At 41.3% G+C, this 128,233-nt stretch overlaps 2 protein-coding genes and 1 pseudogene across 2 annotated transcripts; 2 read left to right on the forward strand and 1 right to left on the reverse strand.

Moving 5' to 3' along the window:
- Positions 1-7,949: 7,949 nt before the first annotated feature.
- Positions 7,950-72,095, reverse strand: SH3BGR (SH3 domain binding glutamate rich protein). Its single transcript, XM_060010288.1, has 8 exons — positions 71,923-72,095; positions 64,077-64,262; positions 49,190-49,270; positions 29,743-29,817; positions 29,152-29,244; positions 20,866-20,895; positions 12,548-12,718; positions 7,950-8,484 (listed from the first exon to the last, which is right to left on the reverse strand). The coding sequence occupies exons 1-7, from the start codon at positions 71,965-71,967 to the stop codon at positions 12,581-12,583; spliced, it is 648 nt and encodes a 215-aa protein (XP_059866271.1). The 5' UTR covers positions 71,968-72,095; the 3' UTR covers positions 7,950-8,484; positions 12,548-12,580.
- On the forward strand, positions 16,392-17,731 carry LOC132423947 (dihydrolipoyllysine-residue succinyltransferase component of 2-oxoglutarate dehydrogenase complex, mitochondrial pseudogene; annotated as a pseudogene).
- Positions 72,096-80,433: 8,338 nt separating the features above from the next.
- Positions 80,434-120,552, forward strand: LCA5L (lebercilin LCA5 like). The gene is made up of 8 exons (XM_060009795.2): positions 80,434-80,584; positions 100,451-100,779; positions 106,408-106,922; positions 109,571-109,708; positions 113,688-113,772; positions 115,158-115,264; positions 115,425-115,542; positions 119,441-120,552. Exons 2-8 carry the CDS (start codon positions 100,461-100,463, stop codon positions 120,172-120,174), a joined length of 2,016 nt encoding a protein of 671 aa, XP_059865778.1. The 5' UTR covers positions 80,434-80,584; positions 100,451-100,460; the 3' UTR covers positions 120,175-120,552.
- The last annotated feature ends 7,681 nt before the right edge of the window (positions 120,553-128,233 follow it).

Here is a 128,233-nt window from a genome sequence, read left to right on the forward strand (position 1 = left end):
CCATCATAGATCAAAAAGTGGGCGGTGGCCCAATTCCTGGAAATCTCTGCCCCTCCCCCAAAATAGCTGGAATACTCCTCCCACTCATTAGCCTATGAAGTTACTCAGCCCATAAAAAATAATCACCCCATATTTCGGGGCCTCTCGCCTTCTGAGATTGCCCACCCTCTGTCTGCGGAGGGTGTTTCTCTCTAAATAAATCCACTTCTTACCTATCACATTGTCTCTCACTGAATTCTTTCTGCAACAAGACATCAAGAACCTGAACTTCATTAAGTCCTAAGCCCAGGTGTGTGATCTTAATTAAAAGACGGTGGGACTTCCCTGGTGGTGCAGTGGTTAAGAATCCACCTGGCAATGCAGGGCACATGGGTTCAATCCCTGGTCCGGGAAGATCCCACATGCCGCAGAGCAACTAAGCCTGTGCACCACTACTACTGAGACTGCACCCTAGAGCCCACAAGCCACAACTACTGAGTCCGTGTGCCACAACTACTGAAGCCCTTGTGCCTAGAGCCCATGCTCTGCAACAAAGAGAAGCCACTGCAATGAGAAGCCTGCGCACCACAACAAAGAGTGGCCCCCGTTCACCGCAACTAGAGAAAGCACGCATGCAGCAACGAAGACCCAATGCAGCCAAAAATTAATTAATTAAGTAAAATAAAAAAAGAAAAGACCATGGGTTCAAGTCCCAGTCTGGGTTGCATGGTTTCTAAACTACTGATTCAAGCACCAACATGGATGAATCTCCGAAACATTTTGAGGAGGGAAAGAAACCAGACAAAAGAGAGTAAAGAGTTGTTTTACTCATGGATATGAAGTTCTAGAAAGGGAAATCTATAGTGTCAGAGAGCAGTGTCGTGGTTGTCTGGGGATGGGGTGGAAGGGAGGGATTAGCCACGAAGGAGCACAAGGGAATTCGACCAGGTGATAGAAAGGTTCTGTATCTTGACAGGGGTGTTAGTTACATGGATATGCACATTTGTCAGAACTCATCAAACTGCACCCTTAAAATGGGTGCTGTGGTATAATACGAAATATTTCTGGTCTTTGTCTCCAATTCCTGGCACAAGGCTCCTAAAACCCTTGGAATTTCCTTAGTGATAAAAGTGGATCCAAAAGAGCCCCTTTGAATCATGAGGTGATTCATTGAGGAGTTGGGGGGGGTCTAGATGGCTTCAGGATGGGAGTTGATGGACAAGAAAACCAACTACATGATTAGAAGGTTAGAACGTTCATCGCTTCCCATCCTACGTCCCAGGAAGCGAGAGGAGATGGAGATTGAATTCAGTCACCAGTGGCAATGGTTTACTCAACTGTGCCTACATAAGGAAACCTTAATTTTTTTATTTTATTTATTTATTTTTAATTTTATTGGAATATAGTTGATTTACAATGTTGTGTTTCAGGTGTACAGCAAAGTGATTCCATTATACATATACATTCTTTTTCAGATTCTTTTCTCATTTAGGTTGTCACAGAATATTGAGCAGAGTTCCCTGTGCTGTACGGTAGGTCCTTGTTGGTTCTCTGTCTTATATATAGTAGTGTGTGTATGTTAAGATAAAACAAAAACAACAACTCAGATAAGTTTCGGGAAGCTTCCCGGTTGCTGGACACGGTGATGTACTTGGAAGTGGTGCTGCCCTACTCCTTAGGGACAGAAGCTCCCGTACTCAGGACCCTTCTGGACCTAGCCCTATGTACCACTTACCGAATAAAGTTTGTGTGCCCAACACACAGTGAGGCCAAATAAACTGAAACATTGGAGTTTGGAGCAGAAAAAGTTTACTGCAGGGCCAAGCAAGGAGAACGTGTGCTCAAAAAAACCCCGAACCCCCTGATGGCTTGGGGGGAAAAGTTTTTTTAGGCAAAATTTGGGGTGAGGGCTGCAGGGTGTGTGGCTGTTTTCTGATTGGCTGGTGAGGTAACAGGGCAGTGCTCCAAGAATCTTACCCTGGGCCTGAAGTTACCATCCTCCACCCGGGTGGGAGCTCTGGTTCTACAGAAGAACTCAAAGATATTGTTATTTATATTGTACCCCTTGAGGGGGAGCCAGGACCCTGCCCCAAGGCTGCACTATTGCTTCTTCACTGCTCCTCCCTTGTCTCTGCATCTCCTCCCTTCCCTGATTAGCAACTCTTTGTATCTAACCCTTTGGAACTCAGGGAAGGTCAAGGAGGCTGAATGAAACCTATTTCCTACAAACAAGAAACAGGGGACACAGAAGGCTTTTGTGACCAGGACCCCCACAGGGTCCTGCTGGGTTTCATACCTGTGTATCTGGCTGTTCCTTTGTATCTTACATAACGGATTATAATTATACGTATAGTGGTTCCCTGAGTTTTATGAGTTATTCTAGCAAATCGTCAAACCTGGGGGTGGGGTGGAGGGGAGGGGCCTCTGGACCTGTAGTCCACCGGACAGAAATGCAGAAAGCCTGAGGACCCCATTTTCCGCTGGTGTCTGAAGTTGGGGCAGTCTTATGGGACTGAGCTAACCCCAAGAGACAGTGTAGGAATTGATTTGGAAGATATCCAGTTAGTGTCAGAAAATTGAAACACTGGCTAGTGTTGGAAAAACAGCACAGGTGCATATTATTGTGTAAATTAACCTCAATGAAGTTGACCTAAAAAGAAAACTCTACAACCAAGCAAAGTGTTTTCAAACTGTACTCTGAATTGAGTCCCCTTGGGGGTCAAGGTCCCTGTAATTACATTCAGAGCAGCTCTCCTTCCACCTGATTTTTATGTGGAGATCCGTTTAAACAAAGTGTTCCATGGCTTAAATATATATATATATATATGTATATATATATATATATTTGAAAACCACTGGTTCCTTTGTAAAAGTCCACGAGGAGTGATCAACTTTATTGTCCCATACAGGTGCGGGAGAAAGAGTTGGGTGTTTCCCAGGATCTAAATGCCTCCTGGCCAGGATTTCTTAAACCCAGCTTCACATCTGAGGAGCTTCTAAAAATACTTTGGTGCCTGACCCCACCAAGAATCTTCACAGTGAGTCGAAGATGCCATCATTGTACTAAAAACATTCCAGGAATTCAATCCAGGTGGATAACCACCAACAGGTGTGTTCAGAAACCACGCACAACTCCCATTTTCGTACCTAGATATTTTGCAGATAATCTCCACATACCATGGAAATCCTCCTGTAACCACTCTGAAACACCATCAGGTACATTTTTAGTGGATTTGACCTACCAGTATTTCAAGGTTTAAATCTCTCTGAATGTAGTTAAAAGCTGGAGAAAGTTATCTATAGAGATATCTATCTAAGGAGTAGCCCTTAGAGAAAAATAAAGCCAGGTTGCATTTCTCTGCTTTATTTTTGCAGGCTCAGGAGAAATTATTCTATGAGTCTGATGTTTTCTAGTAAGAGCTTTATTTTCCTCCCTAGATAACTTTTGTTTCATTCCAGGGGTAGACCAAGAAGACAAACATTTTTTATAACAGACCACAGAGAAAAGTGACCTGCTACAAAACAAGCAAACTAAAATTCATGTCCTGGGACGAAGGTATACTTTACCTCATTAAGTCATTCTAGGAGCCTGAAGGAACCATCCCCTCAGCTACAACTACCGTGAGGGGTTGGCCGCTACGGGGGCATCACTGGACAGTGGTTGACAGGTCAGCCCCAGAGGACTTCTGGGCACTCCTTCAGCATCAGTGAGTGGAGTGTACCCAAGGGCAACCAGACTGGAAAAGACAGATGACAATTTTTAGTTTTTCTCTCTGGAACCTAAGACTTGGGGTCTAAAGCCACCACCAGTCAATTTCTAGAGTATTGTCAGCTGACGGTGGTTCAAATCCCTCTAAAACTGGGGCTGGCATTTGTGGCCACAGTGAGCAGCCCAAGAACTTGAGAATGAGGGGAATGGAATTACCCTCCAATGTTTTTTTTTTCTGTTTGTTTTTTGGGGGGTTTTGTTTGTTTGTTTGTTCGGACGCTCGGATTGCGGGATCTTATTTCCCCGACCAGGGATCGAACCCGGCCCCGGCCGTGAAAGTGCCGAGTTCTAACTACTGGACCACCAGGGAGCTCCCATTTTATCTTATTTTATTTTATTTCTTTGATGGCTTAGCTAAGAAACCAGCACACAGTGGATCACAGCCAACAAGTACGAGTCACCTTACTCCGGGGCCTGGCCCTGAGTCTAAAGACAGAACACGTGGACCAGAGGAGGCCGGGGAAGGAGGCGCTCTGTGGGCAAGGTCCCACTGCCCACCGCCCAGCCAGGCACTGTCCCAGGGGTGTGGCAGTGGTCAAGGGCAGAGAGGAAAGTGTTTGTTGGGAGGCCGGCCCTGGCCTTGGATCAGAACACACATAGACCTCCGTCCCAGCGTGGCCATTTTCAGGCTGTGTAACCTCACACGAGGACCGGACGTCCCCGTGCCTCAGCTTCCTCATCCGTGAAACGGGTACCGTGTCCACCTCACCAGGTTACTGCAGGGATCACGTAGAACCCTCGATACAGAGCCCGACTCACAGCGGGCACCCCATAAATGTCAGCAAGCAAAAGTACTGTGAAACACAATATCCAGCAGCCTGATTTTAATCCTAAGCGGTGAGTTTGCTTCCCGTGAGTCGGTGAGGAAAGGCGTCACCCTCCTGAGCTGCTGGACTTGACCGTGTTCCCCCCGCGTTCTTTCCTGACCCCCGCGCCCTCCGCGCTACTCACACCCACCTGGCGCAGCCCTTCCCTGACTTGAAGCTTCCACCCCTGAGAGCATTACTACATCTGTAAACAAGCTCCAGATGTCTGGTTCTGGAAGACCTGTCTGACCGACTGATGTGTTTTAGAGATTTTCTACTTACGAGAAAGTCCTTCCAAAACAAATAGTCAAAAAGCCGAGTATCTCAGGCACCAGTGAAAAGAAGGCTTTTGCAAGGACCATGAGTCTACTTCCAAACATCTGGAAATATGTTGTATTAGGATTAAAAGGCTTAAAACAGGAGAAGACAATCAGCCATTTGGCTAATCGGGGCTCTGTTTACACTTCAGTGAGGAGCTGGAGCCATTTACAGGCTAAAGGACAATCCTGTATCTTGATCAAAATTGTCGGTAGGCAATCAGTTGTTGACCGACTTTAGACTTCTATGTAATGCAAGGGTGTGAAATTCAAACATCAATGACTGGTTTTAACGGCTTTTAAGAATGCACAACGGGCTTCTCTGGTGGTGCAGTGGTCGAGAGTCCGCCTGCCGATGCAGGGGACACGGGTTTGTGCCCCGGTCCGAGAGGATCCCACATGCCGTGGAGCGGCTGGGCCCGTGAGCCATGGCCGCTGAGCCTGCACGTCCGGAGCCTGTGCTCCGCAACGGGAGAGGCCACAGCAGTGAGAGGCCCACGTACCGCAAAAAAAAAAAGAATGTACAACATTTTGCCCAAAATTAATTGTCTTGGATAAAAACATTATAAACAATATACTGATTAATTGACCAACGGGTTTGGAGGCGTTTTGTTTTTCTTCTGTCTGGTGGACAAATACTTTATGCCCACCTTCTTTTGTGTGTGTGTTTGTGTGTGTGTGTTTTTTTTTGTTTTGCTATGTTTTGTTTTTGCTTTAATCCAATAACTTTATTCTTTGGCATGTATTATAAGAAAATACTCCATTATCAAATGCTTTACATACAGAGACGTTTGTCATAAAATTATTTGTAACTGTAATGATGTATGCCCACCTTCTGACCTCAACAGTACCCTAAACAGCACACGTAGCCAGCGGCGCTCCGGGACAGCAATGCTGTATCAAGGAGCTTGTCTTTTATCACCACCTAGTGGTCATTCTCTATTATTACAACTCACTAGGGTCGCCTTACCCTCACCACCCTTGCACAGGTTTGACACTTACGTTGTTTTTTAAAGAAAACTTTTCTAAATATTCCTCAAGGAACTTTGCAGGCAAAACATTCCACTCCCTTTCTACACCTCTCACATTTTAATCTAGAAAAGTCGATGACAACGATAAACCCTCCTTATTGCATATCTTGTATCCTTGTAACAAAGGAATATTACAGCCCAAAGAAATGCAAGGAAACCCCAAAGAGGAAAAGTGGAGAAGGAAGTATTTACTGTTCAGTGGTTAAAAAATGCACTCAAATTTTTGTGTACTTGCTTTTCAAGTTAAAGAATAAAAAAGAAACAGTTACTTTGAATGTTCAGGCCCTCTGTAGACTAATCAACTCTTTGAAACTCTATTAGCTTCAGATCATCATAGAATTGCTCCATGTCTCTGGTCTTTTCTCTTTTTTTGCAGACGGATTTTGCTTATTCACTTGGGTTTTTCTTTTGAGTTATTCTTTTTTGCATATTTATAATGCTGTTTAGTTTCTAGAAACTTCCTATATTGATAAAGCAAGTGGATTTTTTTAAACTATATTTTGATATCACACAGCCCCTATTTGTCACTGTGCCACTGGACCCACTAGCCACTGGAGGTTATAGGTGAAACCAAATCTGAAAGAGAACTGATACTAGCTACATGGTATTATTGACCTAAGTGATTTTTGCATTTTAATAGTATTTAATAGAAAATGAAATGTGAGTGACTAAAGAATATTTACGAGAATACTAATTTCCTAACTACAGGAAGACAACATAAGAAAAAATTAATTCAATTTAAATAAGTGGTCTACTCTGCTTATTATTAGCACAAATATTTATCTTCATTTAAAAATATGAGAAATAGGAGGGAAACTGGCACCTAGCTAAATAAATCTATCTCTATCCTACTCTACCACAAGAGCTAAAAGTCAGCCCAAGCAACAGCAAAAACTTAAAGCCTATATGGGTGCGGAGGTGCTATAAAATTGTGATGCTTTTTAGACGGGACATAATTTAATGCAACGAAGTACAAAATAGGAACTAATTTTTAATTATATGAATTTCCATCCCACTGCAGTCTCTCACCCTAATTTTTTTTTTTTTTTTTTTCCAGTACGCGGGCCTCTCACTGCTGTGGCCTCTCCCGTTGTGGAGCACAGGCTCCGGACGCGCAGGCTCAGCAGCCATGGCTCACGGGCCCAGCCGCTCTGCGGCATGTGGGATCTTCCCGAATCGGGGCACGAACCCGTGTCCCCTGCATCGGCAGGCGGACTCTCAACCACTGCGCCACCAGGGAAGCCCCTCTCACCTTATTTTTAACTAGGGAGAAATGTCTTCAAAGTAGTGTACTTCAACAATTTGGAATAAAATCATCTTCATTCTCCTCAAAATTCCTCTTTTTGTTACTAAGGTAACAAGAAAAGAGCTGTTTGCCAGAGATCCTGTGAGCCACACGACTTCTGCCACCATAGACTACATTCCCCAAAGACACCAACAGGCTTAGCTACAAAATCAATAGGCAGATTCAGAAGGAGGAAAAGCTCATGGCCACTCCACCAATGGCCATCATTGTCCTTAATTAGGAAAACAGCAGGGGAAGGGCCCTTCTGAGAGTACAGAAGCAACGTTGGCTGCAAGAAAAAGACACGGAGCAGCACATACACGGGTAGGGGAGAGATGTCAGCAACTTCTTACCATAAAGAAAAACATAGCTATCAGACACTGAGATGGGACAGGTGAGCAGAGAATCGCTTCAAACCTACCTGGTGAACAAGTCATGGGGCCGGACCCGCTCTTGCTGAACAGACACTCAGCATCAAGAGGCAAAATTACAGTCACGGGCTTTGCACGTAGCAGCCATGACTGCAAATCAATCAACGCCAACGCGAGAGAAGCAGAAGCAGCCACTCCCTCCAGCATAGAAACGAGCAAAGGGCACTGGGTGGAGAATTTATTTGTCTGCATCCTGACCCCTACACATGTGGACGGCAGTGACATTTAAACAAGGCTTCAGTGTATGCAGCGGTGTGTAATATAAATACGACATAACAAGACATGACATTTGAAAACATGGACCGAATAATCAGTGCAACAAAAAGGATCAATCCCAATGGAGACAGAAAAGTTCTGCTGAGCATTCAGGCTCTGCAAGAGACAGATTGAGTTCAGGTTATACACAGAGAGACTAGAAATGAAGAAATCTCCTCCTTGGGACAAGATATTGCTATTCATCTTTATTAGTATGATTGTTCTCTATAAATCTCTTCATTTTCAAAGCTAATTCTGAGAAAAGTAGCATAAGGCACATACAAAGAAATACTTTTGTCATATCACGAAGAGAAGTTCTATATTTTGAAATTTTTTCAGGGTATTAGAGGGTCTATTCATGCAGAGCAAAAAATTAAGCAAAGGCCACAAATGTCAGGCCCATGAAGGTGTGCATGTGCTATCTTCACATTTGATTTCATGTTGATATGATTAAGCAGGTATATGCATGGAGATCTAACCGTGTCGGATCATACAATTCCTCGGTGAACCCTGGATGTACTGACAGACGTGTGCTAGCTTCGGGCCAAAGCATTTTGTTGAGTTTGGTTTGTGGGAAGAGAGTTGAAATGGTGCTTCGTGGCTTGGGTTTCCTAAAAGAAAGGGAAAATATTAGGGAGAAGACTGTTAACGAGAGACAGAGAATGTTTATCAAAAACTGAACTCTTCAACAGGCAATCAAGGGAAGTATTGCTTTTTATTCTAGAAACCACTACTCGTCAAGTGCAAAGAAAGGAAATTAATTTTTTCTCATGGAAAACCAAATGATCTTTATATCCTTTCTCTATGCTAAACTATCAAACACAGAAGGAAGTTGATATCTTCCACAGACGTAGAGAACAAACTTATGGTTACCAAGGAGAGAAGGAGGGACTGGGACTAATTGGGAGACAGGAATTGACATATATACACCACTATGTATAAAATAGTTAACTAATGAGAACCTACGGTATAGCACAGGGAACCCTACTCAATGACCTGTGGTGACCTAAATGGGAAGGAAATCCAAAAAAGAGTGGATATATGTATACGCATAGCTGATTCACTTTGCTGTAACAGCAGAAACTAACACAACATTGTAAAGCAACTATACACCAATAAAAATTGATAAAAAGTTTAAAAAATTTTAAATGCAAAAGGAATTGAGAATGATTAACAGGGAAGTGTTAAGTAAATACTAAGCAGATACTATCGTAAAAGGGATGTAGACATTGTCTCCTAATACTGGTAGGGATGTCTGTGGGCCGTTTCTCTTATAATTTTGAAATGAAATAGTCATAAAATACCATTGCTTCAGGCAAGAAAATGTAAGAATGTAAAAATAAAGACATAAGAGCCTTTGGAAATAAATTGGATTTCAACATTAAAAAAAAAAAGAAGGAAGTTGACACCTTCAATTATAGTTTCCCCACCGCATTTTCATGGAAAATGGAGAGGTGAATTTACAACTTAGTCCTGGGGGAGGAAATTGAAATGGGCCACAGCTAGACTGGAGGACAGTATTAAGCAGCAGCCTGTAAGGAGACAGAACTCAGTCTCAGACTATACACTGTTTCTCCTGGGGCATCAATTTAGCATCAATTTCAAACACAGGAAATGAGAAATGTTTCATAGTTCCATTCATTGCCACAGCCCTAGAATACAGTCCTAGAATCTGCCTGGCAGATCCATGAGCTATGAGATGGGTTTGTCTTTAGACACTGAATGGTCTGCCCAGTGAAATGCCTTATTGCACAGCCATGTTGCATTTTCAAGAAGGACATTGGATCTCTCCGGGGGTCGGGAGTGGGTTTTAGGAAGCTGTCTGATTCCCTCCTTCAGTGTCAGGCATTTTGACCTCATGACAAATATAGTAATTCCAAACTAGAAGCCATCAGAGAAACAGTCAAAATGGGCTGGCCACAGCGATATATGCCTTTTTTTTTCCCCATAATCAGCCTATCAAGCCATCTGGCTACATGAAGGATTCCCTCTCAGCTGTGTCATTTCACATTCAACATTTTTTTATAATTACATTAAAATTGAATAATTTGAAAAGAACTTTACAAACGAGTGAATGGAAATGAATTTAAACAGTATTTATGAGTCTTTTACTGTTGGGGGAGTTGGTATAATGATAAATATTGGCATATTTTCCTTTCCCATCATTCTTCAGATAAAATTTCTAAAAGTAAAACTCGCCAGTTTTCTTTTTTGCCAAAACTGAGGCCCTATTCATTCCTTAGAAATGGGATTAGGGACACTAATCAGACTGACAACAGACTGCTCAATAGTAATTTTTTATTTTCTTTTATTTAGAAGAAAATAAAAAATAAATAAAGGAAATGGGATCACTTCCAAAAGGACAATCATTGGCCCTAAAATAGATGTCTATGTGTCCACAACGTGAAAGAAACCACCTGGGAAAACATCAAAGGATGGGCTGGATTTGCTTTGTAATTTGAATAAAGGAGTGATGAAACTTTCCTGGTCCGATAATAAAATGTGATGGCTACTCCCACCAGCTCCAAGATTTCCTAAAAATATATTCATTTTTAATAGTAGTATTTTATGTATAAGTGTAAGTAAATTAAGAGGGGAGATTCTAATATTCAAATCGGTCTTTGGTACATAGAGCAGAGCTGTTTGTTAGCCGATATTTACAAGCACTGGGGATTTCTTTTTCTTTATCCAGCGGAAGCCTTTTGTCCGCCCTTCACTAGGCAGGCTCCAAGTGTGACCGCAGACCTTAACTGAAGACCTGCTGTGTGTCCAGCGCTCACTCCATCATCCTCCTCTTCTTCCTGCTCCCCTGATATCAACAGCCCCCAAATCTATCTTACATGTTTCAGCGGAGGCATAATAATGGACAGAAAGGAGACTAAAATTTTTTTAATTTAAATTAACAAGAACACTTATGGCACCAGAGCAAACTGTAAGCCTCACTGCCCTAGAGAATAAACAGCTGCCTTGGTTGCAAGGTCAAATAAAAAAGGTCAATAAAAACTAAAATAAATAAATAAATTAAATTAAATTAAAAATAAAATAAAAAAGGTCAATAAAAACATAACATTTACATGGGTATTTGCTAACTGTCTGTTAAACCAGATATTTTTATAGCTCTTCATGATCTTTTGATGTTTTCATACCTACCGTCTTATCTGTATGGCCCACAATATTTGAGCATTTCCCCTGTGATCTCAATATCCACTATCATTATCTTATTAATATATTTATGTGGCACTCACCAGACAATTAAGAAATACATAATTCTTTTTTAATGGTCAGTATAAGTCTAAAATTACAAGGCAGCACTATGGAGAACAGTATGGAGGTTCCTTAAAAAACTAAAAATAGAACTATCATATGACCCAGCAATCCCACTACTGGGCATATACCCTGAGAATACCATAATTCAAAAAGAGTCATGTACCACAATGTTCATTGCAGCTCTATTTACAATAGCCAGGACATGGAAGCAACCTAAGTGTCCATCGACTGATAAATGGATAAAGAAGGTGTGGTACATATATACAATGGAATATTACTCAGCCATAAAAGAAACGAAATTGAGCTATTTGTAGTGAGGTGGATGGATCTAGAGTCTGTCATACAGAGTGAAGCAAGTCAGAAAGAGAAAAACAAATACCGTATGCTAACACATATATATGGAATCTAAAAAAAAAAAAAAAGGTTATGAAGAACCTAGGGGCAGGACAGGAATAAACACGCAGATGTAGAGAATGGACTTGAGGACACAGGGAGGGGGAAGGGTAAGCTGGGACGAAGTGAGAGAGAGGCATGGACATATATACACTACCAAATGTAAAATAGATAGCTAGTGAGAAGCAGCCGCATAGCACAGGGAGATCAGCTTGGTTCTTTATGACCACCTGGAGGGGTGGCACAGGGAGGGTGGGAGGGAGATGCAAGAGGGAGGAGATATGAGGATATATGTATATGCATAGCTGATTAACTTTGTTATAAAGCAGAAACTAACACACCATTGTAAAGCAATTATATTCCAATAAAGATGTTAAAAAAAAATTACAAGGCAGCAAGTGTACCTGTCAAAGTTACCTCAAGTGACTTCACCATATTCCAAAGTGTTTCCACATGAGTGTTTGGGCTAATATTGAATAAACGAATATTTTGATATAAATCAATGAATATAATTGAATAAATGTAATATCAAGCACTTATCCTTGAATCTCTAGTAGCAATATCTTTTTTCATGAGCAGCCAGCTCTGTGGTATTTTTAGGTTGTAATTTATTGCCATCGTCATGAACATTGATTGTAAACTCTCCTATGGATACATAAGTATGTTGGTCAGTAAAGGAGTCCATGTGATAGAATGCTGATAACACAACACGTCCTGTGCTTCCACTTAAATAAAGAGGAAGAGGAGGGAGGAAGTACAAAACAAACTCTTCCTCACCTCAAAGTTATGCTTTTTCCTAGAAATCATACCAACCACAGGCCTTTCTCGCCCTAGCGCCCAAGAAACGGGTCCGGTAGAGTTCACCAGCCCTGCGGCTCCAGGAAGGGGCAGCCCAGGGCCTCGGGAAGACAGACAAATAGATCGAATTGAAATCCACTTCTATCACCAAGTGAAATGTGCTCTACATGGCAGACTGTAATAAACAAACTTTCAACCCCAGAGCGATGTGGCTACCTGGACAAGTGGAAGAATAAAGCATGAAAAGGCCTAAGAATCTTCTTCTTCTTCTCCTTCTTCCTCTTCTCCTTCTTCTTCTTCTCCTGGCCCCTCCTCTTCTCCTTTCTCAGCTTCCTCTTCCTCCGCTTCCCCTTCTGCTCCCTCCGCAGTTATTTCTTCCGTCTTATTCTAACAAAAATTACATTATTATTGAAAAGTGTAAGGTCAACAGACAGTAAGGAAAAGAGTGCAAAACATCAGACTAGAGTTGAGGGCCTCCTACACACCCACCCGACACACACACACACACACACACACACACACGCGCGCGCGCGCAAAGACATCATCTTCCTAAACACAGACCCCACAGGCTGGGATGGTTCTGCAGGGCAAAGCATTCATTCTAACAGGTTTCATGACTCCCCTTAAGCATATAGTCTTTACTCATATTAACAGACTGCTCTCATCTTGTTGCCTTTAAAAATTCAGAAGGCAGGTGGAAGAATAAAATACAAAAAGAATCTCAGCAAATAGAATTTTGTCAGAAAAGATGAAGGTTTTAAATGTATACGCTGGTTATATTTGTTATAGCAAGCTAATTTCTTGAAGCCAAAGTTATCAGTAACCTACATATATAATCTGAAACTACTTTCAAATTAATAATACATTTGTCTTATTTTTATATATAAAGATGGGATTTTAAATAATGGAAGCTTATCTAGTAAAAGAGAAACTAAAGAAATTATTATTGGAAAGATATATAGATAATGAAAAGTCACTGTATGGAATAGGCTAAAAATAACTTTTAGGTCTAAGAATAGGGATTAGTTTGATAAAATAATATTAAAAATAATGAAGCAGATCTATATTTACCATCCCCCCAAAAACATATAGATTAATTACATGAACAAAAGTAGATTACAGAGCGTATTCATCCAAGTTTGATAAATATGTGTATGCGTATGTAGCTAGTGGTTGTCTCTGGGTAACGGGGTTATAAGATATTTTTATTTTCTGTTTTTATCTGTATTTTCTAAATTTTCTATAAAGATTATGAATTTTTTGTAATTTCAAAAATCAACAGAAGTTTTGGGAAGGAGTTTCTTTTGACATTTGGGACCTTATTTAATGTTGATGATCTTCCACTGAAATACCTAGACAATACACGTGACCTTTGGTAAATATTCTCTCTGTCCTTGAGTTTTCATTTTTAATTTAGCCCTCTGATTAGCATTTTTAAATGATTAACCCCAAAATGTTCAAAAACAATATTCTTAAAAGTCTTGATTACAATAAAGGTCACTGAGATTTAGCTAACATGAGAGGATGGAATAGAAGTAGAGAGAATCCGAGAATGTCACTTTGGACCTGCCCCCAGAATCCACTAACATCCTCGGAAAAGATTCATCCTCACGTTCACATGATGCCGTCCTTGTTAGGGGTTAAAGTGAAAACTCCCCAACACCCAGCTAATAAAGTGCAGATTCCACAGGCAAGCAGCAGGGTGAGAATCTCAGTCCTGCTTCACTGTGGCACATAGTACCTCTTCCCCATTGTCAGCAAAAGGGGAAACAGCATGCTGACCTTGCCATGCTCAATTAATGAAAATTGTCATAAAGCTCCTCACCATGGAGTCCTCCCCCAGTGCCTGTGAGGAAGCAAAACAAAATTTCTCAAACAAAAAAGAGACCATTCTTTGAAGCTTTCACGATAAAACCAGTAGAATTTGAGTGTTTCAACAAGCAGGGAAAGAATGGGAAAGGAGAGGATTCATTTGTGAAAACTTAGATTGAGTTAAAGACTGTCCTCCGTCTTGGCAGCCTGCTCTTTCTCCTTGCTCATTTTCTATTACTCATTTCCATCACCAAAAGAAACTTAAAAGCTCTTTTTCTTTCAACCAACTGCAAGTTCCTAATGTAAAATAAATATGATTGTGTTGGAGATCAGACGGACTTTTTATCATGAGCATCAGAACAGTAGGAGTTCTTGTCTTGACCTCTACTTGGCAACACATGGGTCACCTAGAACCTATGTTCTAATCCAGTGGTTCTCAGCCTTGACAGAGTATCAGAATCGCCTGAAGGGCTTCTCAAAGCAATCTGCTGCCGGGCTCCACCTCAGGATTTCTGATTCAGTAGTTGGGGGCCAACCCTGAAAATGTGTATTTGTAGAGGTTCCCTGGTGAGGCTGCTGCTGCTCTGGGAACCCCACTTTGAGAACCTCTGCTGCAGTCTGTATTCTTTCTCTTAAATCACACTGGTTGATTAAGGCACTGTGAGCCCTGGCAACTAGCAGGTTTGGCATCACCACCCACCAAAGTCTTCACTTACCAGGGTGGGTTATGTTTGTTCCCATGCTGGTGTATCCAAGTTAGTCTTATTGTAATTACACAATTTAAATAAGTATCATGGAAGTCAATGAAATATGAGCATGAAAAGAACATTTTTCCCTGGGGCTTCCCTGGTGGCACAGTGGTTGACAGCCCGCCTGCCGATGCAGGGGACACGGGTTCGTGCCCCGGTCCGGGAAGATCCCACATGCCGCGGAGCGGCTGGGCCCGTGAGCCATAGCCGCTGAGCCTGCGCGTCTAGAGCCTGTGCTCCTCAACGGGAGAGGCCACAGCAGTGAGAGGCCCGTGTACCGCAAAAAAAAAAAAAAAAAGAAAAAGAAAAAGAAAAGAACTTTTTTCCCTATGTAAAATTAATGGAGTACTTTGAAAAGACCCATATATGTAAGTCACCTTAAAAACTTGTCATCAAATGATGTGTCATAAAGCTCGGGTGGCAGGGGGGAATCTGAAATCCAAAGAGCTTTATGCATTTAGAGTACTTTGCGAGTGCCTTTAAATTTCTGCTCTATTTTTAAAGAAATCAAAACTGGAATTTCTAGACAGACCAATGAGTATGTTCGTTAGAAAGACAGTGAGTAGTTCTAATCATGGGACTATTATTTAAAGAAAAGACCTTTGTCCTACATCCAAAAAATTGGCAGTAAATATACATTTACATATTTCAAGTTAAAATAAATGTTTAAGGCCTCTACCTTTTTATGATATATGACTTTAATTGAATTATTCAGCTGGTCAACTAGCCTCCAGTTCCAAACATGGGATATGAGGTCTTCCTGGGAATGTTCATTATTATTTAAGCATAGACCCTATAAACAAACATGTCAGCCAGCCCCCACATAGTTTAAATTGCATGTTACAGAGGATAAATTTTATCCCTTTAAATTTTATCCTTAATAACACTAATACTGTTTTCTAATTTTTCTTTTAATGTTTTAAATGTACTTTTAAATCTTATATCCTCAGTACTCAATTTTTTAATACTTCTTATTTTGTGCAATTCTTAATCTTTTATCTTTGTGAAACTTGATTCCCTTATATTTCAGTTCCTCTTATTCTACCTTTATTCATTAAGACATGTCTTTCTTAAATTCTTTATCTTAAACTGTATATGTTTCTTTTATATTCCTAATTTTAATTCTTTTTATAATCTTTTTCTTTCTTGTTGTTGCTGGGCATAGGAAGGACAGCAAAGAGGAAGGCTCTGTCCCAAACAGGCGGAGGCTCTTATTATCTCTCTGTTTGTCTCCATGCGCTCTGTCATCCCCTTCGATCCTGGCTCCCCACAATGAAGATTCTCCACCTCAGCTCTACAGGCAAGCTGAAGGCATGCTCAGCCCTGGAGGGTCTTATCCATGGGCTGACAGAGGCAGGCTTCTGAAGCTTCAAACACACCACGGGTGATTCTAACACACACCACCAGGTGAGAACCACTGTTCTACTATAACCTCAAGTTGGAGAGGCAGGTTAAAAATCCTTCTCAAGGCTCTGCCATCGCCGCCGCTGCTGCCGCCGCGATGCTGTCCCGGTCCCGCTGCCTGTCCCGCGCGTTCAGAGGCTCGCTCTCCGCCTTCCAGAAGGGGAACTGCCCTCTAGGGAGACGTTCCCTGCCTGGGATCTCCTTATGTCAGGGACCAGGTTACTCTGACAGCAGGAAGATTGTCATTTACAGCAGTAGTGTCTTCAGGGCTCGCTTTTTCGGAGCTACAGCTGTGTGCGAGGACGATGTCCTTGCAGAATCTGTCACGGAAGGGGATGTCAGGTGGGAGAAAGCTTCACCTTGCAGAAGGTGAAGTGGTTTGTGAGGTTGAAACTGACAAGGCATCTGTGCAGGTTCCATCACCAGCAAATGGCACGACTGAAGCTCTTTTGGTACCTGATGGGGGGAAAGTAGAAGGAGGCACTCCTCTTTTCACACTCAGGAAAACTGGCACTGCTCCTGCTAAGGCCAAGCCAGCCGAAGCTCCTGCTGCCACAGCCCGAAAAGCAGAACCTGCAGCGTCGGCAGTTCCTCCTCCCCCTGCAGCATCCAAACCCACTCAGATGCCACCAGTGCCCTCGCCCTCACAACCTCTCACTAGCAAACCAGCGTCTGCCGTAAAACCCACTGCTGCCCCTGCAGTAGCTGAGCCAGGAGCTGGCACAGGTCTGCGTCCAGAACATCGGGAGAAAGTGGATAGGATGCGGCAGCGCATTGCTCAGCATCTAAAGGAGGCTCAGAATACCTGAGCAGCGCTTACCACTTTCAGTGAGATTGACATGAGTAACACCCAGGAGATGAGGGCTCGGCACAAAGATGCTTTTCTGAAGAAACATAACCTCACACTAGGCTTCATGTCAGCATTCGTGAAGGCCTCGGCCTGTGCCTGGAAGCAGCAGCCTGTTGTAAATGCAGCGATTGACGATACAACCGAAGAGGTGGTGTATAGGGATTATATTGACATCAGCGTTGCGGTGGCCACCCCTCGGGGTCTGGTGCTTCCGGTCATCAGGAATGTGGAAACTAGGAATTATGCCGATATTGAGCGAACCATCAGTGAACTAGGAGAGAAGGCCCGGAAGAATGAACTTGCCATTGAAGATATGGATGGTGGTACCTTCACCGTCAGCAACGGAGGCGTTTGGGCTCGCTCTTTGGAACGCCCATCATCAACCCCCCTCAGTCTGCCATCCTGGGCAGGCACGCCATCTTTGATAGGCCAGTGGTCGTGGGAGGCAAATTGGAGATGCAGCCTATAATGTACGTGACCCTGACGTATGATCACCGGCTGATGGATGGCAGAGAGGCCGTGACTTTCCTCCGCAAAATCAAGGCAGCGGTAGAGGATCCCAGAGACCTCCTATTGGACCTGTAGGAGGAAGCCATGTGCCCTACACATCAACCATGCAGGAACTGAAAACCAGCCTTCTCCCTGTCCCCTCACGGGCCCCGGGTTAGCCTGGTGACAGACAGGCATATGCTGTTGTTCTGAAGCAAGGAAACCAGGGCACTAGGTATCCAGCAGTCACAGCTCTCTCCTTGGTGTTCCTGCCAGGCTCTCTCCCTCTCTGCACCCTTCTCTTACATTCGAATATCTGATTTCCTTAGGCTTGAGGGAGAGAGAGAGCCTTAATGAATGCTCATTAATATTCCCGCCTTTCCTCCATTAGCCCTCCGCAGAGATAATTTTGCTTCTCCCCCATCCAGTATACCACAGGGAAACTGCCGGGGACCACGTGGTTAAGTTTCTATCTCTTGAAAGTCTGTTCTCCAGAGACGCCTAGGAGGGTGCTGTGCCTCCCAAGCTCGGAGCAGCCTCTGTCCTGGCTGTGCACGTCCTTACTCGGTTCCACCCGTGTGGAGGTATTGACCAGAGGCCAGGAGGTGCTGCTTTGCTTCTTAAATGGCATCTTCATTCTCAGCTGTCATTGACTTCAAGCTGCCTCTTCTACCTTTTCCAGGAAGCACAGGCTGGGGGATCTGGAGGGGCAGGGGATGGGTAGGCAGTGTTGAGGGGGAGGACAGATTCTGAGGTCAGAGGTTATCAGTGAGCCTGGAGCAGAGCCCAGGCCTGCCCTCACACTCTCCGTCATAGCCCTGTACCAGGAAGACCCATTTTGGCACAAGCACGCCCAGCCGTTGTGGTGCCGACCTTTCCAGACCGCTGGGACCCTTCTGCCACATTGTTCTCAACTAGAGCAGACCCTAGCACATCGTGGCAGGGAGACAGCGTGTCCCAACCAAGGGCTGGACGGCGCCTGGCAGAGATTGGAGTGAAGGAGGCTTCCTGTGGACTGGCTCACATTGTCTTGAGCTTTTAAATTCCATTGGTTTAAGCCTGTGAGCTGAAGAAGCAGTTCTGTTCCTTCCTGTATCATGGCCCTTAGGGGGCAGAGCCTTAGCTCTTCCGCCACAGAACACAGGTCTGGGAGAGGATGGATTGTGGTGGAAACCAGCCCAAGATGCCAGTCCACAGTGGGGAAACGGCCGATGTCAACTCTGAGGTACTGCCTTGGGTCTGGGCACAATCATTGGCGTTCTTCGGAGCATGGTTAAATGCACACATCCTGTCATGAAAGCTACTGGGTTTCATCGCTTCGTATCCAACTGCATCCAGTCCTGAGGCTGCTGACACTTGACACGGGGAGCCATTTATTTAGTGCAGGGTGTCCATATGCATTTTGAGCAAAGAAGCAAGGCTTGGGGGTTGGGGTAGGGGGAAGGGGTGGGAGCCAGTACTGATTGCCTGCAGCATCTCCTATGTCTTCATATTCAGAATTTGTAACTAAAATATTTAAGGAAGCTGATTTTAAATGCAAATTAAAGGGCAAATGTTCCCAAACAGGGTTAAAAAAAAAAAGAATTCTTCTCACGTCGCTACTGCTCCCCTTGTGGGAAGGGATGAATTAGGAGCTCAGGATCGACATATACACACTACTAGGTAAAAACCAGATAACCAGCAAGGACCTACTGTATAGCAAGGAAACTATACTCAATAGTTCATAATAACCTAAAAGGGAAAAGAATCTGAAAATATATATATATATATATTCTATATATAGAATATATTGAATATAAATATGGAGATATATATATATTCTATATATAGAATATATTGAATATAAATATGGATATATATATTCTATATATAGAATATGTAGAATATAGATATGGATATATATTTTTCTATATATAGAACATATAGAATATAGATATGGATATATATATTCTATGTATAGAATATATAGAATATATATGGATATATATTCTATATATAGAATATGTAGAATATATATATTCTATGTGTAGAATATATATGGATATATATATTCTATATATAGAATATATAGAATATATGGATATATATAGTCTATGTATAGAATATATAGAACGTATATATGGACATATATATTCTATGTATAGAATATATATGGATATATAGAGAATACATGTATATATATGTATATATCACTTTGTTGTACACCTGAAACTAACACAACATTGTAAATCAACTCTACTTCAAAAAAAAAAAAAGCCCCCCATACACACATACAAATAATAATGCTCCCCCTGGGTAGATCCCCACTAGAAATTCTGGAACCATGTGGTTACCTAATGTCAAATATCTTCCAGATGCTAAGCAATGAGCTGCATGTTTAAACCTCATGGTGTCTAAGGTACACACCTGTGGTGCAAGACCTAAAATTAAGACTCAATACTATCTGCTGCCTTAACATCTGGTAAAATCGGGAAGACTTAAAATGGCCTGACCACTGGTTCACCTCGCCTTCTGCTCCCACAGATTGGGTCTCCCACCCGAGCAGCCCTCCTTATCAAGGGACCAGACACAGTGCTTGCTTATCCCCCAGAACTATACAAACAGGCCAATCACATCCTCCACGTGGACCAGGGGACACCCCACCCTCTTGATACTACAAAGCCTACCTCCCACTGCCCCCAATTGTTCACTCTGGTCCCAAGTGACCCCCCCCAGTGGGGCCCTGCATGCATGGATAGCCTCATCCCTTGGGCTTGGAGAACGTGTGGCTAATAAGCCACTGCCCATCTCACCTGTCCAGTGGCAGGTGTTGTGCCATTCCTGTAACCAGAGGGAGAGAATCCCTCCCTCACCAACAAAGTGAATAGGAGGCAATCAAACAACACCAGTAAGCACCATGCAAGCTGCATAAAGTGTGTGCTACTCAAGGGGGTGAGAAGAAAAAAATGGAGAAGAAAACTCCACTGAAGGACTTGGCCCAGCCCGGCCAGACTTCACTGACGACACCTTCATCACAGGAGGCTCAGAAAGCCACACCCTGTTTCCCCATCAATCTCCCTTTGATAAATGTATCTCCATCTTATTTTATTTCTCTTCTTGGCAGGCTAAAGGAGGACTTTCTGGGAGTGTGGGTTGCATCATGTCATTCTCCATGTGGCTAAAGCTGCAACTCTCTCACCTAAAAGATGCTTTTGTTAAGCACAACACGATTGTGAAATATGCTACTGTACCTCTTCTGTTGCTGTCTCTCCCTCTTCTTCCTTAAGTCCACAAACAGAAATGAAAGAAAAATATAAATTCGCGTAAGTTTTTAAGTTGAATCTAAAAATTAAGCAAACTGTATGACCAATATTTTGTAATACTGTAAATGAAAAGTAACCTTTAAAAACTGTATAAAAATAAAAAAATTAAAACACATAAAAATTTTTTAATTTAAAAAATAAATGAAAATTAAGCAAACGATAATAAAATGCATGTTTATCAAAACGAAAGACTTCTATTTATTGAGAAAACATATCAATAGCAAAGATATGATAACTGAGCAATGCCTACGTATTTCATGCATTAGATTTCAATATTATGAAATTAAAGACATATTTTCATCACTCTTACTCCTGAGAAAATATAACTAATTAGTAATACTGCTTAATTATATGTTTGATCCTGTATCTATATCCAAAGCATATTGCAGACCTATAGAGCTATCAGGGAAAATTCAAACCATATACGTAAGCAATTAGAAAATTTGAACAAAATTATGGCTTTTTGGCTTTTATGTCCTTATAACCATGCCTTTAATTAAGTTTTGAACCAATTAATAAAAACAGATCAAAACCTTTTTCACCATCAGAACAAAATGATAACATTTCTGAACGATGTAATATTTAAACACGGATTTCTGGTTAAAGAAAGAAACTTTAAAGTAAGAAAGGGTGAGGCCATCCTGGGCTCAAACAGGTCTCCACTCTGCCAACCCACTGGAATTTCTATTTCCCCCTGATCAAAGTGGGAGAACCAGGCGATATCTCCTAAAATTGCAAAGAAATAAGAACCCATCCCTGAGCTCATGGAATTTTGGACTGAGGGAGTTGAAAGCAATCTCATATTTGCTTATATCCTCTTACCCAGTCCCTTCTATGGACAGATGAGAACACCGAGACCATAGAGTTAAGTAATTTGCCCAGAATCAGAGCACAAGTAAGTAACATGATCAGGACTCACTTCAAGATTCCTGGTTCCTAATTTAGTCTCTTTCCTACTCTACCACACTGTCTCTCAAGGTTCTCGTGGAAGGCAAGTGGTGGAGGAGCTACCACACTGCCACCTTCTCTGGCCCAGCCTCACGTTTTTGGCCAGTTCCAGAACAATACTCTCAGATTTCTGAGACTGGCAAAGAAAATACAAAATGTGAAAACCTGATCCAGCCAGCCAAGACTGAGTCAGCCCAAGACGTTCCCCAGCACTGGGAATCTCCAAATCAATTCTGGCAACATAGCAAGTTTTAAAGCTAAAATAAAGTCCAGGAAAAGAGAGTCCTTCACTTGTTGCAAAATCCAGGTGTTGGTTTTTCGGCGATGTGTTGATTGCACCTCTTTAATATTGTCTCATTCTGCCCATGCCTTGTCCTTCCTTTGCCAGGACCGCCATCTTCTCTCACCAGGGTTACATCACCTCTAGTCTTCCTTATCTCCAACCTGTTCTCCACACAGTAGCCAGAGATACCACTCTAGAAGACAACCGACCTTACCGTGCTGCCCTCGTGTTGAAAACTTTCCATCTTTTCAAGATAAATCCATAATCCTTAGAACGGTTGAAAGGCCACCATGATCTGGCCCCTGCTCACCTCTCTAGCCTCATGATTCTTTATTTCAGCTAACAGTCACATACAACTTTCTCACATCAGCGACACCTCCCAGGACACTGCTTAAAACAATCTTTTCAAGGAAGACTTTCCTGACCCATAAGCCTGAGTTAGGGGACTCCCTTATTTGCTACCATAATCATCATTTATTTATCTGTCTCCCTAACTAGTCTGTGTACTCCTTGGGGCACAACTTGTGTCTTTATTCATTTTTGGATCTCCGGGACCCAGCCACTGTCTGGAACCAAGATATAAGCTCAATAAATGTGTTAAGTGACTAGATAAATGAACCTATAAAGTCTCCTATTAACTCTTTAGATCTCAGAGAACATTCATTTTCTTCTTATCCACATGAGATCAAATTAAAATTCACTATATGCCACACAGAATTGTTAGCTATGTAGAGTTTTACACTTCTCTAAATCCAATTATTTTTATTAATTGTGTACAGCTGAAACAAATGAATTAACAAAAAACACACTATTAAAAATGGGATTATCCTTAGAGCTAGGCTGGAGAGCAGTAGGGGTTCTTACAGGAATAAGTGCTAATCTCAACTTTTACAGGTTAGCTAGCAGCAATTACCGAGGGACCTAGGGCTTTATCAGTATCTGAATTGACCTTAATTTCTTGAAAGAGACATTAAGTAGAGAAAGTAACTGCTCAGAGAATTTATAGAAATACTTAGCCTCAAAAGGTCAGGTAAGCTTTGAAGAACCTTGGCTATGACCATCACCAGCTCCACCAGAATAGAAGCTCATTTTCAGTCCCTGGACTGCCTCGCATATGGCAGCATTCAGTCTGTCAATAAAATGTTGAATGAAGGTATTTATGTATGCCACTCATGCCTCAAATCTTTCTTAGGAGGAGGTGGGATATATTAATAAAATAAACTTAAACATCCATCCTTAGCTCACAGAATTATAAAGTGTCAGAATTAGGTAGATCCTTAAAAGTCATCTATATACAACGCTTGAATTGATTTTTGTGGTTGGCAAATAATTGTACTGGCAAAAGGTTATTTTTAAGATAATTATAATCACATGGTCAATTAAGTTGAGATTCTGCAGGATCTTAGGATAGGGTATGAATCATTCACTTGACGAAGCTACAACTTAAAATCATTTTACCTTGTTGCTCTTCTAAGAAAGCTAATCAGAGGAAGCCTTCAAAGTCTTAGAACCTCACCAACAGTTATTTCTGTTGGGAACCTGGCCAGGGAGGCAGGCTGCTGATGCGGCACGTGGCCAGGACTAAGGACAGGTGTCAGCCACGGTGAATGTCAGGCAGTGGCTGGTTAGGACAAGTGGCTGGTGTGGAAGGAGGGTGGGGGCCAGTCCAGAGGGACCTGAGGAGGGCAGCCAGCCTCAGAGCGGCTGAAGGTCAGGGGCAAGAGCAGGGTTCTCTCCATCTGCAGACAGTACAGGGACGCAGCCTGAGGCTCACGAGCTTGTGGAGGACCTAAACCAATGCCCACCCCTTGGTTGAGCAACTATCCTCAAGATAGATTTTGGAGGAAGCAAAGTGGGGAAGATTTATAGACCATAATCCTGTAGTCAGTCAAGCCAAGGTCTTAGAAGATTTTGGAAAGGACCATTGAGTTAGCAGAGAATACCATGTAAAATACTTTGACCTCGATGGAAACCAAACACCAAGATGAACAAGCTGCGTCTTCTCCATTTCCAGGGTTTCATAATGTTCTCATGACACCCCTAGTCTGTAGTCCTCTTCTCAGTGTGCCCAGAAGCTGAGGTGGCCTGCTTTCCTCCTTTACTCCTCTGGTACTGTTCACAAGTCCCCCTCTCCTCTTTATCCCCTCATCCCTCCCTGGGTCAGCAGGGAAGGGGACAATGAAGTCCCCTCTCTACAGGGGGACTGAAGCTACAGGTGACATCTTCTTAGGCAGGAATGAATGATCTTTTCAGTGTGCACCATCTTGCCTCCCAAACGCTGCCCCAACCTGTCAGCAAGTAGGAAATATACACCTCAGCATCTTGTGTGTAAGAACCCTAGAGGCCTGGGTTGGTGGTCAGGGGAAGTCCATCTCGCTAAAAGAGATAACAGTTTCTGTCCTCATCTCTTTTTATCAAATCAACGTGATATTCTTCGGTAAATATTTTCCCCATTAAAATGGCATCCTTTGAACATTTGCAAGTGTGTACTGAGTAAACATGTGCAATAGTTGAGATCAGATGGACACAACTCAGACACTCACTTAGCTGGTCTGTCACTCGTTTTAACACCACCAGCTGCTGGAGGGAGCTGTTACCACTGCACACTTGAAATGGTTCTTAACACACAGAGGAATGACTTTTAACACACAAATGAGAGGTTTGAAAAAAATGGCCAACCCTGAATAAGGTCTGCAAGTCTACTTAACAGAGATGCACCAATGTCATACTCCTGGTTTCCATCTCCTACTGCAGCCATCTGAGATGTCATCATTAGCGGAAGCCCGGCAAAGGGCACACAGGACTCTGTACTATGTCCCTGTGAGTCTGTAATCATTTCAGAATAAGAGGTTAAAATACATTTGTGTTCCTTGTCATGAATAGTATGGCTGTATATACCAGAATAAGAATTCTCATTTTGTTCTCCCTACTATCCAAAATTAGAGGGAGGGAATAGAGTTACTGTCATTCCCCACACTCCAAGAAGACAGCCACATACTTGTTCTGGTTCTCCGCCTCTAGGGAAGAAGTTATAAGCCTTGCTTATCAAAATCCTGGGCTGAAAGAGGCGAGGAAGCTAGATAATCCCTGGAAAAACGAGCTTGGAGCTTAGGGCTTAGAGCTGAGGAGATGAAGCAGATTGAAGACAGAAGGGGGCAGACGGAGGTGGGTGTTCCAGGAGGTGCTACCCAGGCCCTGCTTGATGTAGACGCTGAACCAGGGACCACTGGGGCATCTGGGTAGCACCTGGGCACGATGTACGAGGAGGCATATGACTGGTCAGTGTGAGAGGCATGGCCACTTCCAGCCAGGGCAGAGGGCCTGAACCAAGCTGAGGGACCAGCGTCAACAGCTGCCAATAGGCAGCAGGAAACCCATGTCAGAAAGTCACCACCACAAAGAACCAGGGCCCTCTCCCCTCCAGTCACCACTGAAGACCCCATGATGACTCTAAGTCCCCAAGAAGGAGTGAGTCTCCAAACGCTTCACCCAGATTGAATCTCCTGCCAGCCAGGAGGTGGGGGCATAAAGCAGATATTATGGTGTCTAGAGAAATTAGTGACGCTGACGGTCCACGGCCAGAAGTGTTATGAACCAAATCTGAACCCGCAAAGATTATGTTATTTATATCCCTCACGGAATGTTGGTTAGAGAAGGAAGCACAGGGAGCTGCTGTTTAGATACAATGGGCTGGAGGAGCAAAAGGTACAATTCCATGAGATTTCCCCAAGGTGGTTTCAACAGAGCCAGAGATTTTATCTAAAAGCCTTGGATTTATCTGAGAAGAATCTACTGGATGTGACTGGTACTTTAAAAATTCACTTTAACAATTTATTGGGTTGACCAGAAAGTTCGTCTGGCTTTTTCCCATAACATCTTAGGGAAAAACCCAAAGGAACCTTTTGGCCAACCTAGCACAATAGCCAACACATGGAAACAACCTAAATGTCCATTGACAGATGAATGGATAAAGATGATGTGGTACATATATACAATGGAATACTACTCGGCCATAAAGAAGAATGCAGCAACATGGATGGACCTAGGGACTATCATACTAAGGGAAGTAAGTCAGAAAGAGGAAGACAAATATCATATGATATCACTTATACGTGGAATTTAAAATACAACACAAACGAACTTATCTACAATCAAAAACAGACTCACAAGTATAGAGAACAGACTTGTGGTTGCCAAAGGGAAGGGGTGGTGGAGGAGGGAAGGATTGGGAATGTGGGGTTAGCACATGCCAACTATTATATAGAGAATGAATGAACAAGAAGGTCCCACTATACAGCATAGGAAACTATGTTCAATATCCTGTGATAAACCATAATGGAAAAGAATATGAAAAAGGATATACATATAATATGTATAACTGAATCACTGTGCTATACGGCAGAAATTAAATACAACATTGTGAATCAACTATACTTCAATAAAATTTTAAAAATGAAATAAAATAAAAAAGCATGTTAAAGAGGTAAAACACATGATCTAATTGGCCTTTCTGATCATCACAAATAAGCCCATGTAAGCCTGGGTGCACAGCCGGGAAAGATGTGATGTCAAATAGCCAAGACGGCCTTCCCATCTTAACCTTGAAAAACAACCCCAAAACCAGAAAAAGACAGAAGGTTCTTGAAGCACAAAATCCAAGCATCCCAAATATCAGATAGTTTTTGTCTCTTTCTTAAATGTCAATCGCGTTTCCTATATATTCAGTCCCAAAGCTAATCACGTTATGTCATTTTTAATGTTCACTGACCCATCATAGTTTTTTCCTTACTTAACTGAATTACAGCAAGTCAAGGAGCACGTACCACTTGTCAAACGGGAAAAAGTCAAAATCTCTCTTTATGTAGAATAAATATTGTTAAAGAGTTGATCATTAATGTTAATACTATATTCATCTAAAATAAAAATGTCTTCTGTGTAGTCATTTCTTCATCTCAGCCCAAGCAAAAATAACACAGCGATGTTTTTAATTCCTATTAGGATCCACAAGACTATAATTTACTTTGTAAAGGGCTCACAATTTTTAAAAATATTAGCAAAGAGAATCCCCAAGCTGGATGGCTCATCACTTCACTGAACTAACCAGCCCAGAGGCTGAGAAGCTGAAGCCAACCCTCCCCCTGCTGTAGAAGTCAGGGTCTGATTTTAAAAATGCTGTCTTCCTCTTGGTCTCGTGGGAGAAAGGGATTGGGGTGTAATGTTTTTACCTTTGTCTCTCTGTCTTAAAAGGAGCAAACTGAATTTCAACATGTAAATCAATCATGTTGTACCAGTGCATTAGGCAATCCATGGCAAGTTCAAATTATAAAATGTTTTTAAAGATGTTTATAAATTACAGGATAATTAAATTGTCACTCTATTTCACCTTAAATTGATTGTTTCTGAATTATACAGGCTGCTATGAAAGCCCACCTAACTTCTAGATCAAGACTGAAGATTTCATCTTTCTTCAAAACAGAAACGTCAAAGGGTCTTAAATCATCAACATTTTGAAATAGCAGTATTCAAACATAAGGGAATTTACTGCCTTGGTTCCTCCCAAATTTAAATTCCTTATGATAAAGACAAGCTGATGCCACCCCCATTTTCCACAACGTGGCTGTCAGTCTTGGCCCCTTTCCCAGTCACATTCGATCTGCTGGGAACAAGAATCCAGTGATCTTAAAAGCTGTCCACATCTCTCCTGGAATCAATAAATAGGTACAAATGCAAACCATTGGGGTTTGGTAAATAGTCTTTGCTACAATTGGCCCAAGGCAGAAGCCCACTGAAATTCTCCCAAGAGGTGGCTCAGCCCATTCAGGCTCCCTCGGTGGCTCCAGGGTTTCCCCTTTGCCTGGCTTCCCAACCACATTTTCAGAATTCCTTGAATAAGTAGCCCATCTGATCCACCATTATCTTAGCTTGGTGCTTCCAGAACCACAGTCTCCCCTCGGCCCTTTACCCTGAGGCCCCTGCATTGGAACCTTTAGAATTAGCTCACAGGCCTTGCATCAGCGGGGCCCCGAGAGTCCCCTGATTGGCATTGAATTGGTGTCAGTTTCCCTCCCCCAGGGACCCTATTATCCTCAGCTCCCATTGGCTTCCCACAAATCTTCTTGGTGGAATTGCCAACTACAAACCGGCACTTGCCATCTGCCTCTACAAGGATTAAATCATGAGCTGTTGCAGTTGCTGACCTTCAACGCCCCTTGAAAGGAGTTCGGGGTGGAGATCAGGAACGAGGCACTCTGTGCTCTGGGAAAAACTCGCAGAACAGGTCTTCAGATAGTTAGATGCTTCCAGGAGAAGATTTTATGAGCCCAATTCTTGCATCTCCTCGTATCTAGAAAAGCACTAAAATCCTTCATGGTGATGTCTGCTCCTCGTGACAAGCAGTAAACTTCACGAGACGAGCAGAACCTTCTGCAAAAAATATGCTCTTGGTTGCACGGACTCCCTTTATCAAAATCACATATGTACTGACGTTTCCCGCTACCTCTTAGGAGCAGTTTCTCAGAGCTCTCTGAGGTGCTATCTCCCGGGCTATAGTCCTCATTCTGCCCCAAACAAAACTTAACTCACAACGTTCACGTTGTGCATTTTTTTTAAGTCGACAAGTGTGATAGGAGTCCATCACTACGCATGACCAAGGCATAAGGTCCCTTGCTTTAGAAAGAACATGAACCCAACCTAACCGTAACAACACAAGGACAAATCATTAAAGCCTTGCGTAGCCTGTCACTCCAGGCCTGGTTTCAGGGTCCTTCCTCTGGCTTCCTTTCAGCCCTCTACTCTCCTTGAGCACAGCAGTTAACATATTAAGTGAAAATTACCTGCTGCCTCCTGGCTAAACCCTCAGTTCCTTACTTTCATGCCCATTCTCGTGTGCCCAGACAGATTCCTGGCACCTGGCAGGGCTAAATAAATGCTTGTTGAACAGAACTGAATCCAGTGAAACTACAGTGAAAACAGCAAACACTCACATTCTTCTCTGGGGATCCGGTGAGGTCGCCTGCATCTTCACTGCCTTCTTTTTGTGCCTCGTGTTGTCCACTTTCTTCAGTCTTCTCTGTTCCCTGGTCATAAAGGAAACCCATGGTATCACTAACCTTGGATAAGCTTCTAAGGTGACACCAGACCACACGTGCTGTGGTTTCCTTATTTAGATACACAATACATAAACAAAGCAAACGTGGACATCTGTGTATTAGTCACTTAACCCCTAGAGTATGGGATCACCAACCCTCGACATTGCTGATTGGATCTGTCGGTGTAAGTCCATAGAACCGACTCATGTGCATGGTAGAGTAATAAAGACCCTAATAGGAGTTAATTCACCCATTTAAGTCTTGTGAAGAGAACTCCAAAGGATTCCATATTTAGGGAATATTTATTTTCTATTGCTTTTGTGGAAAGAAGCTTTATAATTTTAGAGATTAAAAAAGAAAGATAGATGATAGATAGATAGATAGATGAGGTAGACAGATAGACAAACAGATATGAAAAGATTAGAACCTAGTAGACATTCTGAGTAAATGGGTCTCCAGGAGATGGTTCAAGATACCAGCTCTTACCTCTGTGTTGCTCTGTGCTTCTCCTGCCACATCACCATTGGGAAGGGAAGATGCTTCCTTGGGCGATTTTGTCACCTGCATCATAGAAATTGAGAATGTCTGAGAATTTTCTTGAGGATAAATAGCTTGCATTTCGATACCATTTAACTATCCAAATTATATTTGTCTTCATTTTATCTTCACTACGACACTGTAACCTAATTCCATAGGTCAGTCACCACCACTCACACCTTAGAGGCAAGAAAATAAAGGCAAAATATGTCACATTGCAAGTTAGGGGCAGGGCTAGAATACACCTTCTACTTTATGTTCTCTTGACTTAACCAGTGGTTCCCAGTCTCTTAAAATATTAGGTTATTTTTCTCATCAGAAGGAAAAAAATTGTAACTATGTGAGGTGATGGATGTTAACTTATTGTGGAGATCATTTCACACCACTTACATATATTAAATCATTATGTTGTACCCCTTAAACTCATACAATGTTATATTTCAATTATATCAGTAAAAATGGGGTGGGGGCAGGATTCGATGATTTTTATTACAAAGGCACTTCAAGCTCACGGGAAAAAAATTAAGCCATATACACAATTTCCAGTTCCAAGCTTCTATGATACTGAATATTAAAAATTTTATATGTACCTAACTCTACCTTAATACATACATAGAGGCTATTTTTGTTTCATTTTTGTGGGTTTTTTAAACAGATATGGGAACATACTATGCACAATTTGATTTTTTAGCTTAGTACATCATGTACATTTGTCCAGATTAATTCATATGGTTGTAACTCACTGTTATTAACATCTGCTTAATATTAAATATATAACAACTTATTCAAATATTTCCCAGTTTATGGTTTTTCAGAAAGTTCACACGTTTGTGCCTGTACAAACAATGCTATATTAAAATGAATAAAATGGTGGGGAGGATTAATTTCTTTCTAAAAAAAGGAATTGTAGCAATTTACATTCCCATCGTAATATGTGCCTGGCCCCTTTTCCTTTATCTCCATGAGCAATGAAGATGATTGCACTTTTTAATCTTTGCCAACCTGTTGGGAGAAAATGGAATTTCATTTTTGTTTGTTTGTTTTGTTTTGTTTGCGGTACACGGGCCTCTCACTGTTGTGGCCTCTCCCGTTGCAGAGCACAGGCTCCTGACGCGCAGGCTCAGCGGCCATGGCTCACAGGCCCAGCCGCTCCGCGGCATGTGGGATCTTCCCGGACCAGGGCACGAACCCATGTCCCCTGCATCGGCAGGTGGACTCTCAACCACTGCGCCACCAGGGAAGCCCTCATTTTTGTTTTAAGTTACATTTTCCTCATTACTGGAAAGGAAAGGCATATTTTTCATGAGTTTTAGCCACTTACAGATAAATGCCTTCATATGTTTTGCCCATTTTTACGAATTGTTTGTGTTTTATTATCAATTTTTATAGGTTCTTTATACAATAGAAATATTAGCCCGTTGTCAGGTTACAAGGTTTTTTCTCCAGTCTATAGAGAAAAAACTTTTTACAAAACTTTTTACAAATTTTGTTGGGTTTTTTTGTTTGTTTTGTCGCCCTTTATATACACAAATTTATCTAAGTTTTATTCTCTGAAATGTATTTCTATTATTTTGTATTAATTATTAACATCTAGAGACTTAATCCACCTGGAATCTAATTTTGTATATGCTATAAAGTAGGGCTCTGTTTTCTTTCAGATAGATGACAAATTATGCCCGTACCATTATTTTTCCCTTGAATTGAGATGTTATTTTTGTCGTTTATAAAGTTCTATGTATGCATTTGGATCTGTTAATACACTAGTGTATATATAAATATATAAACATATCCATGGATGTATTTATCAGTTCCCATGCCGATATACAGCTTTTATCACTGTAGTTTTTAACATAAATTTCAATATTCAGAAAGGCAAGACTTTGCTACACAAAATCTCCTTTTTCAAGATTTTCTTGGCTCTTCTCAGACATGTATTATTCCAATTCATTTTAAGATCATTTTTCCTAGTGTCAAAAATATTAAATAGGCTTTTCATTGAAATAGCACTAAATGTATTTATTAGTTTAGGAATTATCACTTCTTATTGTTAGGTCATCCTACTCAGGGCATCATAGGTCTCTCCATTGCTTTAATATTTGTTGGTGTCTTTCAGATAAATCTATTCCTAAACATTTTAGAGATTTTTATCACCATTGTGAGTGAGATATGTTTTTTACATTTTAACTTCCTATCCATTATAGTTGATATAAATAAAAGCTACTAATTTTTGCATTTTTTTAATCCAGAAACTTAATAAACTATAATAATAATTCTAATGAATTTTATTGGAGTTTGTTGAGATTTCTAGGCATACAATTACATCATACACAAATAAAGATAATTTTTATATTTCATATATGCTAAATATATATAAGATATTTCATTTTCTTACTTTTTTGTAATAACTACAGCTTCTAAAACAATGTTTAATAATATGGTGATGACAGGCATGCCTATCTTTCTTCTGATTTTAATGCTTCAGTATTTCATGGTTCATTAGGATACAGTTTTCTTTTGATAATTGGTTTTTATAATATTTACTCAGTTTCCTTCTACTTATATTTTAATCCATGTTTATTTTAACTAGGAGTGTCTGATGAATTATATCAAATATCTTCTTGGTATTTATGGACACAATCTTACAGTTTTTCTCCATCAATAAGTTCATGTAATGAACTACTTTGATAGAAAAAATTCTGCTCTAATTTGGTGTATTACCTTTAATTCATTGCTGGATACAGTTTGCTAATATATTATTTAGACTTCCCATCTGAATTTGTAACAGAAATTGATCTAGGTATAACTGAAAGTTTTCTAAGTAATATATCAACTGGTCAGGGATTTCATCTATTTCATATGTCTGTTCAAGTTATATATAGTCAAATTACATATAAATGTATTCAAGTTGTATATATTCAAATTATATATAAATTGTATTCATATATGCACACAGAGGCACACAGACACACACTTTCTCTTTTGTATTAAATTAATCTTGTTTTTTCTTTTTATTGATTCACTGCCTACTCTTTTTTTTCTATTTTCCTAATTTTATAAGTTGAATATTTATTTTACTAAGTTTTTACCCTTCTCCTTTAATTATAAGAATATTTAAAGTTAACAATTTTCCTCTGTATAGATATTTGGCTGTATATTGGGGTTTGTGCATGAAATAATATCTTTTGCTTATTATTTGATGACTTGTAATATCAGTTTTGTTTTCCCTTGGATATGGAGTTATTTGAAATGGCATATATTTATTTCTTAAGTTTTTATGATATTTCTCTTCCATATTGTAATTCTATACTTGGGATAAAAATGTATCCTGTAAAATCATCCCTTTTTGAAATTTATAAAAGTTTCCTTTGTGACCAAGAACGTAATAGATTTGGAAATTGTTTAATAAGTGTAAGAGAAGAATACATTCTATTAATATCTATCTAATATATTCTTATTCTTGTGTGTATACATATATCTATACATATCTATTAAATTGTTTGCTGTCACAGAAGACCCCAAGTAATCAAAATAATCTTAAGAAGGAAAGACAAAACTGGAAGTATTATGCTCCCTAGTTTCAAACTATACTACAAAGCTACAAAATCAAAACTGTATGGTACTGGCACAAAAACAGACATACAGTTTGATAGAACAGAATAGGGACACTGAAAATAAACCCACACATTTAGGGTCACTTAACCTATGACAAAAGAGGCAAGAATACACAATAAGGAAAAAAAAAGTGTCTTCAATAAATGGTGTTGGGAAAACTGGAAAGCTACATGGAAAAGAATCAAACTGGACTACTTTCTCATACCATATACAAAAATAAACTCAGGGCTTCCCTGGTGGCACAGTGGTTGAGAGTCCGCCTGCTGATGCAGGGGACACAGGTTCATGCCCCGGTCCAGGAAGATCCCACATGCCGCGGAGCAGCTAGGTCCATGAGCCATGGCTGCTGAGCCTGCATGTCCGGAGCCTGTGCTCCACAACAGGAGAGGCCACAACAGTGAGAGGCCAGCATACCGCAAAAAATAAATAAATAAATAAAATAAACTCAAAATAGATTAAAGACTTAAATGTAAGACCTGAAACCATAAAACTTCTAGAAGAAAACATAAGCAGTATGCTCTTTGACATCAGTCTTAGCAATATTTTTTTGGATCTGTCTCCTCAGACAAGGGAAACAAAAGTAAAATAAATAAACTGAACTACATCAAACTAAAAGACTTTTGCACAGCAAAGGAAACTATCAACAAAACAAAAAGGCTGCCTACCGAATTAAAGAAGGTATTGCAAATACTACATCTGATAAGGGATTAATATCCAAATATACAAAGAACTCATATAGGGAATTCAGTGGTTAGGACTCCACTCTTCCACTGCAGGGGGCATGGGTTCGATCCCTGGTCGGGGAACTATTGATAAGATCCCACAATCCACATGGCATGGCCAAAAAATAAAAATTAAAAAAACCCATGGGCTTCCCTGGTGGCTCAGTGGTTAAGAATCTGCCTGCCAATGCAGGGGACATGGGTTTGAGCCCTGGTCTGGGAAGATCCCACATGCCACAGAGCAATGAAGCCCGTGTGTCACAACTACTGAGCCCATATGCCACAACTACTGAAGCCCACACACCTAGAGCCTGTGCTCCACAACAAGAGAACACCACAATGAGAAGCCCACACACCACAATGAAGAGTAGCCCCCACTTGACACAACCAGGGAAAAGCTCACATGCAGCAACGAAGACCCAACACAGCCAAAAATAAAATAAATTAAATAAAATAAATTTATTTCTTTAAAAAGTTAAAAAAATATATAACTCAACATAAAAAAATGTTAAATGGGCAGAGGACCTGAATAGACATTTTTCCAAAGAAGACATACAGATGGGCAACAGGCACATAAAAAGATGTTCAACATCACTAATCATCATGGAAATGAAAATCAAAACCACAATGAGATATCACCTCTTAGTGTCAGAATGGCTATTATCAAAAAGACAACAAATAACAAGCATTGGTGAGGATATGGAGGAAAGAGAATCCTCATGCACTGTTGATCAAAATGTAGATTGGTGCAACTACTAAAGGAGACATTATGGAGATTCCTCAAAAAATTAAAGGTAGAACTGCCACACAATCCATCTACCGCGTTCCTGGGTATTTATCTGAAGAAAATGAAAACACTAATCTGAAAAAATATATGCCCCAATGTTCATCGCAACATTATTTACAATAGCCAAGGTATGGTAGCCACCTCAGTGCCCATCAATAGACGAGTGGATAAAGAAGATGTGGCATATATATATATATGGAATATTACACAGCCTTATAAAAGAATGGAATTTGCAACAACATGGATGGACCTAGAGGGTATTATGCTAAGTGAAATAAGTCAGAAAGAGAAAGACAAATACTGTACGATTTCGCTTAAATGTGGAATCTAAACAAAGCAAATGAACAAACATAACCAAACAGAAACAGAGTCATAAATACAGAGTGGTTGCCAGAGTGGAAGGAGATGGAGGGAGAAAAGAAATAGGTGAGGGAGATTAAGAGATACAAACTTTCAGTTACAAAATAAATGTCACTGTCATGAAATGTACAATATGGGGAATACAGTCAATAATTCTGTAATATCTTTGTATGGTGACAGATGGTAACTAGACTTATGGTGGCCATTTTGAAATGTACAGAAATATTAAATCATTATGTTGTATACCAGGAACTAACATAGTATTGTTGGTCAGTTATACTTCAAAAACAAACAAACGCATAGAAAAAAGTCTGTGGTTACCAGAGGCAGCGTGTGGGGAGAGGGGAATTGGATGAGGTAGACAAAAGGTACAAATTTCCAGTTACAAGATAAATAAGTACCAGGGATGTACTGTACAACATGATAAATATAATTATCACTGCTCTGTGTTATATATGAAAGCTGTCAAGAGAGCAAATCCTAAGAGTTCTCACACAAGGAAAAAATTTTTTTTCTAATTCTTTCATTTTGTGTCTGTACAGGATGATGGATGGTCACTAAACTTCATTTCATGATATATGTAAGTCAAATCATTATGCTGTATACCTTAACAGCGCTGCAGTTATATCTCAATAAAGCTAGAAGAAAAATTTTTAATTTTTAAACTTTTAAAAATTAAGTTGGCTGATTACATTTGGTTTTTTTGCTGTAAATTGTGCCTGATATGTAATAAGTACGATATATTTATGGAAAGGTATGTTTTTAACAAGTTTTCATTGTATGTCTAGGAGTTTCTGATTTATGAATTTGACTGCCATGTAGTATGATCCATAAAGATCCATGACTACTATATTTTCTTTATAGATTTTTACAATTTCTCATAATATCTCTTTTACCTAGTTAATGCTTTTGGTCTTGAATTCCTCTGTATCTAATATTATTAATGTCACTCCAGCTTTCTTTTTGTTTGTTTATGCCCTTCATTTCCAGTTTTCTTTGAATTATTGTTTTATTGTTATAAATAACATATGTCTCAATCTATGTTAAAATCTAATACCACTGACAACTCCAATGCCAGTGTAGGCAAGTAATATCCTATAAACTCTCTAACAAATAATGACTATAAACTCTGGGTGAATTTTTTTAAATAAATTTTCTTTAAAACAGAAGAAAAGGAAAAACAAGAGGAAAATGAACCAAAGTAAGAAGATTCAAGAGGAAGTTGACTTAAAAGATGAGAATGACTTGCACACTCAGGTTCACAGCTGCATTATTCACAACAGCCAAGAGGTGGAAACAATTCAAATATCATCAGTGGATGAATGGATGAGCATACATACAATGGAATACTATTCAGCCTTAAAAAAGAAGGAAAGGAAATCCTGACACATGCTACAACATAGATGAACCCTGAGTACATTATGCTAAGTGAAAGAAGCCAGTCACAAAAATACAATACTGTTTGATTTCACTTACATGAGGAATCGAAAATCGAAAAATTCATAGAAACAGAAAGTAAAATAGTGGTTACCAGGGACTGGGAATAGGGAGAAATGAGGAGTTGTACGAGTATAGAGTTTCAGTTTTACAAAATGAAAAAGTTCTGGAGATCTTTTGCACAACAATGTAAATATACTTAACACTACTGAACAGTAAGGTTTTTGAAAAATGGTTTAAAAAAAAGTGAGAATGGCACTAGGTGAGTTGCTGTTCTCAGAGCTTAAGCCTGAGAAAAAGCAAATCTTGTGAGAGACATAAAACCACAACAGTAAACCCACAGGTTTTTTGCCTGAAAAATCCAAAAAAACAGAATTCAGGGCACCCACAGCCCCTAGAAAATGAGGACAGAATCCTGGACAGGTGAGAGGCAGATGGAGGGAGCCCCAAATTCTGTTTATAAACTCTGTCAAAATCTCCAGCTGAGCCCAGAACAATGTGTGTATGGGACTGGTTTCAGCTAAAGAAAAAAGAGCTCAACTCAGATTTAAGCTGCTACTAGAAACATAGAGTTTGCAGTTTGAGTAGGACAAAGTAAATGCCTACTGAAACAAACAAACAAAAAATCAACATTTTTCAGAGGAATGTAACAAAATACAGTCTGCACAACACAACCTTCACTATCTCCAAGTATCCAAAACACTTGAAGTATAAAGAACAGGAAAATGTGACCCATCCTCAAAAGAAAAAACAATAAATAGAGACCAATCCAGAAAGAACCCAGATGTTGGAATTAGCAGACAAAACTTTAAAGCAGCTATTATAACTGTGCTCAAAGATGTAAAGGAAAATATGCATACGATGCTGAAACAATTAGAAATCTCAGCAGAGAAATAAAAACTATAAAAATCAAACAAGTGGGACATTCTATAACAGAAAAAATACAATATCTGAAATTTAAAACTCACTAGACTGGATGCAGAATGAAGATGACAGAAGAAAAAATAAGTGAACTTAAAGGTAGGTCAACAGAAATTATCCAATTTGAAGACCAGAGAGAAACAAGATTTTTAAAAAATAAAAAAAGCTTCAGGGAAATATGGGATAATGACAAAAGACTTATCATATGTAATTAGAGTGTCAGAAGGGGAGATGAAAAAAATGGGGCAGAAATAATATCTAAAAATATAATGGCTGAAAACTTCCTAAATGTGGTAAAAGACATATATACTTACAGATTCCAGAATCTCAGCAAATCCCAATAAGGATAAACAGAAAGAAAACTATGCCCAGGTACACCATAATCAAATAGCTGAAAACCAAAGATGAAGAGAAAATCTTGAAAGCTACCACAGAAAAATGACATATTACATACAGGGAACAAGAATTCAAGTAATCTTCATGTCTCATTAGAAACAATGAAGACCAGAAGACAGAAAGAAACAACATATTTAAAGTGTCAAAAAATTGTCTAAGTAAATGTAAAAGGTTAGATTTACTCTTTTAAAAAAAATACATAGGATTGTTCAAGGCAAAAATTATAATACTGTATAGTTGAGGTGATGATATACAAAAATGTAATATACATGATACATACAGCACAAAGGATGGGGGATGGTAAATGGATATATATGATTGCAATGTTTGTTCATAGTATAAAGTGTTATAAGATTAACTATAGACCATGAAATATTAAGAATGTACACTACAATCACTAGAGCAACCAAATATAGTTTTGCATTACAAAAAAAATGGAAGAAGTGTCACTAAAAAGCCAAAAAATAAATTAAAAGGGGATTCTAAAGTACATCCAAATAACCCAAAACAAAGCAAGAGCACATAGAATAGAGGAATAAAAGGAGAGGGGACAAATAAAAAACAAGTAATAAAACGATAAATCTAAACACAATTAATTCAATGATTACTTAAATATTAATAAACTAAATGGTCCAGTTGACAACAGAGATTGTCAGAATGAATAAAAAATGCACAAGATCCAATTCTATGTTGTCTACATGGGTAAGTTGAAAGTAAATGGATGGAAAAAGATATACCATGCAAACAGTAAGCATAAGAAGTCTGGAACATCTTTTTAAAACAGCTTTTTTTTTTAATCATTATATACAGATAAAAAGACAAAGAGTATTACCAGGGATTTTAAAAAGATATTTGATAATAATAAAAGGGTCAATTCATTAGAAAGTCATAATCATAAATATGATTGTGCTTTTAAAACGTATGAAGCATAAATTAGCCAGATTAAAGGGAAGAACAGACAATTCACATAACTGGAGATCTAACACCCCTTTCTCATCAACTGTACAGCAACTATTCAAGAATCCAGGCTAGGAAATTTCAGCCTCTCCAAATTTTTTAGAACAACTGATAGAGTTGGTTTGATTCTTTCTACCATATTAATTCACTAGAGCTCGTCTGTCTTCTCTCATGTTTTTCCTTCCCTTCATTTTGCTGACTTAAGTTTGTCTCCATTCTGTTTTCCTCAGCTCTGCCCCCGTTATGCTAATCTAGATGTTCTGAAATGCTTTTCTCTTTCACTATTGCTTACCTTTCTGTTCATAAAACTCACAGTTCTCTCTTAATAAATCACAGTTACATAATATGAACGATCCCCAACAAAATGATTTACCTCCCCTGCCCCCCACTGAGCCCAGACCTTCAGAACATTGGTATTTCCCTGCTTTTCTCCATATCCCCAAACCAGAATGGATATTCTCACATATGTCATTGTTCCCATATGGCCTTCCACAACTCCTGGCTATTTCTGAGGTTGTTTAAAATTCCTGACGTCACTATTTTGACAAGGTTTTCCTTTACAGAAGTGGTTCTCAGCTTTAGGAGCACATTAAAGTCCCCTGGGGCCTCCCCGCCCAGAGATTTCCATTCAGCCCATCTTGGCTACGGCCCTGGCATCTCCTGGTACTAACAGCTCCCCTGGTGCTTCTGCTGTGCATCTAGGGCTGAGGCCGACTGCCAGGGTCTGCCTGCTCCAGGGTTCTCGGGGGCCTGCCCCGCCCCCAACCCAGCTCACACTCACCGCTTCTCCCAGGGAAGACCCCTCTGTGGGCCACCACCGGGACTAAGGGCAGGATGGAGGTGGGGTGAGAGGGGTTCAGCTGCCAGGCTGCTCCAAATCACTGCCCAGGGCCCCTCCTGCAGTGCGAATGCCCCATCTGGGCCTGCAGGGCCCTGAGAGCTGAGCACACCTTGGCCAACACCAGGGCTCGGTTCTTCCTTCACACCAGCCCTTTCTGCTTTCCATCTTTCAGGGACTCTTGCCTAGTTTCTGGTCCTCAGACAGCACCCTCTGGTTTTCCTGCCCAGTCAGGAGACGAGGGGCTGGAGGGGAGGCTGCAGCATCACCTTCAAGTGGAGAGCCCTCTGCTCTCTCTTAGTCATGAGTTCTCTTCTCCTGCTCTTCACGCTTTTTTTTTCTCCTCACGCTTTTTATTTATTTATTTTTGCAGTAGGTCCTTGTTGGTTATCCATTTTATTTTTTTTTAATTTTTTTTTACTGTGCTAAAACTCACATAATCTAAAACATACTATTTTAACCATATTTAACTGTACATTTCAGTGGCACTAAGTACATTCACATTGTTGTGCAACTCTCACCGTCAACCATCTCCCAAATTTTTCACCTTCCTAAACTGAAACTCTGTCCCCATTAAACACTAATTCCCAGTCCCTCTCCCCACCCTCCCCACCCGCTGGCCCCTGGCATCTACTGATGTACTTTCTGACTATGAATTTGACTATTCTAGGTACCTCGTATAAGTGGAATCAAACAGTATTTGTCTGCACCTAATGTATACTGGAACGCATTTGAACACATATATTACATTTTAATATATTTCCGGCAAACAGATTGTACCTTCCTTTTTTGCCCCTGTGCTATTCAGTAGGCCCTCACCAGCCATCTACTTCATACATAGGAGTGTACATACGTCAATCCCAATCTCCCAATCCATCCCACCTCCCCAACTTGGTATCCATACGTTAGTTCTCTACATCTGTGTCTCTATTTCTCCTTCGCAAATAGGTTCATCTGTACCATTTTTCTAAATTCCACATATATGTGTTAATACACGATATTTGTATCTTCCTGACTTACTTCGCTCTGTATGAGTCTCTAAGTCCATCCACGTCTCTGCAAATGGCACAATTTCATTCCTTTTTATGGCTGAGTAATATTCCATTGTATATATGTACCACATCTTCTTTATCCATTCCATTCCTCTGTTGATGGACGGTTATCCATTTTAAATACAGTAGTGTGTACATGTCAATCCCAAACTCCCAATCTATCCCTCCCCCCGACAATTCTCCCCAGTAACCATAAGTTCATTCTCTAAGTCTGTGAGTTTCTTTCTATTTTGTAAATAAGTTCAATTGTATCATTTTTTTTAGATTCCACATATAAGCAATAGCATATGACATTTGTCTTTCTCTGTCTTACTTAACTCCACCTAGTATGATAATCTTCGCTCTTTCTGGAACTACTCTTGTTCATGTCCTAGGTCTCCTGTGGCTGACTTCCAGGCTCTGGCTTTCCCAAACGATTTCTATTTCTTTGCATTTTATTTTGTGTTGGAGGTATTTCCTCCTATTGATCTTGAACCACACGTGGGTCTCAATGGCATCCACTCCACCGCTCATCTTGCAGTTTTAAATTAGGAAATTTCAGAATGTCTGTTTCTGCTCCAAATTCATGTCTTGTACAGTCCTCATCAAATGTTTCTGTCTCCCTCTCCTTCTTCCTTTCACGCTCCTTCCTTTGAAGGCAACAGGATCCTCTGTTCAGTCTGGTCTTCCTCCTTCAGGTTACTGGGAAACCCTGCACTTATTGAAATATTTTTGCCGTGACTCAAAATTGCTTTCAACGGAAGCTCACTAGTCACACCAGAAAATGAGGATCAAAACTTTTAATCACACGTCATTTGGGGCCCCAAACTACATTATCCAGACATAGTATCTGCACCTTCTTCACCAGACTTGGATGCATCCTAAGAGAGAATCCATCTTCTGCTAGAGGATGCGACCATGACCCCATCAGACGATTGGAACCCTCTTGAGCAATGTCAGTGTCACTGTGGGAAATGTCAGAACATCCTGGGGTGGCTGCTGTGACGACGGTCCCCACTGGGATGTTCAGATTCTGATACTGAATAGTCACACCCTGACAGCATTCTGTAAACGTGATGCTTTGTCATTGTGATGACTGTACGTACCTCTACCAGTTACGGGAAAATCTATTTACATATATACATATATATAACTGGATATTTTCCATTGGTGTCTTAATAATATTCCCCTGACTAAAATAACATATAGAAGACGTTGGTCCTAGTGGTTCCTTGCATGATATTTGACAATGATGGTATAGGTTATCAATCCTAACTTTAGTTATTTGCTTTAAATGTTAACTCGATCATCTTTTACTTCTTTAATTTCCATCTAGCATGATCCAGGGTAGTGATTTTCAATTAGAGATTCCCATCATATACTGTAGTGGAATAACTGAGGACGTGGAAAGGAGACGTGACCCATGAGCCCCCCCGCCCCAGCAAACTGGGGGCTGGCGAATAAGCCAGAACTGCAAACAGTCCTGATTGCTTTGAGCCCCCACCCCCGGCAAACCGGGGGCCTGCGAAGAAGCATTGAGTGCTTTGGGCACTGATCCATGAGATGTCCTCAGTATAATCAGAGTGGTGGGAACGCAAGGACATGTCCTTGTGCTACTTCAGTATAACCAGAATAATGGTGGGAACTCTGTGCTGCTTTTGCGCTCAAGGACGAAGCACGGCAGGTGCTCACGAAAGCCAATTATTGCTTGTATAATTAATAAAAACATAGGTCGCTGCTTTGGCACTTCTGAAAAGTTAAGACCTAGATAATGCTTTAATAAAAGCTACCACAGCAGGACAGACGGCGCTGTTTTGCCTGAGCGAGCGGCAGCCCTCTACTGCTGCGCTTCGGCACAATTCATCGCGTGTGATGAGCTTACTTTCAGTCCTGTCGTAAGATAAACTACAACAATATATTCATGTAGTTTTACTAATATATAGTTGTTCAGGATCTACTCCAGACCGACTGAATCTCATTACTTGATATTCTTGATATATTCCTACCATATATGGTAAGAATATGCTTGTCATTCATAGCATATTGCATGGTACATATGCTTGGTATATTCACAGTATAGTTCTCTGGATAATTTTGTTGTATCAAGATTTTTCCTCTATTCATTCATTTTTATAAATAAGATAGAATGATTGCTGTTGTCTTTGAAAATAGACTTAGTGATTACATTTATATTTTGCCTAAAACTTTTTTGGAGTGACTTTATTACTTCATTTTGCATGCCACAGAAACAGCCTATAATTTTTTTTTTTTTTTTTTTTTTTTTTTTTTTTGTGGTAAGCGGGCCTCTCACTGTTGTGGCCTTTTCCGTTGCAGAGCTCAGGCTCAGCGGCCATGGCTCATGGGCCCAGCCGCTCCGCAGCATGTGGGATCTTCCTGGACCGGGGCACGAACCCATGTCCCCTGCATCGGCAGGCAGACTCTCAACCACTGCACCACCAGGGAAGCCCACAACCTATAATTTTTTAACCCATCACTAAGTACTTTTTGAGGTAACATTGATTTGTAACATTGTATAAGTTTCGTGTATACATTACATTTCTACTTCTGTATATCCTACAATGTGCTCACCACCAAAAATTTAGTTTCCATCCATCACTATACAGCTGATCACCTTTACCCGTATCGCCCTCTCCCTCACCCATCCCCTCTGGTGACCACTACTCTGTTCTCTGTATCTATGTGTTTGGTTCTGTTTGTTCATTTATTTTGTTTGTTTGTTTGTTTGTTCATTAGATTTTTATGTTGCACATATTGAGTGAAATCATACAGTATTTGTCTTTTTCCATCTAATTTATTTCACTTCTCATAATACCTTCAAGGTCCATCCACGTTGTCACAAATGGCAAGATTTCGTCTTTTTATGGCTGAATAGTATTCCAGTGAGTGCATGTGTGTGTGTGTGTGTGTGTGTCACATCTTCTTTATCCATTCATCTATTGATGGGCACCTAGGTTGCTTCCATATCTCAGCTATTGTAAATAATGCCACAATAAACATCAAGGTGCATATATCTTTTAGAATTTGAATTCCTTTTTGAGGAATCGCCATACTGTCTTCCATAGTGGCTTCACCAACTTACATTCCCACCAACAGTGTATAAGGGTTCCCTTTTCTCCAAATCCTCCTCCACACTTTTTACTTGTTGTCTTTTTGTTGACAGCCCTACTGACAGGTGCGAAGTGATATCTCTTTGTGGTTTTGATTCACATTTCCCTGATGATTAGTGATGTTGAGCATCTTTTCACGCAACTGTTGGCCATCTGTATGTCTTCTTTGGAAAAATGTCTATTCAGGTTCTCTGCCCACTTTTAATTGGGTTTATTGTTTTTCTGATGTCAAATTATATGAGTTCTTTGTATATTTTGGATATTAATCCCTTGTCAGATACATTGTTTGCAAATATCTTCTCCCATTCAGTAGGTGGGAGAAGAAGTAGACTTTTTGTTTTGTTGATCTCTTCCTTTGCTGTGCAAAAGCTTTTTAGTTTGATGTCATTCAGTTTGTTTATTTTTGCTTTTGTTCCCCTTGCCTGAGGAGAAAGATCCAAAACAATACTGCTAGACCAATGTCAAACAGTGTACTACCTACGTTTTCTTCTAGAAGTTTCACGGTTTCAGGTCTTACATTCAAGTCTCTAATCCACTTTAAGTTAACTTTGGTGTATGGTGTGAGATGGTTGTCTGATTTCAATTTTTTTACATCTTACTGTCCAATTGTCCCAATAACATTTAACGAAGAGTCTATCCTTTCACAATTTTATGTTCTTTGCTCTTTTGTCTTTTCTATCCCTGAGAGTTTCGGATTAGCAGATGCAAACTATTACATTTAGAATGGATAGCACAGGGAACTATATCCAATATCTGGGGATAAACCGTAATGGAAAAGAATATAAAAAAAGAATGTCTATATATGTATAACTGAGTCACTTTGCTGTACAGCAAAGTACCACACTGTAAATCAGCTATACTTCAATAAGAGAAACAAAATAAAATAATGATGCTCATTGAAGCAGATATGACCAGATGCCTGTGAAGAACTGAGGTTGATTTTATGGAGGCAATGCTTACTTACAAAGCTCTCTTGGGAGAACTGACCTGGTACTTGGCCTGGTACAGCCTGCCTAAGAAAACTGTTCTACAAGCAATAATGCTGCTTGTAATGCTTAATATCATTTTATAAGCATACATTTTCTCCATAATAGTCAAGAGTATCTATTTTTAGCTTGAACAAGATTGATTTCCTTGCTGACACTTCTCCACCATATTGTTTGCTACAAAACGATACTTGACAAATAATACCGCTTCCATAAATCATCAAGTGTCTGTCTTCCCAAAGGATACTTGAAGGACTTTGCCCCAAGTACACACCAACCCCTATAAACCCGAGCAATGCTGACAGCACCAAAGGTTCTAGCATGGACTGTGCTGCTAATTAGTGGAGTATCTTTGTGCAAATCACCTAAACTTCTCGGGCTTCGAGTTCCTCCTTTGTGAAGAGAAGGCTCTGAACTGGATGTTAAGTCCCTCTAGGCTGAGCTCTATAATTCCATGGCCACCCCTTTCTTCTACTTAGCCAAAAGGAATTTCACGCAATAGGACAAAACCTAAACACAAACCAGGGTGAGATCTAAAATCTGAGATTAGGTAATATTTTTAATGGGACAAGATGACGCAGAGCAGAGGGTGAGATAGAATTACATATATTAGGGTGGCTGTGTCTCAAAACGTAATGAAAAAAGCAATTCGCAGAAAATTCCAAAAAAATATGATACCAATTAAGCATTAAAAATACAAAACAACACATGTACTGCTTGTGGAGATGAATACATAGTTTTATATATAGTCTTAAAATACCCATGATGTTAGTGGCCCCTAAGGAGCGAAGGAAACAAGGATGGGGAGAGAAACAAAGTGAGCTCATTGTTTCTCTGTAATGTGTGAGTTCTTTAACTAAAGCAAATATGATATCACCTTCACTTTGGCGAGGCATATCTATGAATATTTGCTAAATGAGTCCTTAACTTAGTGGTTGTTAAACAGGAGTGTACATCAGAATCAACCAAAGAGCTTTTTAAAAATGAAGGTCGGGCTTCCCTGGTGGCGCAGTGGTTGAGAGTCCGCCTGCCGATGCAGGGGACACGGGTTCGTGCCCCGGTCCGCGAAGATCCCACATGCCGCGGAGCGGCTGGGCCCGTGAGCCGTGGCTGCTGAGCCTGCGCGTCTGGAGCCTGTGCTCCACAACAGGAGAGGCCACAACAGCGAGAGGCCCGCGTACCTCAAAAAAAAAAAAAAAAAAAGAAGGTCCCTGACCCTCTCCCCTTATAATTCAGGGTCAGTAGGTCTGAAGCAGAACTCAAGCATCTTAATTTTTTAAAAACTGTCCAAGTGATTCTTCTGCAGAGCAGCCTATAATACAATACTAATATTTAAGATAAAATTAAACAAAAGATACAAATGGTCATAACAGCATTATTCATAATAGTCCCAAAGTGGAAAGAACCCAAATGTCTGTCAACTGATGAATCAATAAATAAAATATGGTCTATTCATACAATGGAATATCATTCTTCCATAAAAAGAAAAGAAGTACTGACACATACTACTACATAGATGAACCTTGACAGCATTATGCTAAGTGAAAGAACCAGAAGCAAAGAACAAAATATTGTATGATTAGTCCAGGAGGCCCAGCAGTCAAATAAGAGGAATTTCAAAAAGAGCAAAGAAAAGAAAATGGAAACCAATGGGAAAAGAATGACCACAGAAAGAGTACCTCCAACATCTTCCAGAACTGAACAACATGACTTTCCAGATTGAAAAAAGGCCCAGCAAGTGCCCAGCACAAACAAGGAAGAAAAGACCATTCCAAGCAGCTCATCATACACCTTCAAAGCAAAAGAGAGGAACCTAAAGTCTCTCAGGAATGAGAAAAACAAAAACAGACACAAATACAGGGTCAGTAGACAGACTGGCACCAGGTTTCTCAACAACAGCCCTGAAAACTACTAAGAATATGGACCCGCAGCTTTCCAGTCCTGAGCAGAAGTGATGTCTGGCCTGGAGCTCTGCAACTTAGCACACAGAAAAGTCATCCATGAGGGGTGAAGGCAGGACCTACCATTTTCTGTAATAACCCTTGTAATAACCCTTGACCTTTTCAAAATTATACACATATTAATTGGATAAAAATTAAATTTTAATATTCAAAAAACAGTCTTTTCAAGAGAAATGAAGATACGCATTGGGGTACAAAGATGCACTTAAGATAAAAACTCCTCACGGTACAGTCCCTCTTCAGAGCACAACAGAACCAGAAACCAAATTGTAAAATAGAATCTGATGGTCCTAAAATCAAGGAGGTTAAACCCTCTCATTGCTGATTCAATCCATCAGCAATTCTTACCAATTCTTCCTCCAAAACAGATACTAAAATCATCCACTTCTGTACTGTTCTATCCCCACCACCCTAGTCCACGCCACCATGACATCTCATCCGTTTTACTACAGTAATTTGTACCACTTCAATCCATTCATCCCATTGTAGCCAAAAAGAGTTCTAGACAAGGAAATAAAATTACTCCTCTGCTTAAAACCCTTACAATGTCTTAACGGCCCCTAAGATAGACTCCAAAGCACTGCTGTGGCCCATGGGCTGCCCACCTGCTGCTCCCACCTCCCACGGTGCCCCTTCCCTCTTCACTTCGGCAACTCAGGACTCAGGGCAGTCATGGCAGGTCTTAGGAGTCTCCAAGCCCTTTCCTGCCTCAGGGCCTTTGCATTTGCTCTTACCTTTGCCTGGAACATTCTTCCCTCCACCCTTCCTGTCCTTCTTCAAGACCCAAGTGACCTGAGTGTCCCCACCAAGAAATATACCTTAACACTAAGGTACCATCTCTTAAACATAATAGCTACACTAACGTGACCCAGTTAACAAACTCCTATACCAAATAAAAAATATCAAATTGCATATAATAGCTTTTAGCACTTTTTTAAATGGTTAATAACGTGTATGAGATATGTTGCATTTACGTTGACCAAAGCCAGAAAGGTATTTCATTAAAAGGGAAATATCTTTATTTCTCTGTATAGAACCATTATCCCCTTATAGAACATTAACCAACTGTAAAATCTACATGTTACCATTTGGAGAAGGAATTCGTGTTACACCTGCATGTGTTAACCTAAGCACTAAGAGACCTCAGGTGTCATTACCTGAAGAAGGTGGACACATGGAAGACAGCACATCCACATGCCTCTGAGACACACCCATCTCTATAAGGTAGGATTTTTAGTTGTGTCTCCTATGGTGAGAATTAATTGGGAGTCAGTCATCACAAATCTCTTTTGAAATGAAGCTGGGCATAAACAGATTAGTTAAGAAATAAATGAATTAGACAAATGTGTGCTTGTCTTGTATCTATGGAGAGTCATGTATGAGATGCTTGGTAGAGGTGAGGAATGCAGTGAAGGTAAGGAATAAAACCAGGTGATCTCTGGGGCTTCCCTGGTGGCGCAGTGGTAGAGAGTCCGCCTGCTGATGCAGGGGACACGGGTTCGTGCCCCAGTCCGGGAAGATCCCACATGCCGCGGAGCGGCTGGGCCCGTGAGCCATGGCCACTGAGCCTGCGCGTCCGGAGCCTGTGCTCCGCAACGGGAGAGGCCACAACAATGAGAGGCCCGCGTACCACAAAAAAAAAAAAAAAAAAAATAGGTGATCTCCACCAGACATTCAAATTCATGGTATTTACTTTATTAGCATAATTCTTTATTTAATTGATATAATTATACATAATCAAAGATGAAACAACACCAGAGGGGAAAAGAAACCTGATGAAATTTATCTTGTTCTTGAGTCTAGATCTTACTTTTTCCCGCCTCATCAGAAAAAAAAAGCAAAATTCAATTCATTTTCAATAGAAATAATTAATATAGGAGTACATATCATTATAAAATTAACTAACATAAGCTGTCATGAGAAATTCATAACAAAATAATTTCATAGACACAACCTGAGAATTTATACTTTTACATATTTAATTAACACACTTAAGATTATTGAATGCAATGATATTTCTTAGGTATTGTAAAGCTTACTATAACAAGGTGTAAACAGAGCAAAAATAATAAAAGCACAGTTTTCAAACACGCTTTAGTAGAAACCATGCATTATCTCTATGCATAAGACTTCATCAGAATAAGAAGTGTGTTAAAATCATGTTAATTTAAAGATCATCACTTATTAAACAGTATTGGTGCTGATTTTATCCTCACTTCTTATGACCTATATTGGACCCCAAGAGGGTGTTCAACCTTACCTTTGAGCCTGGAGGGGGAGCCAAGCCAAGGAAGGAATAAATAATATTCTCTTCTTTTGCAGAGAAGAAAGAGTCAAAATCCTTGAAGCAAAGAAAAAGAATGATTAAACCCAGTGCACACTTGTGAGCCAGTATATTGACCTAAGTTAATATTTTTTATTTATTAGTCATTAAGTGAGGAGCTAACACAAAATGTTATCCCCATTTGCTTTACCAAAATGATCAAGCCCAAATTTAGGAAATTGAAGAATGAAGTTTACATTTGTTTTTACACACCTTCATTGTGCCTATTACAGTACAGTGAGAACACACACACACACACACACACACACACACACAAATTGTTCCTGCTCAGGAATTGCTGACAGCACACAAACATACATACTGAGGAAGAACCTAAGGGCAGGACAGGAATAAAGCAGACGTTGAGAATGGACTTGAGGACACGGGGACGGGGAAGGGTAAGCTGGGACGAAGTGAGAGAGTGGTATGGACATATATACACTACCAAATGTAAAATAGATAGCTAGTGGGAAGCAGCCCCATAGTGCAGGGAGATCAGCTCGGTGCTTTGTGACCACCTAGAGGGGTGGGATAGGGAGGGTGGGATAGGGAGGGTGGGAGGGAGACGCAACAAGGAGGAGATATGGGGATATATGTATATATATAGATGATTCACTTTGTTATAAAGCAGAAATTAACACATCATTGTAAAGCAATTATACTCCAATAAAGATGTGAAAAAGAAACATACATAGTGGAAGCCTTCTCTAAAAGTTTCACATCTTTAGCTGTTTCCTTATAATTTGACCCTATGGATTTGGACCCTAATCAGGGTCCAAACAACACAGGACTAAAACAATTAAACCAACACAGGATTTCTCTGCTGTTATTATAGTAGCTTCTAAGGGCCCAGACCTGTCTCAGGCCCGTCTGATATCAGGAGCCACAAGATTACAGAGGGTTTAGAAAGGCTCTTGTTTTGCCAAAATGGGAAAAACTGCACAGCGATCTGAAACCTGGTAGCTGACAGAAACCGGAAGCTCAGTGAAACTCCACCCCTATGCCAGACCACATCCAGGCCAGTGCTTCACCAGGTGGGTCCAGCCCTAAACCAACTCTCCAGTAGTGTAGTTGTCAATAACTCGGAAGAGTTTCACTTTTTATCATTAAACATAAAAGATACTCCCTGGCCACTTTCTTACTGCCAATCTTTGTCATTGGGGCTGTGATGTAATTTCAACAGTGTTGCCAAAAGGCTCAGAAGGTACAGGGTTAGTCCGGCCTGAACTGAACAGGACACGCAAACCAACGTGGTCATGTTATTGCCTACCCTCCTCTTACATGTGTTAAGAGCATAAAACCAAAGACAGGCCACCTATATTGGGAAGAAAATGTTATGTACTTCTCATGTGTTTATCTTAGCCTAAGATTTATTTTCCTACCTGTAGCCCTGATTCTCTCAGTGATTAATTTTCTTCTTTCGTACTGAAGGTGTTTTTGTAAACTGCCTCAAATCTTAGCTGAGGGAAATATAGCATGGTAAGTGATTCTTTGGTATCAGAAATTCTCACTAATTCCCAGAGCACATACTTACTAGGTGGTTGTTAAAGATTACATGATAGAATTCATTAGTAGTATAGCACTAGTAAGTAGGTAAAAGGTAATAAAGTAAATTTATGCCAGTTTCTTAAAATTCCATAGATAAATATCTGACGATCTCTAGTTGTCAACTCTAGAAGCTTTCAAGTCAAGATAAGTTTCCTTATAATTGAACAGATTGTGTTTTGCTTCAACTTAAGTCCATATAGCTTCTTCAGAATTTCAGAGGACTGAAGAACAGTTTGTTCATATTTTTTACTTGATGTTAACAAATAGATATAGAAAATAATGAGTATGAAATGGTTTTTCAACTTCCAGTTACGTTAGTGTGGCAGATTAGATGCCCTAAAACACCATCTCGAAAAAGAAATTTTTAAGCCAGGTTAAGAAAAAAAGTATAAATTCATTGCTAAGCTGGTACCGGAAAAAAAAAAAAAAGTATAGCCAAGTGAGATCAAGAATCCTAAGAATAAGCACACAACAAGGCCACCATCCACGTTGAGAGTTTCTTACAAAACCAGGAAATCTTTATCTTCCACTCTGATGCCACAGAGAGAAAAGAGGCAAGTGGATAAAGCCTGGGCCTCCTTAAGGTGGGGAGTTCTATAAAACACACACACATAAAGATACACACACATACATACACACACAGAGATATACATGTGCACATATAGACACATACATACACGTATATACATAGATGTATAGATACACATACAGACACATATATATACACATACATATGCACATGCATACACACATATACATAGATACACACATACATGCACATATATACATATATACACAGACACACACACCAGAACCCCACTGAGGGCTCTACCCTCAATGTAAATATAAATGAGAAAAAACTTTGCCATGAAAAATAGAATGGAAGAAAACTTCCCTGATTCAACTTTGGTGCTCAGTGAAAGAGAAAACATTCTCTGAGAATTTATAACTACAAGCCAAAATTCATGAGAGTTTTTGATCCAAATTCCCACGACATGTGTTGTCCAGAAAATCTTCAAAGGAAATCAAGTTAAAAGGGTTCTAACTTTTATAGATCTCCCAGGAAACTAGCAGGAACAAATTCCAGCCTCAAAGAGTAACTGAAAATAGCATTTTTTTTAATGAGCAATTCAGAGTCAAAAATCACAAAATAAATAAGGAAATAAAAATATACCATGTGTGAAAGCCAGCAGAAATAATGGAAAGGAGAATCAGACACTGGAATTATCAGGCAGAAAATATCAAATATCTATATTTAATATACATAAAGAAATGAAAGAAAAGCTTGAAAACACAAGAAATAAACTAGAAAGAACAATTAAGCAAATTTGGAAAGAACCAGAAAGTCCTCCTAACAATGAAAATGTGGATTAAATAGCTAATTAGACCACATCAGAAGAAAACAATTTAGCTAACTGGGAGATTCAACCAAAGACATTATCTGGAGAGGGGGGGAAAAGGATGAAAAATATGGAAGAAATATTATTATAGGAAGACAGAATGAGAAGGTCTAACAACATCTTATAGGAGAAGCTAACAGAGACAATGGGGGAAAGCCATACTCAAACATATATGGCTAATAATCTTCTAGACTTGCTGAAGATACCAATCCTTAGACTCAGGAAGCCCAAAAATAATCCTAAACTGGATAAATAAGAAGAACTCTAGGGAATTCCCTGGTGGTCCAGTGGTTAGGACTTGGCGCTTTCACTGCCATGTGGCAAAAAAAAAAAAAAAAAAAAAACCTCTAAATCTAGACACATCCTAGAGAAAGATTATAATGCAGCCCATGGAGGGAGGGGTATAAGGGAGGGGATAAGGAAAACGTTTCCCCTGCAAAGTATGGCATTAGATTGACAACTGGCTTCTCAATAGCAATGCAGAAGTCAGAAGAAAGTAAAATAATTTCAACATGCTTACAAAAAAAATAACCCTTGACTCAGAATTCTAGACTTAGTGAAACTATTTTTCATACATGAGTGAAATAAAGACACTTGTCTGGAAAAATGTCTGTTTTAAACAAAAAAAATTTAGAGGATTTACCACCAACAGACCCTCACTTAAAGAAACTCTTATAGGATGCATTTAGGCAGAAGGAAAATGATTCCAGGTGGATTATCTAAGATGCAAGAAGAAATAATGAGCAAAAATATTAATAAATATGTGAGCAAATCTAAATCTAAACAAACCTTGACTATAAAAACAACAAGTAGAAATGTTGTGAGGTGGTATAATGGCCAACAAATTAAAATACTAAAATAACCAAACACATGTAAATAGGGAAAGGGTGATTAGGGTTAAAGTAAAGATACAATCTTACCTAATTTAAATTAAGTATGGTTGTTAAAATAACTAAAGTAACCACTAAGAGAACAGATAGCTTATATTAAGTAAACGGAGAAATATAATTAGGAAAAAAGACTTTAGTCAAAATAAAGTCAAGAAAAGATAAAAAAAAGAAAGAAACTGCAAAAGTTGGAAAAATAAAAAGTACACAACAAAATAATAGAAGTTACTCCAAATATATCCAAATCTCAATGCATGGGTCAAAAAAGAAATCATATTATGGACTACAAATGTTTTAGAAACAACAATGAAAATATTGCATATCAAAATACATGGAATGAGCTAAAGAAGTACACAGAGGGCAATTTATAGCCTTAAATACCTACATTAGAAAAGAAAAAAGCTTTAAAAGTAGTGAGTCAAGCATTAATGTTGGGGGAAAAAAGAAACCAAAGAGTATGGAAGGAAAAAATAAAGATGAGCAGAGATTTAGCAAATAGGAAAAAAATTATATATAGATAGAGATGTATATAGATAGAGATCAGTAAGAATCAATAAGACAAAAAAAACTGAAAAAAAAATTGAAAGTTGCTAAGAGACTAGATTATATAAGTTCTCATCACAAGGAAAAAATGGTAACTATATGAAGTGATAGATGTTAATGAAATGTATTGTGGTAATCATTTTGCAGTATATACATATATCAAATCATTGTGTTGCACACCTAAAACTAATATAATGTTATATGTCAATTACATCTCAATTTTTAAAAAAGAAATAAGGGTAAATTTTTTAATAATTATTTTAATTTTTTTAAATCACCAGTTATTTCATCTAATTGTTTCATCCACATTTATTAAAAAGTCCATTCTTTCCCCATCTATCTGCCATGCCAGCACTGTCTTAACCAGTTGTGTATTGTGTGGGACTCTATTTCCGGACATTAGGTCTACCTGTCTATTTATCCTTCAATATCACACTGTCTTCATGATCAGAGCTTTATAATGAGACTTGCTTATTTTCTGCTTCTTCTTGCTATTCTTAGACCTTTCCTTGTTCATTTTAGGTAAATTATCTTGCTTGGTTCTACAAAAATTCTTTCTGGGATTTTGATTGAAAAAGTATTGGATCTATAGATCAATTGGGGAAGAATTAGGATCTTTAAGATACTACCTTTTTATAGAGATGGTCAACCCAAGGATATGTTCTCTAGCATCATTTATTTAAGTCTTCCGTAACATTTAAATTTTCTCCAGACATCTCTTGTTAGATTCTTTTGGAGGGACTTCACATTTTTTATGCTCTTCTTAATTATGTGTGTGTGTATATATATATATAAAATGCTTGTCCTTTTTCCATCATAAGGAAAAGGCAAAAACTCAATAGAAAAGTGTTCTAAATATATACAGAAGAGGACACACAAACATGAAGAGCTATGCAATCTCTTTACTAACAGCCACAGTTAAAGATGCCTCCTGTGGGGCCTACCCTGAGCTGCCACAGGGAGCCAGAGCAGATGGTTTAGAACATTTTTTAAATGGGAGAGGGGTTGAAATAGAGTTGATGGATTATTTTGTTAAGGAGGAAAATATTTTTAAATTGTCACTGTCACTGTCACCATCTTTTTTCATAAAATTGAAAAATATATTTTACCAAAAAAAAAGTGGTAAAAATGTACAACTCGCAAAGGTTCTACTCCACTTGACCCCAGTCCTGACTCCCAGGACCTAGAGGGAAGGTCAGATCAAAACAACAACAAAAACCTTCTCAGAGTGACTGGAAATGTGGGGACGATCTCACCAGTGCTTCAAACATCCCCGAATCTGTCTTCCCTCTCCTGGAATCACTGCCATCATTAGTTTCAAAGTGTGACCATCCCTCAGCTCAGCTTTAAAAAACTCTTTGTATTGTCTGTTAGAGCTAAACATACTGAGAGTGATGACCTAGGTCATGAAGGTGGAGCCCTCGTGAATGGAAATTAGTGCCCTTTATGAGGAGATCCCCCAGAGTTCCCTCATCCCTTCCATCACGTGAGGACAAAGCAAGAAGGCACCAGCTGTGAAACAGGTGGCCCTTATCAGAACTCAACCACGCTGACACCTTGATCTTGGATTCCCCAGCCTCCAGAACTATGAGAAATAAATTTCTCTTGTTCATAAGCCACTAAGTCTGTGACATTTTGTTATAGCAGCTCAGACAGACTAAGACACACACCAGTGTCTACTCTGAAAATGAATAAACTAGGAACAACAACAATCAACATGGTTGTATCTTTGAAATATGTTGGTGAAAGAAGCAACTCAAAAAATACAGATAGTACGAGTCCATTTATATAAAGCTCAAAAATAGGCAAAACAAAACAATGTATTCCTTGGATGTGTATACATGGGAGACGGGAGAAAAGGAAAGGAACGGTAAACACAAAATTCACTACCCTGGCTCCCTCTTGTGCAAAAGGAGCTGGACACGATCAGGGAGAAGCACGCAGTGTGCTTTTAAATTTCTGGAGATATCATGCTACTCAAACCGATGGTGTGCACATGGTTGTTCATTTTTATTATCCCTCTTGAAACTACATATTTTTTATCACCTATGGCACATTTCATAATAAAATTTTAATAACATAAAATAGCTTGTTCAAGACTTGTGGTTGCCAAGGAGGAGGGGGTGGGGGAGGGAAGGACTGGGAGGCTGGGATTAGCAGATGCAAACGATTATACAGAGGATGGATAAACGACAAGGGCCTACTGTAGAGCACAGGGAACTAGATTCAATATCCTGTGATAAACTATAATGGAAAAGAATATGAAAAGGATATATATGTATAACTGAGTCACTTTGCTGTATAGCAGAAATTAACACAACATTGTAAATAAGTTATACTTCAATAAATTTTCTTTTTTAAAGGCAAGGAGGGCTTCCCTGGTGGTGCAGTGGTTGAGAGTCCGCCTGCCGATGCAGGGGACACGGGTTCATGCCCGGTCTGGGAAGATCCCACATGCCGCAGAGCGGCTGGGCCCGTGAGCCATGGCCGCTGAGCCTGCGCGTCCGGAGCCTGTGCTCCGCAACGGGAGAGGCTACAACAGTGGGAGGCCCGCGAACCGCAAAAAAAAAAAGGCAAGGAAAAATTGCCCATAATGGCAAAACAAAAAGTAACTTTTATTAACGTGTTGGTATATGTACTGTCAAAGTTATATATAAGATAGATATAATTTTATATATATATAGATAGATAGATAGATAGATACATATATATATATGGACTTCCCTGGTGGTGCAGTGGTTGAGAGTCCGCCTGCCGATGCAGGGGACACGGGTTCGTGCCCCGGTCCGGGAAGATCCCACATGCCGCGGAGCGGCTGGGCCCGTGAGCCATGGCCACTGAGCCTGCGCGTCCGGAGCCTGTGCTCCGCAATGGGAGAGGCCACAACAGTGAGAGGCCCGCGTACCGCAAAAAAAAAAAAAAAAAAAAAAAAAAAAAAAAGATATAATAAAATTGTGATCATACTGAAAAAGAAATTTTAATTAAAAAATAAAATAAAATACCCTGTTCAGTAACATCAGTGTGTTGAGAACGCCCTCCCCCTGCCCTAATTGGACGGGCATCCTGTCCTCCCTTGCAGTCCTGTGTCCCCACAGATACTTGCCTCTCAGCTGAATGGTCAAGGTCCCCTTTGGCTGCTGCGTCCAGGCCCAGGCAGGCACCCCAGCCCTCACCTAGGCAAAAATGCACAGACTCCGACTTGGCATCAACAGACAAGTTGGCTACTTCCTGTTAGTGTTCTTCTGCCAGGCGGGTGACCCGGCCTCCACTGTGCTGCTTCCCGGTGGTGTGCCCTTTCTGTAGGCAACAGTTGTCTGCCACGCCCTCACGATAACATCTTCATCTATTCTGCCCAGAGCAACAGGGGTTCAGGCTGGCAGGGACACGATGGTACTCAGAACTACCTGTGACATCCAGCCCTCTCACTGCCCTGGTGCAGAGAAAGCCACTGCTTGCCCTTGAGGTCCCCTCTCCCTGCTGCCGTCATCAGGTACGGCATATAGGTGACCATTCAAGAATCCAGAGTCCAGTGATTCAACTTAAATGGTAGCATTATTCTGACCGTCCACATTTCAATCGTGTGGAAAGACACATCGACCATCCAGATTTATGCCATTTTATTTTTTTAAAGCAGGTTTATCACTTTCTTTTTTATTTAATTTTTATTTTATATTGGAATATAGTTGATTTACAATGTTGTGTTAGTTTCAGGTGTGCAGCAAAGTGATTCAGTTATACATACACATCTATCCATTCTTTTTCAGATTCTTTTCCCGTATAGGTTATTACAGAATATTGAGTAGATTTATGCCATTTTAAACCTGACATATCCTTCATAACCTTTGAGTCTCCTTTCAAAATCAGAACCTACAATACAAATAGTCATTTTTACCTACTTTCTGAAAACAAAGTCCTTTGCCTCATTAATGAACTTTTGTTAAGAATATCCACAGACTGCAGAAAAGCAAATTTAGCAAAGTTGCTAGTAAGAAAAACGTCTAATACCTCTCTGAAGGCAGAACTGAAAAGAATTAAAAACAGTTAAACATAAAATAATTTGTATGCTTACTCATTAGAGCCATACTTGTAATAGGAAAATACATCTTAAAAATAGAAGCCTTTTTTCTTACTTGGGAATTCTTTTCTTCTTCTTTCACAATTAAAATGAAAAGCATTGCTAGATCACAGCAAAACAGAATAAAAATGCCTTTGAGGTTTTATTTTTATAGCAGAAAATAACTGCAGACCTTTTACCCTGGAAGTTAACATAGATTGAAAGAAAATGCTTCAATATTGTTTCTACCGTAACTTGCCTTGATTGAAAAGGACAGCTAAAATAAGCAAAAGTAAGAGGTTTTAAATCCTACTTTCACTGGAAAAGTACTAGAAGAAAACATGAGATGATTCCTTTGATGATTTTAGAGCGCAGAACAATTTTCTAAACGAGACAGGAACCATTTTTTTAAAAAAAGGTTAATAGATCTGTCTGCACAAAAAAAATTTAAGTCCTGCATTCCAAAAAAATCACTTTAAAAAGTCAAGAGACAAATAAGAAACATGGGAAAATATTTGCAACATGGTAGTGACAGGGCTACTTTCCTTCAAAAGTAAAGACTCTTACAAACCAGTAAACGTTACCTGGAACCAAATAGAAAAATAGTAAGTCATAGAAAAAAACACAGAGAGCTTATAAACAGAGAAAAAGATGTTCAGCCTCACCCATTAAGACAGAAATCCAAGTCAAAGCAATGAGAACACATTTTTCACTTAGATTGGCAAAGATCCAAAAGTATGCATATAGAGTGTTGTCAAAGTCACAGGGAAACAGCCACACTCAAATTACATTTGAAAATGCAAATTGGTGCAACTACAGTCCAGGTTTAGTATCTATTGAAGGGTGAGAAGCGTATATGCTGTAAGTCAGCACACCTTCTAGGAATTTATCCTATACATATACTCAGACTGAATACAAAGCACTGTACCCATAAAGAGGTTTCCTGCAGCATCGTTTGTAGCTGAGAAAGACTGGAAACAACCTGAATGTTCCCCATTAGAGGACTGTGCCAATAAATTATGTCACATCCAATGGAATGTTGTGCAGCCATTAAAATAAACAGTATATGATCCAGCAATTCCATTCCTGGGCATGTATCTGGAGAAACACATGGCTTAAAAAGATACATGCACCCCAATGTTCATTGCAGCACAGTTTACAGTAGCCAAGACATGGAAGCAACCTAAATGTCCACTGACAGATGAATAGATAAAGAAGATGTGGTACACATATACAATGGAATATTACTCAGCCATTAAAAAGAATGAAATAATGCCATTTGAAAAATGACAAATACTGAATCGATCAATCAATAAATAATAAAATTTAAAAATTTAAAATGATATAAATGAACTTATTTATAAACAGAAATAGACTCAAAGACATAAAAAACAAACTTATGGTTACCAAAGGGGACAGGGAGGAAGGGATTAAAAAAAAAAAAGAAATAGTGCCATTTGCAGCAACATGGATAGACCTGGAGATTATCATACTAAGTGAAGTAAGTCAGACAGAGAAAGACAAATATCATATGCTATCACTTATATTTGGAATCTTAAAAACTGATACAAATGAACTTATTGACAAAATAGAAACAAACTCACAGCCCTAGAGAATGAACTTACGGTTACCAGGTGGGAAGGATAGGGGAGAGGGATAGATTGGGAGTTTGGGGTTGACATGTACACGCTGCTATATTTAAAACGGATAACCAGGGACTTCCCTGGTGGCTCAATGGTTAAGAATCCACCTGCCAATGCAGGGGACAACGGTTCGAGCCCTGGTCCGGGAAGATCCCACATGCCGCGGAGCAACTAAGCCCGTGCGCCACAACTACTGAGCCTGCGCTCTAGAGCCCACGAGCCACAACTACTGAAGCCCGCGTGCCACAACTACTGAAGCCCACATGCCTAGAGCCCGCGCTCCACAACAAGAGAAGCCATCGCAATGAGAAGCCCACACACCGCAACCAAGAGTAGCCACCGCTCGCCGCAACTAGAGAAAGCCTGCAGCAATGAAGACCCAACGCAGCCAAAAAATTAATTAATTTAAAAAAACAAAAACGGATAACCAACAGGGACCTACTGTATAGCACAGGGAACTCTGCTCAATATTCTGCAGTAACCTAAACGGGAAAAGAATTTGAAAAAGAATAGATACATGTATATGTATAACTGAATCACTTTGCTGTACACCTGAAACTAACACAACATTGTTAATCAACTATACTCCAATATAAAATGAAACTGTTTTTAAAAAAAGAGTATGTGCAGCTATGCAATGATCTCTGAGATGTGGTTATTAAGTGAAAAGAACAAAGTGTATAGAGTACACCCCCTCTTTTAAGTGATATGCAATTGTTAAGGCACATAGAAAATTCCTGGAAGGCCAAACAAGAAATTGCCAGCATTGGTTGGTCCAGAGCAGGACCGGTTACATAATTTGCAGGTCCCGGTGCAAAATAAAAACAATGCTTCCCTGGTTCAAAAATCATTGTGAATTTCAAGACAGCAGCAGTAGAGCGTGAAACCAAGCTGAGAGCTCTCTTGAGCGGGGTCTGGTGTGACTTCCCAGATCCACGAAGCTGGCCCACCTGAGAGGAAGGAACTAGAGGGGGATGAAATGGGAGGGAGAAGAATCTTCACTGCAGGCAACTTTGGAAGCATTTTAATTTTTCCGTGTGCACATCTATCAATTTTTCAATTGTTAAAAAATTTTATGAAAAATAAAAATTGCTCATCACCACTACCTCCCCCGAAAAAACTTATTCTCCCTTTCTTTATCCAAGAAGAGTTGCAGTTCTTAAAAATTCAGCTCAGGGATTTCCCTGATGGTGCACTGGTTAAGAATCTGCCTGACAATGCAGGGAACACAGGTTAGAGCCCTGGTCCGGGAAGATCCCACATGCCACAGAGCAACTAAGCCCGTGCACCACAACTACCGAGCCTGCGCTCTAGAGCCCATGAGCCACAACTACTGAACCCTGCATGCCACAACTACTGAATCCCCTGCGCCTAGAACCCGCGCTCCACAAGAAGAGAAGCTACCGCAATGAGAAGCCCGCCCACCACAACCAAGAGTAGCCCTGGCTCACCACAACTAGAGAAAGCCCACGTGCAGCAACAGGGACCCAATGCAGCCAAAAATATAAATAAATAAATAAATAAATAAATAAACAAACAAACATAAGGTCAAATTCAAAAAAAAAAAATTCAGGGCTTCCCCGGTGGCACAGTGGTTGAGAGTCCGCCTGCCGATGCAGGGGACACGGGATCATGCCCCGGTCGGGGAAGATCCCACATGCCACGGAGCAGCTAGGCCCGTGAGCCATGGCTGCTGAGCCTGCGCGTCCGGAGCCTGTGTTCTGCAACGTGAGAGGCCACACAGTGAGAGGCCTGTGTACCGCAAAAAAAAAAAAAAAAATTCAGCTCAGGGTTGAGGGACGTCTGGAGGCCAGGAGGTCTGGACTAGGTGGGGAGAGGAGTGTGGGGTGCAGGGGAGGGACTTTTCCTCACAGAGCAAGTGCTCTCTACACTCTGGGAAGCTCCAACTTCAATCCCAGGAGAGCTGGACTGGACCATATGTTCCACTAAATAACTGCTTGCCACATTAAGACTGTTTGAAGACACTCCCACATTCACAGGACTTTGAGCTAAGCCTCTGAGGAATCCTAACACAGCCATGTAAATTCACACAGCCTGTACTGTCCCCTATAAAGCCATGTCCACCCAGGACCTCAGAAAGTGACCTCATTTGGAGATAAAGGTATTTACAGAGGTAGTTACTTATGATGAGGCTGTGTTGTACTAGGATGGACCCTATTCCAATGAATTTTTGTCCTTATAAGAAGGCCATGTGGGGACTTCCCTGATGGCGCAGTGGTTAAGAATCCACCTGCCAGTGCAGGGGACACGGGTTTGAGCCCTGGTCTGGGAAGATCTCACATGCTGCAGAGCAACTAAGCCCCTGAGCCACAACTACTGAGCCTGCACTCTAGAACCTGTTAGCCACAACTACTGAACCCATGTGCCAAAACTACCGAAACCCACACACCTAGAGCCTGTGCTCTGCAAGAAGAGAAGCCACCACAATGAGAAGCCCTGCCACAAAGAATAGCCCCCACTCGCTGCAACTTGAGAAAGCCCGTGCACAGCAAGGAAGACCCAACACAGCCAAAAATAAATTATTTATTTATTTATTTATTTTAAAAAAAGAAGGCCATGTGAAGACACAAAGAGACCTGCAAGAAGACCATGTAAAGATAGAGGCAGAGATGGGCATAATATGTCAACAAGCCAAAGGATGCCAGAGATTGTTGTCAGCCACCAGAAGCCAGGAGAAAGGCAGGGAACAGATTTTCCCTCAGAGCCTACAGAAGAAACCAACACTATTGACACCTTGATTTCAAACTTTGGCCTCCAGAACTGTGAGAGAATAAATTTTTGTTATTTTAAGACACTGTAATATCTCGGGCTGCCATGACAAAATACCATAGACTGGGTGGCTTAAATATCAGAAATGCATCCTGGGTGCAGCATAGTTGGGTTCTGCTCTCTTCCTGGCTTACAGAGAGTTGCCCCTGGCTGTTTGTTCACATGGTGAAGAGAAACCGTTCTCTCTCTCTCTTCCTCTTCCTGTAAGGGCACTAATCCCATCATGAGGACCCCACCCTCAGCACCTCATCTAACCCTAATCACCTCCGAAAGGCCCCATCTCCAAACACCATCACATTGGGCATTAGGACTTCAACGTATGAATTTGGGGGGGACACAAACACACAGTCCATAAGAACCACCAGGTTTGTGGTGTTTTGTTACATCAGCCCTAGGAAACTAATGCAAACCCCCAACAATGAAACAATTCATGATTCAAATAAAAGGCCCGAAAGCTTTTCTGTAAATGGGCAGGTCATAAATATTTCTGGTTTTGTGGGTCATATGGTCTCTGTTGCAACTGCTCAACTCTGCCATCATGCAAAATTAGCTATAGGCACTAGGTAAGTGAATTAGTGCAGATGTGTCCAACAAAATTTTACCAAAACAGGCAGCTGCAGGCCTTGGCCCTCTGGCTATAGTTTGATGACACCTGCTTTAGGTGAGAAACGTAACAGTAAAGAGAAGCTAAGCTAAAGGACCAACAGTTTTGTGCAGCAAGAAGAGAAGAGGTGAGTGAAGATTCCTACACCAGGCTCTAGCCTTCAGAAGTAGTCAGCTCTGGGACTTCCCTGATGGCACAGTGGTTAAGAATCCACCTGCCAATGCAGGGGACATGTGTTTGAGCCCTGGTCCAGGAAGATCCCACATGCCACGGAACAACTAAGCCCATGCACCACAACTACTGAGTCTGCCCTCTAGAGCCCGCGAGCCACAACTACTGAAGCCTGCGCACCTAGAGCCCGTGCTCTGCAACAAGAGAAGCCACCGCAATGAGAAGCCCATGCACAGCAACTAAGAGTAGCCCCCGCTCACCACAACTAGAGAAAGCCCACGCGCAGCAATGAAGACCCAATGCAGCCAAAAATTAATTAATTAATTAGAAAAAAAAGAAGTCGTCCGCTCTGGGCCATTGATTCCCTCTGCCTTCCAGAACCCTGATTGCTGCGTCTGAAAAACGGCCTAGAAGATTTAGAGGACCCCTAAGATAACTCCAGTTTCATGCTCCAAAGCCCTTTGAGTTTTTAAATGTTTCCTTTCAACAATTTGATTTACTAAGCAGAATCTATAAACTCTGAGGAAAAAGTGATTTTATGGTAAAATGGACTACTAAATGTATAAAATAAAATTGTTATTATGATGAAATGTCCAGAACAGATTTTGTTTTTTGTGTTTGGGTGGTTTATGAACAACAGCTATTCATTTCTCAGAGTTCTGGAAGTCCAAGATCAAGGCAGCAGCAGATTCAGTGTCTGGTGAGCCCCCTTCTTGGTTGATAAATGGCCATCTACTTGCTGTGTCCTCACAAGGAGGAAGGGTGTCCAGACCAGTTTTTAAACTGTTTAGATACACTTACACCAAACTCTACTTTTGCAAATTATTCTTTACAAAATTGAAAACATACCCAGTGTCCCTGTGGGAGCATGTATGTGTACCCTGCAAGGTTGACCAGAATTTCTTTCCAACTAAATGTGTATTTTGCTTGAACAAGTGACCTCAATTCTTCAAAACAAAATAAGGAAGCTAAAAGAATCCCAAGAACTTCTGAATCATTATTTTATTGTTTCCATCATTTTGTAAGTCTTAACTATTATTGATCCTTCACCATGGATCTACCATCCAGGTACTGAATGGTAGAAATAGATCAAAAAATTCAAATGCTGCCTCGAAATCGATCTGCTTTAAATGACTTCTGATAAACACACATGCAGAAGACTTTTCCAAAAAACCAAACCTCACCCCACAGTACTGCTCTTCGTTGAATATCTGTGGGGGCAGAGGAATCCCATTTTGAGGTTTCTTCTCTCCGGGAACGTTCTCTCTCATCCACCTCCGATTGTCTTCATCTCCAGCAATATCGAACTCCTTGAAATCGATTTTATTAGCTTCCAAAAAGCCCACTACTTCTTGCTGTTTCTTCCTAATCTGGTCAAGAGTAGAGAGATTACTATTAGACAGTTTGTAAAACACCATTTTATTTATATTTACATAACTTAAGCCCTTCCTTCAACTGTACCATACAACACAAATAATATCGCTAAATATTTAAACAAGGAAATCCTTAAAATCATAGCTCTTCATTCCATAGGATCAACAGGGTCATCATTTAAATTCTGAAATCTTAATCTCATCAATGTTTAAATCATTGATGTATAATTGACGTAATAAAAATGGCAATGGCATCATAGCTTTTATTTGAAGCCTTCAGAATACTTTTAATTCTCTGCTAAGCTTTAATGCCAAAAAATAAGTAAGAATCATTTACAAAGAAAAAGATGATAGAGAGAAGGAAAAAAAGACAATTTACTATGAAACTCAAATACCAAGTATACCCACATTAAAAGACACTTTACTCACAGTTATGAAAATAGGAACAAGTCACATTGAACAAAAGCAGTTTTAGAAATAATACAGGAAACTGAAAAGCCCACATGGAGATTATTAGAAGAGAAAGAGAGAAAAAAAGCTAGAAAAGCTGGTGGATATTTCTCCCAGAATATTGAAGAGAAATGCAGTAAAATAACCCTGTTCTCCTTTCGCACTCACACCCAGCTCTTCACCTGAGATCAGAGTGCCAGCCACACCTAAGAGAGAACATCCTAGGGCCCTTTTCTCTACCCTTGGTTCACGTACAAGGACTGTATCTACCAAATGCCATTTCTTTGTGAATGTGGCCATCTTGAAGGCTTAGAACTCCTTCCCCAGAAACAATTACAGTCTTCTCGCTTCAAAGAATTCACTCCCAGAATGAATGATGCCCTCTTTTATTTTTTTTATAAATTTATCTTTTTATTTATTTATTTTTGGCTGGGTTGGGTCTTCATTGCTGTGCACAGGCTTTCTCTAGTTGCAGTGAAGGGGGCTACTCTTCATTGCAGTGCACGGGTTTCTCATTGCAGTGGCTTCTCTTGTTGCAGAGCACGGGCTCTAGGCACATGGGCTCAGTAGTTGTGGCACGTGGGCTCAGTAGTTGTGGCTTGCGGGCTTTTGAGGGTAGGCTCAGTAGTTGTGGCACACGGGCTTAGTTGCTCCACAGCATGTGAGATCTTCCCGGACCAGGGCTCAAACCCGTGTCCCCTGCATTGGCAGGCGGATTCTTAATCACTCAGGCAGATTTACTTTTAATTAAATATTCAAAAGGCAATATCCTTTATTCTGTCCAAACCCCTGTCTTCCTTCCCCCTCAAATACCCTCCCGGGAGCCTCAGCCTGGCTGAGGTCCGCTCCCTCACCAGCGTTATTTCCATCTCTATTAATCATGCCTCAGGACTTAACTGAATCACTGTGCTGTACACTTGAAACTAACACAACATTGTAAATTAACTATACTTCAATTTAAAAAAAGAATTTTAAAAGAAAATCATGCCTCAGGACCCGAGGTGGGTTGGAAAAGGATTTCATTTTGTTGCACAGTTTCTACACAGATGAACATTTCCCGAAGTCTTGACTTACGTTTCTTCTGCTGGAAAGTCAAAGAAAGATGGAGAAAACAGGAGAGGAAGATTTGTTTATTATGTAAAAATAGAACTACCATATGACCCAGCAATCCCACTACTGGGCATATACCCTGAGAAAACCATAAACTCTTCAAAAAGAGTCATATACCACAATGTTCATTGCAGCTCTATTTACAATAGGCAGGACATGGAAGCAACCTAAGTGCCCATCGACAGATGAATGGATAAAGGAGATGTGGCACATATATACAATGGAATATTACTCAGCCATAAAAAGAAACGAAGTTGAGTTATTTGTAGTGAGGTGGATGGACCTAGAGTCTGTCATACAGAGTAAAGTAAGTCAGAAAGAGAAAAACAAATACCAGATGCTAAGACATATATAGGGAATCTAAAAAAAAAAAAAGAAAATGGTCATGAAGAACCTAGGGGCAAGACGGGAATAAAGACGCAGACCTACTAGAGAATGGACTTGAGGACACGGGGAGGGGGAAGGGTAAGCTGGGACGAAGTGAGAGAGTGGCAGGGACATATATACACTACCAAAGTTTGCGGTCCAACAAATGTTTAATTTATATGCATCAGTTAATTCAATTGCTAAATGTTTTCCTATAATATCTTTTTAGAATTAGAAATATAAAAATGGGGCAGCTCAGAGCTAACTGGGATGCTTTGATAAACAGAATATATTCCAGAATTTCTATGCTACCAGTCTCTACAAAAGAAGTTTTCCACTCTTTGACCATTTCATTGAAAGTAACAGTTACAGTGAATAAGTATTCTTAAATTTCAGGACTCCAGACACTTTTACTCCATACATTTTGCCTTATAAGATTGGATTTGTGAAATTATTCCTCCTCTCATTATTATGTTTGCTTACCAAACGTAAGATAGATAGCTAGTAGGAAGCAGCCTCATAGCACAGGGAGATCAGCTCGGTGCTTTGTGACTACCTAGAGGGGTGGGATAGGGAGGGTGGGAGGGAGACGCCAGAGGGAAGAGATATGGGGACATATGTATACGTATAGCTGATTCACTTTATTATACAGCAGAAACTAATACAACATTGTAGAGCAATTATACTCCAATAAAGATGTAAAAAAAAAAAAGAATCTGTTTATGATGATTTCTCTCAAGAAAAGCAATTACGTCTACAGGAAATTGACTGAGTGTTGGCTGCATGGTATTGTGCTACATTTTATTTCTCAGCACTGCCCCCAAATAAAGAAAAGAAAAATAAAATCTGCCCCTCCGGACTCTCCAAACACCAGCAACTTAAACTCAGTCAAGAGCATGGCTCTCCTGGCTGTTTGGAGCTCTTGGCTTCTGCCTGGGTCTGGAGAAGTGTCTTAGGATGAACCCAGAGGAGGGAGAGGGGGAGCAGGGAGTGCACGAGCTCACCTGGCTGGCACGTGGCCTTTGCAGCACTCTGATGCCCACGTGAGCAGGGCGCACCCCCCGGACCCCCCCCCCACGGTGGTCCTTGTTCAAGGGTCCCTACTAGATGCCGCTCCTACCACAAAGTACAGCCTTTCTCCGTGTGGCCTCCTGAGCTGACCCTAGGGACACAGCATCGGTCCCCAAAGGCCACCCCCCCTTTGTGGTTTCAAGGGTAGGGGTGTGCACAGCACCCCAGTAGCCCTCACCACAGATACACTCCCCCTTGCACCTCTCACCCCCTCTCCCCTCTCCAGGGCGCCATGGCCATTGCTGGTCCCACAGGCTGCACCGTCCTTCTGGGCAGCCCCTCTGGAGGATCCAGGGTCCTTGGGGTGTGTGTCACTTGGAGGCTTTGGGACCTCAGTGGAGGCTGAGAGAGTTCTGTTTTCTTATCCTGTTACATTGGGAATTCCCTGGCGAACCAGTGCTTAGGACCCCGTGCTTTCACTTCCTATCCTGTTACGTGGACTCACAAGAATGTGCCGTTCTCCTAGAGAACAGACCTGTGGTGGCCCAGGGGGAGGGGGTGGGGGAGGGGCGGACTGGGAGTTTGGGATTAGCAGACGCAAACTGTTACATAGAGAATGGATCAACAACAAAGTCCTCCTGTAGAGCACGGGGAACTATATTCAGTATTCTGTGATAAACCATCATGGAAAAGAAATCTGAAAACTGAATCACTTTGCTGTACAGCAGAAATTAACACAACACTGTAAATCAAAAAAATCAATAAAACAATAAAAAAAAAAAATCCTTCTCTGTCCTGAAGTCACCAGCCACTCTTGGTGACTGTGCTGCATCAGAGTGATCTTTGGGTCTCTCGCTTGGCATGTTCCGTTTATTGTCTGTACAGTGAGGAACCTTTCCGAACAAGCTCACCGTATTGTAGTAAAAAGCACGGTGCATTTGAGTGAGAGGTGACCTGCATTTCCATCCTGGCCGGGAAGGTTGCTCTCTGAGCACAAGTTCTGCCCGTCCATTGCCTCATCTGCAAAATGGATAGAACGCCGCCTTCATCCTGGGTGCTGGTGAGAATTAAGAAAGCGTGGAAAAGCATTTTGCACCACAAGTCGAGAAGCTGTGCAGTCGGGCACCCTGGCCTGACGCGTCCTGACTGCCATGCCAGGCAAGAATTCTGATCACCATTTTTTTTTTTTTTTTTTTTTTTTTTTTCGGTACGCGGGCCTCTCACTGTTGTGGCCTCTCCCGTTGTGGAGCACAGGCTCCGGACGCGCAGGCTCAGCGGCCACGGCTCACGGGCCCAGCCGCTCCGCGGCACGTGGGATCCTCCCGGACCGGGGCACGAACCCGCATCCCCTGCTTCGGCAGGCGGACCCCCAACCACTGCGCCGCCAGGGAAGCCCCTGATCACCATTTTAAGATAACAAAGCTGAGGTGCCAGTGAATTAAAGAATTTTCCAAGGTTCACATCCAGATCCATCTAATTCAAAAACCATGTTTTTCCCTCTATATTTACACTCAATCAAGACTGGAAAAAGGATTGCAAAATCCGGGGGCCACCATGAGGGTCTGTCCTTAAAGATGGTGGTCCAGGGGCTGTGCATCTTGAAAACAGGGAGGACCGTCCTCTCTCCCTTTGTCCCCCAACCCCTGTGGCGATGGCCTTCAGGAGGAGAGGAGGGTCATCCACGAAGGTACAACAACTTCCTCCCCTACTCCCAGGGTCTCTTCACCCAAATCTGTGTGTAAAGTGGTAAAACATGGAACCACGCTTTGGCATCAGCTGTTAAAATAGAGATGTGATACACAGCTGCATGCCTAAACCTCATCAAGAGATTACAATTGGCTTTTTCCTTTTTCATTTATTTCATTCATCCAACGGAAGTCATAATGCCCTCTTTGATGAGGTCACAGGCAAGAACCTGTTTTTAAAGTATACAGACTGAAGAAGTAAGTAGCAAAGACCAACTGCCACACAGCGTAAGTACTGGCAGCTGCTCTGGGGTCGTCCTGCAAAGAAGCTTCTGGGTGAGATTCCCCAGCCGGGAAAAATCATTAGCACTGACACCGTGGGAAAAATCAGTTCTCATTCTTTAGGATAAGACAGAAATTCTTCCATTTATGTGGCTTGAGACAGTTCTGAAACATCGTCACAGATGCAGATCTTCTAATATTAACTAATAAATATAACTACAAAAATATTGATTAATATTAACTAACACTAACTAATAACCAATAGTTATAATAATTATAATACTAACTAACCATAGCTGATAACTATAACATTAACTAATAATAATAGGACTTCCCTGGTGGCGCAGTGGTTAAGAGTCTGCCTCTCAATGCAGGGGACACAGGTTCGAGCCCTGGTCCAGGAAGATCCCACATGCGGCGGAGCAACTAGGCCCATGCACCACAACTACTGAGCCTGTGCTCTAGAGCCCGTGGGCCACAACTACTGAAGCCCGTGCACCTAGAGCCGGTGCCCTGCAAAAAGAGAAGCCACCGCAATGAGAAGCCCGTGCACCGCAACGAAGAGACACCCCCACTCGCCACAACTAGAGAAAAGCCCGTGCGCAGCAACGAAGACCCAACGCAGCCATAAATAAATTTTAAAAAACTAATAATGATAATATTTATTAAGCACTTGACACCCTGCTGGGCACCCTTTGCTTATTTCCTAAGTCCTCATGACAACACTATGAGATGAGTACTATTCTTACCCTCATTTTACAGATAAGGAAATTGAGGCTCAGCAAGGGGCAATAACTTTCCCAAGGTAACATAGTCCCAAGTGGCACCAAAACATTTGCTTCCGGCAGCAGAATGAACTTGGATTTTCTAAGATCCTGGAAAAAACAGTACCCCTCCAGATCCCCCCAGGCTAACTAAATCATGTTCCCAAACTTCAAGAATGTAGGACATCAGATAATCCTAAGAAATCCATCAGTTTGTTCACTGTCTCCGGAAGGATGCATGGGGCCACTCAGACCTGATCTATGGAACATGTAGAAGATTGGCAGGTTAGTGGAAAAATTTTTCAGCAATGAGTGTGTCAACAGCATATTTGAAGCCCACAAAAGCCATTTTCTACCAAAAAAATTTTTTTTTAATCTAAACAATCCAAAAATGTGCTTTTTGTAGATCAACTAAAAGTTTCTGAGGTCATCAACAGCCACAAAAGATTTTGCAGTTTTGCATTTGGAATTGTTCCTCATCGTTTTCTGTTAAAAGATGTTCGAGAGCTCACTAAACAGGTGCCCACCAGTTGTGCTCAGAAGGAGTGACCAGGCTCTTTTCTCGTGTTTTCCTCTCGTCCTCTCTGGAAACCGCGTGAACTTTCAGGGCTGGAGGGGGCGAGGCGGGGGCAACGCGGGTGGCATTCAGGAGCTGCCATTAGGACAGTTTCCTGGGCCAACCATTTGTCTAGGGTATCATCCTGGCTGAGAGACCACTGAAACCCAAGCTGCAACCCGAGAAGTTCCAGGAATCAGATATAAAAGGAAACAGCCCCTTTGCTGGTCTTCAACTCTCAGGATTAATAAAACTCTGTTTCTCTCCACAGCCTCCTAGATGATAAAATGCTGGTCGAAATGTCGGTCCCAGATAGACACTGCAGGTTCAAGCCTAAAATCAAAGCCTGAATCATTTCCAAGGATAAACGAGTCCTTCCCTTACTTCTATTTCTTAAGGCACAGAATGAAAGCTGGACTTAGAGAGATCGACGTGTGGTTCCCAGCCTGGTCCCAAGGAAATCAGACAAAGCAATGCTTTGGAGGTCAGCTTTTAGTACCTGTTTTTGGTCTGTCTGGATTCCTGGAGAATTTTAACCTTTAGCCTTAGAGATGTTTGTTCTTGTCACTGTGACATTATTATCCTCAAATAATAGCATTACACATGCTAACTTGACACTTTCATTAGGATTACATTGCATACACAAGTTATTACACCCAGGAGTCATTTTAGTAATCTGGCCCATCATACGCTCCAAATATTGTTACACAAAGTGTCATTTATTTGCAATTTTAAATTAGTCTGTCTTGCAGAAGGAATGGCAGAAACATTCCACCAAAAAAAAAAGCCTCCCATTCTGTCATATATGAGACACAACACGACACAAATCACATGTTAAAAGTTCTAGTATCGGGAACTTCTCTGGTGGCGCAGTGGTTAGGAGTCTGCCTGCCGGTGCAGGGGACACGGGTTCGAGCCCTGGTCTGGGAAGATCCCACATGCCGTGGAGCAGCTAAGCCCGTGCGCCACAACTACTGAGCCTGCGCTCTGGAGCCTGTGTGCCACAACTACTGAGCCCATGTGCTGCAACTACTGAAGCCCACGCACCTAGAGCCCGTGCTCCTCAACAAGAGAAGCCACCGCAACGAGAAGCCCACGCACCGCAACGAAGAGTAGCCCCCGCTCGCCGCAACTAGACCCATGTGCAGAAACGAAGACCCATCGTGGCCATAAAAAAAAAAAAAAAAGTTCTAGTATCAAACACACCCCCTTCCTTGAATCCCCTTCCACACACAGCTGTCCCAGATCACACACACTTCTTCAACACCATTCAAACCAAGGCAGAAAGCAAAGGGCTCACAGGCTTACTTACACACGCCCCAAAAAGACATGTAAAGCCAGCACTGGGCCATACCCCCTCCTTCTACTTCCAAGTCTGAGTTATTCAGAAAATAGGACAGGAAGAAAGCCCCCAAATTCCATCAGACACCTACCGCTATGGACCCAGATGATGTGGCAACAAACACTTTGATAACCATTTTGAGGGTTGCAAAGAGGACTCCCCCCAACACACCCCTGCGAGGGAACGCGGAGTCAGACAAATCCTGACAGTGACACAGACAAGTGCCAGGTGGGGACTGGCGAGGGGCCCAAGGCTGTCCGAGCTCACGCCTCTCAGCTCCACTGAAGCCCTGCCTCTCCCACGAGCGGCCCAGGCACCTCGGGCTCTCCCCGCCATTGGCCAGGGAATATTTGGGGATCTGTCAGGAAAACAGTTGATTGGTTGATATAAGCAGCCGCTGGACCCTTTCCCTAATCCCTTTGAAAGCCCGACAACAGTCCCTAAAAGGCAAGGCTGCGCTCCGCACCAATCAGAGACCTGCGGGGAGATGCCTCGGGCAGCGGGAGGTGGAGCCCCGGGTAGCGGAGGAGGAGAGAAGAGGAGGGAGGCGCTCCCCGGAGCTGGAAAAGCCCGAACACCACCAGCTCGGTGCCGGAGGGGACTTGTTTACAGGGTTTCTGGCAGGCACGCAGCACGGGTCAGAACAGCCACAGAAGCCTTTACCTAAATAAAGAGCGGCTTCCTTCGTTTAAAATTTTCTGGCAGATTCCAAAAACCTCAATGCCCTTCAACTGGAGTCAGCTTTAATCAATCTCCACTTTAATTCTGTGATGCATATGTCATGCTTTATTATATTTTGCTTCAGATAAATTTCACTGAGCAAGAAAAATCAAGGGAGCACAGTGGGTGAAAATTTACTCAAGAAATTAAGTTTGTCATTAATACAAATGATAAGCCATCTGGATCAGCAATAAGGGTCTGCTACTAAAGAGTGTTTTTAAAGGGTGCATGATTTTTATTACACCGCTCGGCAATGGCACCTAATGTACAAAGCGTGTATTTTAATCAGAGAAGGCGGCATGCTAATTAAACAATACTTAATAATTGTCACTATCATTTATGAATAGTGACATTCAAGTCTACCACATTCAAGTCTACTCTGAGGAATACCTGGAAACTTAGTGAAACCTTCAAACACAATTCCTATGGATAGAATTAAAAAGTAAAAATAATCATCGTTTTGCATTGAAAAAAAAAAAATTCAATGAACTGTCATACAGTAGATTCCTTTAGGAGTGGCCTGTTCCCAGTTTTCCCCCTTTACCACCTGTTTCTCCTGAAGAACAGAGGCTGACAAGCTGAGGACCGTGTCAGGTTTCGCTGACATCCCCAACCCAGCAGGGAGGGCTGGCTTTCAAGCAAATTGCTTCCACTGTTTTAGAGACTTTGGGGGGAAGAAATGAATGATCTGTTTGTAACAGGCTCTCTCTCTGTGTCTTATTTGTATAGATAATTTGAATTGTGTTAAACGTTAGAGACATTAAAAATCTACTAAGAAGCCCAAATGGTAGCCACCCCACTCTCCTGGTGGGTTTCAAAGTCAAGATCAAGGTCTTTAGGGGCAAAGGCAGGAGGGTATATTTAGTCTTCTTAACATGGCTGAGTCTCTCTCTTAGTTTAAGTCCCTGACTGCTCATGAAGGTCGTGGCTGTAAGATCCTGGGACCGGGGAGGGATCTTTTGGGTTTTGACCTCCAGCCCCCTCACCAGAGCCCAGAAGGTCTGGAGGCCTGCTCCCCTTCCCCTCAGGTAGGTGCCCTCCACGAAAGGTCACCCTGACCCTAGAATATAGCTCAGCTTCATTTAGATCAGGATGAATGGTTGAGATGACCCCACAACAATTTAACTTAGGGCATGCAAAGTTTACTCCCCAAATTAGGTGAAGATGACTCATGGTTCCCCAAATTTAAGTAACAAGCATTATAAATTGTATTTATTTTTTAACATCTTTATTGGAGTATAATTGCTTTGCAATGGTGTGTTAATTTCTGCTTTATAACAAAGTGAATCAGCTATATATATACATATATCCCCCTATCCCCTCCCTCTTGCCTCTCCCTCCCACCCTCCCTATCCAACCCCTCTGAGTGGTCACAAAGCACGGAGCTGATCTCCCCATGCCATGCAGCTGCTTCCCACTAGCTATCTATTTTACATTTGGTAGTGTATATATGTCCATGCCACTCTCTCACTTCGTCCCAGTAAATTTTATTTGAAAGCCCACCAAAATTTTATGTTAAAGCCCACCATCATTTTTGCTTTTCTTCTTTGCTGTATTTTCCAAAATTTCTACAGTGAGTATATACTATTTTTGTCACACGAAATATTTTTTCAAACACCTTAGTCTTAAATCCACCACATGAGCATACTATTTTGCTGCAAATGTTATTTAAGAAAGTAATAAGCTCTGTGTATTTCTTAATGCCTTTGTAAGTTAGTGACATAAACTGTGGCTCATGTGCCCTAGAGAATATACATCTGCTGATCATATAGTATAACTGAGGAAGACCCTATGGGGCCTCCCTGGACAGACCCCTCCCCCCATATCCTCTGCCTGCCTCTTGTCTGTAGAAAACCTATAGTTATCTCAGGCCTCCCCTGAGTCACAAAACCCTGGCTCAAGAATTAATGATTGAAAGGATGTGAACATGTAGTGACAAAAGTATCAGTTGGGCCAGGAGAACTGGTAACAATTTAAACAGTAAATCAGCCATGTGGCAGTCACAGAATCTTTAGTTCCTCCCTGAAGGACATAGATAAAAGTATTTGATGCACATTCCTGAGCTGTTTTACAGATACTAAAGCCTCCCCCAAATGGAAGAAGCTAACTGCATGATGATGGTGAGCACATAGCCCCCAGAGCAACTGGAGCCTGAGGATTGATGATGTTAACTCCTATGACACCATCCTGATGACTGGTTCCCTCACCATCAACCAATCAGATACTTGTGCACAAGCTGACCACCCACCCTACAGCACCCCCCTCCCTCACTTTACCCTTGAAAACACTTTCCTGAACCCCATCAGGAAGTTCTGGGTTTTGACCATCAGTTGCCCACACTCCTTGTTTGGTGCCTACAATAAGTCGTGCACATTCCTTCACACCTGCATACCACAACCCAGTAGATCGTCAGTAGATTGGCTTTACCGCACACAAGGCCAGAGGACCCAATATTGGTAACAACAGGGCAAAACCTACCTCAGTCTTGACACCCCCTCCAGCTGCCTGCCCCAGGGAGAAACAAATTTCCTACTTGAACTAATAGCTAACAATTTTGAGGTGTTTGCCAAGCCAGACCTGCTCTAAGGGCTTTGCATAAACCACTCCCTTAAACCACACAACAGCCCTAAAACCGGGTCCTATTACTATCCATCCTCACCGGTGAGGACTTAGAATGGGAGATGAGGGAATTCCCTGGCAGTCCAGTGGTTAAGATTCGGCACGTTCACTGCCGAGGGCCCGGGTTCAATCCCTGGTCAGGGAAATAAGATCCCACAAGCCTCGAGGTATGGCCAAAAAAAAAAAAAAAAAAAGAAGAAGAAGAAGAATGGGAGATGATAGGAAAGGTAACGGTGTATCCAGGATTTGAACCCAACCCCATTTATGTCCACACCACACAAGAAAAACTCCTGATTTCCTACCCTCAAATTCCCAGTGCTCCTTTATTTCACTATGAATTACTTTTAGAAGCTTATCCTTTTAATAATGACCATGAAAATGTACAAATCAGAAATTTGAAAACTCCAGCTGACACATCTTTTGTTACAGCGACATCAGTGAGCTTCAAGATAATTAAAAGGAATACAAAACATTCCAAATGAGTCTTAAAAGAAAGCTCAATGAATCTCCGACTTTGAAAATTCAATTCAGAAATAAGTTGTCTACGGCTTCCATGGTGGTGCAGTGGTTGAGAGTCCGCCTGCCAATGCAGAGGACACGGGTTCGTGTCCCGGTCCGGGAAGATCCCACATGCCGCGGAGCGGCTGGGCCTGTGAGCCATGGCCGCTAAGCCTGCACGTGCGGAGCCTGTGCTCTGCAACAGGAGAGGCCACAACAGTGAGAGGCCCGCGTACCGCAAAAAAAAAAAAAAAAAAGAAAGAAAGAAGTTGTCTAATCGAATGAAGATGCAAGAGGCTAATTATTTCAGATCTCTAATCCTTGATGTTAAAGTCAAATAACAGTACTTTTAGATCTGACCTAATTTTTAACAGAATTTACTTTTTTTTTAAACTTTATTGAGGTACAGTTCACAAATAAATTGTAAGATATTTAAAGTGTACATTGTGATGATTTGATGTGTGTATACATTGTGAAAGGACGATTTGACACAATTTTAGTGATAGAAGTATGAGGTACTGGCTCCAAACTTCGCAGAGATCCTCGAGGGATCTTATAATAAATGATACCAGATGCTATGTTTGGTTTATTTATATAATTTTACAGGTAAAATAAAATGAGAAATAAAGGCTGATTTTTTTTTAATTTTTATTATTTATATTTTTTATTTTCCTTATTTATATTATTTATTTATATTTTTATTATTATAACAGTGGTGACCACCATAGTAGCAGTAGTGGGTAGAATATTGTCCCGCCAAAATTCATGTTCCCCCCAAACCTCAGAATGTGATCTTATTTGGAAACAGGGTCTTTGCAGATGAAATCGATTAAGGATCTTGAAATGAAATCATCCTGGATTTCAGGTGGGCCCTAAATCCAATAACTGATATCCTCATAAGAAGGGGAGAAAACACACAGAGAGACACAGAGAAAAACACTATGTGAAGACAGAGGCAGAGATTGGAGTGATGTGGCCACAAGCCAAGGAACAGCAGGAACCACCAGGAGATGGAAGAGGCAGGAAGGATTCTCCCCAGGAGACTTCAGAGGGAACACGGCCATGCTGACACCTTGATTTTGGACTTCGGTCTCCAGACCCATGAAAGAATAAATTTCTGCTGTCTTAAGCCATCAGTTCTGTGGTAATTTGTTACAGCAGCCTTAGGAAACTCATACAGAGCTATAAAGGCCTATGTTAATATGTAGCATGATGGAGGTGACCACCATAATTACTAAAAGGCAGTTCTTCAGCTTCGTACAGTAAGGGCCTCTCCCCCTTTCATAACACACAGACAGGAAAGAAGTACTTCTTTCCAAGGCAGAAACAAAGGTGATAGACTGGAAAGAGCTAGAAAAAAAGAGAGGGAGAGACCATTCAGATGGGAAAGGACGTTCTGAGGAGCCTCCATCTTTCAGGTTCCTCCAGTCCTGAGAACCAGGGTTGGGATGTTCTCTTAATAATAAACAGCCACTTTTGGACTTCCCTGGTGGCGCAGTGGTTAAGAATCCGCCTGCCGATGCAGGGGACACAGGTTCGAGCCCTGGTCCAGGAAGATCCCACATGCCGCGGAGCAACTAAGCCCATGTGCCACAACTACTGAGCCCTCACGCTACAACTACTGAAGCACGTGCGCCTAGAGCCTGTGCTCCGCAACAAGAGAAGCCACCGCTATGAGAAGCCCGCACACTGCAACGAAGAGTAGCCCCTGCTTGCTGCAACTAGAGAAAGCCTGCATGCAACGAAGACCCAACGCAGCCAAAAATAAATAATAAATTTGTTAAAAATAATCATAATAATAAACAGCCACTTTTGTTACTGTCTTGGGAGCACCAGCAGCAATGAACCAGCCAACTTTCCATGAATGACAAGTCTAGGGCAACACTTGTCTAATGTATGTCTACTTGGAGATGGTGCCCAGTTCACCCACAACAAAAACCACTACCCAGCTTATATGAATAACTCACCACCCAAGGTTGTAGAAACACATAACGCAGCAAAATTAAGAGTGGGCACTCTGGGGCTTCCCTGGTGGCGCAGTGGTTGAGAGTCCACCTGCCGATGCAGGGGACACGGGTTTGTGCCCCGGTCAGGGAGGATCCCACATGCCGTGTAGCGGCTGGGCCCGTGAGCCATGGCCGCTGAGCCTGCGCATCCAGAGCCTGTGCTCTGCAACAGAGAGGCCACAACAGTGAGACGCCTGCGTACCGCAGGAAAAAAAAAAAAAAAAATGAGTGGGCACTCTAACAGGATAGGGAGGAGCAGGTGGTGATGGGACAGGAAAGCCTTGTCTGGCACCAACCCCTAAAAAGCCAGAATTAAATGGGGTTGGCTTGAATCCCACTTCTGGGCATATGCCCAGACAAAACTATAATTGGAAAAGATACATACACCCCTACGTTCATAGCAGCACTATTTACAAGACATGGAAGCAACCTAAATGTCTATCGACAGATGAATGGATAAAGAAGATGCGGTACATATACACAATGGAATATTACTCAGCCATGAAAAAGAATGAAATAATGTCATTTGCAGCAACATGGATGGACCTAGAGATTACCATACTAAGCAAAGTAAGTCAGACAGAGGAGACCAATACCATATGCTGTCACTTATATGTGGAATCTAAAATAAGATACAAATCAACATACCTAGGAAACAAAAACAGACTCACAGATATAGAGAACAGACTTGTGGTTGCCAAGTGGGAGGGGTGTAGGGGAAGGAAGGAATGGGAGTTTGGGATTAGCAGATGCAAACTATTATATACAGAATGGAAAAACAACAAGGTCTTACTGTATAGCACAGGGAACTATGTTCAATATACTTTGATAAGCCATAATGGAAAAGAATATGAAGAGGAATATATATATGTGTGTGTGTGTGTGTGTGTGTGTGTGTATATATATATATATATATATATATATATATATATATATAACTGAGTCATTTTGCTGTACAGAAGAAATTAACACAACATTGTAAATCAACTATACTTCAATAAAATTTAAAAAAAAAAAGAAAAAACAGGGTCTGCTTGGAGATGCCCACTGCCCCCTATTACATAAAAACAAAATGAAAAAACCATAAAGGGAAATGTGATAAATTTGAGCTACACAAATACAAGATACAGTATAAACAAAATTCAAAGGTAATTGACAAACTGAAGGAAATATCTGCAGCATATACCATAGTCCGAGTTTTACAGAATGTCAAAAGTTCTAACAAATCAATTTTTACAAAGATGAACGCCAACTGAAAAAGTGGGCAAAAGGCAAATCACAAAATAAGTACAAATGGTCACTGAAAGTACGACAAAAATGCCTATCCTTCCTAGTAATCGAAGTTGTGAAAAACTCAAAGTAAGGTGTCACTTTTTGACAATAACATGGGCATACTTTTTTTTAATTTTTAAATTTTATTTATTTATTTTTGGCTGCATTGGGTCTTCATTGCTGCACACAGGCTTTCTCTAGTTGTGGCGAGCGGGGGCTACTCTGTTGCACCGCGTGGGCTTCTCATTGCGGTGGCTTCTCTTGTTGTGGAGCATGGGCTCTAGGTGTGTGTAGCTGTGGCACATGGGCTCAGTAGTTGTGGCACACGGGCTTAGGTGCTACGTGGCATGTGGGATCTTCCCGGACCAGGGCTTAAACCAGTGTCCCCTGCATCGGCAGGCGGACTCTCAACCACTGCGCCACCAGGGAAGCCCCTACGTGGACATCCATTTTTAAAAGAAATAAGATTATCCGCAAATGTGGATTAAGGATTGGAGACATTTGCCTGGAAGGCAAACTTTCGTATACCTTCAGAAAGCCTCAAAGTGGGTCTATCCTTTGATCCTTCAACTTCACATGTAGGAATTTATCCTAAAAAAACAGTCGGGGTGACCCCTAGGATTCATCTACAAGGACATTCAACAGGGCATTGATACAATGGGAGGGTGAGGAGGAGGGAAGAGGAAAAAAAGAAATAATGTTATTGTTCGTTAATTATGCCTACGCATCACTGAAAACTCCTATGCAATCACTAAGAATAACCTATAGGGCTTCCCTGGTGGCGCAGTGGTTGGGAGTCTGACTGCCGATGCAGGGGACACGGGTTCAAGCCCTGATCTGGGAAGATCCCGCGTGTCACGGAGCAACTGGGCCCGTGAGCCATGGCGCGTCCGGAGCCTGTGCTCCGCAACGAGAGGCCGCGGTATTGAGAGGCCCGCGCACCGCGATGAAGAGTGGCCCCCGCTCGCCGCAACTAGAGAAAGCCCTCGCACAGAAACGAAGACGCAACACGGCCATAAATAATTTTTTTTTTTTACAAAATCACCTATAATTTTTATAGGTGATTTTTACTTTTTCTTGGTACTTTCCTGTACATGGTAACTTCTCTACACCAAACATGCACTGCTTTGTGATCAGATTTTCTTCCACCAAGAAATCCATCTTTATAAAGGTTAACAGAAGCGCTCTGCGCTTAGTCCACGGCCCTCCCAGGCTGGGAACCGGACATGTGCATCGGACTCAGATTCAAAACACCCGGTGCGCGGGCGAGAGCTACCGGGCGCGGGAAGGAACCGCGGGGTCAGCTCGCTCGGCCCGAGCGCGGCCAGGGCGTAGGCGGGATCCTGGGCGCCGAGGAGGGGTGGCTGGAGGCTTGTTTGCGAAAGTCTATGCAGCCAGCTAAGTTCACCCTCACGGAAGAGTCAGGTGAGGCAGGCCTCACAACCCGACCCTGGACACCTGGCCCGGGACAGAGGCGCGGACCCGGGTGCGCGTGCGCGCAGGCCTCGCGGCCCCGCCTCTCGTTCCTCCCCTCCTGCCCGGCCAGTCCCAGAAAGCCCCGCGCGCCGGTTTCCAGGGCGACGCGTCAGAGCCAGGAGGCCGCGAGGTTGGCGCTGCAGCGGCAGCCGCGCGGAGCAGGTAACAGACCCGCTGCCGCCGCGCCCCACAGCCGAAAGTCTCCGCCCTGCCCCAGCCGAGCCTGCTGCTAACTTTCCGAGTCTTCCGGTGTCGCCCGGTTCCTCAGTCCTGGCCCCTGCCCAGCTCGGGCCTCGCTGCTTGGCTCTGCAGTTGGTAACGTAGGCAAGCCGTGAGGCCGCTTCCTCCTGCAAAGCGCAGCCTGGTGAAGAGCGGCCCTCGGCGTCCTTCTTCCCAGTTCAGACACTGTGACTGCGCCCACGCAACACACTCACAAGCCCACGCTGGCCCGGGGACCCGCGGACCCGCCCGCACGCGGACTGGCCGCTGGAGGCTTTCGGGCAGTGGGCGGTGCCGAGCTGGCCCGGGTATGGCCCGGGGGAGGGGCCCGGCCAGTCACCTTACCCCGCCTTCCGGCCACGCCTTCTTCCTGCCCCGCCACGTTGGGGCCGATTTCACCCCTTCACCAACTTGCGGGCTTTCGCCGACATTTTTCTTTTATATCTGAATCTGTTACCTTAAATTTTGCATCTGCCTGCTTGCTTTTGCTTTGTTTTTTCCTTCTAACCTTAGCGCTGACATTTCCCTAATCCCCATCCCTGGGAAATCTGAATCCTTTGCAGTGTCTTCTGTGTTTTTGTCCCTCACCCGCTCAACTCAGCCTTGCAGCCCTCTGTCCGCAATTTTCCGGTGGTGCTTTAACATTTCCTTGCCACACGTGTGCCAGCGGTTAAGTTTTCAGGCCAGTTTTTCACTGCCACCCATGACCTCGAACTTTTTTTTTTTTAATCTACCCTCACTTCCTAGGTGAATTCATCCAGTCTCATAGGCTCAAAACCCATCTAAATGCGAGTGAACCCCACATGTGTATCTGCAGTCCTGACCCTCCTCTGAACTTCAGACGCATGTCTGCCTGCCCATATCTCTGCTTAGATGTCTAAGGCATCTCCAGCACAGCAAGTCGAGAACATTCCCGCAAACCTGCTCCTCCCTTGCTTTTACCCACCCCAGTTACTGGAAGCCGTTCTCCCCAGTTGTCTGGGCATTAGTGTCCTCCTTGACTCCTGTTTCTCTCCCTCCCCACATTCAGTCTGTCAACACATCCTTCAGAACGTATCCAATGCCCACTGTCAGCACCCTGGTCCAGGCCTGGATTATTTCAGTAGCCTCCTAATTGGTCTCCCTGCCTTGAGTATAGACAGCCTTATGCTGTTTTCTTTTTCTGTGTTATTTCATGTACGTTTTTTTTTTGAAGTATATGAATTTTATAGTTTCCATAGATAAAAATACAACATTTTTAGTATGCATTGTTGCGACTTTTAAACAAAGTAGACGAAGCTACGTAAGCACCTTACGATTAAGCTAAAAATTGAAAGATGCCCTTTAGCTTTCTGAGATATATGACAGTGTCTCTGGATAGATCTATGGCAAGAACTTTAAAACTGACTTTACGGAAGAATGAAAGAATTCTTCCAAGTGAGAAAAAAAGTCACGTAGGAATTTACGCTCTGTCTGTTCTGTATTCTTTCTTTTTTGGTTTTTTAGAGAAGCACCAAAAGAGGCAAATTGAAATGAAGACAAGTGAGCATTCCTACGCTGATCACTTTGATAGTAAGTACCTGGGCACTGATACTCCAGTCAGGCACAGAGTGAGGCAGTGATTGATATGACAGGTCCCTGCCCTCAGGGAGCTAATGGCCCCAGACACCTGTCCCCTTGCCAGTTGCAAACCCCCAGCCTCCGTTGTCTCTTTTTCCATCTAGTGAAACCCTGACGGACCAAAGTATAATGGTAGGGCAGCTGCAACTTGCAGAGGGTCTATAGGATGTTCCGCCCTCCAGCCTCCCCTTGTCCTGTCACTTCATAGAGGCTCTTAAAGCCACCTAAGGGGAATCTCCTCCATCTTCAGCTGCCACAACTGCAACCCCCCTGTGGTTTGGATCTCACCCACTCCCACTTGCTGTCACTCTCGGCTGTCCATTCTCTCACCTGTGTCATCACCTCTTCCATCTTGACTGGCGCTTTCCCTCGGCTTTTAAACATGCTCAAGGGCTTCCCTGGTGGCGCAGTGGTTGGGAGTCCGCCTGCCGATGCAGGGGACGCAGGTTCGTGCCTCAGTCCAGGAGGATCCCACATGCCGCGGAGCGGCTGGGCCCGTGAGCCGTGGCCGCTGAGCCTGCGCGTCCCGAGCCTGTGCCCCGCAACGGGAGAGGCCACAACAGTGAGAGGCCCGCGTACCGCAAAAAAAAACATGCTCAAGACCTCCCATCACAAAAGAAACAGAAACAAACTCCCTTGACCTCAGTTCTCTTTCATTTTCCAGTTATTGCTCAATTTCTCATCCCCCTTGACAGGCAAACTTTGGTAAAGAATTGCCATATTCAGTGTGTGCATTCCCTGCCTCTCATTCCTCGACCCACTCCAGTCTGCCCTGCACTAACACCGCTCATCAGACGTTCCCGGCCACGTCTTGTTCAGTCTCTCAGCAGCACGTAAGTTTGACACTGCTGCTCCCCTCCCACTCGCGAAGCACTGTCTTCCCTGGGCTTCTGCACCCTCAGCCACGCCCAGCCTTCTGATCCTCCGGCTCCCATAGGTCCAGCTGCTGGGCAGCAGTGCCTCTTCATACCTCTCAGACCCCTGCAACTCAACACGCGCGAGACCTGGCAGTCTCCCACCACCCCACCCACTGGAACCCCTTGACCTTTTCCCTCACCCCAGCATCCAGTGGGTCACCAAGTCCTGGTGACATTGTCCCCTGTGCATCTTTCACATCATCACGGGCGCCTTGGTCCAAGCTCCCGCCTTCCTTCGTCCCGCCTCCTGCATCCGCTGCTCTCTGACTCTTCCCTCTTCTGTTCTCCCCCGCTGCAGCCAGAGTCACCTCTTCGGGAGGCAGCGCAGATCATCCCTTCCCCAGCCTCTCTCTCTTTTGCTTACTGCTAGCTGGCTGTTCCTCTTGGATGAAAGATCCAGACCATAAACATGCCTTCCAGTGACCCTGCAGCTGTTCACCCCCCTGACCTCTGGAGCCCCATCTGGAACCGCTGGCCCTTGTCACGGGGCCCAGCCACAGGGGCCTCCTCTACGCGCCAGCCCTGGCACTGCCTTCTCTGTGCTGTTCTTCCTTCCCACCCTCCATTCCTCTTTGCCCAGTCAATTCCCACTGACCCTGCATATCTCAACTTAGAATGCACCGCTCTAGGGAAACTCCCAGGTCACTGTCTAGATCAGGCTTCTTTGCCATATATCCTCACAGAGTTGTAGCTCTTTCCTTTAAAACACTTAGAACAGTCACTGTTGTGATTATTTTATTACCGACGTGTTAGCTCCACGAAAACAGACACATTTCTGTGTTCATTATACCCTCCACACCTCACACAGCTCCTGGCACATGGTACACACTCAAATGTGTGTTGAAAGAATGAATGAAACGGACATTCGAATGTGTAACATCAAATGTGGGATATTTTCGTAGAATTTTATTAAAATAGACAGAGTGAAAATTCTAGTAAAAAGGAACCAGGTCAACACTGTAAATTAAAAAGAAATGTGGCAGTGGCCGGGAGGGGGCGCTAAAAGTTCACGCGTCTGTGCATGTAGCCCTAGAGTGTGGGCTCTTCCTGTAGCCCATGCAGGAGCTGCATTTGCCGCCACCTGGTGGGAGCAGAGAGGCACAGCTTCTAACCCTGAAGGCGCTGCCTTGGGAAGCTGAGTCTGGGGATGAATTTGAGCTCTTTGTCAACAATCAATTAAATATATAAAATTGTTAAATAACCAAAACCTACATAACTTGTCTATAACCATCCAAAGCTTGAATGGCACAATTCCATGTTATCCAATAAAGCCTGAGATTTCTGATGTATATAGGTATATTTAATTGATGGACTTTCATGCCGGACTAAACCTTAAACGTCATTGAAAACAGCAAATTTCGTACATTAAACCATTGAGGCCAGGCAGCTAGCTAGTAGTGGCAGAGCTGGAACTAGGACTCAGACATCTCGCCACACAAGCCTTTTTCCTTCTGTAGCATACTTCCTCTCTTCTTAATTCCAGTGTTCATTCCTTTCTTTTTTCGGCTGCGTTGGGTCTTCGTTGCTGTGCGTGGGTTTTCCCTAGTTGTGAAGAGCAGGGGCTACTCTTTGTTGCGGTGCGTGGGCTTCTCATTGCGGTGGCTTCTCTCGTTGCAGAGCACGTGCTTTAGGCACGCGGGCTTCAGTACTTGTGGCTCATGGGCTTCAGTACTTGTGGCTCGCAGGCTCTAGAGCACAGGCTCAGTAGTTATGGTGCACGGGCTTAGCTGCTCCATGGCATGTGGGATCTTCCCAGACCAGGGATCGAACCCATGTTCCCTGCATTGGCAGGCAGATTCTTAACCACTGTGCCACCAGGGATGTCCCCCAGTGTTCATTCTTAAACTTCCTTTCTTCAATATTAGAGCAACCACATTTCTGAAGCCAAAAATTGGGACACATCATCTTAAAAGTGGACACAGTGTTAGAAATCGTGTTCTTGAAAGCCTTGAGGTATGTGATCATCTTGCCTATTTTTATAACTATTTTTATAAACTAAGGGAAGAGCTTTTCTGGTATTTAACATTCTGCTGAACTTTAAGTCAAAGAGTTCAGGCCTTTTGTTTTGTAGGAAGACCCTCAACCTGGGTCTGGTCAGTGTCTCCCCCTGACCTGACTCAGGCCTGATCCTGGCAGGGAGACCACAGGGATGACCCTGTGCTCTTCTCAGTTTCCGGGAGGCACATGAGGTCCCCCTGTCCCACTGGTGGTGCGGACCTTGCTGACCTGGTGATGGTCAAGGTGTCTGCCAGGTTTCTCCACAAAGCCACCCTCTTTCCTTTTGTATTTGATTAGTGTTATCCCAGATCCCGTTCTTTATCGGACTTCTGTTCACTGGCCTTTAGCATCCACTGACAAGTCCTGCCTGCTTCAACTACCTCTCTGATAGCCATCAAACAGTCATTGACCCTTTCAGCCATTCCTTGTACATTTATTAGCTGTCATTCTACCATAAGGAAGAGCTTTCTCTGTTTATTTATTCATTTGTATTAGTATGGACTCATGGGTTCCTATCTTATTTAATAGGTTGTCATCTTATTTCATCCTTATTTATTTTGATGCTCAAATTGTCCTAGATTTGATCAGTGAAAACTTCAAGTTGGCTTCTGTGTCCTTTTTCACATACCAGCCTTATCTTGTACTTTGCCTGCCCCAAGCCTGGAATCGTCCATTTCTCTGAGGAACCCTAATTCCCTTTAGTAGAGAATGGTATTTAGTGGAGAATGATGCTGAGTGTGCTTATTGTTACCGGGGTGTCATTGCTTCTAGGCCTTCGGCAGAGTTAGGAAAATTACCCCCACACACACACGCGCGCACACACACACACACAGGCACGCACATATGCACATATACGCACATAGATTGATAACTAGCTATCCTCGTGTGTGTGTATATATATATATATATAATATATATAAAATATGTGTGTATATATATATTAACCCAATATTCCCTATTCTAATCGCACACCTCAGAGTTATTTCTAGACGTCCCCCTTTCTATGTAAGTAAAACCCTTTCAGGCAGAAATAAACTTGTCTTCTATGATTCTAAATATATTTATTTATTTCCTCAATTATCTTGTTTGCTCTGTGTAATTAATTTCCTGATCTTGCCACTACCTGTCACCTTTTGTCACACACCCCCACACTTCTCCTCCCCACCCAGCCCTCTCAGCCTCCGGGCATGCCTCCACCGAAGCCCCTGCGCAAGGGCCAGCCTTCTTGCTCTTTAAAATCCCCGTCCTGAGTGCTTGATAAGGGAGTTTGCTCGTTTCCCCAGCTAGTTTTTCTGAAACCATCCCACCAGCTCCCCAGAGTTGGTGATCTTTCTCCTAGGTGTAGTCCAGATAAGGTATAGCAAGATGGTTTTGAGAGCGTTAACTTATTTCCCCAAAGCACGTGAAGTCATCCTCTTCATTGACTTCTTGAAGTTGATAATAGTATGTTTCATTTACATTTTAATAGCCTGCTTTTAGTCTCATTTTGATTTATGATGTTTTTCATGATAACTTCTATTAGTCTCCTGTTGCTGCTCTAACAAATACCACAAACTCTGGCTTAAAACAACACAGATTTATTCTCTTATAGTTCTGGAGGTCAGAAGTCTGAAGTGAGTCTCATAAGGCTAAAAATTAAGATATCAGCAGGGTTGGTCCCTTCCAGGGATTCCAGGGGAGAATCCATTCCCTTGCCTCTTAACAGCTTCTAGAACAGCCAGTATTTGGCCTGTGACCCCCTTCCAACACCCTCAAAGCCAGCAGGAAAACATCTGTCTCTGCCTCTTCCTCCCTCATCCCACTGCTATCTTCTGACTGACTCCCCCTGTGTACCTCTTATAAAGGTTTTTGTAATTGTATCAGGCCCACATGGATAAACCAGGATAATTCAGGATAATCTCCCCACCTCAATCAATATCCTTCAAGTGGTCATCTGCAAAGTTCCTTTTGCGCTATGCAGTTATCACATTGTGTTCACAGGTCCTGGGGATTCACAGTTTCTAGGGATTAAGATGTGGACATCCTTCGGGGCAGGGGACAGTATTCAGCCTAACACAGTACCAAATGTGGCCTAAATCTTAAAACTAGGATTTTAACTCCTTTCTTTATGGCAGGTGATGAGCAACATGTAGACAATGATTAGGAACATGACTTGGAGATCTTTGCATATCCACACATACAAAGATATATTTCAGTCTTTTATTTATTTATTTATTTTTTTGCGGTACGCGGGCCTCTCACTGCTGTGGCCTCTCCCATTGTGGAGCACAGGCTCCGGACGCGCAGGCTCAGCTGCCATGGCTCACGGGCCCAGCCGCTCCGCAGCATGTGGGATCTTCCCGGACCAGGGCACGAACCCGTGTCCCCTGCATCGGCAGGCGGACTCTCAACCACTGCGCCACCAGGGAAGCCCCAGTCTTTTATTTTTTTAACAACCATGCAGTATCAGCATTACTATTAATCATGGGTACAATAACAACGTTTCATCCAATTTTTAAATTTTTGCCATTCTGATAGGTGAAACTGGAATCTAATTCTTTTGATTGGCATTTCATTAATTAAGAGCAAGTTTGAAAAACATTTTATATATATTTTTGGTTGTCTGTGTTGCTGTAATGTGCTTGTTCTGTAATGTGTTCATACCCTTTGCCCATTTTACTTATGGAGTATCATAAGAGTTCTTTGTAAGTTAAGGAATTAGCTCTTTGTCATATGTGTTGAAAATAGTTTTCTCAGTTTCTGAAGTGCCTTTTAACATTATGATTTTTTTTTTTGTTATAGAGAAGTTTTAAATTTTTATATATGCATCCAAAATAGGAGCACTTAAATACATAACAGAAAAAAAGGGAGAAATTGACAGCAGCACAATAATAATAGGGGACGTTAACACTCCACTTACATTGATGGACAGATCATCCAGACAGAAAATCAATAAGGAAGTTCTGGCTTTAAATGACATATTAGAACACATATATATATATAGATAGATAGATTTTTGGGGGGGGTGCTTTTTCCATCCAAAAGCAGCAGAATACACATTCTTTTTACGTGCACATGGGACATTCTTCAGGACAGATTACATACTAGGCTACAAAACAAGTCTCGGTAAATTTAAGAATATTGAAATATATCAAGCATCTTTTCTGACTGCAATGCTATGAGACTAGAAATCAACTGCAAGGAGAAAAAAAAAGACAGCAAAAAAAACAAACACATGGAGGCTAAATAATATGCTACTAAACAACCAATGGATCACTGAAGAAATCAAATCAGATATTAAAAAAATACCTGGAGACAAATGAAAGCAAGAACACAAGGATCCAAAATCCATGGGATGCAGCAAAAGCATTTCTAAGAGGGAAGCTTATAGCAGTACAAGCTTACCTCAGGAAACAAAAAATCTCATATAAACAACCTAACCTTACATCTAAAGGAACTAGAGAAAGAAGAACAAACAAGACCCAAAGTTAGTAGAAGGAAAGAAATCATTAAGATCAGAGCAGAAATAAATAGAGACTAAGACACAATAGAAAAGATCAATGAAACTAAGAGCTGGTTCTCTGAAAAGATACACAAAATTGATAAAACTTTAGCCAGACTCATCAAAAAAAAAAAAAGAGGCCCGAATCAATAAAATCAGAAATGAAAAAGAAGTTACAACTGACACCACAGAAAAACAAAGGATCATAAAAGATTACTACGACCAACTATATTCCAATAAAATGTACAACCTAGAAGAAATGGACAAATTCCTAGAAATGTACAGTTTCCCAAGACTGAACCAGGAAGAAATAGAAAATATGAACAGACCAATTACAATTTCATTAGTAATGAAATTGAATCAGAAATAATAATTTTTTTAAAAGTTTCAACAAACTAAAGTCCAGGACCAGATGGCTTCACAGGTGAATTCTACCAAACATTAGAGAAGAGTTAACACCTATCCTTCTCAAACTATTCCAAAAAAATTGCAGAGGAAGGAATGTTTCTGAACTCATTTTACAAGGCCAGCATCACCCTGATACCAAAACCAGACAAAGATATCACCAAAAAAAAAAAAATTATAGGCCAATATCACTGACGAACATAGATGCAAAAATGCTCAACAAAATATTAGCAAACCAAATCCAACAATACATTAAAAGGGTCATACACCATTATCAAGCAGGATTTATCCCAGGGATGCAAGGATGATTCAATATCTGCAAATCAATCAATCAGTGTGATACACCACATTAACAAATTGAAGAATAAATACCATATGACCATCTCAGTAGATGCAGAAAAAGCTTTTGACAACAGCTAACATCAATTTATGATTACAAAAAAAAAAACCCTCCAGAGAGTGAGTATAGAGACCCAACATAATAAATGCTATATACGGCATAATAAATGCTATATATATATATATTTTATATATATATATATATATATATATATACAGTTCACAGCTAACATCATACTCAATGATGAAAAGCTGAAAGCGTTTCCCCTAAGATCAGGAACCAGACAAGGATGCCCACTCTCACCACTTTTATTCAACATAGTGTTGGAAGTCCTAACCACAGCAATCGGACAAGAAAAAGGAATCCAAATTGGAAAGGAAGCAGTAAAACTGTCACTGCAGATGACATGATACTATACATAGAAAATCCTTAAGACGCCACCAAAAAACTCCTGGAACTCATCAATCAATAAAGTTGAAGGATACAAAATTAATATAGAGAAATCTGTTGCATTTCTATATACTAACAACAAGCTATCAGAAAGAGAAATTATGGAAACAGTCCCATTTACCATCACATTAAAAAGAATAAAATACCTAGGAATAAACCTACCTAAGGATGTAGAAGACCTGTACTTGGAAAACTATAAGACACCAATTAAATATACTGAAGATGACACAAACAGATGGAAAGATATACTGTGTTCATGGATTGGAAGAATTAGTATTGTCAAAATAACCATCCTACCAAAGGCAATCTACAGATTCAATGCAATCCCTAGCAAAATACCAAGGACACTTTTCACAGAACTAGAACAAATAATTTTAAAATTTGTATGGAGGCACAAAAGACCCCAAATACCCAAAACAATCTTGAAAAAGAACAGAGCTGGTGGTATCACACTCCCTGACTTCAGACTATACTACAAAGCTACATTAATCAAAACAGTATGGTACTGGCACAAAAACAGCCACATAGATCAATGAAACAGAATAGAGAGCCCAGAAACAAAACCATGCACTTATGGTCAACTAATCTAACACAGAGGAGGCAAGAACATACCATGGAGAAAAGACAGCCTCTTCAATAAGTAGTGCTGGGAAAACTGGACTGCTCCATGTAGAAGAATGAAATTAGAGCATATTCTAACACCATATACAAGAATAAACTCAAGGATACACTAATATGTATAAAACAGATAAGTAATAATAACCTGCTGTATAAAAAAATAAATAAAATTTTTAAAATAAATAAATAAACTCAAGGAACTTCCCTGGTGGTCCAGTGGTAAAGAACCTGCCTTCCAATGCAGGAGACGTGGGTTTGATCCCTGGTTAGGGAACTAAGATCCCACATGCCACGGGGCAACTAAGCCCAGGCACCACAACTACTGAGCCCACACAACTCAACTAGAGAAACTGCGTGCCACAAACTACAGAGCCCACATGCTCTCGAGCCTGCACGCCACAACTATAGAAGAGAAAACCCGCATGCCACACCTAGAGAGAAGCCTGTATGCTGCAATGAAAGATCCTGCACGCCTCGACAAAGATCCCATGTGCCAAAACTAAGACCCAACACAGCCAAATAAATAAATAAATAACAAATAAATCTTTTAATAAATAATAAAAATAAACTCAAAATGGATTAAAGACCTAAATGCAAGACTGGAAACCATAAAACTCCTAGAAGAAAACATAGGTGGGATGCTTTTCTTTTTTTGACCGCACCATGCAGCATGTGAGATCTTAGTTCCCGGACCAGGGATCGAATCTATGCCCCCCTGTAGGAAGTGCGGAGTCTTAACTACTGGACCACCAAGAAGTCCAGGTGGGACACTCTGACATAAATTGTAGCAATATTTTTTTTGATCTGTCTCCTAAGGCAAAGGAAACAAAAACAAGAATAAACAAGCAGGACCTAATTAAACTTAAAAGCTTATGCACAGCCAGGGAAGCCACTGACAAAACAAGAAGACAACCTATGGACTGGGAGAAAATGTATGCAAGTGATATAACCTATAAGGGGTTAATATCCAAAAATATATAAACAGCTCATACAACTCAATGTCAGAAAAACAAACAACCCCATTAAAAAATGGGCAAAAGATCTGAATAGACATTTCTTCAAAGGAGATATACAAATGGCCAAAAGGCACATGAAAGATGCTCAACATCATTAATCATCTGAGAAATGTAAATCGAAACCAAAATGAGATATCACCTGAAGCCTGTTAGAATGACTATGATCAAAAAGACCATAAATAACAAGTGTTGGGGAGGATGTGGAGGAAAGGGAGCCCTTGTGCACGGCTGATAAAAATGCAGGTTGGTGCAGCCACTGTGGAAAGCAGTATGGAATTTCCTCAAAAAACAAAAAATAGAACTACCACATGACCCAGCAATTCTACTCCTGGGTATATATCTGAAGAGAATGAAAACATCGATTCAAAAACATATATGCACCACAATGTTCATAGCAGCATTATGTACAATAGCCAAGATTTGGATGCAACTTAAGTGTCCATTACCAAATGAATGGATAAAGAAGATGTGGTATATATGTGTGTGTATACACACACACACACATACATATACATATACATGGAATACTACTTAGTCATAAAAAAGAATGAAATATTGCCATTTGCAACAACATGGATGGACTTGGAGGTTTTTATGCTAAGTAAAAATAGAGAAAGACAAATATTGTATGGTATCACTTATATGTGGAATCTAAAAAATAAAATAAACTAGTAAATGTAACAAAAAAGAAATAGACTCACAGATATAGAGAACAAACTAGTGGTTATGAGTGAGGATAGGGAGTGGAGAAGGGTAGGTGATAAGTACAAATTATCATGTATAAAATAAATAACCTACAAGGCTATATTGTACAGCACAGGGAATATAGCCAAAAATTTATAATAACTGTAAATGGAGTATAACCTTTAAAAATTGTGAGAATCACTATGTTGTACACATGAAACATATAATATTGTAAATCAAGTATATCTGAATAAAAAAGCTTTTAAAAAATTTTATGCAGCCATTTTTACTAATTGTTTCCTTTGTGGTTTGTGAGCTTTATTTCTTACACTCCATGTTTTCTTTCAACATTTACATTTTTAATTCATCTAATATTTAAGTGTAAGAAATGTAATAAGAATTCACTTTTGTTCTGATTTCCAGACAGATGTCTAGCCTGTTGCCCCACACCATCATTTCTTGGAAGTCTGCTTTTCTCCACCTTTATCTTATACTAGGTTTCCATATGTATTTGTTTCTGTTTCTGAACTCTTTATTACATTATATTGCTCTGTCTATTCAAGCACTATTATCAGACTCTTTTAATGACTATAGCTTTATATCACAATATCTGATAGAGGTAGTCCTTTCTCATCATTTTTTAAAAATCCTTTTGTTCTTATGCATTTTTCATATTCATAATTATATGAATTTAGTATGATCTTGTCACATTTCCAAAAAAAATTACTCTTGACATTTTTACTAGGAATACTGTCATTATGTACATTAAATTAGGGAGAATTTACATCTTTATCACCTTGGTCCTTCTTATATAAGAACACTATATGTCTTTCCAATTGCATAAATCTTCTTTTATTTCTTTCAGTAGTTTAAAAGTTTTTTTCATATTATTTGTATTAAACCTGTATCCGATGTTCTAAATTTTTAGCTGATATATAGTAAGTGGGATCTTTTTATCTATTTTCCAAGTCATTTCAGTTAACATATAGAAAAGATTGATTTTTATATCCATTTAATAGCCAATAGTTTTATTGAATTCCCTTTATTTTATACTGTTGTATGGGGTTTTATAAGTTTAAAATCATGTTACCTGCACATAATAAATGATTTGCCGTTTCTTTTCCAATATTTATATATGTTATTTCTTTCTCATGTCTAATTTCATTGGCTAGTACCTCCAGAGCAATATTAATTAGCAGAAGTGATCGTTGACATCTTTATCTAAATCCTTACAGCAATGTAAATTAATGGTTCACTGTTAAGCATGAGATTAGTTTTTAGTTTGAGATATGTATTAATATTTCTTTATCATATTGGGAAAGCATTCATTTAGGGCATCTTGAGTTGGGTCAGCACTAGTGAGAAGTTTTTCAGGAGTAATGGATATGGAGAAAGGACTTAAGAAGCATAGAGGCACCCTGAACATTCATTTATTTAGTCAATCTTTATTGAACACATTATTTCCCAGGAACTCCTCTAGGCACAGGGGATACAGCAGTAGACAAAACAGTCAAAAATACTGCCATTATGAAGCATACAATTTAATTGAGAAGTCGGGAAACAAATCAGATGAATAAGTAAAATATGTATGAAATTAGACTAGTGATATGTTCTAAGAGGAAATATAGTGGGAAAGAGAATAGGAAGTGTTGAGAATGGGTGAGAAAAGGGAAAACTTGTAAGTCAAACTACCGTTTCCCACGAAGCAGGACTGAGAATACAGTTAAGAATACAGTTACCTACCCATACAATAATTTGGGTTGGTAAACATAGCCGTAACCACTTTTTGAAAACTAAATGGTCCCTATAAATTAACTATAACTTCACTACAGAATATTTACCTTTAAGAATTAGGATTTTCTGGTTGTAATAAAAGCCAAGAATCTGACAATTTGTGAGAGAGATTGTTGAGTCAGAAGGTTACATTTCAGTACATAATACTAAAGTCTATCAATATCAGTGCTTCTAAGATAAGATCCAGTGCCCACCAGTAGTACCTGCTGCTTTCAGGCAAGTAACACATAATCCAAAAACTTTCATTATTCATGTTCAAATTTTTATTAGAAAGAAAGAACAGGCAGGTGGACCACACGATCTTTTGTTTTGTGCCCCAAATTTTGAGACGCACTGCTCTGCTGTGGCCCCTTCAAATCTTATTTCAGCAGGACTATTTGATAACTACAACCAGGAATTTCCCAATCAACTGCCAATAACTGATTCACTTCGATAGAGAGAAAGCCTTATAGTGTGTGAAGTATAAAGCAATCCATATGCAAATGAATATATATAAATTAATACTGGTTCAAAACTTTTAATTTCCAATTATATAAATGTTTATTGATGAGCTCTTAACATTTGCCTTTTGTAATATCATTCTAGGTTTTTTGAAATGTATTAGTTTCTTTTTTTAATATAAATGTATTTATCTGTTTATTTATTTAATTTTGGCTGCATTGAGTTTTCGTTGCTGCACGCAGGCTTTCTCTAGTTGCGGCGAGCGGGGGCTACTCTTCGTTGCGGTGTGCGGGCTTCCCATTGCAGTGGCTTCTCTTGTTGTGGAGCACGGGCTCTAGGCACGTGGGCTTCGGTAGCTGTGGCTCGCAGGCTAAGTAGTTATGGCTCGCAGGCTCTAGAGCGCAGGCTCAGTAGTTGTGGCACACTGGGCTTAGTTGCTCCAAGGCATGTGGGATCTTCCCAGATGAGGGCTTGAACCCGAGTCCCCTGCATTGGCAGGTGGATTCTTAACCCACTGAGCCACCAGGGACGTCCCTGAAATATATTATTTTCTTAGAAATAGACCAAAGAATGTCAGAAAACACTACCCTGGAAACTTCATAAATATTACAGTGTGAAGAACCCTCCGCTCAGGACACAAAGTTGATTTCTCAACTTTGTTGAGAACATTTGGTAAAGAACGGCAGATACGCATTAATTCATTTTAAAACATTTTTGCATGTGTTTAGTTTTTGGTCCGCCTTGTTGTAAAAGTAGAATTGAAGGCAACTACACAAGACTGTAGTATTCAGAATTATTCAGATGTATATCTCGATCTTGAACATTCTCATTTCTCATTCTATAATTAAATGAATGTGATATACAAACTTACTGTATTTATAAGCAGCCACCCCTTTTCACCACTGTGCATTCCAGAAAAAACATATCATCAACAGGGTCACATTTTTCCATTAGGTTTTTAATTGTGGGTTGTATTCCTGAGTCATACACAACAGCAAAGAAACTACTATAAACTCTATAATGATAGCAATATAGTGAAATTATGTTTCAAGTGCAATAAAATGGGCACTGTTATACTGTAAACACTAATTGTTTAAAATATGGTGCCAAAAATTTGAACTATACACTATCATAAATTTGATATCAAAAACTGGTATGCTAACTATATAGTGAGCATTAATTACATAATTACTAACTTTATTTTCAAATCCTTGAAGGCAGAGTTTGCCTTTTTCCTAACCCCAGTGCCTGGCAGACACTAAATAAATGACATTTGACTGAACATTTTAAATTAATTAATTAATCAATTAATTAAAAGGAACATTAAGGAAATAAAAAGAATCCAAATCGGAAAAGAAGAAGTAAAGCTGTCACTGTTTGCAGATGATATGATACTATATATAGAGAAACCTGAAGATGCTACCAGAAAACTACTAGAGCTAATCAATGAATTTGGTAAACTAGCAGGATACAAAATTAATGCACAGAAATCTCTGGCCTTCCTATACACTAGTGATGAAAAATCTGAAAGTGAAATTAAGAAAATACTCCCATTTACCACTGCAACAAAAAGAATAAAATATCTAGGAATAAACCTACCTACGGAGAAAAAAGACTTGTATGCAGAAAATTATAAGACACTGATGAAAGAAATTAAAGATGATACATATAGATGGAGAGATATACCATGTTCTTGGATTGGAAGAATCAACATTGTGAAAATGACTCTACTACCCAAAGCAATCTACAGATTCAATGCAATCCCTATCAAACTACCACTGGCATTTTTCACAGAACTAGAACAAAAAATTTCACAATTTGTATGGAAACACAAAAGGCCCCGAATAGCCAAAGCAATCTTGAGAATGAAAAACGGAGCTGGGGGAATCAGGCTCCCTGACTTCAGACTATACTACAAAGCTACAGTAATCAAGACAGTATGGTACTGGCACAAAAACAGAAAGATAGATCAATGGAACAGGATAGAAAGCCCAAAGATAAACCCACGCACATATGGTCACCTTATCTTTGATAAAGGAGGCAGGAATGTACAGTGGAGAAAGGACAGCCTCTTCAATAAGTGGTGCTGGGAAAATTGGACAGGTACATGTAAAAGTATGAGATTAGAACACTCCCTAACACCATACACAAAAATAAGCTCAAAATGGATTAAAGACCTAAATGTAAGGCCAGAAACTATCAAACTCTTAGAGGAAAACATAAGCAAAACACTCTATGACATAAATCACAGGAAGATCCTTTTTGACCCACCTCCCAGAGAAATGGAAATAAAAACAAAAATAAACAAATGGGACCTAATGAAATTTAAAAGCTTTTACACAGCAAAGTAAACCATAAACAAGACCAAAAGACAACCCTCAGAATGGGAGAAAATATTTGCAAATGAAGCAACTGACAAAGGATTAATCTCCAAAATTTACAAGCAGCTCATGCAGTTCAATATCAAAAAAACAAACAACCCAAATTAAACATGGGCAGGAGACCTAAATAGACATTTCTCCAAAGATATACAGAGTGCCAACGAACACATGAAAGAATGCTCAACATCATTAATCATTAGAGAAATGCAAATCAAAACTGCAGTGAGATATCATCTCACACCAGTCAAAATGGCCATCATCAAAAAATCTAGAAACAATAAATGCTGGAGACGGTGTGGAGAAAAGGGAACACTCTTGCCCTGCTGGTGGGAATGTGAATTGGTACAGCCACTATGGAGAACAGTATGGAGGTTCCTTAAAAAACTACAACTAGAACTACCATATGACCCAGCAATCCCACTACTGGGCATATACCCTGAGAAAACCATAATTCAAAAAGAGTCATGTACCAAAATGTTCATTGCAGCTCTATTTACAATAGCCAGGAGATGGAAGCAACCTAAGTGTCCATCATCGAATGAATGGATAAAGAAGATGTGGCACGTATATACAATGGAATATTACTCAGCCATAAAAAGAAACGAAATTGAGTTATTTGTAGTGAGGTGGATGGACCTAGAGTCTGTCATACAGAGTGAAGTAAGTCAGAAAGAGAAAGACAAGTACCGTATGCTAACACATATATATGGAATCTAAGGGGAAAAAAATGTCATGAAGAACCTAGGGGCAAGATGGGAATAAAGACACAGACCACTAGAGAACAGACTTGAGGATATGGGGAGGGGGAAGGGTAAGCTGTGACAAAGCGAGAGAGTGGCATGGACATATATACACTACCAAACGTAAAATAGATAGCTAGTGGGAAGCAGCCGCATAGCACAGGGAGATCAGCTCGGTGCTTTGTAACCACCTAGAGGGGTGGGATATGGAGGGTGGGAGGGAGGGAGACTCAAGAGGGAAGAGATATGGGAACATATGTACATGTATAACTGATTCACTTTGTTATAAAGCAGAAACTAACACACCATTGTAAAGCAATTATACTCCAATAAAGATGTAAAAAAAAAAAAAAGTAAATAAATAGTCATCTTTCTCCCGGCTCTTTAGTTCCAAAAAAAAAAAAGGAACATTAGATGGTTTGCTTAAAGCCTAGATTTTTAAATAATACACCACATAATCAGAAATCCATATATGTGGAGACTGCTTACATTTTTTTATTGATAACAATGTGGTGTAGCCCTACTTACATTAATACAAATATACTCTAAAACAATTTAATCAACTTAAAGGTAGTTATAGGCCTGATACTAGCCCTCTATCAATTTTTAACAGATCAATGAGAAAACTACCATTTAACAGACTGAATATTCCAGAGAGCTGCTTAATATGTGCTTTCAAGGTACATGCTGACTAGGAATAGCCAAAAATCAAAATTGGGGGGCTTCCCTGGTGGCGCAGTGGTTGAGAGTCCGCCTGCCGATGCAGAGGACGCAGGTTCGTGCCCCGGTCTGGGAAGATCCCACATGCCGCGGAGCGGCTGGGCCCGTGAGCCATGGCCGCTGAGCCTGCGCGTCCGGAGCCTGTGCTCCGCAACGGGAGAGGCCACAGCAGTGAGAAGCCCGCGTACCGCAAAAAAACAAAAAAAATCAAACTTGGTTTTACCTTGCTGATGACTCTTAGAATCAGTTTCATGAATTAGAATGGAATTCTCACAGGTGAACCCAAACAAACCCATATTCCGATTATATAAGTAGAAATTTTAGAACAGTTCTGGGTCCTGGGATTTTCAGAATTCTAAAAATGTTCTCTCTTGGGGGACTTCCCTGGTGGTCCAGTGGTTAAGAATCCGCCTTTCAATGCATGGGACGCAGGTTTGATCCCTGGCCTGGGAACTAAGATCCCACATGCCTCAGGGCAACTAAGCCTGTGAGCCGCAACTAAGATCTGACACAGCCAAATAAATTAAAAAATAAATAAAAATGTTCTCTCTCTCTGGTAGGTATAATTTGTGTTAAGCCCAAGTAACTCTTTTGGAAACTGAACCACCCTGGGAAGATACATCTGAGTGTATGAGTGACCTACACCTGTGTAACAAATCACCCCAAAACTTAACAGCTGAAAACAACAGTGTGTTCGGCCACCACTCCAAAAAACTACTTTGATAAGATCATGATTTTATTAAAATTAATGGATTAGAGATAGAGAAAATATGGTATTATATAGATTTTTTCAAAATTAAGTAAATACACATTCTAGAAAGCATCTATTAACCTAAATAAACTAAGTTGTTTAGCATAAAATCCCGTTCTTCCATTTTTCTGCAAGATCACTGTGGTTTCATAACCTCCTGGGATCGATTCACACGGAAGTTTGCTGTTTTATAAGTCTGTCTCCCGTTCTCAAATGAACACCTACTGGCTGGAAAAACAACAACGAATGTTTTTTATCCGGTGGGTCAGGAATCCGGGCACAGCTGGGTCCTTTGGCTCAGGATGTCCCACAAGGCTGCTTCAGCATGTCGGCTGGGGCTGCAGTTACCTCCAGACTCGGGGAGAAGTTCCAAGCTCACCCGAATGGCTGGTGGTAGGATTCCGCTCCTGCAGCCCGATCGACGGAGGGCCTCAGGTCCTCCCTGGCTGTGGGCCTGAGGCTTCAGTTTTCTGCCATGTGTGCTTCCCCGTGGGTCAGCTTACAATACGGCAATTGGCTTCCATCAATGTGAGCAAATGAGAGAAAAAGCGAGGGTGATTAAGAAGGAAGTCAGAATCCTTTAGTTACTTTACCTTGGAAGCGATACCTGAGTCACACTGGAGGGGACGGGATTATACCAGGAAGTGGGAGTCAGCGGAGGCCCTTAGAAGCTGCCCCCAACGCTGTGTGCGTTCCAAAGACAGCCTCAGAAAGGTACGTGGTAACTCCCTTCTTTATCACTCTCTGCGGAAGGAAAAATGACCGACTACACATGGAGGAATCACCCGGTTGTTTTCCCAGCTGAATGAATGTCTGCAGTTAGGTGACCCTCAGCATCCGGTAGACAACAGTGAGGTGCTACTTCTGCCTCTTGATAACCAGTGGAGAGGCCTTGGTATCTTCCAGACAGTGCCTGATCACCCTTTCCCAGAGCCAAACACAGTTCAGACTGAGTCTAAGGAAGCTCAAAGCGGTTCTTACAGAAAGATTCGGGAATAGAACTGGTTTGGGAACTTAGAGCATTCTTTTCTTGTTCTAGCATGTATATATATATATATCTATATATAGATATATAGATATATAGATATATATATGTATGACTGAATCACTTTTCTGTACAACTGAAACTAACACAACATTGTAAGTCAACTATACTTCAATTAAAAAAAAAAAAACAGCCAGGCTTAGAGAATGAGACTGTAATTCACTAACTTTTAAATTGTTGTCATTGTTGTCACCTGATGTGAACTTTATATTTCCTGTGAATATAGTCTCCCCAAAGTCCAGTCTCAGGAGTCTTACATTTTAGGTAGAAAAAAAATATAAAAACCAGACTGAAAATTTTTCCAGAAAATACTTCAAAATAATGTGTTGTTTTGTATTCCTAATTATTCATTTATAGTTAAATATATTAAAGCACAGGTTCATTTCAATGTCAACAGCTATAAATCTAAAAATACTTTTCTTCTATTAGGTTGTTTACTATGTCATTGGCTGATCTAACAGAAAGGAATCTAGATGGACATTTCCCCAGTGTGGCCTTAGAAAACGGCAGGAGGTCTGCAAAATGCCAGAGCAGCCGCCCAGGTTTTCCCAGGAACAGCAACGATTCTGACAAGAGTGTTGATTACAGCAGATCTCAGTGTTCCTGCAGAAGTTCAAGTTCTCACTACGATTATTCAGAAGACTTTCTCTCTGAATGCTCAGAAACCGCGGCTAAAAAGAATTATTTAGAGAAGCCTGTAGTGAAAGGAAAAAAGGAGAAGAAAAAGTATAATGTTTCTAAAATCTCCCAACCTAAAGGTAAGAAGCAAAACTTCCCAACCAAGACCAAATTTCTGGTTATAATGACATTATTATTTAATGCACTACTATCTGAAGTGGTCCATATTCAGTTTTATTGTTTTTCCAGATTGTAAATCATACACATTATAAGTGAATTTTTATAGAAGGAATGGGAAATAGAGAAATTAAGGATCATTACAAAATAACAGAAAGTTAGGCTTAAAACATAAAGCCTAGCCCTCTTGCGGTTTTTAGTTAACAGGTGGACTTGTTACAGAATACCACAGTACTTGGAATTCACTGGCCTCTTGCCTTTCATCTCAGCTGAAGAATCAAGGTTTCAATCACCAATGAAATGTAAATATCTCTCTCAGCACCCCGGGAAGATGGTCTTCGCATCCGGTGAGGCATATTGGCAAAGATGCTCTTTAGAAACAAGGATGGTTCAAGAGGCTGTTAATAATGTCATTTCCTTGTGGGTTTTAAAAGTACTCCATCAGCTCCTAACTGTCTGAATTGGGATTAGCTTTGCAACATCCTAGACCTCTTCACCCCCCGCCCCCTGCCCAGGCAGTTATTATTCCCAGACAGGCAATCCTAGGCTTATAAATATTCCCTATGTAGAAATAGCTGGAACTCTTTTTCCACTGTGACCATCAGAACTGCCCAGTCAGTAGCTGGAAAATAATTAAGAGCCTACTCTAACTGGAGCACATGTAGTGTCACATTTACCCAGTACCTGCCTCCCATCCCCAGCCTGCCATGACCAGCTGTGCCTAGGACCCCCAGTGAAGATCTAGAATCTTCAATTGCCCTTCTTCCCAGCTGTAGAGCAGGGATTCTTCGTCTAAGACCCACATCTGCAAACCCCAGGGAATCCTTTGCATTTTTGTGTGTATTTATTTGCATTTGTGAACTTTCTAGGGAGAAGGACCCATTGTTTTCATCCAGATTCTTGGAAGGTTAACAGCCCTTTCTCTGGAGAGGTGGGAGTTCCGCACATCCTGGCAAGGCCCAGGGCAGAAGACTCTGTCATGGGAAGTCTGTTCGGGCATTTGTAGATATAATCACAACAGCACATACATCATGGACAGGCTCTACAGTCATACTCCCTCAGCCACATTTGAAATTTACGGAACTCTGAAAACCAAACATTTTTTATATCTTTGGCACCAACACTGATTTGGCAACAAAAACCTGATTTGAACTGACATGAGATTCATCTTTATTTATTTCACTTTGTGCAAAATATAATCATATAAATTTCACTACAAAAATATTCATTACAAAAACAAAGTGTGATGTCCCCAGCCCTACTGGGCGTACTTTGGAAAATACTATATATGCATCACGAAGAATAAACCCCCCAAAATTCAGAAACAGTTTGGCCCCAGGGGTTTATGACAAGAAATCCTCAAACGATATACCACATCTTACATGGAGTCTGGGCTTTTGTGGGACTGCGTGAGAATGCAGTTAGCATTTATAAAACCATTTCTACAAGAAACGAACTGTATTTTGAGTTCTAAGCACCTTATAATTTGACTTTTAAAAACTGATTCCTCATTTATTTATTCCACAAATATTTATTGTGTCCTTTATGCAAGATACCTGTTCATAAATTGGGAGCAGCCTAAATGAACTGTCACTTCACAGGGGACTAGAACCTAAATTCCATGATCCGAGTGAGGGCTTGCTCTCCCTTGGGTACGCTTTCGTGTATAAATACTCTGAAATTATTTTAAGCAAATCTTGGCTGCATCATTAACCCAAATTATATGTCCCTGAGGATCCTCGTACTGGTGTATGATGACCTTAAAACACTCATTGTAACATCAAGCTTTGTCACAGAATGATAAAAGTGTCTCTTGGTTTATTCTTTTATTCTTTTGTTCTCTCCCAGCTCATGTTTTGCAAGTGTTTGCCAAAAAAATTTAATCAGCAAGTAATTGATGAATTAATGCTGGGTTAATGTAATTCTAAGCAAAAAGGCGTTACGTTTTAGCCAGTGCAGTCCATTCTCCAGTGAAGGTTCAATTTCTGTTCAGCTTTCTTATATATAAAAGTAGACCTCTGACCCTCAGGGGCTGGTAACACTGGATCAGGAACCACCACTACAGACCCAGAATTCACTCAAGAATAGTAACGTCAGAGATTATTTTCAATTCCCATCTTAGAAAAGCAAATTTTATAGCAGAAAAACATTTCATAGAGAAAAATTATAGGGATAAAAAGAGGACTTCAGTATGATAGGATATTTGCTCTGGTCAGATATTGGAGATTTATTTAAATCAATGTAAATAGCGAACAATATATTCCTATAATTTGATTTTTCTTCCTTTTGTAGAAAAATGTACTTTCAGAATTCCTTCAATTATATATCCCTCCTTGATGTGTTTTGTCAATACAGTGCTAAACTATGTGATAGTCATTCCAAAACTGGTATACAGAAAACAGTTATTCTACTGCATTCAATTGCTCTGGACAGCTTTTGCCCTGTTGTCTTTAGTCGGGGGAAGGTGGAAGCCCTGCGGTGGGGTTGAGGGGATGCCCTCTCCAACACTAATGCCAGGGCTCTGGAGAACAGGAAAGGGAAAGGCCTGCCTTTGAACCTCTTCTTACCCTGGTCCTTGAAGGGAGTGAGCTACGTCTTTTAAGGTGACCTGGAAGACAGAGAGAACCTGGCAGAGGACAGAGCCAGCGCCAGCAGGGACGTGGCTCAGGCTAAGGACCAGAACCAGACTGAGGGTGTGGACGACTTCGCGAACAGAATGGGACCGAGAGACCAAAGAGGAAAGTGACCAGGAGACGGGGCTACGACGGGGCCAGGGAAAACGGGTGAAGAGACAGCATGGGTACAGCAGTGAGACAGGAGGACAATCGTGCTTTTAAAAGGAGGGGCAGGGGCTTCCCTGTTGGCGCAGTGGTTGAGAGTCCGCCTGCTGATGCAGGGGACAGGGGTGCGTGCCCCGGTCCGGGAAGATCCCACATGCCGCAGAGCGGCTGGGCCCATGAGCCATGGCCGCTGAGCCTGCGCGTCCGGAGCCTGTGCTCCGCAACGGGAGAGGCCGCAGCAGTGAGAGGCCCGCGTACCGCACACACACACAAAAAAAGGCGGGGCTGAGGATGAGGATATGCACCTGGGGAAATGGACGGGCTGGAGCCGGTGAAGAGGCGAGTGCGCGGCTGTCCTTAGGTCTATTCAAAAGAACACAGTTCACTCTTTGTAGTAGGAAGCATGCCTACTCTTAAGCAATGAGAAGAGTCCCTTTTTGGCTAACGTGGACTTAAATGTACATGTTTTTGGTGAATTAAGTGTTTTAGCTTAGTGGTTTAACAATTAGTTATCTTAAGAATAGCTAAATCATTCAGCTAAATCTGCCTTATTGTGTGAAATGGGACAGAAATTGTAAGCTTTACCATTCTTACGTATAGGTTAGGATAATGAGATATAAATCTTTAAGGATTAAACCCTATTTCAAGTTTCCTAACCTTTATTATTATACAAGCATGCATGACATATATAGTATGGATTCATTCTACATCACTCCAATGCAAGTGGGATATTTACCTTCCTGAAGCAAAACAGTCTGGTTCATTCTCTCACACGCACCCACTAGGGTAGGTAAGACACTGAATCTCAGTTATGTTCGGGGAATGAAGGGCGTATGGGGGGCCTTACACAGACAAGGACGTTTGGGGAAGGGTCTCTGGCCCTTCCATTTTCATCACGTCTGTTTCTTGTCCAGGCCCATGTGATCCTTAAAAGGCTGACACCTCCTGTTTTCGAAGCACCCAGGCCCTCGGTGCACATCTCGACCTGGGGCCTTGGCCAGTGCCCCATGCCCGTGGGGTTTAGTCCCCACTCATGCTGACTCTGCCCTCCCATCACTCGAGTCCAGCATGAGGTGGGGACACAAGCCTCCAGTGCCCACGGAACCCACCACCCCTCATCCCTCCAGGCTCAGGAGAATCTCTTTCTCCTCCACGGTCACACCACCCAAGAGCTGGAAGGCATTACAAGTTGGGGTCAAGTTCAATCATGCCGGACATGGTGTGGAGCCTGAGAGCCCTCAGCCACCCCTGTTTTCATCCAGCCTGATCCACACTGCCTGGGTCTAGAACTCCCCCAGCCAGTGCCCAAGGTATTAGAGTATCCGGCCTGATACAACCACAGACACCCTTCTCTGGCCTTCTAGTAGGTGTCTTAAGAGTCTGACCTCTGCTTCCCAGTTTTCAGTGTGTTCAAAAGTCTATTCCAAGATACTCAAGTATTCAACCATAGCCCCTACTACATTGTTCCCAGTGGGAAAATAAAAACCTCTGGAGGCATAGTTGTAAAGACAGTCCATTGGTTATTGATTTGATACTGATCCTGTGATCATTGTGAAATCTGTGTGGTCTGTCATGCTCAAGATTCACATGCTTTATCCTCAGAAAGCATCTTCTGTTTCTGTTGACTCATTGTTTCCATCACAGGCAGAAATGCCTTTCCCACCACCTAGACCAAACATGCTAATAAGCCATGTCTCAGATGATGTGTCCACACTCGGCCAATAGCTTAGGGTTAGGACTCCAATGACACTGGCCACTAAGAGCCTTTCTCTCTCCACGATGAGGACAATATTTTTTTCAGATTCTAGAATCCAGTTTCAATCTCTTTCTTTCTCAGAGTATAGATATACTAATATGTGCACATGCACACACACATATAGTTACATACACAGATGCACATATGAATATCATACAGATGCACATACAATACATATGGGGCAGTGACAAAGGTACATAGACGTGAGTCTGTCTCACCACTTACCAGCTGTGTGCCCATTGATAAATGACATCACTCAGCACAGTTTTTTCATCTTTAAAATGGGATAATAATACAATGAGGTTACACATACATTTGACATACTCGAATTCGGTTACATAAGCTTCGTGTAATATCATTTAGATGCTTTTTGTTCAAAACAGACTCCCAAATGCAAACCATCTAACTGGTTAATTTAGTGCTCACCCAAAAGTAACAGGAAAAACTGGTTGTGTTGGGTTTATTGAGAGATGGAATCCTTATATGAATACTCTAAGCAGTTTAATGGCTTTTTAAGGTTCTTTTTAAATATATGAGATCATCATATATATAACATTAGGCTCTAATGTTACACTGTGATTGCCTTGTAACGTTTTGTTGGAAGAATTACGTCAGATAATCTACATAAAGCATTTAATTCAATGCTTCACATATGGTAAACCCTTAGTAAATGTTATCGAGTATTATGATTTTCAGTAAACCTTTTATGATAGAAATAAGTACAGGTTTTAGAGTCAGAGAAGACCTGGTTTTCAGTTCATTTTATGTCACTCTGTGGTTATGTAACCTTTGAAAAATGACTTATAATCTCCAGCTCTAAAATAGACTACTACTGACGTTAAAGGATTGTATTAAATGGGATACCTAAACATAAAGTACCCAGCCTAAAGCATGGGTGTTCATTCAGTGTTAGTTCCTTCCCCTTCTAGTTGGCATGTGTGTATGCATATGTGTGAGGGCAGGGGGCGGGGGGCATTACACACGCCTGTATATTTACATATCTACATACCTATATACACATTACTAGTAACAAACTGGATTATCTGCTTCCACAGGCCAGAAGGAGATCGCGGTGGAGAAAAAGCACAACTGGAATGCACCATTTTTACATTCTCAGATCAATGTGGCTGCCCAGAGACGAGATGCCGTAACTCACCGCATACTCTCAGCAAGGCTTCACAAGATTAAAGAACTGAAAAATGAATTAGCCGATCTACACCGCAAGCTGGAGGCCACCGTCGCAGAAAACCAATTTCTGAAACAACTCCAGCTTAAGCACTTGAAAGCTATAGGAAAATATGAGAATTCACAAAATAATCTACCTCAAATTGTGGTTAAACATCAGAACGAAGTAAAAACTTTAAGGCAGCTACTCAGGAAATCCCAGGGAAAGGAAAGAGCCGTGTCTGGGAAACTTAGAGAAACAGACAGCGAGCTGTTGAAGACTAAAGATGCCTTGCAGGCACTGCAGAAACTTTCTGAAGACAAACATCTTGCAGAGAGGGATGAGCTTACTCAAAGACTGTCTGTTCTTACAACAAAAATGGAGGGGAATGACAGACAAATACAGGTCTGTATTTCAGAGGTCTAGAAACGTTAAGTTTCCAAAGTTCATAGAGAGAGGGTGCGCGTTCATCATATATGCCTGTGGAATGAAGCACTACCAGCTGCTGTGCTGAGCAAGAGCACACGGATGGTGGTGTCTGATGGGGAGGGGGTGAGGAAGGGGAAGGGGAAGGGGAGGGGCACAGGAGAGAGAGAAACAGCTCCTTCTGTTGTGCCACTGAGCGAGAGGTCCTGTGGCTATGTTACCCAACCTAACTCGGGTCCGCTCGCCCGTGCACAGTAAAGCCAATCTACTGACACTGGGCTGTAGTGAAGGAAGGTGTTTACTGCAGAGCACCAAGCAAGGAGTCCAGGCAGCTAGTGCTCAAAAGGCCCAAACTCCCTGATGGCTTTCAGGGAAAGGTTTTTAAAGACAGGGTGAGGGAAGGGGGACGTGGGCTGTGTGATCACCTCGTGGACATTCTTCTGATTGGTTGGTGGTGAGGTAATCGGGAGTCAGTATCATCGACCTTCTGGTTCCAACCCGACTGCAGTCTCCATGCTGGTGGGCAGCATGCAGTTAACTTCTTCTACCTGATAGGGTTTCAGTATCTACAGAACAGCTCACAGGACATGGCTCAGAATATTAACTGTAGGCCCTGAGGAGGGACTAAAGTTCCTTTACTTTGTTTAATGGCTAAACTGTTATTACTTTGTCTTTCTTGACTATTTTCCTTTCTTTCTTCATTTTCTCATTTCTCTGATTAAATTTACTCTTTGGAACTCAGGAAAGGCCTAAGAGGATAAAGCTTTTCTACAGACCAGAGGCAGGTGGAGGACACTGCAGGGGGTGGGGTGAGGGGTTCTGTCCTGGGAAGGCCCCATGCAGTTCTGCTCAGCTACAGCTGGGCTCATTTATCTGGAAATGACCGTTCTCTCAGGCAGTCCAGCTGCTGAGGTCAAGGGAGTTTGTTCACATGCTGAAGGGGGTTGTGCTGTGCTGTGTTGTGGGAGACCTCTCCTAGAAAGCAAGCCTCTACTCCAAACTGCCTTCTTAAAAGGCTACTTCCCTAAACCCTGAGTGCATCTCCTCGCCAGCCCCCTCCTTGTTCTGTCCCTCATCAGTCTGTCGAGACATTTCTAATGTCCTAGAAATAGAAAATTTCCCCAGGTAATATTCCTGGGGACAGATAGGGAAAGGGAATTTAAATAATTTTAGAAATGAATAGATAGATAATCCTCAAGGGTGCATGGTGGTCAAAAGCCTGGGGATTACATTACAAGGGATGATTTGGGAGAACACTCTGATCATATTGAGAATTCTGCCTATTTTACATTAGGTAGTTTTGGTCTCTATGGACATAAACACAAATGGAAGTGATTTACTGTTTAATTCCCTAAAGGTGAGAGACAAGTATTTTCAATGATCTTGAAATAATAATAAGATATCAAGTTCATTTCAGCCACTGTTTTTTCTGTTATTTCTTTTTTGGTGAAACCCTCCTCTATTTTCAAAGAGAACTTTTTCACATAAAATGGATATGGAAGCTACAGGAAATAATGAGCCACCTCATTTTTCATTCATGTAAATAGTGTACCAAACTTCTAAAGTTTGGCCTTTCGGGTAGGATTGGATCCCTCTTAGCATCTGTCTGTCATGTGAAAGTAAATGTATTTGTATCTCATCTACATATGTTTTACACAAACATGTTTAAGTAGCTCATGTTTTTATACTACAACCAAAACCAAAAAGAATTTGAGAACTAATTAGCTATTTTCTTATCGGAGGCACTTGGTTGTATGGGAAATTTCATTTGGTTGTAGGGCATTTGGTGGGAGAAAAAGTTTGTGGGCCAAAACATGTTGGTATTTTTTTTAATGTTAATATGTTAGGAAATGGGATTTTTAGCGATTATTTCGCCCTATTAGCTTACCATATTTTCCACTTTAATGAGAAAGTATTAATGTTGTAACGAGGGAAACCACACTTTATGGAAAAGAAGGAAAGAAAAGGCCTTTTGGCCAAGTTCCTGTCAAAGACCCGCTCAAACAGTTCTCCAGTAAAACAGTTCTCATTCCACAGAGAAGGCAAATATGCAACAGTGAGTCCTTCGTATTTATAGATGGTTACTGTGCTAAGTCAGTCGTTTCATTGGCTTATAATTCATCCACGTGGTGTGGCTCTGTGAGACCCCATCGTAACTTCCCGTCTCAGTTATCTGAGAATCACAGTCCGAGCGTGATGGTCTGCACTGACGCTGGTCAACCCTTTGGCAAGAGAGATTTGAAAGGTTTTCACGGAGTGCACCATGCTAAGTTAGTGGTATCCTTCATTTCAACAGAACTGCTTAGGTTTAGTTGTAAAGTATAACGTTGATTTTACTTATTGATTTTTCAAGATCTGTTCCAAAAAATTTTTTTACCAAATTCCAGAGTGTAAAAAAACATTAGGCTGGAAACATGATATTTATTCCCTAGAGTTGGGATCTGGAATTTTTTGGCTTTTTGTGTGTGTGGTAATATTTAGTTCTAATATGTGTCCTCTAGACAAACCATCCACTAAAATTGTATTAAAATTTTGCACTTTTCATAAATGTAATTAGTTCCATTACAGTCAAAGTATTTTATAATACTACACTGGTTCCAGAGAGTTGAAATATATACTATTTTCAGAGCTTGGAGAAACAACTGAGGCTGAACAATAAAGCCTTTACTCGGCAGTTGGCCTTTGAGAACCAGAAGACCTTAGCAGCTCAAGCAGCTACAAAGACTCTGCAACTGGAAATAAAACACCTTCAACAAAAACTTAAGGTACTTCTTTTAAAGCAAAATGGAACCAAATTTGTGAAATGCTGCTTTCCAAACTATCAGAGCTATTTATGCCTAATGTATCTTTGAATTACTTAACTTCAAGTACAGCTTTCTCAAATTAACATTTTTCCCTACAACCATATGAACAGAGGATCTGAAATTATGAGAATCAGTTAACAGCCTGGTGAATATGTAATTAGAAAAATTAAAACTCTTGTCTATTCATTCATAAGACTTATTATCATTTTTATCTCATCACATGAAGTAATATTGTACTTTGTGAACATTTTAGCGGAACCCAAAATAAGTTTTTCTATTTAAAAAATTCCCTTATAACATTAAAATATTTAGAGTAATTTTTGTAGCCCATAAATTCATTTTTTCATTTTTTCTATTGAAGTATAGTTGATTTACAATATTGTGTTAGTTTCGGGTGTACAGCAAAGTGATGCAGTTATATTTTTTTCAGGTTATTTTCTGTTATCGTTTATTACAAGATATTGAATATTGTTCTCCGTGTTGTACAATAAATCCTTGTTGCTTATCTACTTTATAGATACATAAATTCATTTTAAGGCCTCACTTGCAAATATGCTTACAAAACTGTCTTTTAAAATGTGCCCTCACTTGGAGAGTATTATGCTAAGTGAAAAGTCAGACAGAGAAAGACAAATACTGTATGACATCACTTATTTGTGGAATCTAAAAAATACAACAAACTAGTGAATATAACAAAAAAGAAGCAGACTCACAGATAGAACAAACTAGTGGTTACCAGTGGGGAGAGGGAAGGGGGAGGGGCAATATAGGGGTAGAGGAGTAAGAGGTCCAAATTATTAGGTATAAAATAAGCTACAAGCATGTATTGTACAACACAGGGAATATAGCCAATATTTTATAATAACTATAAATGGAGTTTAACCCTTAAAAATTGTGAATCACTATACCATACACCTGTAACATAATATTGTACAGCAACTATACTTCAATTTTTTAAAAATCTGCCCTAAAAGTGAGAATTAGAAATATTTTCTTTGGGGAGTTCCCTGGCGGTCCAGTGGTTAAGACTCAGTACTTTCACTGCCGAGGCCCAGGTTCCATCCCTGGTTGGGGAACTAAGATCCCACAAGCTGTGCAGTGCAGCCAAAAGAAAAAAAAATTTTAAAAAATGTACTTTTCAGACTTTTGTTCTTTCTGCCTTCAAGATTTCTAAAATGTGCAACAAGTTGGAAAAGCTAGATACAATACTTAAGAAATATAGGTCGTTCAAGCCTCAGTTAGTAAATCTTAAGCATGATTCTTTAAGACAAGAATCTTTAGCTTTTATGTCAAATAGGAAATACAGGTTTCCCAGGAGCCTTGAGAGCACTCAGAGACAGGGAAGAAAGTTGGATGTAAACTCTCCCTTTGTAAAGCAGGGAAAAGAGTTCTGTTTCATTCTCCTCTGGAGCCTCAGGAAACTTCAGAGAGAAGAATGTGCCAGAAAATGGGCGTGGCTATAGGAACTACCTTAGAAGTCTAACAGAAGAGGCTTCAAGATCCACTGGTCAAAGCAAACATACACACATATGGAGACACAATCAGGGAATTTTAAAATAAAGTTTGTGCTTTCATATGCAGCCATGTGCACATATATACTATACAGTCATTAAAAAACAATTCTGACAGGAGAAAAGCTTAATAATTAATGAAATGCTTAATGAAAAGAAAGATACAAAATTCTATATTCAGTAACATCCAAATTTATTTTAAAAAGAAAAGTAAATATACGCAATGGATTTCTGTGCATCTGTAAAATGGCATGAGGGTTCTTTATGTTGTAATATGGAGTAATCGCCAGGATATATTGATAAGTGAAAAAAGGAAGGCAGAGGGAAGTGTGTAGTATGCCATCATGTAAGGAAAGGAGACAATACAAATACATCTACAAATTTGCTTCTATTTTGAAAAAAGTATAGTAGGATAATAGTGGAAATGGGGGAAAAAATAGAGTAGAAGGGACAGCTATAGAACCTAGATTTCCTTGAATATCTTTTTGGTAGATTTGACTTAGGAAATATTTTGTGTAATTATGAAGCAGAATGAAATGTAAAAAAAAAAATCAAAAAACGTTCCCTAAAAATCCAGAGTAAAATGAAAAAAAAAAAGAGCCCACTGTGTATTCCAGTGTAGGCATAATGTCACAGAGAGACACCATTCCAAGAGACTTAAAACACATCAATTTCACTGCATATGCCTAGTGAAATACACTCTTGATGACAGAGTTGGTACGGTTATTTTGAGACTGTTGTATGTATCTTATGGGATAAAGCACATAATGAACTATGTTGGTGTCATTGAGAACTGGGATTTGGGAGATGGAAGAAAGAAAATACACAAGTAAGATAAGGTCAAATAAAAATCCTGTAGTCCTGATTGTGAATTGAAGTGAAGGTATGATTTTTGATACATTTTAATCTTTAAAAATAAATACATATTTCCTAATGTGACCCACTCACTAACAATGAATACCCCTAATGACATACTATCATCTTCAAAATCCATAACCCACTAAAAAGAACTAAGGCACCTTAAAAAAATTCTAGGTCTGGAGCATGAACTATACTACGTGAGCCTGGGACATATAGAGAAGCAAGGAAACTACAAAGAACCATTAGGGTAATGTCAAAGAGATTCAGGAGCCAAAGATGGTTCTTACTGGCCAAAGATGGGGCAATTTAGGATCAGTAAAGATAACTGTGTGGATTGAAACTTAGCAAATATACAGAAATCAGAAAGTTCATAAGGATATTTACAAAACAAAACACCTCAGTGATTACTCAGTCACCTTTAGAGGATGCTAGGGAACCAGCACACTATTTCAAAAACTGGTAAATAAAGGAAAAGAAACAATTACTTTTACCTTTCCTATACTCAGAGTAACCAAATAACTTGTGAGAAGGGAAGACCTTCCTTGTAAAGGCATTTCCATCAATAATGAAGAAGGAATGAAAGGATGAGAATATCACTATTTTGGAGCTTCTAATGAAATAGTGGATCTGAGCAATGATCGCCACAAAGGGAAACCATCCAATGCTATGCACTTCCTGACAGACGTACACACCTCCACCTAAGGAGTACTGTTGCCAGAAAAAACATACCTAGATATGATTAAACATTTAGCTCTAACAACCCATTTAAGAGAAATATGGTAGCAGGGGAACATGATAAGCAACGCCTCAGGGATGCGATCAGCAACATCAGACTGTGGCAAACTATAGCACAAACTACCCTGTTTCCACAACAAATAAATATCAATGTGAAACAAATAAAAGAGATGAGGGTGGGAACTTATAGAATAAAAGAGACTGTGAGGAAAAACTCAACAACCAAAAAACAAATAACCCAATTCAAAACTGGGGCTTCCCTGGTGGCTCAGTGGTTAAGAATCCGCCTGCCAATGCAGGGGACACGGGTTCGAGCCCTGGTCCGGGAAGATCCCACATGCCGCAGAGCAGCTAAGCCCGTGTGCCACAACTACTGAGCCTGCGCTCTAGAGCCCGCGAGCCACAACTACTGAAGCCCACGTGCCTAGAGCCCGCACTCCGCAACAAGAGAAGCCACCGCGGTGAGAAGCCCGCGCACCACAACAAAGAGTAGCCTCCGCTCGCTGCAACTAGAGAAAGCCTGTGCGCAGCAACGAAGACCCAATGCCGCCAAAAATTAATTAATTAATTAATTTAAAAAATATATATTGTCCACTCACAACGGTTTGTTACTCTGTTAAAAAGCTAGTGTTTTTGTTTTTTTTTTTTTTTAAAGCTAGTGCTTTTTGATGTCGGGAATGATATATAATGATATGGCCCATTTCTGTTTCTGCTGGAACCTATAGATTTTATCCAAAGAACACTGAGCTCACTTTAAATTGTTTTTTTTACAAGAAATCAAGGTTGATAAAAGCAAACAATTATAGAAATATTGGTATTGTGGTTCTCTTTAGGAGAAGGGTCGAGAGCTGGAAATTAGAAACATCTATACTAACCAGATACTTAGAAATTTACGTGACAAAGAAGATTATCCAAAAGGTAAAGTATGTTTTAATTATTTTTGCTCGAAATCTATTTTGAAGTATCTAGTCAGATTTTCTAACTTATATCACCAAGATAACAGACATTTTAAAAATTTGTTTTGTTAAGCATTGAGACACATTTTGTGATTCTAGAATAACAAAACTGTGACATGGTTGAAACAGCTAGAAGAGAATAGAGAGGCTTTCCCGTGTTCCCATCCTCCACTCAGTCTTTTATGTCCCTACTCGGGTGAATGAGATGGTAACTTTCAACTTGATGCAAAACGTCTGCCAAATACTGGACTTTCTAGGTAGATCTGTTAGCCACTGTGTGGATTCTTAAGGTTAACTTTATTTAGGTACAGTTTACCCCAATACGATGCACCCGTTTTAAGCGTGCAATTCCATGGGTTTTGACAAGTGCTTATACCCATGTAACCACCAACCTCCCTCAAGATTTAGAACACCCACCCATCTCCTCAGGAGGTGCCCCCTCATGCCCCTGGCAGTCAGGGGTCCCCCAGCCCCAGCCCAAGACAACCTCGGATTTCCTCGGTCACAATAGCTCAGTTTGCCTGTTGTAGAATTTCATGAGTGGGATTGTACAGCAGGTCCTCTTTGCTGTCTGGCTTCTCTTGGCCAGCATGTTTTTGAGACGCATCTGTGCTGTGCTACTATCACTAGTTTGTACCTTTTTATTGCTGAGTAGTATCTTTTCCTTTAAGACAGGATGTACTTATTCCCTCCCCCGCAAGGTCTCCCAGCGTAAGATTCTGCTCAGAAGAGGCACAATAGGAACACTTGCCTCTCATTTTGCTACAAGTAACTATGTGTTTACTTTTCAAGGCAACAACCTCAGATTTCCTTGCCTGCCTTTGTTTGCTTTTGGTTTATAATCCAGAACAACAGCCAGCAGAGAAGATGATAAAATCAAACGTGGGGTCATTTAAATGGGATAACACTTCAAGGAAAGTGACTACTAGGTTTAGCGTTCGTGCACTTTAGCGTGGGCAATCCAACCATCGACAACCAAGAGCTCTGACACAGGAGACACGATGGCGCACCCTCTCTGCACAGCTACGGTTCTGAATCCCTTCTGCCAGCAGGGACAGCCGTGTCCTCCAATGGCAATGCCGACCCATCCTAACGCCTGCTTCTTTGGTACTTTACCACTGTGATCGCCATAACCTCTGGGGCCCAAAATAAGACAAAACAGGCGAGATGCTAGGGCAAAAAGTGAAACTGGCAAACGTTATACATTTACTGAAAATCTTTAGAAAACATCTACTATACTTTGTTTTATAATTACATTACAAACTTCAGTTGTTATTTTACACTTAAAGTCAGTATTGCTTCCAAATGTAAAATATGTTTCTTACATATAATACACCTGTTCTGTAGTTTCTTCAACAAAGTCAGTACAAGCAGAAAGGAAAAGTGTTTCACTTACAAGTATGCGACACCAGGAAACCCAAATATCGGAAGATGTTCCATCTTTGACAACTAAGGTACAGCAAATTTGAATTCTTGCAGTGTCTAATTAAACATATCTTTACAAAAATAAGCTTTACTCACTTGTTCTATACAAAAAGTATTTGTATTCATTAAATAAAACACAATTTAAAATTACTGCCAAAAATATGTTTTTGCCACTTTTCTAAATTATAGGGTAAAAAGACAAGAGGAAACATTGGTCATGAAGAAAAATCGATTGAAATAATCCATGCAAGTTCTCACTGTATCAGTAAACTACCAAACCAAGAGGATTCCAAGAGAAAATATGAAGGTAATTTTAACAACTTTCAAAAGTCTCCTTTACTTTTTTTTTTGGCTGTGTTGGGTCTTCATTGCTGCATGCGGGCTTTTCTCTAGCTGCGGCAAGAGGGTTACTCTTCGTTGCAGTGCGCTGTCTTCTCATAGCAGTGGCGTCTCTTGTTGCGGAGCACAGGGTCTAGGCGCAGGGGCTTCAGTAGTTGTGGCTTGTGGGCTTAGTTGCTCCACGGCATGTGGGATCTTCCTGGACCAGGGCTCGAACCCGTGTCCCCTGCGTTGGCAGGAAGATTCCTAACCACTGCGCCACCAGGGAAGCCCCTCTCCTTTACTCTTACTTTATTTTTTTTAACTTGTGAATTACTCAGTGTATGTATAAAAGTATATATAAAACAGATATATTCAATTTAAAGAACTGTTATAAAACGAACTGCACTACCTGCTTAAGACGTGGAACATTACTGTCCCTTGGGACACCCTGCGGGCCCTTCATAACCATAACCCTCCCGCCGCCCACCACAACCAACCACGATCTTCCATTTTATGCCAGCTTTTCCGCACAACTCCCAATCCCGTGTGTATTCTTAGACAACATGTTCAGTTTTAAAAAACTGAGTCTCAATCTCAAACCCAGCTGAGTAAAGGGCAGCACTGCCCCTAAAGAAGATTCCACAGCAGGCAGGCTGGCTGCAGCTTCCCTGAAGGCACCGGGGCCCAGCCAGGGCCAACGTCATGCCGGGTCCTGAGAGCTGGGGACCCATCGGAGACAGGCAGCGGCAGGGCTGCTCTGCACATGGGGTGTGGGGAGAGGCCCCGTGTGCTGGACCCCCGAGAGAGAGCAGAGGGCTCTGTGTGGTGAAATGAGGGTCCTCAGCCCACCCAGGCTGCAGGCACCATAGTGAGGGCGACAGCTTGGCCAGGCCCCACGTGGTCAGGTCAGACCAAGGACCCTGGAGGCTGGGGGGTTAGCGGGGCAGGGGCTTGGTGGTGCAAGCCCTTTATGCTTAAGCCCTTGCCTTGGTGCCCTCTGCGGTCCTGGGGCCTCCCTTCACCCTTCCTGCTGGTTCCTGTCACCCCTTCGCCACCAGATCTCTTTCCTACCCTGTGTCCTTCCCTTTCCTGGTAAACGCCATCATGTCCTACGAGTACAACCTCTACTGGCTTCTTGAGAACACTTGCGTGGAAGGCAAATCTGTGTGCATTTCCTCTGGAGATGTCATGTTTCTACTTAGACTTGATTAATAATTGACTGGAAAGAAAATTCTAGGCTGGAGATCATCTTCCCTCAGAACGTTGATGACACTGCCCCATTGTTTCCATGTTAAGTTATTGCTAAAGGGACATCTGGGCGACACCCCACCGGGCTGGGCAAGCACAACCTCCCTGGAAAGAGCAGCCGCGGGAACAGCCCCCGAGGGGCCCAGGGCCGTGCCGGGAGGGGCCACCTCTTAGCAGTGAGGCCAGACTGGCTTTAGAACGAGGTTTAAATAACACCGAGGGTGGGCAGAACCCCTGGAAAGCCACTGGCTCCCATGCGGTTCCTTCTGTGGTCACTGGTCAGTTTACGTTTTCCACCTATTTTTTAGTCCATTTTCGTAATTTTTTTTAAATAAACTTATTTATTTTTGGCTGCATTGGGTCTTCATTGCTGCACGCGGGCTTTCTCTAGTTGCGGCGGGTGGGGGCTACTCATTGTTGTGGTGCGCGGGCTTCTCATTGCCGTGGCAGAGCACCGGCTCTCGGTGCACCGGCTTCAGTAGTTGTGGCTCATGGGCTCTAGGTGCGCGGGCTCAGTAGTTGTGGCGCACGGGCTTAGTTGCTCCGCGGCATGTGGGATCTTCCCGGACCAGGGCTCGAACCCGTGTCCCCTGCATTGGCAGGTGGATTCTTAACCACTGCGCCACCAGGGAAGCCCCATTTTGGTAATTCTTACTGTCCTAGAAAGTTTCCTTATTCACTTGACAAATATTTTCTGCGCATATACTGTGTCAGGCACTGCTCCGGGCCCTGGGGACAAGATGCCCCGCCCTCGGGAGCCTGTGCCCTTGGAGAAGACCTGTGGGGCTGCGAGAGGGCGGTGGGTGCTGGAAAGAAGGTCCCCACCGAGAAGGGGACAGGGAAGGGGCTGAGGGTGAGCTGACGGCAGCTCAGGAGACTAGAAGGAAGTGATCCACGTGGAACCCCGAGAAGAGATGGTCCCACGGACGCTGGGCCCAGAGGAGGGGTCGCACAGGGGGCGAGGAAGTAGGAGGTGGTGTGTCGGAGGGGGCGGTGGGCAGGGCGCTTCGGCCACGATGAGGACCGTGGAGCCGGGAAGGAGCTGGTGCGGAGGAGGGACCAGACCCGCTACTGGGCGGCAGCGGGGAGGCCAGGCGGGGCTGGGGAGATCGTGGAAAATAAGTACTTTCCCCCATGTTCTCAAATGTTAACATTCTCATCAGGTATCATAGGGCATAATATTAACAGCTATTTAGAGTTAATTGTACGTTTGACTGGCTTCCAGGCTCAGCATTAATTCTTTTTTTTTAAATCTACTTTTTTTTAACTTTTTATTTTATATTGGAGTACACCATTCTTGAAACATACTTCTTTCTCCTGCTAGTATTATTTTCATTCTCCTAGAGTATAAGTGAATAATTTTATTCCAGAATGTAGTCACATGAGGAAATGTTCCAACTCTTTGCACACCCGATATTGTCCCCATCCTCCCTCACAAACGATGGCCTCACTGAGCGGTTCGCCGTTAGCGATGCTGTTTGCTCAGAACCCGCGAGGGTCTGGTCCTCTGAGGAGGGGAGAGCTGCACACAGGGCTTCCTCGGTGCCTGGGGAAGGATCTGCAGAGGAAGGGACATCTTTCCATACAACGGTATTCTGCGATCATCTCCTCCTGGCAGTGCATGCTCACCTCCTCATTCAGTAACTCATTTTCCACAATCCCACGCGCTTTAATTCTTTTAACCAGGAATTCTTGAACAGATGTTCAGGATGTTTCACTCTTACTAAACCAGGCTACAGGACTTCCCTGGTGGTGCAGTGGTTAAGAATCTGCCTGCCAATGCGGGGGACACGGGTTTGAGCCCTGGTCCAGGAAGATCCCACATGCTGTGGAGCAACTAAGCCGGTGTGCCACCACTACTGAGCCTGCGCTCTAGAGCCTGCGAGCCACAACTACTGAGCCTGTGTGCTGCAACTACTGAAGCCCGCATGCCTAGAACCCATGCTCCACAACAAGAAAAGCCACCGCAGTGAGAAGCCCGCGCACCCCAACAAAGAGTAGCCCACGCTCGCCACAACTAGAGAAAGCCCATGCGCAGCAACAAAGACCCAATGCAGTCAAAAATTAAATAAATAAATTTATTGGGGGAAAAAAAAACACAAACAGGCTGCAGTGAGCATCCTTAGACGCATCTTTGTGTATCTTTGTAGGGTTTGGTTCTACGAGTGAAGTTGTTGGGTCTAAGAGCATGTTCCCTTAAAGTTTTGATAGATACTACCAACCTGCCATCCAAACTGCACACCAGCTTACAAAGCCACCAATGGGGAACCAAAGTTCCAATGTCCCCATATTCTGGCCAACTCTGGAAATTATCTGCCAATTGGATGAGTAAAAAATATTCTCTTGTTTTAACGGGCACTACTTCTAGCTGGTGGTGTTGAACACCTATTAATAACATATTGGCAAAGTTTATGAATATCATTTTCTTTTGGTTTCATAATTCTCATTTATCTGGTATGTTCTAGGAAAGTATAACATTTCAAGCTTGTTAATACCACCTTTCCCTGTATTTGCTTTCCTTTTTGTCATTGTAACGTGCTTGTCAGTAGGTGTAAATAACTGTGTTCAACATGCCATCTTGAAATAGAAATCCATTCATTTTAAACGTCAGTAAATTAACTATTTTTCTACTACAGATTTATCAAAGGAAGAGGAACATATAGAAGAAGCACAGCCATCTCTAGAGAATATTGGACAACAGAGAGAGAGAACAGAAGATCAAGAAAAGAAAACCACTTTAGTAAAAGAAGAACAGGAACTACCACCAGAAAGAATTCAAGTAATCCATCCCGAAGGGGAAAGTGGTCAGGAAGACGATACAGTAAATGAAAAGTCTAAAAGAAGTCCAGAAATAAGTGAAATGGGTGAAATGCCAGATAAAAATCCTGCTCCAAATATCAAAATACCCTTCAGACAAAGAAAGCATTATTCATTCACAGAAGCGATCGAAAACTTGCATCATGGGCTTCCTGCCTCCAGCGGGCTGGCCAATGCAGGCAGCACGAGGTGCGCTCATAGCACAGGCAAGCACCACAGCCACAGGGGAGAAGTGAGGCTGGAGCACCCTACTGTCACCTATGAACCCTCTTTTGGTACATCTTCCAGAACAAAAGCAAATGACACAGCTTTCAGAGAGAAGAAAAGCAGTCTAATGGAAGAACTCTTTGGATCAGGCTGTGTCTTAAAACAGAACCAAACAAGCACTGCTGTCATGAAGGGGCCTGAGGAGACTTTGCAGAGTAAGAAGATGCACCATCTACCCGCTAGTCAGGCCTCTGCCAGCAATGCTTTCGGAGACTCTAAAGTAACTGTGGTAAGTTCTATTAAGTCATCTTCACCTACAGAAGGAAAGAGAAAAATAATTATTTAAATATATTCCAATATCCTAATCCACTCTGGTTTGATATTCTGGTCTTATGTGCCTTTAATCTCGTAGTTTTAATGTATGTGTGTGTGTGTGTGTGTGTGTGTGTGTTTTCAGTACTTAAATTGACTTTGAATAATTAAGGCTTTGTTTTATTGCTAATCTAATTTTTAGAAGTTCATTGTATATTAGCCAATGACAACAAATACAAAATTACATCTTTTTTCTTCTACAACTGACACATGTCCATTATCTTTTGGAAGACTGATTTACTACATGGCTTCAATATACTATGGGATTCCATAGCTAGTTAAGTGTAAGTTAGTCAACCTAAGACATACACATGTCATGCATGTAAGAACCTTATCAGGAATCAAATTACATTGTAGCTTAAAAACACGGAAGCAGCTCTGAAAGGAAACAATATAAGAAGCCTCTATTTAAAAAAAAAAAAAAAAAAAGCACAGCAATTACCAAACTTGGTTTTATGAAAATTACTTTTGAGCATTCTCTTATTCAGCTAAACTGGGCATCTAATATCCTGCCCTTGTGGGTGACACTTTCCTCATATACACCCAAGATTCAGTATTTTTTATCTGTTGCATACCCTGTACCCTGACCCTTTTTCTTTTAATCTTGCTCTTTAAAAAGAGCGCATTGGTATAATCAGGGTCCATGCAAGTTAGCTGCTCAGTCCTAATGAATATATTCATTATACTTAGATTATTTTATATTAGGACTATACAGAGGAGGCTGTACTCCCAATGTTAATCAATTAACTTACTTTCATTTATTTATAAGGGCAACCTATTTGCAACGTAGACCATACTATTTCCAAACATGTTTATGGGTTGGTGTGTAATACTGGCAATGAAAAAAATTAATCAATAGTTGATCTAAGAAAGAAATGGAAAATTTTATTCAAGCCAACCTAAGGATTATAACCTGGCAGTCCTTCAGGAAATTCTGAGAACTGTTCCACCCATTAGAAGTCAAAGTGCGGTTATATAAGTTTTTGAGGCAGAGGGCTATATATCAAGTGATGTATTATTGACAGTTTACACCACCCAGATCTACAGTATGAAGCGAGTAGTGTGCATCATCATGACCCCTTATAAGACTAAGAAGGAAGGTTATCTCCTAAACAGTTGTGACCCTTCCTAAGATTAAGAAGGAGTGTTATCTCCCAAAGAGGTCTGGTTAATGCAGATGCACAACGCATACTAAAGTGGAGAGAGAAGGCCCAAATGGGCAGAGAAAATTTTTATGTTTAAAGTCTTGCCATAAAATGTGAATTTTATTTCATTAATATCAACACACTTTTGAAAATTGAGAATAGTAAACTTTCAAAAGGGAATGAAAGTCATGGTGGGAAAAAAACTGTGTTTAAAACCAAAGATGAGATAAATACTACAATTGGCATAAGCTTTGATCTTTATGAAAATCACAGTGGAAAAAAAAAAAGAGAGAGAAGGAAAGAAGGGGAGAGAGGGAGGGAGGAGAGTTAGAATTCTCAGAGGCGTAACATGGGGAGATACACAAGTACACATGAAATGACACAACTACCAAGCTCAAAATTCTAGAGAAATGTACTCAAAGGATTTAGAAATGGTGTACAGAGTAATATTATAATATTGCAATGCCTACTCCTGCTTTATAGCAGATGGAGGATTTTTCAAGGGATCTTTTCTTATGCCTACTCACAACAAAAGCACAAATGATAACATTAAATCAGCGCAGTCTAAAAGTGCTTCTGGGGAATTCCCTGGCAGTATAGTGGTTATGACTCCACACTTATCACTGACAGAAGGCCCGGGTTCAATCCCTGGTCAGGGAACTAAGATCCCCACAAGCCGTGAGGGGCATGGCCAAAAAAAATTAAAACTTAAAATAAAAAATTAAAAGTGCTTTTGTACAGAATAACTATTGAAATATAATCTAAGCCTGTTACCTTCTGGTCCTCTTGTTTAAAAAATTATATGCATAGGAAGTTGCGGGGTAATAAATTAAAATGTTCACTTTTTATATCTGAGGAATGAGGTTGTGGCCAATTTTTAAATTTATTCTTGGTAATTTTTTTTTTTACTATGATTTTCTATAATGAACATGACCTTGTAATCAGGAGGAAAAAAGGTTTCAAAATAAAAACAAGAGATCCATTTCCTGTAGTCTGGTAGAGAAGGTACTCTGGCACTCCTGCTGTAAAAAAGCTAAAAATGCCATATTAACTATACAAACATGTTTTTTAATCAGTTGTTCAGCTGGTAAACACTCAGGAAAGTGGTGGGCATCAGGGAGGCAGGTAAACAGAGCTCTGAAGTCAGCTCACCTAATGGGCTGTCAACTGAAAAAAAAAAAAAATGAACAAACTAAAAATTGAGAGTTGTGTTTTATTCGGCGGACAAAATTGAAGACCTAAGCCCAGGACAACAGCATCTCAGATGGCTCTGAGGGACTGCTCTGAAGAGGCAAAGCGGGGGCCAGGATATACAGGAGTTTTTGCAGCAAAGACCAGGTAATAGGAACATCAAAAGATTACTATTAAAGAAAACCAGACATCTCAAGTTAAGGAATTTAGTGCTTTTCTGTATATGGGAAGATGCAAGTCTGGGCTCACTGAAATCATTCCTTTGATGTGCACCTGTTCTGTCTGGGGCCAGGAGCCTGTGTTTTCCCATCCTGAGTCTCCTCAGGGTGCACCCTTGGGGGTGGGGGTGGGGGGGGGTGTGTAGCTGCCGTGGCTGACAGCTTGATGGCGGGCATCCTGTTTCCATCCTGAGTTCCCTCAGGGCTCACCTTCAGGGAGGCTGTATTATGATGGCTGCAACATTCTTTGTTTACTGATACGGCAGGAGACATTTTTAGTTCACAGGGCATTTGCTGAGCACCCAAAAAGCCTCCAGGACAAAACCCAGGGGACAAAACCAGCCTAAGTAGGGGCCTAGGAAGAGGTCCCTCTCACAAACTGGGACATCCAACCTGAGTGAGCTACCAAACTTAAACTCTGTTGACATTAATCAGCCCTCATCCTGTTGGAGAGCCTGAAATTGGGTTACCCGGTCTCTGTAATTTAAAGTTTAAAGCGATTTAGGCTGGTAGTACCCGCAGGGCAGTGGAGATGCAAACCCTCTCTGGAAGAAACTACCTTTAATCCAGGCCTCAAGAAATTCCCCTAGAGAGGTCAGAGAAAGACACAAGAAAACAAGGTGCTATGAGAACCAACAGGAACAACAGATATCTGGGTCAGATCTACAAAGACTTCACACATCAGCGTTATTACTGTGGACAGAGAATGCCGCCTGCCGTTTCACTAAACGAAGGATGCTGTGGCCAGAAAACCGTCAGCCACTGCAGCTGCCCCTGACTGCTGAGGGGATCCAGGATGGAGAAAAACAGGACACAGGCCCTAGACAGGAAAGATGCATATCAAAGGAATAATTTCAGTAAGCCCGGACACCTCAGGATATGGCTGAGTTCCAATAAAATCAACACACTTGAGCCTATAGGCCAAGTCCAGCTGCTCCCTGATTTTGCAAATAGTGGTTTGTTAACCCTGTTCTAACAGATAAACTTCAAGCAGGAGGAAAGTGATTTGAGATAAAAGGTCTCGTACGCAAGAGACTGGTAATTCTAAGAGAACATTACCGTTTTATACAACTCGTGGGGTTACAAAAAAGTAAGATATAGCTAAAGTATCATGTATCACATAAGTTTATGACAAGAGTAGCATATACGTCGGGAGGGAAAGACTGGAGCTAAACTGTTGTGAGTCTTACGCTGCTGATGAGGAGAGAAGAATATTAACTTTAAGCACTGATAAATTTTCTAGTATAAGCACTATAGCAAAAGTCAAATAACTTCAACACGTATGGGCGAGAGGGATGTGAAAAACAAAAGGTAATTGTGAGATAACAGAGTGTATGTATTGGTCTCTGCCCCCAGTTCTCGGCACAGGGCTCCTGAAACCTGGTAACTGAGTGATGAGACCACCAGGTGCATCTTTGGTTCTAGTATTTCATCCTTGACCCCAGTTCCTGACACGGAGCTCCTAAAACCCTTGTCATTTCCTGGGTGATAGGAGTGTCTTTTGTCCTAAGAACGCGACTCTTGGCGGGCTCCTGGATGGGGCTGGTCTTGGTTAGAAGCTTAGACGGTAGCTCCGCACCCCACTGTCTAGAGAGGGGGAGAGGCTGAAAATGGAGTTAATGATCGAACATGCCTACGTGATGCAGCCTCCATAAAATCCCAAAAGTACAGGGTTGGGGAGCTTCCGGGTTGGTGACCCCATGAAGATCTGGGGAGACCGGTGTGCCCAGAGGGCACGGGATCTCCCGCCCCTCCCCACACACCTTGCCCTGTGCTTCTCTTCCTCTGGATGTGCCTCTGTGTCCTTTATCCCATCCTTTATCATGAACTGGTAAACAGCAAGTAAATGGTTTTCCTGAGTTCTGTGAGCTGCTCTAGCAAATTAATCGAAGCTGAGGAGGGGGTCGTGGGAACCTCTGAGTTCTAGCTGGTCGTTCAGAAGCACAGGTGACAACCTGGACTTGGGGCTGGCATCTGAAGTGGGGGGGCAGGGGAAGGGGGAGGAGGGCAGTCTTGTGGGACTGAGCCCTCAACCTGTGGGATCTGATGCCATCTCCAGGTAAAAGAGTATCAGAACTGAGTTAAACTGTTGGACACCCAGCTGGTGTCCCAGACAACTGCTTGTTATGGGGTAAAACCCACACGCATTTGGTGATCAGAAGTGTCAGGAGTTAAGTATTCTGTGTGTGTTGTAAAGGGGACAGAGGAGAAACGCAGGAGGAGGAAAGAACTGTAGGTTCTCCTAAAACAACAAATAAGGAGGAAAAAGAAAACAGAAAAGTGGAACGAATACAAACAAAAATAAAAGTACAAAATAATATGACATAAATCCAAATATATCAGTAATTTCAATAAGTGTAAATGGGCTATATGTTCTAATTAAAAGACAATATAGATTGGATTTTTAAAATACAGCCATGTGCTCTTTATACACATATCTAAGCCATAGATTGGATTTTTAAAATACAGCCATGTGCTCTTTATACACATATCTAAGCCACTGAGATACAGAAAGTCAAAGGGTGAGAAAAGGTCTGCCAGGCAAATACCATCCAAATGAAAGTTGGTGTAAAAAAAAAAAAAAGACCTGAAGGCAAAAATTATTGCTAGAGATAACACAGGTTACTATAACACAACAAAGAGTTCAATCCACCAGGAAGCTGTATGAGTTCTAAACATGCATACATTTAACAATAGCTTAAAAACATAAAGCAAAATTGACATAACTACAAGTCTGCATCATAACGGCAGACTTTTATATACCTTTCTCAGTAACGGATGGCTCAGGAAATAAAAGAACAGCAGAAAAGATAAAGATTTGAATAAGACAACTGGTAAGCCTGACCTAATGGACATATACAGAAGCCATACCCCAAAACTTTAAAACTTGTATTTTCCACCACCTACAGAGTATTTACAAAAATTCTATCCCAATATATTTGAAAGTTGAAAAGAAATGGATAAATCCCTACCCTGACATGCCTAATATGACTCAAGAAGAAATATAAAACTGAATAACCCCAGAATCACTATTAAGACACTGAAATCAGTAGTTAAAATCTTCCAATAAAAATAAGAGAAAACCCAAGCAAGTTTTTACGAGCAAGTTCATCATATATTCAAAGAATAAATAATTCAGATCTTAAGCAATCTAGTCCAGAATATAGAAGGAGGAACACTCTCCAACCCATTCTTATGAGGCTTGCAGAACCTTGATACCAAACCAGATAAGGAAAAAGGCAGTAATTCCACACTCATCATTTCTACTCAGCATCATACCAAACATCCCAGCCAGAGCAATTAGGCAAAAAAGAAATAAAAGGCATTAATTGGAAAGGAAGAAGTAAAACTACCTATATTCACAGATTACATGATTTTTACATGGAAAATCCTATGGAATCCACTAAAAAACTGTTGAATTACTAAATGAGTTCTGAAGGTTACATAAAACAAGATCAATGTACAAAAATCAATTTCTGTACACTTGTAACAATCTGAAATGAAATTTTAAAACAATCCCATTTATAATAGCTTCAAAACAAGAGATGTGGGACTTCCCTGGTGGCACAGTGGTTAAGAATCCGCCTGCCAATGCAGGGGACACAGGTTCGATCCCTGGTCCAGAAGATCCCACGTGCTGCGGAGCAACTAAGCCCATGGGCCACAGCTACTGAGGCTGTGCTCCAGAGCCCATGAGCCACAACTACTGAGTCCGGTGCTGCAACTACTGAAGCCCGTGCTCCGCAACAAGAGAAGCCACCGCAATAAGAATCCCACGCACTGCAACCAAGAGTAGCCCCCGCTCGCCACAGCAACAAAGACCCAAAACAGTAATGAAAACCCAATGCAGCCAAAAATAAATAAATAAAATAAATTTATAAAAATTTTTTTTAAATAGTGACACGTTTAAAAATTAAAAAAAAAAAAAGATTGAACTCAGCGGCAAGACTCAGTATCCTGAGTGTTGAAAGAGGGATGCATACACTTTACATTCCAAACATGCAGGCAGAAAAGCTGACCCACACAAACAATAGTGAACCCAGAGAGAAAATGAACCGTCTGCCCTGCGATCCACATGGTGTGCAAACCAACTACACAAAGAGCTTTAAATCTTGTGACACCACCAAAAGGCTGTCATGAAGGACTTGTAAGAAAACAGCACCCTAGAAAATTTCCCTGTTAACTGGTAACCCCCCAACTATGAAAATGTACTCCCTGTAGAAGGTATACGTGGCCCTAGTGGAAAACCATTATGTGTGTTTTTTTTCAAGTTAAATATCCCTGGGTACTGACTTAACACGCTGGGAGGGGTATAAAAAAGTCTAAGGAACAGTCTCTGGCCCTAAAGGCACTTGCAGCATCGACAGAAAACCCTTTATCACAAAAGTATCTAAAACATAAGAAATAAAAACACACAATAGACACCACAAGTCAATACAAAATTAGTTGACAGAGCAGTCATATTGATATTACTTAAGATGTTCTGACGAGGAAGGGAAGAAAAAAGAAATCACTATTATCTAAAGCGGTCAGAGAAGGCTTAAAGGTCCAATAAAATATAAATAGATTGGACAGGAGGGGCCAGAGTGCGCACCACACACATGCGCGCGCGCGCGCGCGCGCGCGCACACACACACACACACACACACACACACACACAGAGCTATGTATGTGTAAGAAAAACCACGGGAGGCCACAAAGTCTGGCCAGGTCGGGGAAGAGGAAACTAGTTAAGCTAGCATTCCACCCACTTGCACTGGCAACAGAAGAACTGTATCAACCCCATACAAAAATGACTGTGGGTTTGTACATAAAGATTTCCCTGCTTGACTCACCATAAATATAAAGCAAACAAAATTGGCGTGATGAGAGCTTTAGATGTATTTTTTTAAATATATATTTATTTATTTTATTTTATTTTTGGCTGCACTGGGTCTTCATTGCTGCGCGTGGGCTTTCTCTAGTTGCGGTGAGCGGGGTCTACTCTGTTGTGGTGCGCGGGCTTCTCATTGCGGTGGCTTCTCTTGTTGCGGAGCACGGACTCTAGGCACGTGGGCTCAGTAGTTGTGGCTCGCAGGCTCTAGAGCGCAGGCTCAGTAGGTGTGGCGCACGGGCTTAGTTGCTCCACGGCATGTGGGGTCTTCCAGACCAGGGATCGGATCCGTGTCCCCTGCACTGGCAGGCAGATTCTCAACCACTGCACCACCAGGGAAGCCCACTTTAGATGTATTTTAAATCAAACAGATGTCTATTCTCACATGAAACTATAAACTATACCCAGTAATTTTAAATAGAAACACAAAACCTACAGCTATCCATAAAATTTTAGGAAAAGCACAAATGTTAACACCAGTCGTCCCACTTCTGTGGAATCACAGGAGACTTTGCTTCCTCACTCCTTTTGTGTACTTTCCAGGTAGGATTTAAAAAAAAAAAAAAACAAACAGTTTTTGTGGGGTTTTTTTAGGTATTACTTTTT

The sequence above is a fragment of the Delphinus delphis genome, chromosome 4, assembly GCF_949987515.2.
Source record: "Delphinus delphis chromosome 4, mDelDel1.2, whole genome shotgun sequence".
Classification (NCBI taxonomy): Eukaryota; Metazoa; Chordata; class Mammalia; order Artiodactyla; family Delphinidae; genus Delphinus; species Delphinus delphis.

Coding starts and splice junctions, on each gene's coding strand:
- SH3BGR (XM_060010288.1), bottom strand. CDS start 71,967: ATGGTTATCAAAGTGTTTGTTGCCACATCATCTGGGTCCATAGCG. Junction 64,263..71,922: donor CATCATCTGGGTCCATAGCG/GTAGGTGTCTGA, acceptor ACTCTTGACCAG/ATTAGGAAGAAACAGCAAGA. Junction 12,719..20,865: donor GAGAGACAGCAACAGAAGAG/GTACAGTAGCAT, acceptor AATTTTTGTTAG/AATAAGACGGAAGAAATAAC.
- LCA5L (XM_060009795.2), top strand. CDS start 100,461: ATGTCATTGGCTGATCTAACAGAAAGGAATCTAGATGGACATTTCCCC. Junction 100,780..106,407: donor TAAAATCTCCCAACCTAAAG/GTAAGAAGCAAA, acceptor CTGCTTCCACAG/GCCAGAAGGAGATCGCGGTG. Junction 115,543..119,440: donor TTCCAAGAGAAAATATGAAG/GTAATTTTAACA, acceptor TTTCTACTACAG/ATTTATCAAAGGAAGAGGAA.